This window comes from Phalacrocorax carbo, chromosome 8 (genome assembly GCF_963921805.1).
Source record: "Phalacrocorax carbo chromosome 8, bPhaCar2.1, whole genome shotgun sequence".
NCBI lineage: Eukaryota > Metazoa > Chordata > Aves > Suliformes > Phalacrocoracidae > Phalacrocorax > Phalacrocorax carbo.
The window spans coordinates 46,364,243-46,498,511 of record NC_087520.1 but is presented as its reverse complement, the minus strand read 5'-3'; the positions used below and the strand labels follow the sequence as shown (position 1 = coordinate 46,498,511).

General features: G+C 47.4%; 6 protein-coding genes and 1 long non-coding RNA gene across 12 annotated transcripts; 1 reads left to right on the top strand and 6 right to left on the bottom strand.

Moving 5' to 3' along the window:
* Positions 1-14,761: 14,761 nt before the first annotated feature.
* Positions 14,762-17,492, bottom strand: LOC135314856 (uncharacterized). Its single transcript, XR_010374339.1, has 3 exons — positions 17,159-17,492; positions 15,924-16,082; positions 14,762-15,316 (listed from the first exon to the last, which is right to left on the bottom strand). It is a non-coding gene; the product is annotated as an uncharacterized LOC135314856 (long non-coding RNA).
* Positions 17,493-41,670: 24,178 nt separating this feature from the next.
* LOC104047011 (carbohydrate sulfotransferase 5) lies at positions 41,671-53,586 on the bottom strand. Of its 3 annotated transcripts, none has more exons than XM_064459922.1 (2): positions 53,563-53,586; positions 41,671-43,902 (listed from the first exon to the last, which is right to left on the bottom strand). In XM_064459922.1, the coding sequence occupies exon 2, from the start codon at positions 43,872-43,874 to the stop codon at positions 42,693-42,695; it is 1,182 nt and encodes a 393-aa protein (XP_064315992.1). In that variant the 5' UTR covers positions 43,875-43,902; positions 53,563-53,586; the 3' UTR covers positions 41,671-42,692. The 3 variants fall into 3 exon arrangements, with proteins under 3 accessions (XP_064315992.1, XP_064315990.1, XP_064315991.1); XM_064459920.1 differs by lacking the exon at positions 53,563-53,586 and adding an exon at positions 53,240-53,399; XM_064459921.1 differs by lacking the exon at positions 53,563-53,586 and adding an exon at positions 53,254-53,328.
* A 2,475-nt stretch (positions 53,587-56,061) lies between these two features.
* TMEM231 (transmembrane protein 231) lies at positions 56,062-61,407 on the bottom strand. Its single transcript, XM_064459926.1, has 7 exons — positions 61,114-61,407; positions 60,863-61,032; positions 59,683-59,811; positions 58,179-58,322; positions 57,810-57,891; positions 57,571-57,676; positions 56,062-56,659 (listed from the first exon to the last, which is right to left on the bottom strand). The coding sequence occupies exons 1-7, from the start codon at positions 61,253-61,255 to the stop codon at positions 56,470-56,472; spliced, it is 963 nt and encodes a 320-aa protein (XP_064315996.1). The 5' UTR covers positions 61,256-61,407; the 3' UTR covers positions 56,062-56,469.
* Positions 61,408-61,419: 12 nt separating this feature from the next.
* GABARAPL2 (GABA type A receptor associated protein like 2) lies at positions 61,420-70,214 on the top strand. The gene is made up of 4 exons (XM_064459927.1): positions 61,420-61,801; positions 62,136-62,191; positions 67,417-67,589; positions 69,628-70,214. The coding sequence occupies exons 1-4, from the start codon at positions 61,768-61,770 to the stop codon at positions 69,716-69,718; spliced, it is 354 nt and encodes a 117-aa protein (XP_064315997.1). The 5' UTR covers positions 61,420-61,767; the 3' UTR covers positions 69,719-70,214.
* A 5,281-nt stretch (positions 70,215-75,495) lies between these two features.
* ADAT1 (adenosine deaminase tRNA specific 1) lies at positions 75,496-100,971 on the bottom strand. Of its 2 annotated transcripts, XM_064459918.1 has the most exons (11): positions 100,715-100,971; positions 100,307-100,498; positions 99,360-99,428; positions 97,350-97,404; positions 96,744-96,874; positions 94,531-95,152; positions 89,269-89,414; positions 87,513-87,612; positions 84,769-84,855; positions 83,465-83,503; positions 76,874-76,953 (listed from the first exon to the last, which is right to left on the bottom strand). In XM_064459918.1, the coding sequence occupies exons 1-10, from the start codon at positions 100,779-100,781 to the stop codon at positions 83,479-83,481; spliced, it is 1,494 nt and encodes a 497-aa protein (XP_064315988.1). In that variant the 5' UTR covers positions 100,782-100,971; the 3' UTR covers positions 76,874-76,953; positions 83,465-83,478. The 2 variants fall into 2 exon arrangements, with proteins under 2 accessions (XP_064315987.1, XP_064315988.1); XM_064459917.1 differs by lacking the exon at positions 83,465-83,503 and having other exon boundaries at positions 75,496-76,953; positions 100,715-100,968.
* A 202-nt stretch (positions 100,972-101,173) lies between these two features.
* On the bottom strand, positions 101,174-110,606 carry KARS1 (lysyl-tRNA synthetase 1). 2 transcript variants are annotated; one of them, XM_064459915.1, is made up of 15 exons: positions 110,040-110,606; positions 109,829-109,940; positions 109,178-109,328; positions 108,810-108,975; positions 108,309-108,402; positions 108,021-108,207; positions 107,722-107,847; positions 105,591-105,710; positions 105,190-105,352; positions 104,933-105,106; positions 104,128-104,213; positions 103,357-103,442; positions 102,886-103,012; positions 101,613-101,756; positions 101,174-101,303 (listed from the first exon to the last, which is right to left on the bottom strand). In XM_064459915.1, exons 2-15 carry the CDS (start codon positions 109,918-109,920, stop codon positions 101,217-101,219), a joined length of 1,803 nt encoding a protein of 600 aa, XP_064315985.1. In that variant the 5' UTR covers positions 109,921-109,940; positions 110,040-110,606; the 3' UTR covers positions 101,174-101,216. The 2 variants fall into 2 exon arrangements, with proteins under 2 accessions (XP_064315985.1, XP_064315986.1); XM_064459916.1 differs by lacking the exon at positions 109,829-109,940 and having other exon boundaries at positions 110,040-110,598.
* A 6,680-nt stretch (positions 110,607-117,286) lies between these two features.
* On the bottom strand, positions 117,287-125,544 carry CHST4 (carbohydrate sulfotransferase 4). Of its 2 annotated transcripts, none has more exons than XM_064459925.1 (2): positions 125,483-125,544; positions 117,287-119,919 (listed from the first exon to the last, which is right to left on the bottom strand). In XM_064459925.1, exon 2 carries the CDS (start codon positions 119,904-119,906, stop codon positions 118,767-118,769), a length of 1,140 nt encoding a protein of 379 aa, XP_064315995.1. In that variant the 5' UTR covers positions 119,907-119,919; positions 125,483-125,544; the 3' UTR covers positions 117,287-118,766. The 2 variants fall into 2 exon arrangements, with proteins under 2 accessions (XP_064315995.1, XP_064315993.1); XM_064459923.1 differs by having other exon boundaries at positions 125,292-125,536.
* Positions 125,545-134,269: the final 8,725 nt, after the last annotated feature.

Below are 134,269 nucleotides of genomic sequence, written 5' to 3'. Positions count from 1 at the left end.
CCTCCACCTAAAGAGGATACACGGGTGTCTTACCGCTCTTACGAGATGAGGCTTCCTAGGCACGTGGCCTAGCTCGCTCGTGCACTACACGCCCGTACCCAACTCCCGGTTACGCGTACAGACCCTGCGGTGCACGTTGGTGGCCTGGCCCGCTGCGGGCTACGAAGGGGCATCCTCCCTCCCTCACCTGCAGGGACAGGCTCTCTCTTGCCTGCGGCAGGAAGGCAGCTGGCAGCCAGAGCGCCTTCAGTTTCTTCTGCTTTACCTTTCGTTGGCGTCTCCAGCTTCAGCCGAGGCAGCTCCTGTCCACAGCCGGGAAGGGCTCTGTGTGTCCCTTTTCGCCCCCGCGCTGCGAGGATGGCAACGCCGGGCAGAGAGAAGCCACGCAAGCCTGAGACGGCCGCAGTCAACGGCATCCCCGGGGGAAGGACAGACAACCACGTCCTCAGCACGGTCTCTGGGAGAGGGAAAGAAGAAACAGCGACCGTCATTACCGTCGATCGACCCTGGCCAAAGCCCCTCCTTGCGCAGGGGCTTCTGGACACACCGCCCCTTCCCCGCGCTACTGCTAAGGGCCCCTGCGCCGAGGGGGAATCCAGTGCGCTCGAGGGCCGGCTCGCTGCCTTCACGACAGGGCCTGGGGGCAGCCAAGGGCTACGCAGCACGCTTCAGGGGAGGTGCCGGGGCTGGGGGCAGGCGCACGGGGCAAGGGGGGGGCAGGGGAGGCTGAGCGGGAGCTCCGGTGAGCCGGGGAGGCGGCGGCCATCATCTGCGCCCTGGGCAGGGGGAAAAGGTCCTCCTCCTTTCCCTCTTCCCTTCTGTCAGCTCCCGGGGAACTCACCGCTTCTCGGGGAGCGGCCGCACCTGGAAGCCCCCAGAAATCAACACGAACCCAACCCCAAAAATACACCGCGCCTACCGTACGCGGCACGGCCGCCCGGCACCCGAGCGCCGGAACACCGCGCCTCCCGCCGCGCCCCGGCGAGCCACGTGACAGGGCCGGCAGCCACTGCGCCAGGACTACAGCTCCCGGCACGCTCTGCGCCACAACACGGCCGCCCGGCAGCCCCCCGCCGCAAGGACTACAGCTCCCGGCACGCTCTGCGCCACAATATGGCCGCACGGCAGCCGCGCGCCACAAGGACTACAGCTCCCGGCATGCTCTGCGCCACAACACGGCCGCCCGGCAGCCCCCCGCCACAGGGACTACAGCTCCCGGCATGCTCTGCGCCACAACACGGCCGCCCGGCAGCCCCCCGCCACAAGGACTACAGCTCCCGGCACGCTCTGCGCCACAACACGGCCGCCCGGCAGCCCCCCGCCGCAAGGACTACAGCTCCCGGCATGCTCTGCGCCACAACACGGCCGCCCGGCAGCCCCCCGCCACAAGGACTACAGCTCCCGGCATGCTCTGCGCCACAACATGGCCGCCGGGCAGCCCCCCGCCACAAGGACTACAGCTCCCGCCATGCTCTGCGCCACAACACGGCCGCCCGGCAGCCCCCCGCCACAAGGACTACAGCTCCCGCCATGCTCTGCGCCACAACATGGCCGCCCGGCAGCCCCCCGCCACAAGGACTACAGCTCCCGGCACGCTCTGCGCCACAACACGGCCGCCCGGCAGCCCCCCGCCGCAAGGACTACAGCTCCCGCCATGCTCTGCGCCACAACACGGCCGCCCGGCAGCCCCCCGCCGCAAGGACTACAGCTCCCGCCATGCTCTGCGCCACAACACGGCCGCCCGGCAGCCCCCCGACACAAGGACTACAGCTCCCGCCATGCTCTGCGCCACAACACGGCCGCCCGGCAGCCCCCCGACACAAGGACTACAGCTCCCGGCATGCTCTGCGCCACAACACGGCCGCCCGGCAGCCCCCCGCCACAAGGACTACAGCTCCCGCCATGCTCTGCGCCACAACACGGCCGCCCGCCCAGCCGCCACACGCACCACCACAGCTCCCGCCACGCCGCGAGCCCGCCCTCCCCGCTCTCTCACCCTGCGGGGCACCGCCCCTCCCGCCGATGCACCCGGAAGCCCCACCGAGCCCTCAGCACAGCCTCGCTCTCCCCACCGCCCGCTCCGACCCGCCGCTGCCCCACCGCAGCCCTCCTCGGGGCTTGACCCGGCACGCAGCGGCCCCCCACCCAGCCCCCGCTCACCTCCTCCCTCGCTACACTCGCAGCCCGCTGACGCTCGGCCACAGCTCCGCTCCGCCCCGCCCTCGGCTCACACTGGCCCCCCGGAGCAGGGCACCACCCCTTTTCCAGGGAGGAGCCGGCACCGCCAGCCCCACTGCCCGCACCTGGGGCTCCTCCAGCCAGACCCCGCCCACAGCTGAGGCGCAGCAGCAACGGGGGGCCCCCTCCCCTCACCCCCACAGTGCACCACCTCCTCCCCCGGGCTCCATCACAGACCCTTGCCCCACGCCAAGGGAGCGCAAACGCAGCCCTCAGGCCAAAGGAGAGGGCAGGTGTTGGTGCAGGCGCGCACGTAACAAGTCCCAGGAGCGATTCGTGGCTCAGGGTCCCCAACGCTCCCCCTGCCCCAAGGCCACCTCGGCCGCCGTTGCCGCAGCCGCACGGAGCTGGTGGTGGCTGGGATAGTGCTCATTTTCTCCACAGTAGCTAGGAAGGGATACGTTTTGGATTTATGCTCAAAACACCGTTAATAATGTAGAGATGTTTTGGTTCTTGCTGAGCACTGCTTCCACAGTCAGGGCCTCTTCTGGTTCTCTCAGTGCCCCACCAGCAAGTAGGCTGGGACAGCTGGGAAAGCTTTCCCAGCTAACTGACCAAAGGGATATTCCATACCACTTGACATCATGCTCAGCACACGCAGCTGGGGGAAGAAGGGGGAGTCCTTGGGGGGGGGGGGGCTACGGCATTTCTCTCCCTAAGTAACCATGACACATGACAGAGCCCTGCTTTCCCAGAGGTGGCTCAACACCTGCCCGCCGAAAAGGAGGAGTGAATTCATTCCTTGCTTTGCTTCCACGCACAGCTTTTGCTTTACCTATTAAACAGTCTTGATCTCAACCCATGATTTTTCTCACTTTTACCCTTCCAGCTCTCTCCCCCAGCCCACTGAGGGTGGAGCGAGCAAGCAGCTCCCTGGTGCAGAGTTGCCAGCTGGGGCTAAACCACGGCACGTGCTTGTCCGCGTTTGGCAGGGAAGGGACCGTCCGTCGCCTGGCTCCTGGAGCGACGGGCTGCTGGGCAGAGGGGGAGGCCACCAAAGGTGAGGAGCAGGGCACAGGACAGTAGGAAGAGAGAAGAGAAGAGAAGAGCGGCAGCCGGCTGGACGGGGGCGGGGGGGCGTGTGTGCGTGTAGTGAGAAGGCACGAGGCAGGGAACAGGACGGCCAGAGAAGGACAGGGAGCCTGACGGAGGTGGAGATACAAGCAGCAGAGAGAGGGGAAGAGAGGCAGCAGAAAGAGGGAAGAGCAGGACACAGACCAACAAAGAAGGAAGAGGAGCAGGCTGGAGACGCACAAAGAACCTGGGGCAGGCAGCACGACAGCGAGGGAGGAAAGAAGAATAGGGGCAGGAAGCTGGACCGAGCGCGATGGAGACAGACAAGATAAGCGACAAGTACAGGGCAGAGAGGGAAGAATGAAGCCACGGGGACAGGGAGCCGAGACAGCCAACAACGGAGGGAAGGGGCCGGGGAGGGAACACCACAAAACAAACCATGGGGCTACGTGGTACAGAGCATGAGAAGGCAGAGAATTAAGAATTAGGGACAGGGAGCCAGAAAAACAACAACAAAAAAAACACCCAAAACAAAGGGAGATGGGGAGCAAAAGGAATCGCAATGCGTACAGAAAGGAGAGAGAAACAATTCTAAAACAGGGTCACGGGGAAGCCAGAGACAGCAAGATGGAGAAAGGACAAAAGCTACAGGCTACAGGGCAGAGAGGGAAGAATTAATGAATAGACACAGAGAGCTGGGCAGAAAGAGATGGAGAAAGGCTGAAGATCACACGGCCAACAGGGAAGAGAGAAGAGAGGGAGGAATTTTCAAAACAGGGGCAAGAAGCCAGAGAGAGGGAGAGAGGCGCAACAATAAAATGGGGACAGGCCACAGGGCGGCGAGGAGGGAATCGATGAATAAGAACAGGAGACCAAAGAGAACACAATGTAGAATGGAAAAAAGGAACAGCGGCCTACAGGGAAGGAGGAATTAAAGATCAGGCACTGGGAGGCAGACAGAGACAAACAAAGAAACAAGTAGAGGAAAAAAAAAACACACAACGGCAATGGGCTACAAAGACAGACAGAGAGGGAAGAAATAAAACATAGCAGCAAGGAGCTGGACAGAGAGAGATGAGGACAAAAACAGCACGGGTCTACGTGACAGAGAACGTGGAATTAGAACACAGAGAGAGGGAGCCGGACAGAGAGAGAGGCCGAGAGAAAAATCTAGACGGGCTACGGCGGGCAGAGGCAGGAATTAAAACCTAGGGACAGGGAGCTGGACAGAGAGAGACGGAGATCACAGGGAACAGCGGCGGGTGCAGGAAGAACAGGAATTCAAGAATAGGGAAAGGGAGCTGGACAGAGAAGAACTCAGAAAGGCAAGAACAGTAGCAGGGTACAGAGCAGAGCAGACGAACTAAAAAGCGCGGCGGGAGCGTTGAGGCAGACAGGGAGAGATTAAGAAAAAAGTCACGGGCTACGTGGCAAAGCAGGAGGAACTCAGAAACGGGGATGGCAACCAAGGGAGAGTGAGCTGGTGAAGGATAACGGGTATTCAAAGTGAGGGACGGGGAGCTGGGAAAAGCGAGGCAGAGAAAAACAGAATCACAGAGAGAATCACACAACGCCAAAAAAGAAGAAACTGAACAACAGGAACAGGTGTAACCAAAGCGATGAAATCAACCAACCAGAGACGGTGTTCCATTACGGGAACACGGAGCGTACGAATCAGCGCATCTGTCGATCTGCATTTTAGTCCCTAGGCGATCGTTAATGTCAGCAGAACAACAGACAACGTGCTTCTGTCAGAAAAGGATGACAAAACGCGGTTTCGTGTAGCGCACTGAGAAAACTAGCCAAGACTGCCAAGATTAAGAGCCAAGAAGGTAAAAGGCAATTCTGGCAGGGGGAGATCGCGACCACCGACTCACGGACCACCACCGAGCCTGCGCAGTGATTTACATACGGAACGAGCCAGTTTGTACCGATCAGTAGACAGGACGATAATGAATATGTATGAATACGTAAAATTTTGATCTACAAATTCTACGGGAAAGGTGTGTGAGGTACGCACGCCAGGAGGAGCGATCCCCCGTGCATCTGGCGCCGTGAATAAAGAACGCCTGCTCTTTAATACTAGATTGGTGTTGAATAGATATTTCCGATTTTACTGCGTTTTTCGGTAACACAGGGAGTCAGACCAAGAGAGCCAGAGAAAGACACGATACCGACAGGCTACAGGACAGAGCAGGAGGAATGAAAAAACACTGAGCCAGAGCCAGGCAGAGAGAGGCGGAGAAAGAACAAGTAGCCACAGGCTACAGGACAGAGAGAGGGAGGACTGAAAAGACGGGGAGGCAGGGAGCCACTCAGAGCGAGATGGAGAAAGAAGGGGCGGGGGGGGTGCAAAAAAAAACCTAAAAAAAAATTTGCAGCAGGTAAGGAAAGAGAGGGGGCCAGGGGAGAGACAGGGAGGGCCCAGGACGTACAAGAGAGGCAACAGGGCCCCAGTGGCCCAGGACTCACCGCGACTCTCGCTCTCAGCGCTGCTGGCACAATTTAGCCGTTCAGATGCTTCTTTCCCCTCCTCTCCTCCCTGCCTCTTCTGCAGCTCCAGACTCTAGGCCATCCTCCACCTGAAGAGAATACAAGGGTGTCTCACAGCTCTTACGAGATGAGGCTTCCTAGGCACGTAGCCTAGCTCGCTCGTGCCGGAGCTGGGGGCAGGAGCACGGGGCAAGGGGGACCAGGGGAGGCTGAGGGGGAGCTCTGGTGAGCTGGGGAGTCGGCTATCTTCTGCACCCTGGGCAGGGGGAAAAGGTCATCCTCCTCCTCCTCCTCCTCCTTTCCCTCTTCCCTTCTATCAGCTCCCGGGTAACTCCTGGGGCTGCCCTCACCCGCTCGCCTTTAGCATACCAGAAGCCTGCCTCGGCAGGTCGTTTGAAGCTTCCCATCCCACCAGCCCCAGTAGTGCAGGCACACAAGGAGACACCCCTGCACCCACCAAAGGGGCTCGCACACCTCGCCGGCAGCCCTAGGCCTCACCCGACACAGGGAATCGTGTCCGACACACCACCACGCTGCAGCAGGAGCGGAGGAGGCCTTTCCTTACCAGGAAGCAGCAACGAGCACGGCGGCATCACCTCGCAGGCACCGCAGCATCGCAGGGCTGTCACCTGCGGAGAGAGCAATGGGGATCACAGGGACGCCACCGCGCGTGCGCGGCTCCCGGGCTCAGTACCCAACTCTGGTCGCTGGGCAGCAGCATTATCTGAATTACTCTTCTCGATTAATACCATCCAGAAACCGTAACTTGGCTGCATCCACAGAGCTTCTATTCCTCTGCACCTTTCCCCCTCGCAGCCCCGGCAGCACCGTTCATTGCCTCTGCACCAAACAGCAAAGCGTCTCGAGCATTTCAGTCCTTTCCTCTCGACTGCTTAAAAAAATCTGGTGCTTGCTACTGTCCATGCCACTGCCCGCCCCCCCCCCCATGCCCGAGGGAGGAGAAGCAGCACAGCAAACCTGGGGAACAAGGTTGGGTTCCCCACCCCCGCAGAATAAGCCCCAGGAACTGCTTGTAGGCATGTGGCATCAGGGTTGTGATAGGGTTTTGTTTTGGTTTTCTTTTTTCTCCCTGCCTTCTTTACATAATGTAATAATTGGGGTTGCTTTTCCAAACTACTGAGTTCTGTGGGGACTTTTTGTGCTTTTACCCTACAAAAAATGGTCATTTTCACTTTCGGTTTTGTCCATGAGAACGGTTGGTGGGTGCTTTTAGGTGGTTGTTCCTTCCCCACCACCACCCTTTTTTTCCTTTCCAGCTGCACAAATCCAGCTGCAGTTGGCTTTCCCAGAAGCCCCAAGTTGTTTTCTTTCCACCAGAATTCTTTCTGTTTTTTCACCCCCCATTGCAGACCCAGAGTCAGGGGGTTTGAGGTATTTTTGTGCCCAGGCAGCAGCTCCCAGGCTGCATAAGCAGCCCCACAGGGGGAAGTCCCCGTTTGAGGGAATCAGCCCCAAATTGGAATGGGAAAGTGAAGACAAGGGAAAAAAAAACCTGAATAACCTGAAAAAGAACACCTACTCCAGCCCACCAAGCACCGGTCACCTTGCCTGACTCACCTCCAGGGCCCAGATCACACTCGGCTCATCGCTTAGCGCCCTCAGATCACAAAAAAAAAAGAGTAAAACCCATAATGGAGCCCTATAGCCATCAGTCACATCTTCCCTCCAGTACTACGCACAGACTCACCTTCTTCCAGCGCTCCCCTGGGCTCTCCTCCGTTGCCCTGCACGACTCATCCATCTGCACCTGGAAAAACAGTGTTACTGAACAAGTCACCTGGAGGCACAGCAACAGCTTAACCATTCCACAGCTCTTGCGCCCCCGTAGGAATACCATCTAGAGCCCAACTACAGCCTGCCGTTAAAGGAAATGCGTTAAATCAAACGTTAAGCCCTCGCACGTACAAGCCGGAACAGCAAACACACGGCACGCTCGCGCACCCAGGTCGCAGCCCGACGGAGGTCCACGGGCACCTCGCCGGTCTGATGCGGAGCCGCCCAGCATCCCTGCGAGCACAGCTGCAGGCGCAACAGCAGTGTCACCTACACCCATCTCAGCGCGCAGCGCTTCTGAAGCTTTAAGCTGAAAGCCCTACCTTGACCCTTGGCCACACTAGAAGCGAGCCGTGGCTAGGACTCCACAGAAACACAGCAACACAAATTGCACACCCACAGCGGCGACAGCTTCGCAGCTATTTAGACCAGGAACAACAGAGAAAAGTAAAACAGCTTCATCACCCGCACAGGAAAAGCAGCAGACGGAGACAAAGGGTCAGCATTCATAGCCCTTACAGAACACAGGCGTTCTCTCTCCTTCCACTCCTAAACCCATCCCCACTTAGGTCTAAGTATCACAGCCCTGCTGTGGCAATATCGAGAGCGGGGAACAAGAGCCCTGCCGCCGGCCGTTTGTGCGGCAGGACACAAAGACAGAGGGACATGTTTTGCCACACACAACCCTGAATCTCCTGAAAATTTATGTTTACCAAAAATAGCCATTTGGAACATATTCCCAAAAACATTCGGCAATGAAACTCTTACATGTTTGACACCCGCACACTTTTTGGGAACTTGCTATTTGCTTCCTGGTTTTGCTGGTCTTCCCTCAGAAGTTCTACCTGCAGCCAAGTTATTCCCACCCGCCCGACCGGTTCAACCATTCACCTTCCTGGTATTACCAGCACATTGACACAGGCGAGGAACTTAACTGCTCTTCTAAAACTATCCAAATGACAATTACAGCCCTGAAAGAGGAGTGGAAGAGAAGAAAAGGAGAGATCAGGCAGCAAAGATGCTCTGCAGGCTGCTGCTAGCCAACACTGCACTCTTTTGTTAAAGCCACCCCGCCCCCCCAAACGCAAAAAAAAAGCCCCATGACTTTGTGGAGTGCGGTTTTTTTTTCTTTTCAGCAGTCCTTTTGGAGCTCATCCCTGTCTCAGCATCTTGTCTTGTCAGAGCATGAAGATGCAGATGATCTGTATCCCGACGACCTTTGCATGGGATGAATACATTTTCAGAAATAGACCAGATCTGTGAGACTCCTGTCACCTTTGTGGTTTTAATAATCATAACTCAATTTTGTCGACTGACACACTTGTGAGAACTAACTTTGAAACTTAGCCTCTCCTTGGGGAAAAAAACGTGTTAGACACCAAATGAAACTGATTCAGAGCTCCGAACCACGATGGAGCCGATAGAGCTTCTGTGACTTAGCTTGTATGATTAATTAATTGGTTAATAACTATTCTAAGCAGCACAGAAAGAAGAGCTGGACCCAAAGAGGGTGCGCTGTGCTGGATCCAAAAAGCACCCTTCCTCCAGAGACCCGCCTCAGGTGGCGAGTTCGCTCTGGTGCATGCCGGCCTCCCGAACTTCGGGGTCCGATGTGACCGGACCCCCACCTCCGGGGAGGGTCCGCGTACCCTGCCCAACCCCTGCTTTCCCCTGCAGCCCCCAATGCCCCCACCCCCACCCCCCAGCCTGCACAAGCAGCCAAACCGGCTTCTGCTTTTGGCCCCCAAACCAGCTCACTTTGGGACCGTTTCTGAGCCAAAAAGCCCAGCTGCTGAGCCTGTTCTCAAGTCCCAAAAATGCAGCACTCGACCTCTGCTCCTCAGCCCCAAACCACACGACTTAGTCCCCTCGGTCAGGCCCTCAAAACGCACGACTCGATCTGTTTCAGGGCCCCGGCGTCAGCCACAGGAGCCTGCTCTCACGGCCCAGGAACAGAAGAGCTGCGCTCTCCCCGCTCAGGGACCAAACCAGCTGAGCCTGGCTGCGTCCCGGCCCCCTCCGCAGTCCCCACGGGCAACGCTCAGGGCCGCGGAGAGCGCAGCCACCCCGCAGCCCCGCACCCCCACGGCCCACGCGGGCACTGTCGGGGAGGCCTCGGGAACTGAACTGCGCGGGCCCGGCCCCGCACCCCGGCGGGGCAGCCCAGCGCCGGCCCGGCAGCGCTTTCCTCCTGCTCTCGCAGGCCTCGTTTCCCCGGCACCGCCGGGCCCGCACCCCAACCCCACAGGGGGCCGGGCCCAGCCCGCCTCCAGCAAACCGCGGCGGCAGCAGCCGGGGTCCCTGCCTGCCTCGCGGGCAAGGGGGGACCCGCCCGGCACCGCAGGAGCCCCCGCCGGGGTCGCCGCCGCCGCCCGACCCCGACGAGGAGCAGCCGAGAGCCGGGTGGGGCTGCCCCTACTTCCCCACGGCCGGGCACGGGCTCGGCCCCAAAACCCAACCCCCGACCCACGACAGCGCTCGGCCCGGGGCCGCTGCTGCCCGCAACCCCCCCCCCCCCCCCGGGGACTCCGCGGACCGGGAGACCCCACAGCCGAAACCCGCCGACCCACAGCGCGCCCAGCCACGCACGCGGCTCCTCACCTGCCCCCCGGCGCGGCTCCGGCTGCCCCACGGCCCAGCACGGAGCCGAACCCGGCCACCGGACCATCCGCCGCCCCCCCACCCCCCCCGGACGCTCCGGGCCGGTTCTCGTCCCTTTTCGCTCCGACGCCTCGAGCCGAGCCGGCCCCGCTCCTCCGAGCTACCGGCGGTGCCCGCTCTGCTGCTCGGGGCCGGGCCCTGTTCTCACCCAGCCGCGAGAAGCCGCCCCGGGGTCTCCTCGGTGCGTCCAGCCCCGTGCCGTGCCGGAGCGGGGAGAGCCGGGTACGAGCGCGGAGCCCTGGGGCAGGGGTTGCCCCAGTGCCGCCGACGGTGTGGGGGTGTGTGTCGTCGTCCCCCGCCCCACGCGGGGGGCGCACACACGGTACACCCGCGGGCAGGGGCATCCCCGGGGAGCCGTGCGGCCGGGCTGCGCCGTAGGAGGGGAAGGTGATGTTGGTTTCCCATTTTCCCCGCAGCCTGATCCTCCCCCCTCCCCCGTACTGAGTTGCCCCCCCCGCCCACCCCTTCCCGCGCGTTACAGCCCGCGAAAAAGCTTTTAACAACCCCATCGACAACACTCCCTTTATCCCTCTTCCAGCAGCAGCAGCAGCGAGAGATTAAGCCAACTGCAGCAGAGAGGAGGAAGGCAAGGAGAGCCTTTTCAAGCAAGGGCAGGACAAAAATGCACGGCGTGGACAGGCACAGGAGAGGCTGCGTTATCTGGAAAGCACAACACCTACCCAAGGGCAGAAAATAAGGAACGAATCGTTTGCAAGGAGCTGCAGCAGACAGATCACCTTTTTCTTTATTGCTCTCCTGCCCTTTGTTATCCAAAGCGATAGGCTTCACCACCGGGCAGAAAATAGCTGCCTAGATTTACACGGACAACCAGAAACAATCAAGCCACCCAGGAAAAAGTTCACAGCAGAGGTATAACACATCAGCAGCTAAAACATTTGTTACGCAGGCACAACCAGGCACTAAACAAAGGCTTTCCAACATTGGAGATCTAGAACAGGTAGACATTAGCACAGAAGCACAAGGGGCTCCGTCACCCTGCACAAATCTCCCCGTGCCTACACACGCACACGTTCAGAAGTTTTTTATCAGAAAACGCCTGACTGAGCCATTTGCCACAGTCACGAGACTCACGACATGACACACGAGGTGGGCCCAGAGTTTTAAGGCAAAAATACCTCCCCCGCCCCCCACCCGAGATCTTTCAGGCTCCAGACCTGCCATCTCCCCGCACCAAACCTCCCCGGCCAAAGGGTTTCAGGTGGCCCAAAACACAGTACACAGAAAATAAACGGGGAAAGCCCTACATTGTGCAAAAGCGAACGATGCCCGACCAGGGCTTCTCTGCGGGGCCCGGGCTCGGCACGGAGCCCCCCCCCCCGGCACGAGCACGGGCCCGGGCCGGTCACGGAGCCCACCCCCCCCGCCCGGCCCCGGGCCAGGCCCGGAGCAGCCGACCCCCCCCCCCCCCACCCGGCCCCGGGCCCGGCTCGGGCCCGGCGCGACGGAGCCCCCCCCGCCCGGCACCGAGCCCGGCCCGGGCCCGGCGCGACGGAGGCCCCCCCGCCCGGCACCGAGCCCGGCCCGGGCCCGGCGCGACGGAGGCCCCCCCGCCCGGCACCGAGCCCGGCCCGGGCCCGGCGCGACGGAGGCCCCCCCCACCCCCGGCCCACACGGAGCCCCCACCGCTGCCCGAACTCACCCACCAGCGCTCTCCGGCCCCCGGCTACGGCCGCGCTGCTCTCTCAGGCGGCTGCCGCAGACGAGGATCGGGAGCCGCCAGGCCTCCAGGAGTCCCGAGGGGATGCCGGCCACCGCAGGGGATGGCTGCCTGCGGCCGGACTGCCGCGGCGCTCCCCGCCCAGCTCCGAGCAGTCTCCGCCGGCCACGGGCTTCCCACGCCGGGCCGCAGAGGGGCCCCGGCACCGCAAAGAGACCCCTCGCGACCCGGCCGCCCCACGCACCCCTCCCACCTCCGCTCCGCCGCGCACGCGCCACCGGAAGCCCGGGCCCCGCGGGGCGGCCCTTAGAGGGCGGCCGGAAGGACCGGCCCCCACCGGCCCCGCCCCCGCGCCGGACCGCCCCCGCGCCCAGCCGGTGAGCGCCAGCGCCCCCTGCTGGCCGGGCCGCGCTCAGCTCGCGAGGGCGCCGAGGGCCGGGCGGGGCGGGACGCGCCGGCTCGGGGCCGGCTCCTTTCGGGGCGAGCGGGCGAGCGAGAGACCCCTGCGGGCCCCGGTCACGGCCGGGCAGAGCCGCGCGCCCTCCGGGAGCGGCTGAACGGGGCTGCCGCTCGTGACACGTACCGAGCCGTCCGCGACGGGAGCGAGCAGAGGAGGAAGGGGCCGGCGGCCGCGGGGCCCTGCCCGCAGGCACGGGGGGGGGGGTGCGGGCTGGGGCCCGTGGGGCCGCCCTGCTGGGCCGCTGCCCTGCGCCGCACCGCGCTGGGGGCTGGGGCCCGACCGGCGCCGGGGGACCGGGGGCAGCCACGAGCAGGGGGCCTGAGCTTAGCCACGGCCTGCAAAACACCCCGCAGCGTGAGACGCTGCGAGGCCAAGGTGGTCCTTGGCAATGGGGGCGCCTGGGCTCGGCCTCCGCCGTACCCGTCCTGGGTCTGCGTGGCGTTCCAGGGGAACGGTGTTCTCCTTGGGCGGAAGGTGGGCTGGCCGTTCGGCCGTGCCCCGGCCGTTACCGATACTGCCAGAGGCGCTCGCACGCTCTGGCCCGTTACTGCTGCGGTACCGCGCCGTAGCCGAAAGAAGAGGTGTTGTGTTTTCTCACAAAAAAGCCTCCTACGGTCAGTGGAAGAAATAACCTCCTTCCGTGGCACTGACTCTTTTCGTCCAGTCCATAGCCGGCTTTCGGCTTTTGTCTTTACAGCAGTTAGTTTGCTTTCTGCCAAGCTTTCTACCTGCTGTGAAACATTTGGATGTTTTTTTCCTGTTGCTTTTTTTCCCCCCTACTTGCTCCACAGCTCCCACACCAACCACCCAGCGCGGCTCGCCTTTCAGCCCCCAGACCCAGGAGCCTTGCCCTGGGACGGCCCGTACATGTCAGCAGAGTTGTTCCAGCTCTCACCCTGTCCCTACCCAGCTGAGGACGTCTGTGTCCGTGGCAGACACCCAGACACTGCCCCTGCAGCGTGGCAGTCCCCTGCCCCGTCAGTGAAAACTGCGGCAATATCGGCTAAGTTTAAAAGCGTCGGCAGGAGGTGCAGGATACGTAAATAAAGCGGCGGTTGGCTGCCGGGTATGGGTGCGATATAAATACATTTTGTTTACAGGCCTTCGTGCCTATTCAGCGTTGAACGGCACCGCAGCCCACCCACCCCGGGGCTCACGGGGCTCGGAGAAGGGTCTCTCCAAGGGCACAACCTAAGGCAGCGCAGGAAGCCCAGCTGCCACGCTCCCAGTCGCCTCGGGACGCTTGCTTACAGCTACACCGACGAGGGTGCGGATGAGGCTGGAACTAGCAGAAATGCTGACTCTTCTGGCCTTTTATTTGCGGAAGGCACAGCGCGCGAGCCTCGGCGGCTCACAGGAGAAGCGTGCGGCGCTGCCGGACTCTCATTCTCAGCTCACGTACTACTGCCAAAGCTCCTGCCCTGTGCTGTGCCAGATGCCGGCTGGCGTGAGCACCTGGGCTCCTGAGGGACCCCCTTGTCCTGAGAGCCAGAGGTACTCGCTTCCCTTTGCATGAGGCCTGTAGGAGATAGACCCTGCAATTTAAAAAATCTGTATCAAACGTGGCAGACTCAAAGGGGGGCATTTTAAAAAAGGCAGGTTTGTTTTCTTTTTTAACTTTACGATCTACAGCCTAGCAAAGAGCTCCCTTTCAGTGTCAGTCGCTTGGCCTTCTCCCCTACTGACGAGGTCCCAGCCTCCCAGTGAGATCTCGCTGGAGATATTCTCAGTTTCCCTCAGGTACGGGGCTGCCCTGGCCCGAGGCCAGCGAAGAAGCTGACTTTGCCCGTGCCTGAATCAGCAACACGTCCAGCAGGCGACTTGCAGAGCCCAGGGAACCCTCGTAAAGAGGTTTGGGGGTGGGCCGCGCCACATCTGCGGCATCGGCCGTGGGAAAGGACCGGCGCAGTAAAGCAGGTGGGTGAAACCGCGGTCCGCGCCAATACGTGCTGCTGCCTGGGGCATCGCTTTGCTGCGGGTCAAGTCAGATGCTCTCTGTAAGAGTCAGTCAGGGCAAAGGCCGCAGCAGATGTCTTTTCTGCTCATTTTAACAAAGGCTGGACGGAGCCCATAGAGGAAGGCACTACGCGTCTTGCTGGGTCTGTTTGCCTGCCTTCTCGTAAGCCGTCGCGGAAACTTGCACGAGCAAAGCCTGTGCAAGCTGATGACAGCCACGCACGGTTGAAGAGGGAGCAGACGGTGAGAGCAGAGGTGCGCGCTCAGGCTGTGCGCTGGAAGCTAATGCTAATGCTGCAAAATAAAGAGTGGATTTTCTTTTTTGGGTTTAGGTGAGCGCTAAACATGACATGTGCGTGTGTGCGTGTGTCTCTCGCAGGTTTTTCTCATACACCCCACCCCCCCGCCCCAAAAAAAACACCCGCACATGCCACGCGTTAAACAGTGGTTTTCCATTGTACTTAGACGTGCTTACATAGGTGTGTTGGTTTTTTTCTTTTTTAATGCAGAAACAGCAATACGATAGATTTAATACAGCTAGCAATTAGATGGGTGTAGCTTTAGAGCGTCGGCTCTTTACAAAGCAACTGCACACCTTCTTTAACTCACAGTTTAAACAGGTAAACTTGCAGTGCATCACACGTGCTTTGTACAGTCACGGTCCACACGGCAGGCCAGATGCTTCCCCCTGCCTTGTCCTTGTTCCCCCGACTCCGACGGGACCGCCGAGGCCACCCTGGGGACAGCGCCGCTTTCTAGCAGCTGGGTTGCTTGCCTGGACGCCCCACAGACAAACAGTCATTTCCCCACTGAACCTCTTCTCAAATATTTTCCTAGCCCTGCAGGCCCCAGGTCCTTTGGTTCATATTTCCTTTTTTCCGGGCTTGATGCACAGGACCGACGATTTCCAGAAACAGAAACAGAGGCTGATTCAGTCCAGGCTAAACATTCTCTGACCTAAACCAAACTGCCTTCGAAGAGATAGCTGTACTGTAGGCACCACCTCGGGAACAGAAGTTGCCCTGTCATTAAAAAGAAAAAAAAAGAAGAAAAACAAGGCATTTCAGGCTGAGGAGGCTGAACGGTGTGCTGGGGGCAGTGGGGGGTTGGAAAGAAACAGTTCAGACGATTAGAGCAAGCTTAGCGTTGCAAAGCGTGCCATTATTTTTAATTCGGCAGTCAGAAGAAAATAGATTCTGACACTGATTTCCTGTGTGCTGCGGGAGTTCTCTCCTCAGCATTCCTGTGCACCATTTTACTTTTGTGTCCCGTCCGCTTCGCTTTTGCGCTGTAGCTCTCCGGTTCTAGCTACGCTTCCCACCACCCCCATTACGCTTTGACAAGCCCAGCTCTCACTGTGCTTCCCTTCCCTTCCCTTCCCGTATGCGCGTGCAGGGAAAAGCCCGCGCGTCTGCCACTACAGGACCCGCTCTGGGGGGCAGGAGAGATGACGATGCTCCCTGACAGAGGACACAGCTGAGGGGCGGTCCGCCGGGGCTGGGGAGATGGCAGCACCTTCCCTCAGCTGCCCCATCCGAGCACAGGTGCAGGTGCGCACTGAGGAGAGACAAGCAGGCAGGAGCCGCAGAGCGAGAGAGAAAATAAAATTCACGGGTGGGTGCTACTTGCGTCTCATTTTTAGCGCAAGGGATGAATTCTCAGCACATTCTTGGAGCTGCCCCTTTGGGACTCACGGAGAAGAGGGAGGTTGGCCACGCGGTGCAGCCCAGCTCTGCTTCCCCTAAATGGTTTTACTGTTCAGGTGTTGCCCTAATCTGGCCGGTACCCCTGCAAAGAGTTTGGGATTTCTGCTGCCTCTCCGGGCCAGCCACAGACCCCGACTTCATCGCAGCGAATGACCCTGCGCTCGTCAGAGCGGTTGCCGAGTCACATCCCGCTGCCTTCCCTGCAGAACTGGAGACCCTTTTTCAGCCCTTGCCCCCTCTTCTCTCAGCTCGTCGCCCATCCCTTTATCAGTGCCGGCACCGATCCTGCCTCCAGCTCGCCCTGTCCCCACCTGCGAGCGCCCAACAGGAGCTAAATGTCTCCTCAAGGATGCACGGAAGAGACGCGCAGGTAACCCAGCACAGACCCCCTGCAAACATCTTCTTTCCATTTGCTTTCCTCTCCTGACACGAAGGGATGACTTAGGAAAAGCGTACTGCTCGCATTTCACCTGCACCGCTTCTACTTTCACTCTCGCTCTCCTTGGCAGTAATTAATAGCGGTGGCTGGGGGGGCTGGGGCATTCCCCCAAAGCGGCTGCGGTTACATCCGGGCGGTTGTGGCACTCCATTAGCTTTGTAATTTTAAATCTAAATCTTCTGGAATTGTTAGTTCTGGTCAGGAATCACCCGTACCTGCAAATTTTCTTAATAGCTACGCTTGAACCCAGCCACTGTTTAACAGCTCACCTTTATTTCTCTTCATTTAAGAACCCAAAGCTTCGTTTACTGCTTGGGTTGGAAGCAGGAGCTGTCGCTGCCTCCGAACTTTCTAACAGCCCTGTTACAATTTCAGTACTACCCGCTCCCAATTTAGCTTTCCGGGTCGATTTTCATTCTAGATTCTAAAATTTCCTTATTTTGTTTCTGATCAGGAGTCATTAATGCCTGCAGTTGATTTAATAACGGCTGCATTTAGATTGAGCTATTAATGACTCGCAACTCTATTTATGGCATAAAAAAGGACTGCCTTTATTCTTTTTAATTACAGATTAGGAATAATGACTGCCTGGTTTGTTCAGTAATAGCTGCGATTAAACTGAGTCACGACTCCTCCCTAAATAATATGTGTTTATTTGCACTCCTACAATTTAACCTCCCCTTCACCGGTCAGGGGCACCGACAAGTGCCCGCGCGTACCTCCGCGCCCCCTGCGCCGGCTCCCCAGGGAGCAGCCTCGTACCCTGACCAGAGTCTGCAGCGGCCCGTTGTCGGCCCAGCTCCTCGCCCTCGAGCGGCGGATCCGCTGCTGCCCAGAGGGGACGGAAATGGCGCGGGGTAAATGATAATATGAAATGATAAACGAATAAAATGATCTCACGAGGGGGAAGAAAACCAGCAAAGCAAAAACCAAACCCCAAACAGAACACCATACCACTAAACCGCCTCACCGCCCCCTCAGCGCCCAAAACAGCATCCCGGGAGAAAAAAAGCAAAGCAGGCCACAAGGGACCTTTCTAGTACAGCTGCTGCCAAAGAGCGCCAAGCTCTGGAAGCCTTACCTCAGGCAACGCCTCCGCTTCTCTAAACGCCAGAGCACGCCTGCCCGGGGGGCTGAGACAGCCCCAGAGCTGCGACCGCCCGAGGGAACACGGGAGCCCCGGCGCCAGAGGAGCCCGGGGGCAGCGAGAGCTGCCCGAGCCCCGGCTGGGGCTCTTCGACCCCCGGGCCCCGCCCCCGCCCTTCCCACAGCGCCCCGCGAAAGGGGCGGGCCGAGCCCCCCGAGGGGGGAAGGCCCCGGGAGCCGTACGGGAGCCGCCTGGAGCTCCCGGCGCGGGAGGGGGGGGAGAGAAAACACCCAAACCGAGCCCCCCCCCGAGCGGAGCAAACACAGGCTCGGGCCGTTGCCGGGGGGCGGGGCCTGTCGCTAAGGGGAGAGAGCCGGCACCGCCCCCCGGGCCGTTGCCAGGGGGCGGGGCCTGTCGCTAAGGGGACAGAGCCGGCACCGCCCCCCGGGCCGTTGCTAGGGGGCGGGGCCTGTCGCTAAGGGGAGAGAGCCGGCACCGCCCCCCGGGCCGTTGCCAGGGGGCGGGGCCTGTCGCTAAGGGGAGAGAGCCGGCACCGCCCCCCGGGCCGTTGCCGGGGGGCGGGGCCTGTCGCTAAGGGGAGAGAGCCGGCACCGCCCCCGGGCCGTTGCCAGGGGGCGGGGCCTGTCGCTAAGGGGAGAGAGCCGGCACCGCCCCCCGGGCCGTTGCCAGGGGGCGGGGCCTGTCGCTAAGGGGAGAGAGCCGGCACCGCCCCCCGGGCCGTTGCCGGGGGGCGGGGCCTGTCGCTAAGGGGAGAGAGCCGGCACCGCCCCCCGGGCCGTTGCCGGGGGGCGGGGCCTGTCGCTAAGGGGAGAGAGCCGGCACCGCCCCCCGGGCCGTTGCCAGGGGGCGGGGCCTGTCGCTAAGGGGAGAGAGCCGGCACCGCCCCCCGGGCCGTTGCTAGGGGGCTGGGCCTGTCGCTAAGGGGAGAGAGCTGGCACCGCCCCCCGGGCCGTTTCCAGGGGGCTGGGCCTGTCGCTAAGGGGACAGAGCCGGCACCGCCCCCCGGGCCGTTGCCAGGGGGCGGGGCCTGTCGCTAAGGGGAGAGAGCCGGCACCGCCCCCCGGGCCGTTGCCAGGGGGCGGGGCCTGTCGCTAAGGGGAGAGAGCCGGCACCGCCCCCCGGGCCGTTGCCGGGGGGCGGGGCCTGTCGCTAAGGGGAGAGAGCCGGCACCGCCCCCGGGCCGTTGCCAGGGGGCGGGGCCTGTCGCTAAGGGGAGAGAGCCGGCACCGCCCCCCGGGCCGTTGCCAGGGGGCGGGGCCTGTCGCTAAGGGGAGAGAGCCGGCACCGCCCCCCGGGCCGTTGCCGGGGGGCGGGGCCTGTCGCTAAGGGGAGAGAGCCGGCACCGCCCCCCGGGCCGTTGCCGGGGGGCGGGGCCTGTCGCTAAGGGGAGAGAGCCGGCACCGCCCCCCGGGCCGTTGCCAGGGGGTGGGGCCTGTCGCTAAGGGGAGAGAGCCGGCACCGCCCCCCGGGCCGTTGCCAGGGGGCGGGGCCTGTCGCTAAGGGGAGAGAGCCGGCACCGCCCCCCGGGCCGTTGCTATGGGGCTGGGCCTGTCGCTAAGGGGAGAGAGCCGGCACCGCCCCCCGGGCCGTTGCCAGGGGGCGGGGCCTGTCGCTAAGGGGAGAGAGCCGGCACCGCCCCCCGGGCCGTTGCCAGGGGGCGGGACCTGTCGCTAAGGGGAGAGAGCCGGCACCGCCCCCCGGGCCGTTGCCAGGGGGCGGGGCCTGTCGCTAAGGGGAGAGAGCCGGCACCGCCCCCCGGGCCGTTGCTATGGGGCTGGGCCTGTCGCTAAGGGGAGAGAGCCGGCACCGCCCCCCGGGCCGTTGCCAGGGGGCGGGGCCTGTCGCTAAGGGGAGAGAGCCGGCACCGCCCCCCGGGCCGTTGCTATGGGGCTGGGCCTGTCGCTAAGGGGAGAGAGCCGGCACCGCCCCCCGGGCCGTTGCCAGGGGGCGGGGCCTGTCGCTAAGGGGGTGTGTCCAAAGGGACGCTGGCAATGCCCCTGGAACCATCACCACGGGCAGGGCCTCTTGCTATGGAGGGTGGGGCCAGGCAGCACCAGCAACACCCCCAGGCTGTCACCAGAGGGTGGGACCTGTTGCTAACTGGGGGTGCTGAGGAGCACAGGAGCACGGCCCCGCCCCCCCAGACCCTCGCCAGGGGGCGGGGCCTGTCGCAAAGGTGGGTGGGGCCAGGTGGGTCAGCCATCAGACCGCCTGCCCGCCCATCGCCGGGGGCGGGGCCCGTTGCTAAGAGCGTGGCGAGGAGTATCAGCACCACCCTCACCGGGCTATCGCAAGGGGTCAACACCTGTCGCTAAGGGCTGTGGTACACGGCTCCAGCCCCCACGGTGCCGTCACCAGGTAGCGGGGGGGGGGTGTCACTAAGTGGCGTGGAGAAGTGAGCGCGGCGAAATGTCGCTCCAGCCCGTGCACGGCTGCTGGCTGCAGTACCGCGGTTTGGTCGCACGGTGGCGGTAGAGAGCAGGAAATGGCGCCACTGCGCATGCGCGGCCGCCCGGCTGCAGTACCGCTGTTTGGTCGCACGGTGGCGGTAGAGAGCAGGAAATGGCGCCACTGCGCATGCGCGGCCGCCCGGCTGCAGTACCAGAATCTGCTTGCACGGTGGCAGCAGCGGCCAGAGGAAAACTTCACCCTCGGGAACGGGCGGCTTCCCGTCTGCAGTACCCGGTTTTGATCGACCGGTGACTGCCGCGATCGGATAAGGGGCGGGTGGAAATCTCTACCAGGGTAGCGGAGCTCCCGCCTGCAGGCCCGGGGTTCGGTCGCTTCGTGGAAGCAGCGAGCAGAAAACAAAATGTGGCCACTGCGCATGCGCGGCTGCCCACCTGCAGTACCGCGGTTTGGTCGCACGGTGGCAGTAGAGAGCATAAAAAGGCGCCACTGCGCATGCGCGGCTGCCCGCCTGCCGTGCGAGACTTTGGGCGCTCGGTGGATGTAGGGGACAGAAAATAACGCGCCACCGCGCCTACGGAACTGCCTGGCTGCAGTACCGGAATCTGCTTGCACGGTGGCAGCAGCGACCAGCGAAAAAACCTCACCCTGGGGAACAGGCGGCTGCCCGTCTGCAGTACCCGATTATGCTCGATCGGTGACTGCCGCGAGCGGGTAAGGGGAGGGTGGGGGAATCTTCACCAGGGCAGCGCAGCTCCCGGCTGCGGTACGGGGATTTGGTCGCTCGGTGGCAGCAGCGAGCACAGATAAGGTCGCCAGTGCGCCTGCGCCTGCCCCTCTTGCAGTACCAGAGCTCGGTCGCTCGGCGGCAGCAGCGAGCAGGGACACAACGTCGGCACTGCGCATGCGTCTGTTCCGAGTGCAGTACCGCAGTTTGGCCGCACGGTGGCAGCAGGGACAGGCCACCGCCCCTGCGCATGCGCCATTCCCGGCTGCCGTAGCCCAGCGCGGCGGCAGCGGCGCCATCTCCGTGACTCTTCTCTGGGGCGAGACCCGCGCCGGCTCCGGGTGGCGTTCGCCGGGATAACGGAACTGTTACTGCGTGCGCAGAGCTCCTGGTTCTCTGCACCTTCCCCACTCCCGCAGCCCCAGCAGTGTCAGTCGTTGCCTCCGCACCGCCCAGCACCAAAGTGCCTCGAGCATTTTAGTCCTTCCGTCTCGACTGCTTTAAAAGTCAGGTGGCCGTTACTGTCCTCCCTCCTGCCCCACTCACCCCCACCCCACGCCCGAGGGAGGAGAAGCAGCACAACCAACCTGGGGAAAAAGGTCCCCTTTCCCACCCCCACACCCGCCCGGAGTAAGCCCCATCAGTTGCTGTAGGCCTGCGGCATCAGGGCTGGGACAGGGAGAGCAGCAAGTCAACAGGTCCTGGAGGGTTAAAGAAGAAAATCCATCAGGGGAACACAGCTGCCCTTCTGAAGGCAGGCTGCCCGGGGTGAGGGGGGCAGCCGTGCGTCGGGGCACAGGGCAGCCAGGCAGACCAGATGCCAGCGGCTGCCCTGCAAAGGAGTTGTGCGCTGCTGAGCCTTGGGCTTCGTTGGCTTGGCAGCGCCTCGCCTCGCCACTGCTCATCCTGCGTAAGCACGAGGCTTCAGCGAGCACAGAACAGGAGGCCAGGGGAAGCGGGGGGGAGGGATGTCACCGGGGAAAAAAAGTCATGCAGGGGGGCCATCTCAGGGGACAGCGTCTGGGAGGGCACAGACACACGCAGAGGGAGGGCGGGGGAGGAGGCGGACACTGCCGGACAGGGGCATGTCTGGGCAGACACGCCATGGGGAACATGCATGGGGATGACTGACACCAGGGGGGTCCCCCCAGGATAATCCACAACGGGCAACTCACCTGGGCTCACCTGCAGCAGATGATCCGCTCCAGATAACCGACCCACTCCGGAGAATCCATTCCAGATAAGCCCCAGCAATGCCCCTCAAACTGCCGGTGTTTCACCCCAAATTTTCCCCAATTTGGGGTTTTTGGGGCGGTCGTTTGGTGTTGGTGATTTCTGTTTGGATGGCTTGGCTTTTTTTGTTGTTGGGGTTTTTGGGGGTTTGTTCCTTTGGCTTTTTTTGCTTTTCCATACGGTAAAAGTTGGGATTGCTTTTCCAAACGGTTCACTTCTGGGTCTCTTTGGCCCTTTCCACAACACAGAAATCAGTGATTTTTGCTCCTGGTTTTGTGCATGAGAATGGTTAGTGGGGTTCCACCCCCCCACCACCACCCACCCCCCCCGCTTTTTTTTTTCCCCCCTCCTTTCCAGCTGCACAAACCCAGCAGGAGTGGGCTTTCCCAGGAGCCCCCAATTATTTTCTTTCCCCCAAACCTGTTTGGGTGTTTTGTCTGTTTGGGGTTTTTCACCCCCCACTGCAGACCCAGACTCGGGGGCTTTGGGGTGTTTGTCTGCCCTGGCAGCAGCTCCCAGGCTGCCTGCGCAGCCCCAGAGGGGGAAGTCCCTGGGGGAATCGGCCCCAAATCGGGATGGATGAAGGAGAACGGGGAAGGGGCAGCATTTGAAAGCGCTTTTGTGTCTTCAGTTGATTGGGGGGTGGGGGTGGGGTGTGTGTCTAATTTTTAAATCCTCTCTGTAAACATCTCTATCAACATGGTTTCTTTGCATTTTAAAACCTTACATAGCACAGACATTTGCACTTATGTGTCTACTTACACATCCTTACAGAGTACATCTATATTTTATATATACTATCTATTTTACATTTACATACAATACCTGTTTAGATTTAGCTATTAAATTTACACTTACACCTATTTAGGCTATTTACACTTACACAGAATATCTATTTACACATACCTGTTCAGACTTCCATATTAACACGTATATAAACCACCTATTTAGACTAGCTATCTGCTTACTTACCCTTTGACACTTCAATCTTTTTCGACTTCTCTATTTAGACATCTACTTACAGTTATACCTAGGCTTATTTCACTCTATATAACCTCTATTTAGATTACACATCTGCTTAGACTATGTAACACACACTAAGCGTAGATGCTCGCTCTAGTCAGACTTTCTTCTGTTTTGAATTCCTTCATCTATCCTTTTTCTTCATTTTAAACTCCTTTATTGTTTAATTTAGATATATAGACAGTCGAGTTACTTTTGTATTTTAAAACCCTGTATCTCGATGTAGAATTTTTGTATCCTGAAATCCGTTATATAATATAGGAGAGATAAGTTCTTATTTTAAAATCCCTTTATACATCTATAAATTAATATTACATGTCAATATATATAAAATAAGAGGTTTTTGTAATAGCCCCCCTGAATTTTCAGGCATTTTGGGGCTGCAACCCCCCTTTTTGGGGGGGAACCCCTACATGACGCCCCCACTCACCTGTTCCTCTGACGCGTTATCAGCTCCCCCAGTGACACCGGGGTGCCCCACATGACATGATCACACACACACCCCCCCAATTTTATTCACCCCCAAGAAGGGCACTAAACGAGGGAATCTACTCCAACCTGCAGCTCATTACATTAATAGTGCCATCTACAAAGGTACACACACACCCCCCACCCCCCAGAAAAGGGGGAGCTCTGCTAAAATCTAAAAGGTGGGGCAGCCCCCCAAAGAGCTGCAGCCTCCCCAGCCCCTGTCCGCAGGCTGGCGGCCGCCCCACGGCGGAGCGGGAGCGTGCCAGAGGACGGTGTCACGTCTCTCTCGGGCTCTGCTCGGCCATGCTCCTGCTCTGGGACAGGCTCCCCGAGGCGACAAACAGCCCCGGTCCCTGGGGGCCCCGACTCTCCCCACCAGGCAGCCCTCGCGGCGGCACCTGTGGGGCACCCGCTGGAGACAGAGCCGGGAGCCCCCAGGCAGAGGGATGGCCCCTTACCTTCACCACGCTTAACGGCCGGCAGGCAAACCCGGGCCGGGGGGCATCTCTTGAGCATCACGAGACACTGAGAAGACATCTGAAAAACAGAAATCCCAAACTATATTTCAGCACGTGAATAAAATAGCACAGAAGAAAATGGAGGAGCTCAGTCAACATAAGGGATAGGAAGGAAATTGAGCCGCAGCAAGATTCTGGGCAAACGGGTCACGTCAAAACACAACACCTCCTTTAAAAGCTAGAGGGACTGGAACACTTGAAAACGGTATTAAGACTAACCGATACCATTTTGAACAGATTCTTCGCGTAACACTGAACGCTCTGGCTGGTGCTGGAAAACGTCTCATCCCTTCCTTACGGCACCGCTGCGGGGAGATAACCCCGTGAGGCTGCGGGGCAAAGTTGTACCGTAACCGGAACCTCCGCTTACAGATCCGCCGCAGCAGCTACAGCCCTCGCCCTGCCGCCGCACGTCTTGCTGCCTGGCTCCATGAAGCCTGAAGCGAAGCGTCAAACTTGAAAGAGTAACGTAAAAAATTAAGAATAAATCTCAGTAATTCACTTTGTGCTGAGAAGGCGGGCGCGTGTTTATGCACATCCAATATGAACGTCTACGCTATAAAAGCTTTTCATTTTCCTTCTGCGTTCATTTAACTCGCACAGCCGTTCACACCCGCCATAAGATTATCTATCTCCAAAATACACAGCAGCAACGTGACTGGGGGGTTTTGGCGTGTTATGGAGTCGGGAGGGACGTCCGCCCAGCTGCCCCGCCCAAGAGATGCTGCTGAACTGCCAGGGAAACGCGCATCGAAAGCGAGACTGAAATAAAATACTTAAGAGCGCTCCCTCAAAATACTGGTGGGAAAAAACCGCCCCCACCCCAACATTCAGTCGCCCCTCATTAAATATTTACAACAAATACCTACCTGCTTAAGTACACCTAACAAATCGTACGCTACATCTGCTTGGCAGTTACAGCTGAAACAGCACAAGTCACGTCGTAAATCAGACGATGTTAGCTTTTTTTAAACTTTCATTTATGATAGAAGAATCGGTGAATGAAGAGATCCCCGATACAGTTTTACTTTTTTGGGGGAAAAAGAATACCAGAACAAAAAACCACGCAAATCAAATCCCCAGTGTTGCAATACATGGGGCTACCAAGAAGGACCGGCAGATATGCTAATGCGTTTGGCTGTACCGAAGCATGCAGGGGAACCGTATTTTTATGGGATCTCGACTGTTACAACTGAGAACCCAAGCACTACCAATGCCATCAACATTTGGAGTATGTGCTGTGCTTGGATCTCCGCAAGGACCATTGATTTTTTTATCTTAAAAAAAAAAGCAACACTTTGCAAGTCTTGTGCTGATGAGTTCTACTGACGAAGACATTGTCTCTAAGATGCACTCTGATGGCAAGTTCATAGAATGCAACCTCACTGAATAAGAAATATCTCAATTTTTCAAAATCTCTTCCTAACAAAAGTCACACTGCGGGGCTTTCAGATGGGTCAGATTATGAATCCTTTCACAACAAGAAACACACCAGCTAACCAGGATGTTCTTGCAGTGGCCAGGTGCCTCTTCATCATGTAAAAAAAAAAAACAACAACAACAACAAAAAAAAAACCCACCAAAAAAACCCAGAGCCAGCAATAAGTATCACACGGGTCAACACAGCTCTCTTCCAGAGCACCCCCCTCATCAAAAGGAACATGCCCATCGGCTCACCTGCTCTGCACAGATTCCAGCATCACCCCCCGCTTCCGTCATCGCTTGTGGCACCAAATGTATCAACACACAGTAAACTACCGTTACGCTCGTGAGAAATCACCGCCCCGTGACTTCCTCGTTACTACCCAGCTCGCTTCTAATGCTCATACACCGTTCCAAAGACAGCCCACGTGTTACCTACAGAACTGAAGAGCTCGACGACGGACCACAGCATTCTCTGGTCTCAGATGCTGGCCGCTGCCCCACCTTCTCAGACCTCTCATAGGCACGCGGCAGCACCGCTCCGAGCCTGCCAGCGGCACCTGCAAAAAGCCAAGCGAAAAGGCACCTCCCGAGATGCTGCCCGATGCCACAGCCTGCCCGCACCGATCCCCGTCTCGCACCCCTTTCCCTTGACAGCCTCTTGAGCATCACGAGACACTTAGAAGACATCTGAAAAACAGCAGTCCCAAGCTGTATTTTGTCTTCAGTATGCTTAACGACCAGCAGGCAAACCTGAGCTGGGGGGGTATCCGATGAACATCACAAGACACCTACAAGACATCTGAAAAACACAAATCCCAAACTACATTTTAGCATATTGAAAGAATAGCACAGAAGAAAATGCCGTAATTCAGTGAGAATAAGGGGTAGGAAGTAAATTGAGCCGGAGTATTCTAGATAAACAGGTCAGCTCTAAGTACAACACATCCTTTAAAAGCTAGTGTGATTTGAACAGATAAATGTAGTATTAAGACTAATTGATACCATTTTGAACAGATTCTTCACATAAAACTAAACACTCCTGCTGGTGTCAGAAGAAGTCCCATCCATTCCTTACAGCACTGCTGCGGTGAGATAACCCTGTGAGGCTGCAGGATAAGGGTGTACCATAATCAGAATCTACACTTACAGATCCGCCACAACAGCTACAGCACTTTCCCTGCTGCACATCTTGCTTACTTGGTCAATAAAGCCAAAAATGAAGTGTCAAACTTTAAAGAGTAAAATAAAAAATAAAGAACAAATCTTAGTAGTTCACTCTATGCTAAAAAGGTGTGCGTGTGTTTATACACATTCAATAAAAATACCTAAGCTATAAAAACATACCATTTTCCTTTTGCAATAATTTAACTTGCACAGTTGTTAATGCACACCATTAGATTATCTACCTCTAAAATAGCAGTAACTTGACTAGGGGGCTTTTGCGTGTTATGGAGTTGGGAGGGACGTCCGCCCAGCTGCCCCGCCCAAGAGATGCTGCTGAACTGCCAGGGAAATGCACCGCTGAAAGCGAGACAGAAATAACGTACTTGACAACAGTCCCTCAAAATATCACGGAAAAAAAAAAACCAAAATATTCAGTCGCCTCTCTCATTAAATACCTAACTGCTTAAATACACCTAATAAATCATACACTATAGCTATTTGGCAGTTACAGTTTAAAGAATGCAAATCAGTTTGTAAATCATCAATTTCACCTTTTTTTTAAAGCTTCATTTATGATTAAAAAAAATAAATCAGTGACATAAGAGCTCCCCCATGTGGTTTTACTTTGGTGGCGGGGGAATCCTATCTGCAGTTGTACAATACATGAGGCTACCAAAAAGGACTGGCCGATTTGCTAATGTATTTGCTTGTACTGAAGCACACAGAGGAACATATTTTATGATACCTCGACTGTTACAACTGAGAAACAACGACCAGCAATGCCATCAACTTTTGGAAGATGTGCTGCACTTGGGTCTTTGGAAGGAAATTGACTTTTTTTTTTTTTTTTAAAGGGAGTGATAAGTCTTCTGATGACTGAAAGTCTTGTGATGAGTGAAAAGGCTGATGACTTCTACTGCAAAGTACATCATATCTCTGAAGACTCGCTCTGATGGAAGTTTATAAAATGCAACTTCTTTGAATGAGAAAGATTTCCATTCTGAAAAATCACTTTCCAACTGAATCAAAAACTGCACACTGTAGGTTAAGGAAGAAGTACGCTACTGAAGCAGTAACTCACCAAAACCACATCAGGACTCACCGTCACTAGTTACGAGGCTGCTAATGCTTCTTGGGAAAGCCTGGAAAACAACATGCTGAAGCGACGCCGATTTGTCCTATCTTGTCCACATCTCCTCTTTGACCTTGATTACTTTTTAGACGCTAGTATCTCAGTAAGGTTTTTGAGTCCTACCATAAGGTATTTAAAGAACTTATTGAATCAAAAAGCATAAAGCTTTTATCATGATGTTGTAGTTTAACCTGGCAGGCAGCTAAACACCACAAAGCCGCTCGCTCACCCCCTCCACCCCTAGTGGGATGGGGGAGATGATCTGAAGGGCAAAAGTAAGGAAACTTGTCGGTTAAGAACACTTTAATAATTAAAATAATAAATTTTAATGAAAAGGAAAACAAGGGGGGAGGGGGGCAGAGGGGGAAACAGGACAAAAGCCAGGAAAAACAAGCGATGCAACCACTCACCACCTGCCAACCGACACCCAGCCTGTCCCTGAGCAGCAATTGCTCCTCCCCAGCCAGCTCCCCATGGTTTACATACTGAGCACGATGTCATATGGCATGGAATATCCCTTTGGCCAGTTGGAGTCAGCTATCTTGGCTGTGCCCTCTCCCAGCTTCTTGTGCACCTAGCAGATCATGGGCAGCTGAAAAGTCCTTAACTAGTGTAAGCATTACTTAGCAACAACTAAAACATCAGTGTGTTATCAACATCGTTCTCATACTAAATCCAAAACACAGCATTGTACCAGCTACTAGAAAGAACATTAACCCTATCCCAGCCGAAACCAGGACACGTGAAAACAAAGTCTGTTTCTTCTAAACATCTGAACTCTTACTAACAGTTTCTTTCCTCTTTTAGTACAAAATTATTTTCACAATATCATTTAATAGTAAGCACACAGAAACAGACGACTGTAGAAGTCACATCCTAGCTCAAATGGAATCCAATACATGGCGTCAGTAGCAAGGCTTGCTAAAGCCTTAAGGCCACAAACTGGGAACTTTCACTTAGATATGCTGACCGTACACTGAACGTTTACTTAGCTACGTGAAGGAAGGCCCCGAAACCAGTGCAAACCAGACAAGGTAGCCACAACCTTCAGCAGAAGCTGCATCCATTAAGATAAGGAATGTCCTGCCTGGAGACAGAGAAAGGATCCAATCAGGAACAAGGAGACCCCAGACCCAAATATTGCTATTGGACCGAACCATCAGGTGAGGGGAGGGGAACTTAGATTGTAAGGGTATAATTGCCCAGAGATTCCTTTTTTCCGGGTCCCTCTCCAGGGGCACCCACCTCAAGCTGCTCTTCACTGCTGTATCACTCAAAAAATTTGCCTGGCACACATCGTGTTGAGACTGTGCTTCAGGGAAACCCAGGGTCGAGCCTGAGAGGAGAAAAAGTGCCCAAGAGGGAGTGTGTGTGAGCAAGGAGTCGAAAAGGGGTACCCGTCAGCTCAGTGGAGCTGCCTGCTGCAAAGGGGACTCCGGTCCTAGCAGGTAAGTCTCAGGTGGCATCTGTCCGACTCCCTGAATGGCATGTGAATGCTCAGGCTGCAGCTTCTCTTTTAACATGATTACGCTTTCAGGAGGAGAAAACAAATGGAGATAAGCAAGCTTTGCACAGGCATAACACGCTCCAGAACAGACCTTTTTAGTCTTTGTGTTAAAATATTTCATAGAAAAACTATAGAAAGAGAGTTGGTACATTCTTAATGTTAACTTTGAAGTCCATACTACAAATACCTTAGGGAAAACGCAGGCACACATCGCACACATACCTTGTACTGCAGACCACTATGGATTCTTTCCATCTGTCTCGTACTTTCATGGCAGAAAAAGGGTGACTATAGTGAAATGGTGGCAGCTGACATTCTGCTGAGAGAGGAAAAATCCCTTTAGCATAAAGCTGGGTAGGAATCTAAAGCTTCCTTTTTTTTGTGAAGGCTTGTTAAGACTACAACTGAGTGGAAGAAAAAGTATTTTGCATCATCTTTGCTACAGTTGTTGATACAGGCCACCAGAGCTTTTGCATTTTTTTTAAATGACCATGCCTTTTTTTGACTCCTTGGCAGATTTATTTTCACTAGAACTCACTTTCATAGATACACACAGGTGTGAGGCAGGGAGATCTCCATACATTGTCTCGAGCCTAAGTATAGCCTAGATTTCCTCACCCTATATGCCCCAAGTTGAATGTTTTTCTTAAAGTGCACAGCAACCCATCTGTCCTTGTGAACTACCTCCTTACAAAAAAGGAATGATTTTTTTCAGGCCATTTCATCAAACGATCAAGATCTTTTAAAACTGCAGTTGTGCCACCAAGCCTGCTTGGGGTCCTTCCTAGCTTTTGACTGTCCTCACACTTAACAGGCACGTGCTCTATTCCATCTCCAATCAGCAAAAACACGGCACGCTCTCACACTCGGAGCACAACCCAACGGATGTCCACGCACACCTTGCTGTTTTGCTGAGGAGCCACTGAGCATCCCTGCAAGCACAGCTGCATGCACAAGACCAGTTTTACCTACATGGAGTTATTGATTTCAATGACTGTAGTTTCTGAAGCTTTAAACCGACAGCTCTGTCTTGACACTTTGCCACAGTAGAAATGATCCATAACTAGAACTCTACAAAAATGCAGTAACAGAAATGGCAAACCCACAGCAGCAACAGCTTCAGGAACATTTAGACCAGGAACAAGGGAGAAAAATAAAACAGCTTCATCACATGCACAGGAAAGCAGCAGAGAAAAGAGTCAGCATTCATAGCCGTTATGGAAAGCAGGCATTTGCCTTCCATTCCTAAACATATTTTAGGTCTAAATATTGCAACATTACTATGGCAACATTGAGAGTAGGGAACAAAAGCCCTGCCACTGGACATGCTATTGACTGATGCTATTTGTGTAGCAGGACACACAGACAGAGGGACATGTTTTGCCACACACAACCCTGAATTCCCTGAAAATTTATGTTTACTAAAAACAGCCATTTGGAACATAATGCCAAACATTTGGCCATAAGACTTTGACTTCTTTGATGCACAAATTTTTGAGAACTTGCTATTTGCTTCCTGTTGTTGTTGTTGTTCTTCCTTCAGAAATTCTACTTGTAGCCAAGTTATTCAATACTGGTTCAAGCATTTATCTTCCTGGCATTACCAGCATATTTACACAGGCAAGTAACTTAGCTGCTCTTCTGAAATGATCCAAATGAAAATTACAGCCATGTAAGAGGAGTGAAAGATAAGAAAAAGACATGTCAGGCAGCATTAGAGTTCGGCAGGCTACTACTAGTTAACGTCGCACTCTTATAAAAAAAAAAAAAAGACAAAAAACCTAACCACACAAAACCAAACAAAAACCACAACCCCACAAAAAAACCAAACCAAACCATGATCTTGTATCTTTTGTTTCTTTTGGAGCTCACCCTGTCTCAGCATATTGTCTTATCAGAGCACGAAGTGCAGATGATCTGTATCCCAACGACATTTGCATGCAATGAATACATGTTCGGAAATAGTCCAGATCTGTAAGACTGGTGTAATTTTTACAGTTTTAATAACCATAACTCAATTCTATTGGCTGACATATTTGTGAGGAAACTAATTAACTTTTAAACGCAGCATCTCCTTGGGGAAAAAAAAAGTGTTAAAGACTGAAAAAAATTACGAGTCAGAGCTCCCAACCATGATGGAGCAGTGGGGAAATTAATGAAAGAGAAGACAAACAGCAGCTACATTAAGTGAAATTTGGCTTTAATTCTAATCATGTACTTCAGAGACTTTCCAAGTCTGCAGCTGAATCCTATGAATAACTAGCCCCTTCTTTGAAGAGCAAACTTTTTTTTTACATGAAAGTCCTAGACTGAAGGCTCCACAGAACAGAATGTGGACTGAGCCACAGGACAACATGCCATCAACACTCTAATGAAAAACAAACAAACAAACAAAAATCAACTAAAAGTCAAGTTTAAACACCAGTTTCCGTCATATTTATTTCTCATTTTCTAGCACCTAGACGCCAGTAACTATACTGATGCCACATATTACTAAAAATTTAGTTATGCATATGAAAATAAAAGGCTATTTCCAACTTACCCATAAAATTAGTATGAACAAACAGAAGAGAAACACTTGACCCTAAAGAAGGTAACAGGCAGCTCTTAATTAATCACAGATGAAAGTTCATTCTTTTACCTGAAAGGAAAACATCTGTAACAACCAAGGGACTAACTCAGGAATGAGGCAGGTTCTGTCAACTGCAATTTTTCATCAGCTTTTCTGCACTGGCAGCAAATTTGCCTTTTCTCTGCATTTGATGTGGACTACCTGTAGCATCCTTGAACTCACAAATGTTTCTCCCCGCTCCCCCAGCCCCATACGTGCTATTACCTGAGCAGCAAGTGGAATCAGCCATGCAGGATTTTCTTCACGATACAGAAGGCGACACTGGGAAAAGAGGAGACAAAAAATTACCCTGTTTGTCACACCCAGCCAATGGTGAAAACACACAGGAGGATTCTGCCAGAGGGGCCATGTGGGGCAAGACCATGGACCCCAGGAGCTTTCACCAGCCTGCTTCTCTCCCCTTTGCCAGGTACCGGCAAGACTCCACCACCTCACCTGGGTCCCCTCGCAGCTGGCCTGCCCCAGAAGAGCTGGGGGACCCCCATCCCACTTCCGTCCCTGGGAATAGGACAGCAGAGACCCTCCATGCAGAGAGGGGCATGTGGCATAAGTTTAATCCCTGAGGGAAGAGGACAACTTGCCTCCCTGCTGCTCAGAGCTGCTTGCTGGGGACAGCCCTGCCTGCTTTTCAGCCATGCTGGCAGCACAGTCCGGCCACTGGATGCTCCAGCAAATAGCTAGTCCAGCTAATTGCAGCTCCAGCTCATTACGGCTACAGGTAATTTTGCTTCTGGCTAATGCATGCTCCGGACAGTGGACACCCCGTCTTGTTCCAGCTCCTGCTTGCTACAGTTCTGGTTAATTGAAGCTTCAGCTCTGTGCTGAAGCTCCAGTTGATTTCAGCTCATTCTCCTTACAACCTCCAGCTACTTCCAACAGTCTGGGCTTTTGACGAGGTCCTAAATGAATCACATCATAGCTGTGCATTGTGTAAGTATTAATTAGTTTGTATCGTTAATTAGTTAATAACTATTCTAAGCAGCATACAAAGAAGAGCTGAACTTGAAAAGGGCATGTGGGGTCTGAAAAGCGCCTTTCCCCCCAGAAACCATCTCAGACATTGAGTTCAGCTTAGTGTATACCAGCCTCCTGAACTTTGGGGTCTGACACGACCAGACCCCCACCTCAGGGGGAAGGTCCATACACACTGCCCACCCTCTTACTTTCTCCACAGCTCCCAATGCCCTCCCACTCCCTCTGCCTCTCAGCCACCTGCATAAACAGCCAAACTGGCTTCTGCTTTTGGCCCCCAAACCAGCTTAGTGTCCATTTCTGAGCCCCAAAACCTGGCTGCTGAGTCTGTTCTCAAGTCCCCAAAATGCTGGGCTGGTCCTCTGTTTCTGAACCCAAAACCCCAAAACTCAATCTGTTTTTGAGCCCCAAAATCAGCCACATGAGCATGTTTTCAAACCCCAGGAACAGAAAACTTGCTCTCCCTTTTGGAACTCCGACATAGCTGACCCTGCCTGCTTCCTGACCCCCTTTGCAATCCTCCTGTGTGATCCTGAGGGGTAGGGGAGAGTGTACCCCAGGGTCCCACGTGCAGATTTTCGGAATGCTTGGGAACCGCGGAAGGCCTGGCCCCACACCTCTGCGAGGCAGCATCAGCACAGACAGGGCAGTACTTTATTATTGCTGTTTCAGGCTTTATTTCTCCGCCATTACCAGCACCCCAACCCCCCCAGGCCGAAGCACCCCCGCGGGGAGCCATGCCCAGCCACCCCCCTCCGAGCCGAGCGGGGCCCGGTCCCCCTCCAGGAAGTCCCAGTCGCCGGCAGCGGCAACCGGGGCCGTCCCCCTCCCGGCGCCGCCGGAGCTCCCCCGGGCCGCTGCTGTTCGACCCGCGCCGAGAGCGGCAAAGGCTGCCCAGTCCCAACAAGGAACAGCTACGAGCCGGATGGTGCTGCCCCTGCTCCTCCCCGGCCGGGCACCGGCTCGGCCCCAAAACCCCCACACGACCCCGGGGTAGCGTTCGTCCTACGGCTGCTTCCCACCCCAGGACGGCAGAGCCCGGACCCGCCCGCAGAGACTCTGGCTAGGGGGATCCCACATCCAAGACTCACTGTGCCCACAGCCCCACAGCGCGCCCACCCTCCCTACCTGCCCCGGCGTGGCTCTCGCTGCCGCACGGCCGGAGCGGAACGCAGCGGCCGCACCTGCCGCTGCCCCGCCCCGCGCAAGCCCGGTCCTAGCCCCGTCCCCGTCTAAGCTCGCCCAGGGGCATTCTCGCCCGCTCCCCAGTTCTGGACTGGATCTTCCTCCTGCCAGAGATTCCGGGGCCGTTCTCGGCCCTTTTCGCTCTGACGCCTCCCGCCAGCTCGAGCCAAGACGGTGCCGGTCCCGCTCCTCCGGGCTACCGGTGGTGCCCGCTCTGCCGCTCGGTGCCTGCCCTCCCCGCCGGTGCAGGAGCCGCCGGGGCCCAGTGCTGTTCTCCGCCCGGCCGCTAGAAGCCGTCCCGAGGAACTCTCGGCGTGTCCGGCCCTGTCCCATCCCGAAGCAGGGAGAGCCGGGTACGAGTGCGGAGCCCCGCGGCAGGGGTTGCCCCAGTGCCCCCGCCGGTCCCATCCTGCCGCCACCTCCCTTCCCGCCCCTGCAAGCCTTCCCCCCGCCCCGCACGCACACAGTCTCCGCGGGCAGGGGCATCGCCGGGGAGCCGCGGGGCCGGGTTGTCCCCCCGGATACGGAGCTGTACCGCAGGGAGGCAGACCGGGGGAGAGATGCGACGAGCACGGGGAGTCGCGGGAGGGGAAGGTGATGTTGATTTCCTACTGGCCGATTCTTCCCCCCGGCGCCGAGTCACCCCGCCCCGTTTCCCACGCGTTAAAGCCCCCCGACGCGAGTCCCGGGTCTAGAGGAGCCACCTTCTCTGCCAAAGGAAACAGGGCTTCTCCTCTTGGGAGGCAGAAACACCCTGGACCTTCTATTCATCTCTTTGGTTGATGCACATTTTCTCTTGTCTTTAACATGGGCTTGCAGCCGTGGCAGTTCACCTGTAAAATAAGAGAGGAGGGAAGTGTTACATAGACCATGTGTGCTACCACCCCACCGGGACACGCTGGGGAAGGCGACAGGGGTCTCCTGGAGGGGCGTGGTGGGGGTTCCCTGAAGGGTCAGTGTAGTGCTGGGAGGGACCTGGGACAAGTTGGAGCCGTGCAAAGAGGAGGTCACAGTGGTCCTAGGAGAATGTCGTAGGGTAGGGGTCTGTGGCAGCTCAGAACTGTGCTAGAGGCATAGGGCAGTGGTGGAAAGCTGCAGTGAAGGGATATCTGGGATAGAGTAGGAACTGAACTGGGGTGGGTCACAGGTGAGCCACAGTGTCCTGTCCTGGTGCACCACCTTCCCTTTTTTATGGCTCCAGACTACTCCTCACCCCAGCAACCCCTCACTGCCCCAGGACGGCTCACCCTGTCCCAGCATGTCAGCCTTCCCACTGTTTGTGTTATGTTGCCCAGGACATTCCCAGTTGCAGTGACCCCCAGTCCTGGCTCCCTTTCTCTGCAGTTGCAGTCACAGTCCTGGTCCCAGTAGGCGACTCTTGGCAGTGGCTCTGTTGTCCCAAATAGATGCTGGTGCAGCCACCCTGAGCTGTGTAGCCCCTGCTCAGCTACAGCTCATTGGATGTAGAGGGGCCATTGCTGTTAGCCCCACTAGCTGCACCTGGGGCTTTCTGTCCCCAGCCTCCCAACCCACAGCTGTAGCTGGTCAGGAACAGGAACCACCACCATTGGCCCCATCAGGGACAGTTGGGCCTACCTACACAGCAGAGTATGCCCCAGCTCCTGAGAACAGCTTGCCAAGGAAAAAGGGAGAAGCCCTGGGGTGCACAAAAGGGAAAAAAGATTAGTTTTAAGGGGAAAAAAAAACAAATTGAGAGCTATGGGGTGCAATTAAAAGAAGAAAAACACCAGAGGATGACAGGGTAAACTGATGACTCTGGAAGGCACAGCCAGCCAAAAGCAGAAGGCCCAGTGGCATGCAGAATCCCTACCTCCCAGCACCATCCACGCAGGCCCCAGCCCTCTGTCCCAGATACACCGGGGACATCTCAGGGTGCAGTAGGCAAAGTTAGGAGCAGCCTGGGGACCTCATGCAGCCTGGGGGGGCGGGGCGCCTGGCTGCCCCTGAGATAATGGGAAATGCTAGCAATAGCCCCGAGTGTCCATAAATCCACAGCAGCCCTGGAGCCCCCAGTGATCCAAAAACAGTCTAAGAGACCTTGGGACCAGCTCCCACTCCCACAGAAGCAATAGGTATCCTCCCTCCCTCGGGTACTATCCTCAGGTGCTTCTTACTGAATGTAAAGGAACTGCAGGACCCATGGCCACAAGCATAAAGAATAAAGCAATTATTTATTAATACACCTAATACCTGGGAGTGAGTCCGCCATGGGGCTCAGTGCCAGTATGCTCACCCTTCCACTGTGACCCCTTAAGAGTTATTACTACAGCAGTGTGCATCAGTCTGGTGGGGAAGGGTTCTATTGCAGCCCTTGCTGCAGCAAACCAGTGAGCAGCTGTGAGCCTCCCCCCCGATTTTTTTCCTTCATGGATAGGATTCAGCTCCGGTATGTGAGAGGAAGACCACTGACCTCACCCATTTGTTCCTCTGTCCCACCCCTTGACTGGGACTCTGCAGGAAACTTGCACAGCTCTCAGGTTGCCCACTGCCTCAGCAGTCTGACTCAGTGCGTTGTGCCTGCGTCACATCAAACTGAGACCTCAGATTAGAGCGCCGAGCTGAATGCTGGGTGGCTGAAGATCACTGTAGTGATCCTAACCAGAAGACTGTTGTATGATCGAGGAGCTAGTGATCCACCTAACAGTTAACCTGAGAAGGTGCAGGCCTAAGCTGCGCCATCCCGCATGTATAACTTCGCCTTCCAGCCTGTGTTGCACCGTCCACATCCCTTGCTAACAAAATAAACTTAGCTGCCTAACTCTAACAAAGGAGCCTATAGGCAGCTCCAGCTTGGTGCTGGTGATTATAGCATCTGCACATCTTTATCGTAAAGTGAAGTGGCAGGGTCCCACACAAACATCCTTTTATTTGACAATAGAAATTATTAACAGAATTATTTTCTTCTAAGAAAATCCTGTAGGAGCTCTAAAGACCAAGACGTTGGTGGAACCTCCCTACAGCGGGGATCTGCACAATATGCCATGCCTTGATTGAAGGCCCCTCTGGTTGTGTGCAAATCTGAAGGACACACAACTACCCATACTAACCTCTTTTTCCTTCTGGCGTTAAGTTTATTAAATGGAATTTTAATCAATACCTTCTGCATCCAGTTTTGGGCTCCCCAGTTCAAGAAGAACAGGGAACTGCTCAAGCAAGCCCAGCGGAGAGCTACCAAGAGGATCAGGGGACTGGAGCATCTCCCTTGTGAGGAAAGGCTGAGAAATCTGCATTTGTTCAGCCGGGAGAAAAGAAGGCCGAGGGGGGATCTCATCAATACTTAGAAATATCTAAAGGGTGGGTGTCAGGATGATGGGCTGGACTCTTTTCAGTAGCGCCCAATGACAGGCCAAGGGGCAATGAGCACAAGTTGGAACACAGGAAGTTCCACTTAAATATGAGAAAAAACGTCTTTACTGTGAGGGTGACAGAGCAGTGGAACAGTCTGCCCAGGGAAGTTGTGGAGTCTCCTTCCCTGGAGAAATTAAAAACCTGCCTGGATGCAGTCCTGTGCCCCTCCTGCTCTAGGTGTGCCTGCTCAAGCAGGGGGGTTGGATGAAATGATCTCCAGAGGTCCCTTCCAACCCCTGCCATTCTGTGATTCTGTGATTCTCTCTGAGTATGAGTGCCTTTCTCTCTGGGATCAATAGCCCAAAGTTTATTATCTCAGGATTTAGACCTGTCTATTTAACACTAAGTTGTAAACCCTGAACTCCAGGTGAAACATGCAAGTCTTGGAACCCAGATGGTTGCTGGGGCTTTACAACTTACGGCTGAGGTTAAATTTTAAAACTTATGCCCTAAGCAGTGAATGTATAAACTGTAAATCCTGACTGATAAATGGAGTCCCACAAAATTAACAAGTAATCCACAACACCTGAGTGAGAAACCCTCAACAAGAAATTCTAAACCAAAAACTGCACAAGAAAACCTCCAAACCCTCAGTTTTGTGCAAGAAAAAACAAAGCACATGCAAGCAGGAAAAGAGAAGTAAACAGTAAAGAGAAGACAAAGAATTTCTGCCCACAGCTTAAAACACTTTGCCTTCATGTGTGAGTGCAGCAGAACTGTAAGACACAACACAAACACTTCACAGTTGCTGTTTATAAGCTTGGTTTTAGCCACTGTTCCAATGTGACCATATGCAAGAAGCGATACATAGGATTGTATTAAGCTGCACTTCCACTGAACCGACCTGCCACACTGAGCACTAATTCATGTGCAGTACCAACGAAGGTTTGTGTTATCCAGGCTATCCAGAAGATGGCACGGAGTGGCCAGAACGAGGGTAAAACACTACAGACAGGGAAATATTTATGATTTAGATTAGACGTGTTTTTAGCCTAATAACCATGTTGTGAGCATTTCTAGCCCAAGCTACCTAACTGCTCAGGCACCCGGCTGTCTTCAGCGTTCGACAGATGGTACTCCTCAGGGAAACTGCAGCGTACAGACACCACAATGTTAGAAGTGTTCGTTTGTCTTACTTGGCATGAAAAAAACACAGCATAGAAAGGGAGAGCAGTAGTCCTCTCCGCTACCCGCTTTCTCATTAAACACAGGCAAGAGAAGGAAAGCTAAGACCTCAGACTCCCAGGCAACCATCTACTGCCCTGCCCAAAAGCACTGCCTACTCAGCATGCCGCCACCAGAAACATCCCTCTCATTCATCTGAGAGGAAGGAAGCCAGCCCACACTCCAGCCCTCTGTCTCCCACACACCACGTACGCTCCTTCACTTAGCACTTCTCCCACAGAAACATCAGGCACACAACACCCATGGCACCCAAACTTTTTGGTCTCCTCCTGACCATTCAGAAAGCAGCCTCTAAAACCCCAAGCACGAGAGAGACTAAGCTAATAGGAAACCGACTGTAGGTAGGACAATGAGAGAAGCCAGGTTTCACTTCACTTCCATAGGCTGCCTAACGCACACAAGTAGCTGAAGTCAAACAGACCCTGCTAGAAAGCCCTGTGACTCAACAGTGTGCCCAAAGGCTGAGTCACGTGCAAGCTGCTGCTGCAGAGAGGTGGAAGAGGAGCAGAATGAGGCTGATGCAGGGAAGATACCTGTTTACATAAAGGCAGATCCAACGGGAAATCAGGCTCTGTCCAGTATCGCCTTCATGACTCAAGCTGCACCATGTGACAGCCCTGTCTGGGAACAGGTGAGCAAGAGGCAGTAACAGCGTATGTGGAGGACATATGATAACAGCTCCTACTATGGGCACCCGCCCTAACACCCAATTACTCGGAGACTCTCATCTGTCTTCCTGACACCTTCCCCACAAACCTCTTCACTATCAACCGTACCCTCCTCATAGCATCCTGGCCCATTGGTGCTCCCGTGGTGCACATCCACAGCCCCATGCTCCAGCAACAAAAATCTCAGAAGTGTTAGGTTTAGTCTGAATGAGGCAGATCAATGACACCTTCCATTCACTACTGATCAACTCCACTGAGCACTCACTACCTCGAAGGCCTGACAAAACACAAAGGAATGCCAGACACTCAGCTTGACAGGAATCCAGAAAAGGGGATGGGAGAAGAAGAGAAGAAAAGAGGGATAGGGAGACAGGTAAATGGAAAGAAGGATTTAGGGGGCCTTTGAGGAGTGTTTGGGGGTCAGTAGGAGGTTTGAGAAAGGGTTTGGGAGAGTTTGGGGGCTGCTGGCAGCTTTGTAGCGGTCTCTTGGGGGGTCTGGGGCAGGCTTTAGGTATCTGGGATCTGTAAGGCCATTGCAGATCCACGGCAAGTAGCAGGGAAAACGACAGTACAGTGCGAGGCCTGTGCTAGTCATTTTCAGCATCCAGCGGTGCTGATGCCAGTAGTCTCTGCTGTGGCATAACTTCATCAGCCAGAGCTTTTGGGGGGAGGCATAGTAAAGTCCATCACCCCCATGGCTCCTGCAATGCTGACAGCCACACACAGCAGCCAAGGTACTGGCACCCACATACACACAGCATTCCATCCAGGGCAGTCCTCCCCCACCCCGCCAGCTCTAACCCCCTCTTTTCTGCCCAACTCTACTCCTGCAAGGGCATTTCAGACACCCTCTTGAACTGTCCCTCCAAACCCGCCAACTGCTCAACTGTCTGTCATGGATTGAGTGATGCACTTCACTAGTAAGAGAAGCAGCAATGTTTACTGATATAAAACAGCAACTTAAAGTTTGAGAGTAATGCGACAGTGGTTTAACAAGATTCAATGGCAAGGTACACTTTGTTATTTACCGCACAGAGGGCAGAGTCAGACAAAACTGCTAGGGAGACCCTCCTGTTGAGTCATGAGGTTCAGAGAGGACCATCCTTACATTCTAAACCTCCCTTAGAGGAGGCTATGTATGGCTAGATCCAAACTTAGTCCAGTCTAGGACTTGGTCAATGGTTTATGTCTAAAGGACTATATCTGCACAATCAATCTAAAATAAAATCTTAATGAAGCTTACAAAGTTTAGCAAGCAATTAGTCACTTACCAAGAATCTGTTGCAGCAATGAATCTCTCAATATTGAGGAGTAAGGAATCTCCGTAGCAGGTGTTACCTTGAGAGGCATCCCCACTCAAGGGGAGATCCTGTCGTGCAGCCCGCTGCCATGCAGGAGAGCTCAAAGGGTTCTTCGACTGCTCACTGTTTATGGGCGTAAGATGACTGACTCATAGTCATAATTGCATACTGACCACAGATTTTAGTTTCTTCCAAATTTGGCTTGAGTCAGACATTGACCAGCACTGTGGCTAGGTGGGCACATTGCTCAAATTAGCCCTTGGCTATTGTGTTGACAAGGGATAATCATTATTTAAAATCAGAAAGCAGTGCTCAAGCAGGGCCACCTACAGCCAGCTGCCCAGGACCACATCCAGACAGCTTTTGAGTATTGCCAAGGTGGGAGACTCCACAACCTTTCTAGGCAATCCGTGCCAGTGCTCCATTGCCTGCACAGTGAAAAGGGCTCCCTGATGTTCAGAGGGAACCTCCTGTGCTTCAGTTTGTGTCCACTGCCTCTTGTCTCATCACTGGGCACCACTGAAGACAGCCTGGTTCCATTGTCTTCACACCCTCCCTTCAGGTATTTATATACATTGATAAGATATATTCCCCTCCCCTCCTCCCCCCAAACCGTCTTCTCTCCAGGCTTAACAGTCCCAGGTCTCTCAGGCTTATCTCATGTGAGAGATGCTCCAGTCCCTTCATCACCTTGGTGGCCCTTCACAGGACTCTCTCCAGTATGTCCGTACCTCTCTTGCACTGAGGAGCCCAAAAGACCTCCTGTGCTACAGACTACAGCCCAGATACCCTTCCCACCCAAAAATTCCAGATCCCCTGACACAGGAAAGAAGCCCCAGATAACCTGAGTAAGCAAATGATCCCCAACGAACTGAGGAATGCACCAGAGATGCCAGCACAACCTCAGAAAAGCCACCAAGACAAAAAAAAAAATATGGCTCCACAGGCCCTGTGATAGCTCTGGGAATAGAGGAAAATCCCCAGAAGCAAAGGGTGCGGTCCTAGAGAACCCGCCCCACGGAGACAGAGCATCAATGGGCCCACTTCCCAGCATCTAGACTGCTAGGAACATCCGTCTCCTACAGCACATCACAGTAGAGGCACTAAGGAGCTTTTATGCTCAACCTAAATGAGCTATAGCGTGACGTTCTTCAATTAACCCTAACAGGATTATCTGGTATTGATCAAACATGTACTGTCCATCCTGAGATGCACTGTATTAAAAAACATAAATCCAAACAAAAGCCCTGTACACAAGTGTCCATCTCTGCTATCAAAGTTGTTTGAATTGATCAGTTCCATACAGCAGCATAATCAATATGCAGATTTCCATGGCACTTTAAATTCCTCCGTGATCTCCATTAGCAACAACTTGTAGTTCTGAAGAGAGAGGATAACGGTATGAATTGTGCTGCAGGAGTAAGTGTGTGCCTATTCTGTGTCACGGCGTTAGAACGCACAATTGAGGTGGCATTAACAAGATATTCACACAGTGACTCTGCTCGAAGTTTCTTCATCTCTTTTGCTTTTGGCACTCCAGGCCAACATCACATTCAAGTATCTGATTGCAAACTTTGCCAATCCAGGGAAACCACTAAGAAATCTATCAATAAATGAGGTTCCTGCTTAAGCCTTTTACAACAGAACTGCTGTAGTTGCCCCAGCTCTTGGACAACTTTTATGTTAAAATTAGAAACATCAAGAGAAGTCTAAAAAAAAAATATACAGTGCAACAACAACTTTAAAGTAAAAGAAGAAAGTCAAGCAATTCTGGAAGAAAGTGAATGAGTCGAGTTTCTACTTTGTTCCATTTATACAAATTAAGAACAGAGGTTCTTAAATATTCAAAGCATGAAAACAGAACTGAACTATTATCAATGAACAAAAACATCTTTGACAATTCATCTTTTAATAGAAAGTACTTAAATTATATTTTAAAACAACGCTGAGAAAAGGACAGCTCAGCTGTAAATCTGTAATCTGACAAGCATCTCGCAGCATTTATCATGCTTTTTTTTCTTTTTGTGGTGTATGAAACTAAAAAATCTCAACCAAACAACAAAAAACCAAAAAAAACCAACCAACATCCTTCCATTACAGAAAACAGCAGACAGGAATATAGTTAAACTCATTAGCCAAGGGTTTTCAAATTACCTATATGCTGCACAGTAGACAAATATTTAACCACCTACTCCCCCCGCCCAGATCCCTCAAGAATAACATCTCAGTGCTTTGGATTAAATGATGACCAACTGAATTGATTTTGTCGTCTTGGCAACACTAAATCCACTGACAGATCTCTCTGTTCTTTTTCTGAATCTACCAGCTGATAGCCAAGCATGTTTATAGCACCTTTGCAAACTTCTTGTATTTTCTTAATTTTCTGGAAGGAAAGAACATTTCTCCAGGCCTGTGAAACACTAACTGCATCTCGAGATGTGATTTTGAAGGCTTCTTTTTTTTTTCCTGGTCCCTGTCCATGTGTGATATTATAGATCCAGCTTTTGAGCGTGGGGGTCAAACTAAGATTTGCAAATTTATACATTTCTGAGATTTGTGATAATGGATCTCTTACCAGATCTTCAAAACGGATCATTAAATAGCGATCTTTAAGGAAATTAGGTGGTTTCAGAGTAGCCGTTTCATAAATCTGAACATGGCTTCTACAAATCTCTTCCATTACTTTGTACTTGCTGTCTTCTACTTTAGTGCCATTGGTACTCAAAACAATTCCATTGTCACGGGCTAATGCTTTGACTGATTGTTCCCGTGACTTGACGACTGCCCTGGGGTCACGGACCAAGTGAATAATTTTGAGATTCAGGGACGGATCAGTGAGAAGGGGGTAGAGGACCTTCAAGTCAAAGAATCGAACCTCCTTGATGACAACATGCCTGTAAGTTTTACAGGCTTCCTCCACCTTGCTGAACGGGTACCGTCCACAAAGAGTCTTGCATGCCATCTCACTGGTTATGTCAGTACGCTGAAAGGAGTCACAAGCAGGAGCTGAACACAGAGCCCGACTCACTGCCCACTGAAAAAGATCGGATAAGTTTCTTTTCCAAGGCATGTAAGCATCAAACACAGACATGTCACACAGAAAGACTGATCTGACTAGGTCCCGCACTGCCATGTGCAAGACTTTGGCACTGTTCTGGTACATTGTAACCCACACATGCCATGCAGGCTCCATCAGGTAGAAGACGCTGGGGTGCTGGCTGAAAAGTTGACCGACAAAAGATGATCCTGACCGCCAGGAGGAGAGAATGAGGATGTGAACTTGAGATGGTTTCTCCTCAGACTGAGGCATGAAGCTACTGTACCGGGAATACATGAAGAGTAAGAATCCAGTCTGAACCGTAACAAAAAGTATAACAATTGTGCTAGGAATCCGAATCCTTGCCATTCTCACCGAGGAGAAGCACTTTAAAAAGCTGAAAAAGAGAAGGAAAATGCTGGTGAACCATTGCTGCAGTGGCACAATAATGATAAAACTTACACAATACAAACTCTTGCATTAGTAAAACCTTTCTTCCAATATGCATGTATATATTTGGTACTATTTGCTTCCTTAATCAGTGGCACTGGGAGATGATCGTCTGCAGGTGACAGGTGTCAGAAACTGAAAGAAAGTAAGGCCTGACAGCAAGGTCACAGCAGAAATAAGTTTGGAGCAAATGTTTGATGCTGAAGGAAACCTTGGGTTGATGCTGCTCAAGCGTTGGAGAAGAAAACCCTACAAAATACATAAAGCCCTCAACTTGAATTCTGGTAAATACTGCCGAGTGAAAAAAGCCTTTCTGAATCACTCCACTGTACTTCCATTTCAGTCTAACATTACCAGGGCTTCTACCCCTTAAAAGTAGATGAGAGCATCAGTAACTGTGACTACTGAAATAAAAATCATCATCTTATCTAATGTGAGCACTGTATCCTGCAGTGACTATAGGGCACTACACTGATTGATGCTTGTGCACAACCCTCTATTTTCCAAATTGCACAAGATGGGTGAAAACTTGCCATCTGAAACCACATCTGGCCACAGATGTTAAAATGAAAAAGTAGCTGACGTGTGTCTTTGGGCTGGAGCACATATACTCCAGGACTGAATGCCCTGAGTTTGCATTTAAGGAATTATCCATTTGTAAAGTAGAATTAGTCTGCATGTAACTCCTGGAAAATTTTAGGCATGTCGACCCCAAGTGCATTTCTGTTTTACTTTAAAGTCACAGTTCAAGCCACAAGCACTCCTCACAACTTTTTACTAGAGGTTTTTGGCACCTAACCCTTTGTGCTCTCACTTTTGCAGATTCCACCTGTAAGCAGTCAGTATATGTTAGCAGGCACGGTATTAGGAAAATAAGAATCCTTGTGTATTAAGATCATCTTGAGATTTTTACATTTGCTATCTAGTTGCATTTAGACATTTTTTTTCTTGTTACAGTGAAGGGTAGGTATATAAACACACTGTGGACTCCTGAAACTAAACCATGGAGACTAGTGACATAATAAATGCATTAAGTTCTTAATGCTAGCCTAGTGAGACATGAAAAACACTATTAATTAGTACCAAAAGCTGAAATAAATGGTCAAGTGAAAGAGACAGTAGAAATGGGCAGGTTTGGCTCCTTCCACTGCCTAAATGTCTCTTCATGGTATAAAGAAATGCACTCTATCTTAAATTAACACAATTTTGCTAGTAAACTTTTGTTTGTAAGCCAAGAAAAATAGCAGAAATGTGAGCTGAGTAGGAAAACAGAAGTCAACAGAATCATCTACCTTCAGTACCATACAGTATCTTGTAAGGAGAGTAAGGCAAGAGTAAGGTACTAACTTGCCTGTGAAGTTTTTCTTCCGAAGTACCATCTCTCGCTGGTAAGACAGAATCACAGAATCATTTAGATTGGAAAAGGCCTTCAAGATCATCGAGTTCAACTGCAAATCTAACGCTGCCAAGCCCATCACTAAACCATGCTCCTTGAGCACCATATCTACACGTCTTTTAAATACCCACCAAGGGATGGTGACTCAAACACTTCCCTGGGCAGCCTATTCCAATGCTTGACAGCCCTTTTGGTGAAGAAATTTTTCCTAATACCCAGCCTAAGCCTCTCCTGGCACAAGTTGAGGCCATCTCCCCTCGACCTATCACTTATTATTTCTGAGAAGAGACTGACCCCCACCTCACTACAACCTCCTTTCATGTAGCTGTAGAGAATGATAAGGTCTCCCCTCAGCCTCCTTTTCTCCGGGCTAAACAACCCCAGTTCACTCAGCTGCTCCTCCCAGGACTTGTTCTCTAGATCCTTCACAAGCTTCATTGCTCTTCTCTGGACACAAAGTTCTACATACTCTTTACATCCACTCTAGTTTATACCCACTCAGATAAAAATGTCTTTTTGCTGTTTTATTATGTTCCTTACTTCACCACACAATCTGTTTCTGTAGCTTAAGAACAGCATTTATTTCTCCCTAAAATTATGGTTATTACTGAGCTTTTAGTGGTTGTGCTGCCCGCTGAGGCAAGGCCCTTTTCTCCAGTGGTTCCACATTCTCATCAACTCTGTACAAATATCCTTGACACATGACTGCAACAGCTCCGAGAATTAAACCAATGGCCCCCTAAGCCTCTCTTGCGCAGTCCCAACACTTACCAGATGCTTGGCCAAACTGTTTCAGTGCGCTAGCCTGGAAAAAAAGCTACTGCTCATTTTTCTTAACCTAGCTTTTTGGCACTGAAGCAACTCAGCACAGCACAGGCCAGCACTGGAGCTGGAAGAAGGTAGGGAACCAAAGGGCACAGAAGGGAAGGAGAGTGGGGGAGCCCCAGACCACAGCTGCCAACAGAACGTAGCTTTAGCCATGCACACAGGTCTTCAAATTAATCAGTATTATACCTTTTAACCATCTTCTGCATAATCATGGCACAAAATAATTTACATGGATTTTTCAGATGGAGTCATACTAGGCCTCCCCTACGATCGGTCTCTCAAGCCTACTGGGTCACTACTCACATTACAGAAGCATGCAGGTAACTGCCAAGCTTACAAAATACAAATGAACAGTGAAAGAAATAAACCCACACAACTTCTGGGAAACAAACTAAAAAAAAAACAAAACAAAAAACCACACACCTTTCTCATCAAGCTGCTACAATTCTTCTGTCATTTCAAAATAGTGATAAAAGGATCCCGGTTTGTCTCATGGAATCACAGAAGTGGCAGGTTCTGAATGAGGTTGGCAGGCACCTTGTGAGGTTACCTGGTCCAACCCCTCCCTGCTCAAGCAGGGCCACCTACCGCCAGCTGCCCAGGACCACGTCCAGACAGCTTTTGAGTATCTCCAAGGTTGGAGACTCCACCACCTCTCCGTGGCAACCTCTGCTAGTGCCCCATCACCCACACAGTGAAAAAGTGTTTCCTGCTGTTCAGAGGGAACTCCTCCGTCTTTCTGTTTGTGCCCATCACCTCTTATCCTGTCACTGAGCGCCACTGAAAAGAACCTGACCCCATCTTCTTTACACATCCCCTTCGGACATTTACAAACATTGGTAAGATCTCCCAGTATCAGCCTCTCCTTCCAGTGTCCTATCATCAGCAAACTTGCTAAGGGTACACTCCTCCCCATCATACAGATCATTAACAAAGACGTTGAGCTGGACTAGATCCTGTACTGACCCCTGAGGTACACCACTAGTTACTGGCCTTCAACTAGACTTTGTTCCACTGACCATCACCCTGTGGGCCTAGCCTTCAGCCAGTTTTCAATCCACCTCACCGTCCGCTCATCCAGCCCATACTTCACCAGCTTCTCTATACAGTAACCTTTACTGATGTCACTTCACAATGTCAGTTTTTTAAGTAGCAAAATGGCACGAAAAATTACTTGGGTGTATTTCCATATTCCTATCTGAGAGGGTAGCAACAAAATAACACATGGTACACAGTCCTCATAAATAACCTTATTTTTCAGGGCCACGTTCATAAGCCAATTCAAAGCTACGAAAAGAGCATGCCTTTTTACAAGACCCAGATGTCAATATATTCATTCAAATCACTACTAATATACCCAGGCAGGCAAGCATTGACAAGGTAGCCCAGTCTGCCCTTTCTGCTCAGGCAATGGCGTCTGGGCAGCAAAAAAAATATGCCACCAATTTTGGGCGGGGGTGGGGGGGATGTCTGCAGACCAAATACACTGCAAGTTCACTTTTGTATCTTGCTACATAATCAGTATGAAAGCTGTACTTTAAAGGGAGGCAAAAGAATGATCCGGTCTATAAACTGATACCTTGGCACTGCCCTAAACCCTGAAATGTTAACTATGGAATTACTGGTCCCTTGGCATCAGTCCAAGATCTCCTTGGGATCCCAATCAGTCCTGATTCTATACGGGACCAATTACTTTTTTTTCAGAGCGTCGTATTGTGCATGCTAATTTGCCCACAATAATTCATCAAGACAATATAGCAGAATACAATAAGGTGTGAAGATCAAGCACAAGGAGAGTCAATGACTTCTGTAAAAGTAATACTGAAGTGACTTTCACTCCTCAGCCTGGAAGAGAGACTCCCTGGACAGGGAAATCACAAGTGGCCTGGAGAGAGCAGCCGCAAAAACACTCTCTCACGACTACTCAAGAAAGGAAAATTGGGAGAATTCAATTAAATGATCACTCGTGACAAAATCTTTTTGTACACTGCATCATAAAAAAATGTGAAACTCTGCCTCAAACTGCTGTGACAGCAAGAGTATACAAGAGTTCAGCAAATCAAATTACATCAAATGAAAGTAATTAATGGAAGAAGAGCCTCTCAAGGACTGTTAAATGGAAAGGTGAGGCTACAGCCAGTGGCTCAGCAATTCCCGCACCTATGATGGCCCGAGGTATCTGCCTGCATTCTTGGAGGTATACTAGGAGAAAGCACATTTCCTGAACTATTTAACCTTTTCTGTAGCAATCCCCTACTTGCTACTGTCAGGCACAAGAGCAGATAGACAAACCTTTGGTTTAATTCAGCATGGCCATTCTTCATAGACAGAATCTGCCTTGTTCAAATACTGAATTTTTGCATATTATGTCACCAGAAGCATCTACGAGTTTCTCTATGCTGTGAGGATTATCAGCAATCCAGCAGCCTGCACTGACACTTCGCCAAACGAGGTGGTGAAGAATCTAAGCAAAAGTGGAAGAGCAGGAGCATTTGCTAGTTCAAGTTTTCCTGAAATAGATTATATGCCTGAAAGCCAGCCAGTCATTAACTACCTCAAATCTTTTTATTATCTGCAAAACATTAGCCATTTTCTGTTCCAAGACTGCGTTCTGCAGCTCCTCACAGTCTAACCCATTACATAGCTTTTAGAGATCCAACGATGCTTTTTAAAGAATTAGCATGTTTCTACTCTAGCTACACAGAACTGCTGCTCCACTCTAACCAAGATCACTCTGCAGAAATGCAAATCCTAACTGTTCTTTATACCTCATTGGTGAGGGGTGGGGTAGCGAGGAATAAAAACATGTAGGTGTTAAAACAAAAGCCAGTTTTTTAAATTCATATCTACCTTGACTGTCCCTTGGACCTCTCCTCGCTCCAATTCCCACCCAAGTACTGTTGCAAACAATACTGTGCCAACAAAAAACCCCCAGCTAACATGACTATTAGTCCATAATTTGTGTCTGAACTAGTCTGCCCACCATAAGCACTATAAATAATATGTAAAATGATTGCAGCTAAAGTATTTCCCTACTCTTCAGTATAATATAAACTGCAAGAAAAAGTGTGATATCAAAGTAAAGCACTACGTAGAACACATTTTTAGTATTTAAGATTCATCTCCTACCCTTTTGGGAAAGTTGGGATGTTTCTAAAGAATATACGTGCATGCAGACACTACAAAGAAATGAATAATTACACAACAAAATGCAGCACCCTGGGCAGTTTCCAGTGCATGAGGCCAAACACACATCCAGTTCACTGGATTTTCTCTGTAAACAGCGCCTTTTATTTCTGCATTTCTCACACTGGGCATGTGTAATTCTATTTGCATTTAAATACCCTTTTACCATTCACAGCTGCATTCTGCAGTTAAGGTGCTTTCAGCCCAGGTTAATCCCTTTAATGTACAACTTTATAACCCACCAAGCTCTTGGATGATTTTTGACAAATATTAGCTGAGGCAGACAGCAGCTCGAGTACCCTGAAGAATCACCTTCTCAGAGTTGCTGAACATATATATACACATAGATATATTTATAAATCTACTGAATAGATTACATGATATCATTGTCTTAATCGTGAGGGTCAGGACCTACTCCTACAGGCTATTCCTTGACCCTCTATTCCACTGCAGGACTCACCAGAGTCCTGTTAGGCAAGCTCGGTCTTTCAGCACAGAAAGGCAACGTGCCAAAACTTCACTAGTTACTAGGTGAAACACTAGTCTGTGAGTTGCTTTGCGTTGCCTCGCCTCTCTTTTGCCAGTGCCCTCCTCCTCTGCTCAGCAGCACTACCTGCCCATCTCAAGCTCCCCTCGGGAGAGCTAAAAGAGGGCTTGTTCCCACCTCCTTTCTTCCTTCTTTGCTTCACAGCAGTGCTTTCTTGTGGCTGCACCTGCCTGACTAGAGCAGTCCTGCTGACTAAAAAACATGGGGTGGGTAAGGGAGCAGCACTGGAAGGGCCAGAAGTCCTAGCATCACTGCCACTTCAGCTGCCATCTAAGTGACAAAACCTTCCAGCAAGCACCTCCTCACCGACTCATGAAATCAGACTGACCAGAAGTGGCAAGGTAGCTACAAGGGGCACAGAAAACTGTGAGGGACATCAACTGCACAGAGCGCTCCAAAACTTTTTGCATTGCTCAGCTGAGCCGTTCAAAGTATTGCAATACTTGGTGGCATCACCATATATACTTTTGTACATAACGAATAGTGCTAAGCATCAGTTATTTTAGTAACAGCTACAATGTTATTCCTTTTCTGTGATAGTAGTACTACTTCTTTTGTGATGCTATTTCTTCAGGGAGAGCTCTGACAAACACCAGAACAAAAGTATAATTCTAACAAATTCTTGAGGCAAATCATCTCTTCACAAGCCAATATAAATGTCCAAAATGTGATCTGAAAAGCAACTGCACATATGGTTTAGTTAACAGTCCTGAGTCAAGCTCTGTCACTGGGCTTGTCCACTAACGACTACTAATGGAAACAAGATCCTGGAGTAGATGAACCCTGGGTCTGCCCCAGAATAACTATTCTTACATTTTGTACATAGGAAATTAATTATACAAACTGGATAACAGAGCAATTATTTTCATCATCACAATGATTTTCAACATCACTGCACAAATAAACTGTGCAGTGGATGATCTTGCTTTCAGGGACTTTTCTTTGTCACGTAAGACAAGTAATGTTGGAATCGAGTAATCAGATCTTTGCAGGTCAGCACTGAAAAGAGCACAATTGCTCAATGAACTTCCTTTCAGTACAGAGTTTAGCCTGAAAAGACCTAATAAAGTAACAAAAATTAACTTTATAGCTACAAAAAAAGAGACCCTCCTATTACACTGCTAATTTTTTTCTGGGATACCAAAAAGACTGTAAAAAGACAGAAAAAGAGTGCCTCACAATGGAGCTGTAAAGAAACATGGGCTCTCTCTGAGCATGGGACAAAAGGCTGGGATGAGAGACTCCCTCAGAACAAACAGGTCTGGGTCTGTTGTAGGAAGACTGAAAAAATCTGGCTAGAATAAAGCGAAGAACTGAAAACAACTGACCGAAGAATTACAAGTACCTGCTCCCCTAAAAGGACTTCTGAGCAACGGAATCTTAGCTGTCTTTGTCAAAGTCTTCCTCGGCCATTTTGTGTCTGAGAAAATGTCCAGCTCACTTTCATTTAAAACAGTTTATGCAGCACTTTTAAAGCCCAAGTCTTTATAGATTACACAGAAATTACTTCAACGTCCACAAAATGCAAAAATACATTCAATTAATTTCCCAGATTGATGTCTTCCACTGAAAAATTAATACCTAATGCTATATTACGTGCTCAATCTCTTGCTAGCCAGGAATGATTTTGTCCTGTATGCCTGTCACGCACTAGATGCTGACTTTCATCGCAATCATACGAGATGAATATAAGTATCACTTATGTACTTACAATTCACCAAAACACCTCAGTACTGACGGTGAAAAGAATGATAATGGTAAACATCATCATGCATTTTAGAGAATTAATAGGAACGTGTGCATGGCATGTTAAACAGAGCAAAGGTCACCTGACGGTCTACTATACCTTATGGAGAAGTTTACCTACTGCATACTTCACCTACATCGCACCAATGCGACCACTACCAGAATGGCTTCTATGAGCTAATCGTAGCAACCTGGTTTGCTGCTCAAAAAAGTGAAATGCAGGAACATGACAAAGCTGGTCCAAGAAAAATGCACAACAATATTACTAGTAATTCTTGCTATAAATTACCCAGCTGACAAAATATCACCTTCCATTGTTCTTCCAACAGCTAGAAATGACACAACTTCACAAGGCAAAAGCTTACTGTATTGCCAAAAAAAAAAAATATGCAGAATGATCTCTAAATGGGGAAAGAAAAAGTTAGTTCGGAGGGTGCCTTCTATAACCACTGGTACCTCAAACAGAGTTACAAGTCTTTCCAATAGCTGATCATTGCTAAATAGTTGAAAGAATTAATAAGCCTGCTTGATTTTTTTAATACAACAGTGAAACTGCAACAGAAACAATAAAAGTACAGTAAATGTACTGTAATGAGACATTTTGAATTCTGACATATTAGCAATTCAGCTGATAGTGTTAATTTAGCTTTTGAAAGCATAATTCCTTTTACAGTCTAGTGGAAAACTGGAAGAGTCGCTTCCAGGGAGTCATCAGGTTTAAATACTTTATAATACAATGAAATATATCACAGATTTCATAACACGACCACAAAAAATATTAAGGTACTGGGATTTTCCTTCCTTTATATTGTTTGTGGAGTTAGATCACGTTGTTGTACCTGAACAAAAGGCAGTGTCGAGGCACAGCCCCACAACACCTATTTCTCCATACAATGCAGCTGAAGATCACAAAGTGTTTTCAGCTACCAGTTACTGGTGTTCAAGAAATTAGGTCTGCTCGGTTGCAACTTCTGTAGGAGTTTTTACTACTTTTAAGGATGGCAAAACTGGAGTGACAAAGAGGCACTCACAGTGACTGAATGTACAGCAGTGTCCTCATATTCAAAAAACCTGAGGACGAATGGGCAGAGTTGTGCCTCAGTTGCAGCGGTTGCTTTAGTGAGAAATAACGACAAATTCTTTGGCCAGTGTATCACTTTCACCTGGTAACAGAGGCTGGACACAGTAGAAAAATGGGAAGGGATTTCCAGAAATGACGGGAAATGTTTTTTCTAGCGCACCTGATTTCACCATCTAACTCCAACAACCACCACCTTAACCCGAATCAGCCATATTCTCGGGGGACGGGGGAGGGGAAAGATGGGGAGGAAGTAAGAAGAAAAAAGGCTGATTTTCAGCAGCTTTACCTCTGTCAACAACTGACTACAGCTCAAGTAACGCCCGGGCCGGGACTGTGCGACATCGGCACCGCGGCTCCGCCGCACCGGGTACTACCGCTACCCCACCAGCTTAAAAAGTAGTGCAAGTGATTATAAACACCACCGATACCGAAAAAAACCCGTCATCGCCCGGCTCGCCGACCGGGACGAGGAGCCTGTGGAACACCCCCAACCCCCTCACCGGCCTGCCTGTACCTTCCCGCCGCCTCCCGGCACCGTCGCGCATCCGAGCTGCCTACAGAGACAATGAGCCGCTTTCAGACGTGGCCGAGGCGCCGGGGCAGCGGGAGGAGCCCGGCAAGGAGGCGACCCGCCCCACCCCCGGAGCATCCCCGGGCAAAGGCGCGGCCTGGCCGACGCTGCCCGCCCGCCCGCCCGCCGCGCCCCCGGCCGCTCGAGTGGGACAGGCTCGGCGGGGCCACCGTGCCCGCCCCACCGCCGGCAGGCGGCGGAGAGCCTCCCACAAACGCCCGCCCCCCGCCCGTAGGGTCTCGGCAGGCTCACCGGAGCCGTTTCGTTGCATCTCCCAGCGGCCTGCGCCGTCTGCCCCGCGGCCCTCCCCAGCGCCTCGGGCCTGCCCGCCACAACCGCCGCCTCCTCCTGCTGCGGCCCACCGCACCCCCACGGGGCCGCGGCCGCCTGCCTGGTGCCAGGAGACCCAGAAGGCCCGACACCACTAACAGGCTGCTTGGCTAGCCAGGAAATAAGCATAGAGGCGCTTTCTTTCATCCTAGCATCACCCCTTAAAAAAAAAACAAACCTGCTGAAGCACGGCACTCACACATCCACATTCCCACTTCTCTTTATGCAGAGGACTTTTAACCAGCTAGTTACTTTTTCCTCTTGCAGAGCCACTTGCAGAAATCTGATCAATCCTAACATGCCTCTGTGGCCTTCCTCAGTAAAGAGCATTTAGATTGCTCTCTGGCATATGTGTACACAGAAGATGTGTGTGGTAGCACTGTGGTGGACTACAGTGGTATTATTTGTCTTTTTATTTTCTGTTGCATAGCAAGCTAAATGAAGAGTCCTTACAGAGCCTCCTGAGAAAGGCTCCTTCCTAAAGCTCCTTTAATGCTAGTTGCAGTGGATTGTCAGGTGTACTTCAGTATTTACAGCTGTAGCAGTAAACCTATCTACCTTTTTTTCTATTGCTTGGTTACTTACAGATGAAGAATGCCTCTTCAAGCTTGAAAAGGAGCCAAAACTATCAACCAAGATCTATGAACAGAATAAAAGTGATCCAGGAAGCTACCGCAGCAGAGATATCACAAACAGGTTTTTTTTTTCCCTGCTGTAGTCACACCTGTCTTCACTGCTCCTTTTACACTGCATTCACTTATTAGTCCCAGTCCTCAAACATGCCTCTTTCAAAAGAAAAAAAATGGAGAGATTTCTTCAGGTCATACTAAACAGTTACATGCCACCCGCAAGCAATTAACTTTTTGATTTCCTCCTTTTAACTTAAATAGTTCTCCTCTTAAATTACTGTAGAGGATTTTCTTTTAGAAGGAGAAAACATGTAACGTAAGGATATTTTTCTCTGTATTTGCTTAACCAGACCTATTCACCATTTCGTATACGCATTCACTGAACTGTTGCTCTGTGCAGCGTCATTTGTCATAACAATGTGGGAGGACACAACAGGAGAGAAAATGGCAACAGGGATAATGGAGTCTCCCAGTATTATTGTTGTTTTCTGGAATTATCCTCCTTCACGTTCCAGTTGCTACCTTAAACAGGGTTCTGTTCAGCTTGGAGGGCTGTTACGCGTTCCATTTTTTGTGGGAGTACAACAGCTCAAACCCTTAAAATGGGGTTCTATGGTCTTCTCCAGAGATTTCTATCCCTTGCTTATGCCCACCCTGATGCTTGTGCAGACACATAGCGAGTTCATTCAGGGAACTGACTTGTCTGAAAAGTGAGTATGTTTGGTAAGATGATCTTCACCACAATGAACTCCCTGAATTAACTCCTGTGGTCAGTCACACAAGCACTATCACCACTGCAAGGGAGGAGAGTGGGTACCAGCAGAACAGATGTACATCAGCTTGAGATACCAGGGACACAAGCTCACAGGCCCCTTCGGTCATCCTATATAGTGCCTAGAAACACTAAAAAGCAGTAGACAGTTGCTCTGACTTTGCGCACTCTGATACGAAGCCAGTTATCAGTAGCCCTAGGCTGCCAGGTACAGATGTCAAAGGTCAAACTGGAGATTTCAAAATTAAATACATATATGTATATACAGAGAATGCTCCTTGCAATATTTTACAATTCAGATGTAAGTACATAAGTTTCACAAGCACAAAGGCTTGAATACCCAAGATGGGACTCCCCACATTAAGTTTTCACTTGCATTGAAGAATAGGCTGGAGTGCATCCAGCACGTAAAAGTTGGGAGAAATGCAAGCTGCAAGACTACCAAGTTTAAAATAAGCTTAAACAGAAGTTCAAAAAGAAGCTGGCCATTTTGGAAAGGAGAAAAGAAAAACTGAAAACATAATGGCAATTTTGTTGGTTTCCCTTTTAAGTTTGTCTGGCATAAAAAGTAAGCTCAAAAAGAGAAAAAATATTTAAATAATCTTCCCTACCACCACCACCCCCATCAAGAATGGGTGACCTAATTTTTCAGTGCTCACCAAGTGATTATCATTGATTTAATTTTTATCTATTTTACATTATCATTTAAGTTCTGAAAATAATTGTTCACTTGCTTCGGAATTCTGAAGCTTCTCTGGTACTTTTTTGTTAGCTTTCCTTAAATAAATACGAGGCTTCTCTGTTTTACTATTCCCAATTCACAATGAATTAGTCTACAGTAGTGCTACAGTAATAATGCCAACAGTAAATGATTGTGCAAACCTTGCAGACTCTATCTCCCACATCCCAGTTTCTCACATCAGCTTTGAATTTATCCATCATCCAATTTAATAACTAGATCAGTGAGCACATATAGCCACAGTTACGTAAGTGTGGCTCTGACACTAATTCATCCATACATTTTTTCACATCCTTAGACTTTTCCCTTTATTAATATACAATGCTGTAAAAATGGCTTACATTGTTACTGTTAGCATATTATTTTCAGTCTTCAAGGTTTAGTAAAATTAGGATGATGCAAAAGCAGTCTCATTGCTTTCTACTGGTTTTTGAAATGTGTGCCGGTTGCAAAAAAAAAAACAACCCTAGGTTCTTCTTTAGTTGACAAAAATATTAAAATCTTCAGCCCCAAAGCAGTATTTGGAGAGAACTAGATGAACGAACATGTATTTTAAAAAAGGAAGCACAAACAGAACATACTTGGAACATACTTAAAGTTCTGATCTTCCAAAGTAAAAAGTTTACAGAGAATAAATGCAGGTATCTATTTTTGAACTGCATTTCTTTAAAGTGTTCTCAGGCATCTCCTCAGGACTGGTGCTGTTTGTAGGACAGTACGGGAGACACCGGCAGAACTGGTGATATTGCAGTTGTAGTCAACACCTGGTTCTGGAACACAAACATTTTAATCCTACCAAATACCCAAAGAAAGATAAGGAGAATGCTGACATACTGGATCCAGGCAAATTTAATAATTTCCCAAAATCCTGGCTGATATTTAAAAAAAAGTCAAGGAGTGTTAATGAAGAAGCTTCTGATACTACCACTGCAATAACTAAACAAAGGAACTCAGAGGTGGAAAGACTCGAAACTCATTAAACATCAGTCTGTGTGGCAAATGCAAAGTCTTTGAGCCATGAAAACCCCTAAAATCCTACTTACATACGGTAGCATGTAACAAAAGCGGCACAGAACATCTGTCTTAGAAGGCATTTAAACCAATTCTGTGCAAAATGCCTATTTCGTCCCTGACTCACCAGAAAGTAATTATTGGTAATAGTCATAGGCAGGTAAAGAAACCTTGTAAGAAATGTGCTCTATACAGATTCTTTTAAACGCAGGCTTGTTCTTGTTTGAGAAAATTAGTAAAGAACATAATGAATGAAGAATTATTTTGTAGAAAATCAATTTCAGATCTGTATGTGCACGTAACAGATTTGCCACATCCACTGTGGGGGTTGTTATTTGGTGAGCTTACTTTGCATACAGATTTCTGATGATTTAAGGTCAAAGGGGACTTAATGATTAGGTTACAGAATACAGTATCATTCTTTGGTAGTGTCATCCATGACAGATTGGGACAGCAGGTGCTGAAGGAGTAAAGCAAGACTTATTACGGACATTCATGGTGAATGGCTAAGAAACTACCTTAAAGGCCAGTTTAGTAAGGCTGAAAAGCAACACAGGTTCCCAGCAGAGAACAACAAAAAGTGGTTATGCAAGCAGAACTATCTGGAGAAACGGGTAAATAGGTATTCAGTTATCTCCAGAACTATAGCATTTGCTTAGCTAACAAAGGAAAAGTTTAGCAACCAGTCTAGAAGAAAATAGTTTTCATTTGGCCTATAAGTGAAGGCCCAAATTATGCCACCCAGTTATGTCACAGTTTATGCAATTTTCAAAGGATATAAGATAACTTCCACTGGGTAACGAATAGTGGCATTGACGATAAATGGTGTATCTCTTGCTCCTCCAGTCACCCAAACAGGGTTGGGATCTGAAAAGACTGTTGTCACTAAAATGGGGAAAGGAAACATCCAGGTTAAACGACCTTTCAATCTTAATCCACAAATGAAATCCTCACAGAACACCTGCCAATATGCTAACTACTGCTGCCCTGTAATTCGCAGCTATACATTCAGGCTTACCATTTCTATCCTGATATGCTGCAATAATGTTTGTTAGATCATAGTCGCTCGCAAAAGGACTTGTGCCATTGACCACAGACACCTGTTAAAGCAAGGAGATACTTGCATTATTTGTACACTCTTCAAGAAAGTAATTCTACCGAGTTTCTTACGCAAAGTAACCATGCCCTTGAAGGAATGAACATAAACATCAGACTGAACACCTTGGCAGAATAACCTCTTCCACCTTTCAGCCTAACAAGAAAACAGTAGTTCCAAAGTTTTAGGGTCCACTCTGTGCAGGAGTACAAGTTATTAGGGTGTCACCTATAGTACTTGGAGGGTAAAGGCTGGGGAGAAATTGGTAGGGAAGGAAAAGAAGTTGCTCACGTTGTATCTGGTATCCAGTCCACGATGGTTAAGTAATTGCCTCTGGTTCAGTTTCAGGTCTCCATTCACATAGAGCTGAGACCCTGGCACAGGAGAAAAAAACTGAAGAAAAGCCATGCTCTGCATCACCAGTGTTGACATTCTCTGAAATGGTGAACAAAAAAAAGATAATTTGGGGGGTGGAGGGGGGGGATATGTTGAACACAACATACTTCTGTACCTCTTTGTTTCTACAGATTTTCTGCACGGACTGATTTTTTTTTTTTCTGTCTCCCAAGTTTCAGACTGTCACATTAGTGTAAACAAGGGAACACCAGATAAGAAATATTTAATTTTTTTTAAAGTCAGTTACCCTAGTTGTTAGTTAACTAATTTTACGAACCAAAGTCCCACAGGAAATTCAGTGAAGTCCAACAGTCTGTGGCTAATGACAGAAAGATTTGACTTACCATAACATGTAAAAAGCGGCAAGATAACCAAACACATCAATTGTAGACACACTTTAAAATACTCAGCAGTCAAAGCCAGCTGAAGTCTCCTACTCTGCAATAAGGACCAAACAAGGAGGTTCCTTAGTCCTTATCGACCACTTAGTCTGAATGAAAATTTTCATGTTTACTGTAAAACAAATGTTGTGAATATTGGAACTCTCTGTGATACTAATCACTGACCTAATACATCATCGCAAGTGCAGGACTGTCGGGCCTTTACTCTGGGCCTCATAGGTTTAAGAATGTCTTCTACATGACAGTTACACTTGCTAAGCTTGTCCATCTGCAATCAGCAAGTCTCTTGGATAAACTAAGCCTGATCTCCCTAGTAAAACAACTTCTCGTCTGCGTGGCTGCATCCAACACAGTGCTATGCTATTGCTCCTTTCAGATGCATCCATGGGGTCCCTGTGCGCTAGTGTTTCACTTGCTGCTTTAGGTGTCAATCGCACTGCTGCTTGAGATACAGTGGCAGCAGAATTTCATTTTCCTGTCTCCCTATAACACCTCCTTCCCCCTCCCAGTTACAAAATACAGAAGATCCTGGCAGATGATTACCATTGCTTCAAAAGCTGTTAAGTAAGCAAAATCTATGGAGTTTTAGGCTGCTGCAACAGCCTGCCCCTTCACCTCAGAAAACTAACTGGTTATGTCAAGACATGGCAGTATGTAAGAATGCGTATCCTTCTGCCTACTGCGAGACCCTTAGTTACTTCCTGATGCTGCCCACACTGGTATCCACTGTTGTGCATCTCTGTCCTGCACGCTGCACTACAGCCCAAGGAAATACACAGCTCAAAAAAACCAAAAATCTAACGAAACATATCAAAACATGCAACACAGCTATAGTAGGAATGACCCAGCAGAGGAGGAGAAAATTAAATATTTATTAGTAAAACAAATCTTTTCGATAGGAGTTTCAAATGTGGAAAGGTTCTCTCATCCTTTGCATAACCACTACTGGAATATTACACTGGGTCTCTATGCCACAATAAATAAAACAAAAAGCTCACGTAAAGCTGGTAGGAAAAGAGTAGGATCAGCTGAACACCAACTACATGCTCTGTAGGTTGTAGCGGAAGTTCCAATTTAAAATGCAACTGATCCATTTTGCCATCTTGATTTTTGTCCTCTTCTCTAGTCTAAAAGAATCAAGAAGAATTCTTTTTAAAGACGGGAACCTCTGTTAGAAAAACAAAAAAGGTAAAGCCCCAGGGGATCTCCACAACTGCAGCTTGCACATACTAAGGAAGCAAATGAAAGGCTGCTTGACTTTATAGACACAGGACTAGAGACAAGCAAGAAGCCAGCAATTTTGTCTGTTATACAATGTCTCATATGCCACCCAGGGATGGAAAGCTCATCAGACTCTTCACTGTCTCTTCTGCCCTATGCCAGTCCAACCATCTCCCCTGCATGCTACAAAGCATGCCTTAGTGCTGGATCTTTTGTCACATCCTGGGCAAATGTATGACCGATGGTCAGCCTTTGGCCTCTTGCCATTGCAGCCTGCCTCTTAATTACCTCTGCATGCCAATTTGTGGTTGTGAGCCAAAGCTTGCTATGCTTCTGTGCCACAAATGCCCAATACTTCAGCCATCTGCACACATAACAGGACTCATAACAGAGGTAATGCAGAAAAATAACTGCCACTGTTGAACCCCAGAAGGAACAACGGCTGCAGGGCAAAGGCTGCGTGCTTTAGAAAACACATACCTGCTTTCAAAACCAGGGGCTACTTATCAACCCCTGTGAACTTCAGATCATGATAAGCCATGTGGGGGGGAGTGGCAGGGGGAGAGCGTGTGCAATTAGTTTGAGGAAAGTAAACTGATGTGCTCATGCAAAGCACCAGTGGTGCTTAGGGATGTGGTTTAGTGGTGGACTTGGCAGTGTTAGGTTAATGGTTGGACATGATGATCGTAAGAGTCTCTTCCAACCTGAACGATTCTATGATTCTGTAATACCGAGAATAAAACTGGACTGGTTACAAATCACTTGGCCCAGGCAGATTTTATCATGAGGCACTAAGTTATGAATGAAACTGCTGCTACTTGAAGGCAGCACTGCATGACAGGCTGCCTGTTCACAGGCACGGCCAAGGCTCATCCCCTGGGCCCACTGCCGCTCCCCAGGTCCCTCTCCAGCCCCACTTCCCACCACCACTGACCGGCCCGCCCCGGGCAGGCCTACCGACAGGAGGGGGACTCGCAGCCGGTCCTCCTGGAGCCTGTTGAACGCTGGGAACGTGCTCCACGCCAAGAAGCTGCCCGGGCCGGGCCCGATGGTGGCCACGAAGAGCACCTCGTACCGGAACCGCACGGCGGGCTGCTCCAGGTACGCGCTCTGCTTCAGCCAGAAACCTGCGGGCACAGACAGCGCGAGGTCTCAGGTCCGCGCCGCGCCGCGCCGGGCCGGGCCGGGCCGGGTCGACTGGCGCTCACCGTGGCTCCGGTAGGCCACCAGCAGCGGCGGCACATAGGTGAGCAGCGTTATGAGCAGCAGCGCCAGCGCGGCGGCGGAGCAAAGCCCGGCCCGGTAGCGCGTGTGAAGCGCAGGATGCGAGAAGAGCTCCACGCCAGCCATCGCGAGCTGCCGGCCCCAGCCCGCGTCCTCCCCGTGGCAACGGCGGGGCGAAAGACTGACGGGACGCCGCGCCTATGAGCACGTCAGGACGCCGAGGGGGGAACGGGCGCGCCAGCCAGTGAGCGTGAACCGCTGCATTCCGGGACCGGCGACCGCGGCGAGGCGGGAGAACGCCCGGGAACGGCAGCGGGACGGAAACGGGGGTACCTGCCGCAGCGGCGGCGCCCACGATGCGACCTCGAACGCCTCAGGTGGGGCCGACGCGTGGCCTCGCACCCACCAAGTGACTGCACGCCCGGATGCTACAGCCCGCCCCTCGATCCCCAGCCGGAAGCGCTGCGTTTCGGGTGGTTGCTAGGGAACTGGCGAGCCGGAAGTTCCGCCTGCCGAGCCGCGGCTTGTTGTTGTGACAGATACCGTGACAGCGACAGGCCCGGCCGCCCGGCACGAGCCCCCGCCCGCCCGCACACGGGCCTCGCCGCCGCTGGCTCCGCTTCCCGCCGGCCCGCACCATGAAGTGGATGTTCAAGGAGGACCACGCGCTGGGTAAGGGTGGGCCCGGGCCAGGCGCTGCCCGCCGGCGGCCCCGCCGCCCTCCGTCTCCTATGTCGCCCTCTGCCCCGGGGCCTCCCGACACTGTGTGCCCCGGTCGGCGCTCCGAGCCGGTCGGCTTGTCTCTGGGCGGACAGCCGGCTGCGGCCCTCGCCGAAGGGTGGCGCGATGCCCGGGAACGGCCTCCCTGAACAGCCGGAGACCCCCTCGCGGGGGCAAGAAGGTCGCGATCCCCGCAAGCTCCCGTCCCTGCGGGCGCTGCCCTCCCTGCCTAGGACACTGGCGATACTATTGCTATGCAATGACTAATTACGAGTTTTGTTCACAGAGCACAGATGTGTCGAGTCGGCAAAAATCCGAGCCAAATACCCCGACCGTGTCCCGGTGAGTAACCAAGCCAGCTTCATCTGAGTACTTGGAGGCAAAGGTGGAAAAGCTGTTTCCATCCTGCCCTCTCTTTTTGATCAGATCCTACTAAGAAAATTCATCTTCCCTTTTGTGTCCTTAGATGTTTTAAAGAGTCCCCAAACACATAAAACAAATCCAACATTTCCCTTCCTTTGCCCCAGTGCATATTGACAAGCAAGCAAGAGTGCCTGACTTTCTAAACACTTTCCAGGCATGTTTATGGTTTATCAGTGTCCTGGTTTCTTCTAATGGCAATTTTATCCCAGCAAATACCTTAAGTGCCTTGAGGATTCATTCTCTGCCTGATCCCAAGACCGACCATACATTCTTTAAACCACTTTGACAATCTTCCATCCTGGCTATATGAGCAAGGTGATTTTCCCTCATGTATTCCATGCCTATACCAGTCTTATCGTGGTGAATCTCCCCATGCAGACCCAGTTGTCTGAAGAGACAGTGCAAGTGGTGACCCCTCCTTTCTGCATTAATACCTACCTACCTGCTAAATAGTGAATGACCTCTCTTCTTCACTCTGCAATCCCTTTTATCATGTTTCAGTCAGTGAAATGACCACACCTCACATCTTTATGTAACAGCTAGCAACATGTCCACATTCTCAACTTATCTCCTTGTAAGTAAAATTTCCCACATCCCATCTGACCAAATGCCGGTTAGTGCCACTCCTGTCTGACCTCTTGGTAAATAACTTATCCATTAAGCAGTGCAGCCCAGAGAAGAACCTCTAATCCCATTGACTTTCTCTGCTTCTGAGTTGCATCTAGTCACAGCATCTTCTCCAGCTGCAGCCTGGCAAGCTGATCCAAACCTTGCCATTTTCTGCTTGGCTAACTACCCCTCATATATAGACAGTAGCATGCTAATGACCATGTATCCCCATTGATACCCATTTGTCCATTTCAAGAATATCTTTCATAGCCTTAGGGGAAAAAGACCCATTGAAACTCATAGCATGAGCCAAAATTACATGATGCTGTATCAGGAACGGACAGCAAGGTGTGGATGGAAACAGGAATTAAATCTCAAATTGTAGCGTGATGCTTTGTCTGGGCTGATACATGTCTTCTGCCTGATGATTCAGACTGAGCCATGTACCTTTCACAAAGTAGTTGGTATCAAATATATTTTTGGCATTTAAGAGTCAAAAGTGTTTTTCAGACTTAATGTATGTTTCCTGCTTTCCAGGTTATAGCCTACATCCAGAGTGACATAAGTCAAAGTGACTTCAATTCTCAGCTGCTCTGTCTGTCTACCTGGATTTAAAGATATTTCAGTGGTTCAAAACTATTAAGATAAGAACAGCCTGCCTTTTGGCCTGGGCTAGACCTTTTAGGAACAAAATGGGAGGTGAAAGAAATTCATCCTTGCTAAGCACTGCAATTTTAAATTGCCTGGGGAATCGAGTGGTCTAAAGGTTAAAGGTATCTATAAGTTTTACTAGAAGCAGTTCACCAACAGCCTTGGCTTCCAGTTATGACAGTTTCAGCATTATGAAGCTAAAATGCTTAGTGTGTTATTGTAATCTTAAAGGAAAAAAAAGTATCAGTTGTTAAGGCTTCAATATTCCTTTCAGGCTGTTCTTGGTCCCCTTTACAGTTCCCTCCTACCAAATTGCAAGGGACAGCTTCTATGCTCTCCTTCTGTATCTGTGGGCAGAGCTGAAGAAATTATAAGGAGAACCCCGTCCAGATTGTAAGATAGCATATTTGTAAATTTATTTGAGCATTACCTGTATGCTGTAGCAATGGGGAATGCAGAGCTAAGGAATGGAGACACTGGAACCCCTGGTAAGCCTTATTTCCCCACATGCTGCTTTTTTCCTTCAAGAAGTACCCTGTGTGGAGCAATAAGTGTCAGGTCCTTCCACAAGTAATACTTAATTCTCCTTCCTCCTGTACCTGTTGCTTTTTGTTTGGTTTTGTTTGTGGCCATCTTGCCATCTTTCCTTCCTGTAGTTAATTTGTAATTTCCTAACGTATGAAGTAAGATACTCTAATTCTCAAATTTTCTAAATTTTCAAAGTTGCAAACAGAAGCCTGTTGATGCTGCAAGCATCGTCTTATGTAGGCATATCTGCTTGGGTTCCTACCTGCTTTCTGTTAACCAAATGCTCCACGTGTAGGCAGAGAATAGCCAAGTTCCTATGGCAGCCTAACAGCATAAGCATGGGTTGTGCTTTTTTTTTTTTCCTTACAGCCTATGTATCCCATCTGGCTCTCATTCATATATAGCTAAAACCTGTACTTTATTAGTATGGCTTCACTGTCATCCTGTAACTTAATCAAATCAACTGAAGCTGTAATCATAAAATTTTTAACATCAGATACATACATTGCTGTATTATGTGGCAGTGTAAGTCTGGTACAGCGGAGGCACACAAACAAGATCACATCACAGCACCTTTCTGGAGATTTGGTGGAGTGCTCAACTGGCATCCTTTGCAGGCCAACCGGTATTCCAGAGCTTACTGCAGCCATGCTTCATTTCTCTTCCTTGAGGCATTGTTGAGCCTGGCTGAAATGCTTGCTGGCTAGCTGTAGGAAGTCAATAATCATTGCCAGCTTAATTATAGAAATACAGAAAGCATGGATGTCAAATCAAAAACAGTACTGGAAAGCGCTGTAAAGAAATGAACATGTGGTCTATGGCCAGCTAGAACCTTGCATTATACCACAGTTCACACTGCAACTCTATCAGAGTTTTGACTGTATTCCGATATAACATGGCTTCTTCAACTCTGCACTGAGTTACATGAAGTATTCTTATGCTTCTACTTAGCATGGCAGTTTCTGACACGCTGGTACGTTGTGTAATGGTAGAGCATGCTGCACAGATGAACACAAAAAACTTGAGGAAGAAAAGAAAGAAGTATTAATGAATACTCTAATGCTCTAGATGGAAGCCTGAGATCCATTTTGGCATCTCTGGCTTGTGCACAACAGGTGAAATGGTAGAGTAGACTGGGCTGGTGGTTCTCCCTCCCATTTACCTTAATACTGATGATTTTTTCTTTTAGCTTCAGTGTTACTGAAATTTATTTCTAACATTGCTTCCTTTTTTCTTTTGCTATACACCATATCAAGGCAGTTGGTTCTGTCATCTGTGAGGAGTAACTTGGGACACTGTTTAAAGAAGACAGTTAAGTTGCAAGGGTGGAGGTCGTGTGTATATTAAACCTGTATGTCTTCATATTCTGGGATTTTTATTCAGCCATATGACAATTTATAAGAGGATAGGGCACACTTGTGGCAAACTAGGATTCTGTGTAACACAAGAGTTCAAGCAACAATGGTCACACTTGCATGTCCTATGAGGAGCAGCTAAGGATTTTGGTCTTGTCTAGTTTGGAGAGAAGGAGCCTGAGGGGTGACCTCATTGCTCTCTGCAGCTTCCTGCGGAGGGGATGTGGAGTGGGAGGTGCTGATCTCTTCTCCCTGGCAACCAGGGACAGAACAGGCGGGAATGGCTCTAAGCTGCATTGGGGAGGTTCAGACTTGACATTAGGAAGCATTTCTTTACCATGAGGGTGGACAAACACTGGAACAGGCTTCCTGGAGAGGTAGTTGATGCCCCAAGCCAGTCAGTATTTAACAAGAATTTGGACAATGCCCATAACAACATGCTTTAATATTTGTTCTGCCCTGAAGTGGTCAGGTGGTCTAGATGATCATTGTAGGTCCCTTGCAGCTGAAGTATTCTGTTCCATTCTGCTTTCTTTTTACATTGTGATAGTGACAAAAACAAAATAAGCAACATCTGTACAAAGGGAATGAACTTCCTTAGACCACCTGCCATTGCTCAGGTGCCAGTGCTGCAGTCTAGTTGAATTTTTCATTACTCCACTACAGCTGAATGGGGCAAGAAAGGAATATGGTTAAATGGATTCCTCAGTTTGTTACTATCAACTGGATGAAGTGAGAAGACAGAAGTCCTGGACTCCTTCCTTTAATCGCCTGTTAATTTAAGGGAAGTACTGCGGCCAAGCCACTCCTAAACCTGAAGTTTTCAAGCTGCCTGTGCTTCAAATGTCTCAGTAGAGGACGATTCCTCTCTTGCCCCTGCCCCCAAGCTTTTGTTGGAGAATATGCTATTTTCCAATAGCGCACATGGGGAACTTCAGAACATTTTGAAAATTAGCCACATTTAAACACAATAGGATGTTACTGTCCTGGCATGAATAACTCTCAGAATGGTTGAGGTGGGAAGTGACCTCCGGAGGTCACCTGGTCCAACCCCTCCCTGCTCATGCAGGGCCACCTACCGCCAGCTGCCCAGGACCGTGTCCAGACAGCTTTTGAGTATCTCCAAGGTGGGAGACTCCACCACCTCTCCAGGGCAGCCTCTGCCAGTGCCCCATCACCCACACAGTTAAAAAAAATAAAATGTTTCCTGATATTCGGGTGGAACCCCATCATCTTCCAGTTTGTGCCTCTTATCCTGTCACTAGTTGCCACTGAAAACAGCCTGGCTCCATTTTCTTCGCACCCTCCCTTCAGGTATTTATACACATTGATAAGATCCCCCTTCAAGCCTTCTCTTCTCTAGGCTCAACAGTCCCAGCTCTCCCAGCCCTTCCTCACAGGAGAGATGCTCCACTCCCTTAAGCATCTTCGAGGCCCTTTGCTGGACTCTCTCCAGTATGTCCATGTCTCTCGTACCGAGGAGCCCAGAACTGGACACAGCGCTCCAGCTGTGGCCTCACCAGTGCCAGCAGAGGCAAAGGATCACCTCCCTGGACGTGCTGGCAATACTTTGCCTAATGCAGCCCAGGATACCATCAGCCTTCTCTGCTGCCAGGACACACCGCTGGCTCACGTTCCACTTGGGGTCCAAATTGCAGTAATTTCATACCATCAGTGTACAAAAAGTTAAAAGATGCATATATTTTCCTATCACAGGTTTTTTTAGCCATATTGCATCTTTTTACCCCATGAGTGTCAGCCACGGGCATAGGAAGTTTTGAGCCATTGTGTATAGGCTGATTTTACAACTGCCACCGTGCAGTCGTAAAATCAGGTTTTACAGCGCTGAGCCAGTTCTACCTCTCATTTGGTTGCTGTCAAGAACCCTTTTTGTTCCTCCCCTCTCCTCACTGTTGTAAACCTGTACCAGCAAGTGATTTACCAAAGCTGTCTGTTCATACCAATCCTGAAAAGCCTGACCTGCATGCCTGTGCTTTACAGGTCATAGTGGAGAAGGTCTCAGGATCTCAGATTGTTGATATTGACAAGAGGAAGTACTTGGTTCCATCTGACATCACCGTGGCCCAGTTCATGTGGATCATCAGGAAGAGGATTCAACTGCCATCTGAGAAAGCAATATTCCTCTTTGTAGACAAGACTGTCCCACAGTCCAGGTGAGAGGCTATTCACTTGGTATTCAGAACTATTTCAGCAAACCTGTGCATATCAGAGGGACAGTAACTCCCCTCTTTGAGGCTTATTTGGTGATTTTAGGAGGTGTTTGGTTACATCTTAATCTCACCATGATAGGTTTGATAAACATTTCTTGAGTTAAGCTGAAAGGAAAGGCCGCTGAAAAATATACTATGATTTGCTTCCATGGCAAGAGGGTAAGCTCTGGAGCTATTGTGGTATCTTTGGTTGAGTGCAAGGATACTTACATCATCAGTGCAAAAAAAAAAATAATTCTCAATGTAACAAAAAAGTTGCACGTTATATACTCAAAAGCAAACACCATAAATTGTTCTGAAAAAACATTAACCTGTCAGCTCACAAAGAAATTATGACATTACAGACTAGTTGCTGTTACTTGTTCTAAATATTACTTATTTTCTTCTGTAAACACAAAATGACTAGAAAGGTTTTTCACATTGCTTTTATATAGGAATAACTTTCATTGTCTGCTACATACAGAATAATGTATAGCAGAAGCAGCCACTACAGCTGCTTTCTATACAAGACACTTCAATAGTAGCTGAGGAAATAGTACGTCATGATGTTACATGGCTTAGATATAATATTATTCTTATTAATCCTTACCTCTGTAACAGTAACAGTCTCCCCAGGTAACCTGTCCAGACTCAATCAGGACTATTTTTATTTACTTTGTGATACATAATAAGGACCTGTGAGAACCATCTCTTCCTGCTTGCTTTCTTCTACAAGTGTTAGGAATGCCTGTATGTCATAATCTTAATAGTGCTGTACACCTGCTAGGAACAGGAGGAAAAAAAGGAAGGGCACTTTGTCTCATCTCACATGTTCGTGATGAGATGTCACATCTCTGCTGGAAAAATAGGGCCTTAAACCTTCACTATTAGTGGAAAACATCATACCTTGTTAACAGATAAACAAAATTCTGATCTTCTAATGGCTCTGCTCCTCTCATAGGCTGAGTTTATCCCATAGACCACTAACCCTTGACATCTTTCTCTTCTCATCCAGTAGTTTATCTACTACTCACTAATTCCTTACCATTTCGAGTTCTGCCTGCAACTCCTCCCAGCTCCTTTCTTGGCTAGAAGCCATGATTGATTTTTCCCTGTCACTCACATTCAGTCTGTCTTCCAGTTCACTAGCCTTTTCTCAGCCTTGGGAAGGCAAAGGTGAGCTGAGGAGGGATCATTTATGCAACTGACTGATGTCAGCTGCTGTTTCATCTGTAGATAGATGGTTAGAGCAGTTGTACCAGCCAAGTAATTGCTTGGGTTTCTTTTTGTTTTCAAAATACAAACATTGCCCTGAAGACCACAGCTGTTTATAGACTGTGAGGGGCTACATGCCTATTCAGTTTAAGAAAATTTGCATTTGATCAAATGTTCAAAACCTTATCCACTCCAAAATCACTAGTTTCTGGCTACCTTGTAATATCTTGCCCATGCATTTTCGTACTAGCACTACTTTAAGTTGTCAGTTTTTAACAGTATACAAAACAAAGCTTTGACTCCCTGAAACAGCCTGGACCTCACAGAAACAGTCCAAAAAGCACAAGTTGGATAGACGAGACCAGCTGAACATTCACAAGTACACCAAGTGGAGGGAGAAGTGAGGTTGCTCACTCAAGAAGCGAGACATTCATGCAGCTGCATTCAAGGAAGGTGCTATCAAGCTATTGATCCTGGTATTAGTCAGGGCATTAATAATGGATGATTCAGAACCTGAAATATATTCAGTGACTAATTTCCCATAAAATAAGGAAGCATTCTGATACATGCATTTGTGAAGAAGTAACAAAAAATCTAGACACTCTGCAGCACATTTTGCTAACTCAGGAGGCACTGCTTTTCATATATCCTCATTTTTGTATTTTAATTTACACACAAGCTTTGAAGTTTTAGCTTTTATTAATCCTTGTTTATGTGAGGTTCTAACTGTTACCATTTGCAACTGTCATGATCCAAGCAAACTGTTTCTCTTTTTTTCCCCTTCAAGCTTAACTATGGGACAACTTTATGAAAAGGAAAAGGATGAGGATGGATTCTTGTATGTTGCCTACAGTGGAGAGAACACATTTGGTTTCTGAATGGTGGGTCTTGGCTGCTATACCATCCTGCTGTGTACCTTGTAAATAGCTGATCATTTTCTGTTCTGAGATCCACAGAAGTTCCTTCTATCTACAGGCATTTGTAACTGGATTTATTTCTTAATATATTGATAGGTCTTGTTTTATTAGACTGTTAAATTATAAAAAAAAAAGTTTTGTTGGTTTTGTGCTTTTTTTTTTTTTTCTCATGGCTATGAATTCCCAGAGCCTCACTCCTTTGAGGGAATACATTCAATGACACTGATTAAATAATAAAGCAAAGTAGTTGGGCTACTAAAACATGAAAAGAAGAATATAAATTCATTCTATTTTGAGGTGTTAGTTTAAGAAAAATAAGAACATCAAATTAGTATTGGGAACACTGGATTTGCTAGTTTATCCTAAGCAGGAGCAAGATGCTGATCACGTTGAATTGAGCTAACATGTTCTTCTTTCTCAATTAACAAACAAGTACAATAAAAATTCCTGTCACAAACAGGCAGTGCTGTCTTTTCTTTACCTTAACTTTGGCCAGAAAGTTATACATTATATCTAATAGACACTATACAGCTGCTTGTATAATTTACTAGACACTGGACAGCTTCTCAGCATTTAGGATGTGGATAATGATACAAGGAAGAAACAAGGAGCTATCTGCAGGTTCCAAACCCAGTATCTTCAGAGCTGCTAGATCTTATCAGGACAAGAGCTATGCCTGGAGGAGTAAATGCCATGGGCTTTGGAAAACAGGACCTAGGTGACAAAACTATAGCATGTAAGGAATCAGGACCTAGGAAAAGGAATGATACCAATAGGAGACTAGAGAGCTGGAAGGTATAATTGGTATATGAGTTACTTCAGAGAGAGAAATGATTGGTAAGGAGTTCAGATTAAAACAGTTACATGAGCAGCTCTTAAAAAAAAAAAAAGCAGTGCTTGTGTTACAGGTAGCTATATAAATCTACATGTCCTTTCCAAGTAAAAATGCTGTAGATATTGTAAGGACATTACAGAACCAAGTATGTGAAATAACAGCTTTACAATACAGCTGAGTGGTGCAGTTGACAGGCCCAAGGGATGGGATGCCATCCAGAGGGACCTGGACAAGCTCAAGAAGTGGGCCCATGTGAACCTCATGAGGTTCAGCAAGGCCGAATACAAGGTCCTGCTCCTGGGTCAGGGCAATCCCCAGTATCAATACAGTCTGGGGGATGAAGGGATGGAGAGCAGCCCTGTGGAAAAGGCTGTGGGGGTACTGGGGGATGAAAAATCGGGTGTGACCCAGCAATGTGCGCTCGTAGCACAGAAAGCCAACCATATCCTGGGCTACAACACCAGTAGCATGGCCAGCAGGTTGAGGGAGGTGATTCTGCCCCTCTGCTCTGGTGAGACCCCACCTGGAGTAATGCATCCAGCTCCGGAGCCCTCAGCACAGGAAAGACATGGACCTCTTGGATCAGGTCCAGAGGAGGCCACAAAAATGATCTGTGGGCTGGAACACCTCTGCTATTGATTAAAGGCTGAGAGAGTTGGGGTTGTTCAGCCTTCAGAAGAGGAGGCTCCAGGAAGACCTTACTGCAGCCTTTCAACACTTAAAGGGGGCTTATAAGAAATATGGGGACAGACTTTTTAATGGCTTTAACTAAAAGAGGGTAGATTCAGGCTAGATAGAAATTTTTATTTTTTTTTTAATGCTGAGGATAACAAAACACTGGCCCAGGTTGCCCAGAGAGGTTATGGATGCTCCATCCCTGGAAACATTCAAGGTCAGGTTGGACAAGGTTCTGAGCAACCTGATCTAGTGGAAGGTGTCCCTGCCCATGGCAGGGAGGTTGGAGCTAGATGATCTTTAAAGGTCCCTTCTAACCCAAACCATTCTATGATTCTACTTTGTTAAGGCAGACAACTAGGTTTAGAAACGCTGCATGCAAGATAAAGAATTCAAGAGCACTTCCTCCAGTTTATGAGCTCTACTGCCAAAGCATGTATGCAGCACAGCAAAAGTAAAGAGGCTTTGCCACAAAACAAAAGAAAAAAAAGTTATTCATGAGGCTCTCAACTTCTCTCCAAATGGGCTTACCATAGGTACACAGCTATCTTTACTTAACAGGTAAAGAGGCAAACTTATGGGAGGGGAGAGGGGGGCACACAGAAAAACCACCTGATTGACATAATTGCACAGCACTGGAGTTCACACTTTGATAGTAAAGGATAACACTGGATTGGAAAAGTAGCATCGCTTTGAACTTTGTAAGCCAGCAAGGAAACAATAATTACCATTTAGATTTCTAATAAAAGTTTTACTTCTTTTTCACACTACATGGTGCAGAAGAGTTTAGTTTTTAACATATTTCCAGTCACAGTGGAAATTTATCACTTTCCAAGCTTAAATCATACTCATTCAAACTCCCATGAAGTCACCTTATGCTTAGAATTACATTTGGCTCTACAGTCGTTCACAGGTACTGGCAGAAGGGCTCCAAAATGAGAAGGTAGGAGCCTGTGAAACGTTGCACTACTCTATTACTGAGGCTTGTCACAGTAACGGTGCTGCATGCGCTCACTGCATCGGAAAACGTGCTGTTGATTTCAGTAAGCCTTTCATTGTTCAGAACAGCACTGCAATGCAGAGCACTGCTTTAGTAAACGTTCCATCCCTGCTTCCATCGTGAATTCCTTCCACCCCCCACCTTTCCACACATTTAGTGTTACCACTTACTCTTAACAGAATTTTTGCTTCAGAATGAAGAGAAGTGGTTTCATCTGTGACTTTTAAAATTACCTTTTATTATTGGAAAATGTTCTGTTTCCTTTAAGCTGAAAGATCACAGTTTGTCTATGGTTATCAGGTAATATTTTTTTGCTAGCTGTTAAGAGCCTGTAAGAAATTTAACTTACAACTGCTAGATAAAGTTAATTACATGGTAGCACATAGATATATCTAAGCAAAACCAGGGAAGTTGAAGTTTTATTCCCAATATTATGGGACTTTTGGAATACCCTTCATAAGCCTCTCAAAAAACCCACCTAACTACTCTTTAATGCCTCTGTAATTATTAGTTTAGATTTAAGAGCCCAGGTACACAAGTAATTGCAAATAATGCAAGGAAAAATGTTCTAGAGCAATAACTTTGCTTTTCAACTGCAGATACACTTAAAATGGCAATAAAACATCAAGAGATTTCCTTTTGAAAGGCATGGATGAAATGCATCCATTTAAATAGTATAGTCACTCTCAAAAATTATTAGAAGTATTTGGGTTCCATATGATATTCACTTTCTATTAATGCTTCAGGACTGGGAAGGCATTTCAATTTATACACTGAACAGAAAATTAAGAAACACCTCCATATTCCTACAGCAACACTTCTACATCACCTACCTTTAAGCTAACTTGAAATATCACTGATGCAACTAAACCAGTACTAGATGAATCTGGATGGTCTTTCCTCAAAAATTATTCCGCTTTCTCCTGTAAACCACTGCTGCTATGCTCTTATAATGACATTACCAGATTCTTAGGATGGTTATGCTTTGAAAGAAAGAACTGCTAGGCCACTCAACTACATTTGGCTCCCAGTTTTACTCCACCACCTTTCTTTCCCCCTTACCAAGAGTAGCTTCCCAGAAGTAATTCACGCTTCATTTCCATATTCACGCCTCAAGCATTTTCTCCAGGGGTGGTCTCATAACCAGCTAACAGTTCCAAACGAACTAAAGGAAGCCAGGCCCCGCCTCCTTCTGCCCTCAGCAGCTCAGCCCTAGCTCTTCCTTTCCTCTCGTGCTTACTGGGCTCACCGCAAAGCTGATTTAACTCCTCGTGAAAAGCTACACCTTTTTTGGGCGCATAGTTTGTTTTTCTACAAAGACAGTAATTTGAATAGTCTTCAATTTACTCTGAACGTACCGAGATCAGCAAGTGCTCCGGCCTGTGTAAGGTGAGCAGTGGAAGAACACTGCAAAGATCAAAACCTTGCTTTTTCAATGGGAGTGGGACAGAACTGCAGTCTCCAGTTCAAACGGGCTGTTTACTTCTACACTTGTACAAAAACACTTGTTTCTATGCAATGGTTTTGACTCCTTAAAGCTAAGCAGGTGGTCTGCCCTGCCTTCTTACTGTGATTGAAAACAGAACGATTTCTCCAATAGTGAAGCTGTTAAAGTCACCCCACTCAATAAGGATTACAGTTTCTTTGTTCTGGCAAATATGGACCATTGGTCCCCATACTAAGTTGGGAAAGTCAAGGACCTATCTGGGTAATACAGATATGCTCTGTAGAGCATTTTACACATGCCTTGGGAATCTTGGTGCCCTCATATGCTCTGCTGCTCTCATTACTAATTGTTCAGTTTTCCTCATTAACCATGAACTGTGGGCCCTTCATTCCCCATACTTCACCCTCCCAACTCTGCTCCCCTGTGGGCAGAGTCTCTGCATTCTACTGTCCTCCCTACACCTTGCCTTTCTCTGTTTTTCAGTGCAGCAGCTATTCCAGTGCAAAGGCATGATACAAGCTTGGAACACATCAACTGCTACCTTCCAGGAGTAATTCTTCCAAAGATCTGCTGACAATGAGGGAAGTTTAGTTTGCTACCTCTTCCAAAAGCAGAGATTGTGTTATCTCTTCTCTCTGCAATTTTCCCTTCTGATTTTTAGATCGGTTTCTCAGTACTGCCTACAGCACTTCCTAACGTTTTGGAATTAGAGATATAGCATTTAAACACTTATTTTCAATCTCAGAAATGGCATCCAGTTGAATGTAAGATCCTGCAGGCTTACCCCCTTGGCCTTTTAAATGCTGCCTTGTTTTAGCTCCCTCCCTCTCTTTGTGTATTCATTGACTCACTCTAGGTTTAAATATGTCCTCAACTCCATCCAAAAAGTGAGGTTAGAATCAGTGTTCAGCAGGTCTAAAACTACTTTTAAACCTGACAAGTAGCAGAAAGCGGCAGTCTACAGTTCACAAATATTTTACAAATGCACAGGAAAAATCTTACCGGGAACAATCTCTCCTAAAAGCCAGGCTCAAATTTTAGGAAAGAGTTAAAAGAATTTACATCATATAACTGCTCATCTGAAAACTAGTCTGATGCCAAGACTACAGAACAACTAGCCTTATGTAACCTATTTTAATAGTGCAGCTGGATAGGAAATGGGAACATTCCAGTCTGGTCAGCAGTTCACTATAGACGCTGTTGATTAACAAAGGGAAACTAGGTATATTAAGGTATAGTTTCAGGGAAGGACAAAGGTAAATTTCAGGAGCCTGGAAATTTACTGGTTTTCTCTTTTGGTACACCACAGGACTCTGACCTTGAAATGCTATTTGCTCAATTACAATAACTGCTACTATTTCTCTTCAGCATTTCACCCTGTAGCCCATCTGCAATAGCATCTGGCCATTTTTCATCCTCTGATGACTAATGCAAGTCACTGTTCTCCATAATCCCCTGCCCCCTACGAACACATGCAATGACTCCCCCTCACCAATACAACTGGTCTTTCCTGCATGTTAGTGCTGGATTTGAGAGGACTGGCTTATACACACAGAATTCAAGTTGTTATTTCTTCAACAAGAGAGAAGTATTCTTTTTTGACAAGTCAACCCAAGTGTGAAGTAAAAGGATTTGCTGCAATCAATTCTCAGACTGCAATGGGATATGTACTCTTCAGTCCCATACGCAGCCCAGTAGGCTGACTGTTCAGGCTGTTTGGAGAACTGCTGTGCCCATTTCTCAAATCCAAAACTATGGTAAGATACCAGAGAGCAGAAAACTCCAATCGCTAAAGAAATCTTTAGTTCTAAATTATCCACTTCTTTCATCACACCATTACCTTGTCCAAATATTTTATGTAGTTTACAAAAGAAAAAGTACAAAAGGGGAGTGTGCTCACTAGCAGTTACATAGTCCTGAACTTGCTCACAGAAGGCAATAATTGGGACAGAAAGTTTAAGGAGGATTACCCGCTGTTTCTCCCCCATCTCACAATGTTGACTGTTTTGGCACACAGTTGTTATTTGGTAATAAAGCATAAAGGCAAAGACTGCCAGAGTCTACTTCCAGTCCTGCCCGAAGCAACTCCACCTTTGCCAGGCTAGGAAACAGTGACATAAATGGCTAAGGCATCCCTGCTTTTAATTAACCATGTATCACGGGGGACGGGGGGATGGACAGTGCTCGAAATGCTCAAAAGTAGGTAAACGTTTGCCTAGAATTACACAGGATTGACAGGTCTGAACCAGGTAATTCAGGAGGTGTCCTTCCTGCCCACAGCAGCAAAGCAGTTGAAGGAGTATCTAGCAAAGTCCTGAAATTGAGAGAGATTATTTGGTATCATAAGGGGTATTATTTGACACAGCCTTCTCCCCAGCATTCTTTTTCTTCTGCTTTGGCTATATTTAGTAAATAGAGGCTTATACGAAGGAATCCCAGAAAAAAAGACCCTTTAACAGAATAAGTATTTCCAGTTAGAAGCAATGGGGCTAGAGGGCATGGAAAATTCTTCCAGGCACCAGTCAAGGAGAGCCAAGAGTTATAAAAATATTACTTACTATACATTAGTGTTGTCCCAGCAACATAAAACCAACCATAACGTTACGAAGAGTGGAAGAAAAAAGCAGCACTAACATTTTACAATGACAGCCTTTCTTCCATAGCACTGCTTCAATTTCAGCTGACATTATTTCCATTGCAATGGACTATGGCTGATAGATCATATCCTCAGACAGAGGGTAACAGACACACAGTGTGAATTTTGGGGGTGTCCTGTGCAGGGACAGGAGCTGGACTTGATGATCCTTGCAGGTCCCTTCCAGCTCAGGGCATTCTACGATTCTATGACATCACTGCTTCCTTCCTTTTGGAGGCATTTTGTTTCATACAGCTCAGAACTTTAAGTCTGCAATGAGCCTTTTCTATATTTCAATAAAAAGGGGGCTTCAATTCAACCAAAATAAAGACTTCTCTAAATTGCTTTCCTCTTCACTCCTGTCTCCTTACAGCACAGGAACTAGAGGACCTCTTTTCCTGGCCCTTAAACTGCAGAGGTATCTGCTGTGCACCAGGGCTTATGGCTGGATTTACATAGCCGCATGTATTCTCATGTGAAGTGCAGGAACTCCTTGGCATTCTTGACCCAACCCAGCAGGGCTTGGCTACGCAGCACTTTCCAGGCTTCTTGATAATTTAATGCAGCTTCCTTGTAGTCCCAGTAGGTTTCTAGAGTCTTCATCCTGACAGAAAATGCATAATAAGGAAAACATTTCTGTTATCCTATTGGATGTAACACCACAACATTAAAAAAAAGTAATCAAACATCTAAGAACATGATTATGCCTTATGAGCTCTTTCATGCTAAGTGGAATTCTTGTGCTTCTAGGGACGCTTGGACAAGCCCAGGCTCTGAAGTTAGTGTATCTAGATATTGTCAGCAGTCTTAGAAAAAGGAAGCAAAGCAACTCTTCTACAGCACTTCATACACTCTCCAGCAATAGAAGTGACAGTGTGTGTGTGGCATAGGTTACAGAAAACTTCCATGACAGCAAAAAACATTGAAGCAAAGCAGGAAAGTTGGCTATAGAGAGGTGCTTTGAATTGGGTAGAAGTAGCCCTGTTTTGCTAGAATGGATACAATTGCTGGCTGGAAGGGAAGGGGACAAGGATGAACAGGACAGTTGTTCTTTTCCAGCACAAAATAATGGGGAAGAGTGGGACAAAGGAGAGAATAGGTTTTTATCATCTCCCTATGGCAAAAGAGACTCAGCAGTCTTAGTGCTCTGTTCCCCTTCCTCAGGCAGCACCTGCTCCCTGCAATCTCAGCAGAACCATTGGTCACTCTGCTGAGTGCATTATATATTGATTTTTCAAAATAGGGAAGTTCAGGTCTACAGTGTCTGAACACAGTTGCCTCTAGGACAATTTCATCAAGACTTTTTTCCTTTCCTTGCATTCCTTTCTCAGCCTCTTTTGTCTTCCTTTGCCAAAGTCTGTCAGCCACATGTGGCACGTAATGTTTATACATTTGACCCAATATGAAGGGAGGATGATAGGCAGCATGACCTTCATCAAGAAAGAGAAAGAGCCCCACTACTACAGGAACCCAAATCCAAAAAAGTCTGAGAACCACTGCACTAACTTCCAGAACAGGCTTTCATGCTCAAAGGCGACATTGATCACCACCCCACCCCACTCCAAAAAAACCCCCAACAACAAACCAACAAACCCCCAAAAAGGTTAACAGCAGACCGTCAGAAGCTGTATTTCAGGCATTCAGCATTCTGCCATAAATGTATTTCTAGAACACTGTGACATGCGTAGCAAGCCATGAGATATTATCTATCCTGCAGACCTTAGGTTCAGAAAGTGCAAGAGTGGAGAACCTGTCTATGCCATTACTGAACATGGGAGATGTCTACTCTCTTACAAACCTGCCTACGTTCTTGTCACAGCTAATCCATTTTGCTTTCTTTACCTCTTTCACATTAATCAAACTCTGTGGAACTAACCTCTGAGCTCTTCTGGAAAGTTCCATGGAAGGACCTGCTGCAACTCTTCTCCACCTGCCCAGCTGAACAGTCACAGAACTCCATTATCAATGGTGGATCATGGTTTAGGAGCACCACTGAACAGGCAAAAGATCAGCAACTATCTGCATAAGCAGCATTCAGGAAACAACACAGGTCCAAGAAAGGACAAGGTCAACCCACCACAACCAGCTCTAAATCCCTAGCATAGGCAAGCTCTCCCAGGTACTCCAACATGTACTTCAGACACAGCATCTTCTCCTCCACCTCAAAACCATTATGTGGGGAGCAATAGGCATGCTTACACTCAAGGATAATGACCAAATCATTCTTTCCTTATGCTAGCATGCTTCTTGCACTTAAAGGTTGCCTGACATGTTTAAGAGTTTGACCCTGCCCTTCTTCACTATAAATCCACCTTATGACTTATATTTGTCCTTTATCATAAAATAGCTAGTATCAGATGCTGTTTACATCTCAAAACACAGCTACTCGTACTTACGAGGTCACATTTAGGATGGTCAAAGATCAAAAGAGAATTACACAACACAGATTTTTGGACTGGCTCAATCTTGTTAAAGGTGAAACAGCTGTTTTCCTTGCATTTGCTGTGGATGCACACTGTCATGGTTTTAGCTGGGATAGAGTTAATTTTCTTCACTCTAGCTGGCATAGTGCTGTGCTTTGGACTTAGCATGAAAAAAAATATTGAGATAACACACAGATGTTTTGCCTGTTGGTGGGTAGTGCTTGTACTAGTCATGGACTTTTCTAGCTTCTCATGCTCTGCCGTGTGCACAAGAAGCCAGGAGGGGAAGGGGAACAGCTAAGAGAGTGGATTCAAACTGACCGAAGGGATATTCCATACCATGTAACGTCATGCCCAGTGTGTTACCTGGGAGGGGCTGGTGGGGGGAGGCAGGCAGCAATCGCGGCTCGGGGACAGGCAGCGTCGGTCGGCAGGTGGTGAGCAGCTGTATCATTTGTGTTTCTGGGTTTTTTTTTTGTTTGGTTGTTTTTTTCCTTTTCCATTTTATTATATTATCATTATTGTCATTATTATTATAATCATTAATATAATTATTATTTTACTGTAATTATTAAACTGTGCTTATCTCAACCCACAAGTCCTTTTGCTCTTCCAATTCTCTTCCCCATCCCACAGGGGTCGGGGGGAGTGAGCGAGCAGCTGTGTGGTGTTTAGTTGCCAACTGAGGCTGAACCATGACAGTCCATATACTAGACATATACTATGTCTATAGACATAGATCCAGATATAGATAGATAGATTCCACTTGCCACTAAGCCAAGAGAAAGATTCCAATGCCTAGCTGTTCTTCATTTCTTCCTTGCTGTATGTTGCTTTTTCCTGAATCTGCTGGCAAATCAATGGCTGTTCAACTCACATCTGTCAGTCTTACTCAATTTAACAAAAACACATACGGGATTTTTCTAACGTAGACTATTCCAACAGACCTTTGTTTGGAAACTGTTAGAATAGACAGTAAGGGAAATCATAGCTAGAACAAAAGCAGGACAGACAGTAAGGAGCTGCTCAATATTTTCACCCCACTGTAGCAGTTCCAAGAGCACACGTGGCCACAGCCTCTTGGGGTCTCATTCTCCAAGCAGACAACATCACTACAGGATTTAACAGTGGATGCAAGAGAAAGCTGCATTTTAAACAGCTTCCTCAAGGAGCTGCCAAAAATCAATCGGATTTATTTAATTCATGCTCAAATTCTGCATTAGGCTTCTAAGAAATTTTCAGCATATATATGAGGAAAATGCTTTCAAATTCAAAGTACATTACATCTGCCTAAAAACTTCAGATAATTTGACTGGCTCTCAGCTTTGGCTGGGCCATTAAGGCCCTGAGCATTAGTAATGAAGAATCTGTGACCTTTTTTTGGCATTAGTGAACACTAGTTTGCTGCCCCAGGCAAAGTCCTGTACAATCATACAATCTCCAGCCTATCCGGGTCTGTGTGACTACATTCCTTTTATGTTTCCCTTTACTATTTCCATCTTGCCCCTGCGCTACTATGTAAGCGAGAGACAGAGTGATTCCAGTGGCTGTGTGCCAGAGACATGAGAGGTGATCCACAGATTTCATTATTCTGCAAGGTATCACACTCTTGGAAAAAGCCTTACACAAATAACCATTATTCTTGAAAACTTTCGTGTGCTCAGCCATGTGCAAAGCTGAGCAGAAATGGGCTCACAAGCAAGGCAGCCTGCAAAGAAAAGCAATACACTGCTGCAATACTTTCTTCTCAGCAAACCCTACCTTTAACCCCATATTCAGTTTCAAATATTTATATTCAACCCATAATGCCCTTTTGAGATTACAGACACCTTGCACATGAAAAACATTGACATAAGCACAAGGCATCAACCAAAACATTACTAATAAGCATCTGTCACATGCAGAATAGAAATGAGTTTCTTAGATCTGAGGACCTAGCTGTCCCACAGGCTTCTGATCTACTTCGAAAAGGGACTAGAAAATTGCAACAAAGTAATTCTTGCCAAATTTTTTTTCCCAATTGGAGAACAGTGTAATCTGTCTGGAGAACAGAGTAACAGTGAAAGTGCACCCCTCCCATGCCAGTTACTTTCATTAGGTTGAGGCTTCCTTACGAACATCCTCACCCCCTCCAGCAGGAAATACTTAGCAGTCACCTGGCAGAATCCTTTTGTTTTTCACAAATGAACACTGGCAAAAAATCGTAAAGATGAAGCCCAAGCAAAGGTTCTATACTTTAGTCTAGATATTTAAATCTTCAAGCCATCTGAAAGTCCTTGCACTCCTCAGTACAACAGCCTACCCCCTCCAATTAGGCATCACTGGAACTCAAATCGTCCACGCTGCAGACTGAATGGGAAGGAGGAAGAAAACAGATTCTTAATTGTGATGGTTCCTGACTAAATCTAAGAGAAAAAAGGATCAGTCATCCATTTAACCAGCCCTGCAAGAAACTCAAGGCAGGTTTATGTTACAAAGTCTCCCTTAGATTCAGACAAAGGGTTGCACAGCCAGCTACACCTTGCACAAACAGCAGTGTCTGGTGACTCTTTATGGTGGATACCACTGTATGACGAAAGAAAGCTTTTGCTTCCTGAGGTGATGAACAAGGCATGGTTTTTTTCCAACAGCAGGGAAAAAAACCCAATGCAAAAAACCAAAAACCTGTTTGCCATATTACCACTCAGTGATCTGCAAACAACAATAATACTGCACAGGTTTTTACCACAAAAATTTAGATAAGCAATGGCACAACACGGCCCCATGGCGCATCATCATTCCTTTGACACTGAGCATGGAAAACATGGGGGTGGGGGAGGGAAGGATTTATGTACCTGTAATTTCAAAACTTTAACAGGAAACAACATGTGAGGGGGAGTCAACAGAAGAGAACTAACTATGGCAGGTGGAGATAAGAGGTTATAAAGAAACAAATAACAAATAGTCTAGCTAGAGAGATGAGTGAGTATTTAAGTAAGGCACAGAAGATGGAGATCATAGAAATTATCAGAAATTAAGAAAGAAAGCTGGACAGCACAATACAGCACTATGGTTGGTGAAGAAGCAGCTAATGCCAGCCAAACATCACCCTCTTCTCACGGTCTCTCTCTCTCACTGAAAGGAAATAAACTAAACCCTGAAAAAACAACTGCTGAATGTTATGCTTAGCATCTTAGCTAAGCTACACCACTACAAATTACTGAACTTGTCTTTCAGGAGAGCCAGCAAAGTTCTGCTCCCAGTAGGATCTCTACTGGTTCCAATTTACCAGTGCCTGCACTGATCCTCTGGAGAGAAGTGAAGAATGAAAGAGAAAGGAAGGCACAAAAAGCAGGAGAAGCAAATTTAGACACAGGAAAGACGACGACAAATGAACATCAGAATCAGTATACTAGTTCCATGTAAAGCTTTAATTGCCTCAGTATCCTAGATCTGACAGTAGACAAGAGTGAAGAAGGAAGGATTAAGTAAAGAATGATCCTTGTCCTAATATACCCTACAACTACCAAGACAAGCTGTTCAGCAAATTTGAAAGGACTACAGATGATATTCCCTTGATAGAGCAGAAAGGACGGGAGGCAGGAGACCAATAAGTGGACTGGAAGAGGCAGGGCAGGAACTTAGGGGCAAAGTGGGAAAAGGAAACTGGGTGGCAGCATAGCACACTAGTCCCAACCATTTGTGGGAGGAGGTAACAAGATACATTTGAATGGAAAGAAAATACAAAACTGGGTAACAGTTAAATACACAAGAGTTTAGAGGAAACAATTTGAGAGTATGGGATTTCTTATCTGAAGTACACTCAAATTCAGACTGCAAGGAAGAAAGGAAGAAAAAGGAAGAAAACACATCCAAATATTGTGTAGAAAGAGAATGGGAAGAAGGAGGAAACAGCAATAAAAAGACATTTGTTATTTTGCTTTTTAAGCAAAGAGTAGGAAAAACACAGACTTCAAAAGTAAAGCAACTGGACAAGCTGACTGATAGAAAACAGCTCTACTGTATAAATAGAGCTTGTACAGCCTAAAAATGATGCCACATCTGCAAATCAGCTGGACTTTTCAGAAGCCCAGACAGAAAAATGGTAGAGGACAAAAAAGTCAAAGGAAATTACAAAGCCACTGGAGTCTAGAAAAGCCCTGAGGTAAAGTGACTTTATGTAAGCAGCACATGATCAGCACAATGAGTCACCTACCCAACAATGCACTAGCTCACGCTCTATTCTGAGAAATTACAATGGCCAAACAAGTAAGGACAAACTCCCACCCAAAAGAGACTAACAATTTTATATTTAAAACTGAAATAAGGAGAAAGTGTATCGCTTATTTTAGAATCAGTTGAAACCATTTCAGCAATAGCATGGCTCAGGTTGACATCACAACTTTAAAATAGTTATGAGACACTTCTACAGACACAGAAGGTAACTGCAATCTTGAATTCACAAAACTAAAAAGCAAGCGAGATCTAATAATTAAAGATCCCGGATGCACTTACTTTAGCTAAGTTCATCTCATCTAATGTCTTGATACCATGAAAGGCAGAAATGGCCCATCTCCCCTTCTTCCAGCCACACATAACTTCCGCTTCCTTTGCAGAGGTTTTATTATTTGTTTTAGCTTTCCATGAGCCAATTCAGCTCATTAGTCCAATAGAAAACACAGAACACAAGGAAACTGTTTTCTGCTACATTACCTAGTTGAACTGGCTCACCATGAGGTTGCAGAAGTGCTACTGATAAAAGGGAGAGAACAGGAAACTACAGTCAGTAGCAGAAGACTGCTGCAGGACCACCCCCATCAGCAGCTACAAGCAGTTAAATTAGCTCAACAGCTGGTATAATTGCACTGCAGAGCTACTAAAATCATACCTGTAAATACATCTAGAATAAAATAAACCTTTCAAAGCAGCGGATTTGGAAGCTTCCACATACCTCAGAATCTCTAAGCTGAAGTGAGAGATAAGTTTCTGTGTATATGAAACTATGCCCTGCCCTGCGGTAGCTATTTGGGCTGGAATACCACCACGTACATAACGCACATAATGCAATGCCAGACCAGATGATTACCGCAAGAAATTCCAGTCTGATAAACCAAACTTGTTTCTAATAATGTCAAAGAAAGCACCACGTATGGCTTCTTCAGACAAAAGCTTCCTTCTGTTCTTTCCAGAAAGTCTCCACCTACATAATATATGCATTGCAGAAAGAGCCCTGCACAGTATCTCGCCTTATCAGCTCTTCATCATACACTTAGATTAAAAAGATTTTAGCCTAAACTCTTCTAAAAATAAATTCTTTTTCTTTTACTCAAACTCTTCATTCTTGTGAAACAAAGAAGTGGCGTTTGATGGAATTACTAAACACCAACCAGATATCAATAACCTCACAACAATTTTGGGATGGGGGGTTGGAATGTCACCAAGTGTACAGTGCTGCAGACAGCTGATCTAATAGCTCACATTTTCAAAAGACACTACTTCCTCCTCTCATCTCCCTTCCCACTCCTTCTTCCCCAGCTGTCCACTGCCACTTTCAGACAAGACTACTTTAACTAAAAAAAAAACCCACCCCAAAATGTAGAGTTTTCTGACAAGACAGCAAGTTGCAGAGGCTTACAGAGTGTCCAACAGACACCAGATCTAGTGCAAGAGAAGGACAAAGTTCCACTGATCAAGAACAGTAGTAAGCCTTTTGAAGAGATCAGCTGCCCCAAATTCCTACCCAAATTCTTAACTCCAAACAGACCAACCACCTGTAGTTTCTTCTGTCTGTCATTAATACATAAGATGTGATAGCTATTTCTCCAAGTATGTGAATAAGAAGACCAAGAGGAGAGTCTTCCTAACCCATCAAGCACATGCCAGATCTTTCAAGTATCAAATTTTAACAATGAACTTATCTAAAGTGAGATTCATTACCAGATTCTGGTATCATCACAGTATCCGTGAGTTTCATTAAGATAAATTCTCTCTTCTAAATATAATGAAAATATCTTTACCGGAGAGTGTCTGGTAGATCCTCTTGTGACATACTTGCCACCAGCTTTTGGAATGTATGGAAGAGTTCCACTTTACAGATCTTGGACCTGATGAAAAAAAAAAATAAAATCAGAAATTCTAATGGAAAAAAAGAAATAAAAAATGCACTTCCTCTTACAGCTCACACTAGTGCATCCCAGCTGAACATTTTTTATTAAAAAAATTCACTTCTCAAAGAATGTAAAAAGTTCTCCACAATTTAACTCTTCCTACCCCATCCTACCTGCCACCTGCCTTTTCCTTTCATTTTATATGTTTTATCAAAGAGCTGCATTACCCCCATTATCCCAACCAGCACTCTGTCAGTTTGCAGAGAGAACATTTTGATATCTCCACATCGTTATGTGTGTGAGACTGCACCATCATCATCTCACAACTACAGCAAGATTGAGCCAGAAGGACTAGTCCCAGACATGATCAAACAAGCACAGAACAACTCCAAAGGCTTGTTCAAACCTACACACTTCGTATTTTTCGGAACAAATGAAAGAAGCAGCAGAAATGTCTGGAACAATGCTGTCCTTTTCACAATGGTGACGAGGACACATTCAGCAACAACTGCAGGGCAGTTAAATATGAAGAGTCTCATCAAAAATGAAGTGAGTCAAAGTTTGAAAGGTCTTTTAAAGATACCCTATGCACCTCAGTCAGTGTTAAGCCCTTCTCTTCCCCCCACAGCAAAGGGAACCAGAAGAGCTGTTTATAAAGCATGGTTTATTTTTGAAAGCCCCAGCTATTCTCTCTGTTTAAATAAATTCTTTTTGTACACTTCACAATGACTGATTCAGTTTTCCAACATGTGCAAGCTGATTCTCCAGAAGCACTGAAAAAAACACCAATCAAAAAAAACTTCCTATTTTGCTATATCTTTAAGAACCCCAAACTCTTCTGAAATTTCACCTTCACGTTAATCTGTCAGAGGTTCATATTGTAGTTTTTGGTGTTTTATTTAATTAAGCATTAACAAAAGCACATACCAGACATCTACCTACAAATTCCTTTTGGTCAGTCAGCTTTACCTTCCTTGATATTAGTGGTATCTGACATAGTGGGCGGGGCAGGGAGAACCCCAAACAGCACTCTCCCACACCAATCGCCCAGAGATTCCTTGAGGGGAAAAAACCCAGGGTAGAAATACAAGTCTTGTTTATTATTAAACATACACACCCAATAAGGCTATAAATTCCTTATTTTCATGATAAAAGTTCCTTTCATGACTGTTTATCACAAAAATGTAAGCCGTTTACTTACTCCTTGACATTGTTTTTAATCCTGATTTCCTAAGGAAACAAGCCCTTTGCAACCACACAGCACTGCAGGCCCTCTCTAATAACTTTTGAATGTTTTAGTGAATTTCAAGCACATGTACAAGAGAGAGGTGGATCTCTCAACAATAATTAAGTTCCTACAGTTTTGTGCAAACTGGCAGTTAGCAGATGGCTCTAAAGTTTTAGGGTTGATACACAAATGCTACATAACAAATTTAAGCCTACTGAGAAAAAGGGGTTGGTTGGTCTCTTTGATCTTTCACACATCTTCTGGAATACATTACACACTACATATTGAAAACTAATATTCTACAGTCCACACAAAGCCTGTCTGAGAAGACATACTAAGTCACCTGTGCTAATGATACCCCAGACGCCAACACTGGTCACAAACCACAAAGTTCCTGGTCCTTTTCTTTCCAGGGAAAACTTGGAAATACCAGGATACACCAGGATAAACTTCAGTCAAGTCAGGCCTAATTTCAAGAAGCTCAGAATGTGCAACTCACAGGCATGTGAATGAATTCTCCAGAAGAACTGTCTAAGCTCTACCTAACATTTTATTCACTACAGTCAGGATTCTCTTCTCCCAGAACGCCTGGGAAAAACGAACCGTATGACCATTGACAAATTGGTAGTATAAGCAGCCAACAACCAAATGTGACCCCAACCCTCAAGCTGAACTTCCACAGAGCAATGGTAGTTTTGGTCACCTCACCTGTACTGGGGAAAGAGTAGAGACATGGAGAAATTTGTCTGCAGATATTTATAAGTAATTCCTCTCAATCACAAGAAAAATATGTAACTGTTTCTTTAAACATCAATAGTTGATAGAAGATTATGATGGTTCTTAAAGAACACAGCGTCAAGATGACAACTGGAAAAGTGACATGTTCTGTGTTAGGAATCTGCTGCAAGCTTTTCATAACCTTTCCAAACTTTAAGGCAGAAAGTCACACTTCAAAGCAACACTTTTAACAATCCTACGTCCAGGTCAGCCGGCCTGACTCTTAGAGAAAAAGAAATCCGTAAAAAGAGGACCTGCAACACATGCATTTCCTTCACAGTCATCAACCCAAAAGATACAAAGCAAAAATTCTGCTAACTTCACCAAAAAAACACACTGTCTTTTATTAAAACTTGATCAACTCCCCCTATTATATTATATACAAAAAAGAGAGTATATACAATACTCTCTTTAATCAAGAGCAACGAAGAAGAAATTGGATAAGCTTGTTAACCCTCATCCAACTTTTGTCATTCCAACTCCCCTCCTCTCCCTTACAGTGATTCTTCCTTTTCTCTTGCTCCCTACCTTTCCGCTTTGCCCCACTCCCTAGACTTCTTTCTGCTCTGACAATGCACTACACGTCACACAGAGGCATGCATGATAACAAGTAAGATATATGCATCCAGATACCACAGCATTCTCACACCTGCTCTGATGGCTCCCAATCCCCTTCTTTGTTGTTCCCTGCCGGAAGCCATCTGAGGTGACATCCAGAGGTTGCTCAGGGACTGCACTCCAACTGATCGCTGTAGAAGACAGGATTATTTACAAGGGAGATGCCCAGTCTGTCCCTCCATAGCCTCACAACAGCTCCTTTAACTTCTTCTGCCTTGAGACAACTTTTGTTCCTTAAGTTCTCCCATTTCTCTGTGTTCCTAACAGGCAAAACAGTTGCACGTGCATTAACTATGAAGACAGTTTTCACTGCTCCTCTCCATGATACCACCTTGCCATTCAAGACGCTCAAAAACTACACATTATAAAGCATATTATGGAGACTGATTATGTTAACACACTTGTGTTATGCAACTGTACACTGCAATTACCATACTCTGCTAAGTGTCAATAGTACTTGCATTGTGATTTAGGTACAATGCTGTTATCGCTGTACTAAATTAAAATCATGTGTAATGTCAAATAACATTAAATGCATACAACTGGTATTAAGCATTAAACCCTCCAAGTGTGGAGTATCTAAAACCACCTGGTCAGAGGATATCAGATTCTGATAAGCAGATAAAAATTTACTTAAAAATGAAAATATTTTCTAATCTTCAATTTCATCATCGTTATCACAAACTTCAAAATATTAAGCGGAACACATTTTTCTTTTTAAAAATACTACCTGAAATATTCCTATCAGCATATTTCAATACTCAGTGTAATAGCCCTGAATATAAGAGTTTATTCCAATTTTCATCCCTTCAAGAAAAAAATCAACCTGGCATAATTCATACATGCAAAAAAGTGTGATAAAGCATCATTCATCTTTTTTTAACAGAATGATCTGAGTAACTCTACAGAAAGAAAGGCATACACAGGAATGTAGTCCGAGTTGGCTTCAGACGTTTTTTTCTAAGTGAATTGGCACCATTTTTCAATGATGGGTTTTGTTTCCTATCTCACAGAATCAAAATCTTTTCCTTCCTAGCACCTGTAAATAACTCCAATTTAATGAATCTGAATTCCATTAAGGAACCCTTTGCTTCATCCTATTTTACCATCAGCTCTATGTAATAACTTCCAGTTCAGCCAGAAAAGTATCCAACAGCAGAAGGTAGGCATGTCCAAGTTTAAAGAAATGGCTTCACCATACACATACAGCGGCAGTTCCACTGTTGTTTTTTTTTTCCCAGATGAGACCATGTTGCTAAATCACAATGTGACTTGCATATTCATTCATCACCATGACAAAAAAATGCAATGTCCCAAAACCTCTATCAATTAAACCTTCACACTATACTACTCTGTATTCTTTCTGCATCCACAGATTTCTGAAGCAATTACAAGCAGAACTCAACAAGGCAAGTCTTCTGTTCATTACCAAGGAGAATATAAAACTAACTGAAACAAGAAGTCTTTTGATATTTTTTGTTTTCTTATTGCCCTCAGAATTTTTGCTTTCACTGGTTATTTTTGTCTTTGTTTAGATTATAAATTCTTAATGGCATCAACCAAGTATTTATTCAGTCTGAAAACTCCTACAGGGAGCTAGAGGCTCAGTGGAATGTTATTAATTATTAACAATTAAGTTCTGGCCTGAAATTAATTTGTTGCTATAAATCACACTTTGCCTCTAGCACTGGCAATAAATGACGTTCAATTTTAGGAAACCACCAAAACCACCTAATTTCTATTTCGACTTTTGCACACAGTTATACCACTAGCCCAAGTTAACTCACCTGCACTACAAGGAACAAGCTTTATTTTGCTGTTAGTTCGAGCTTCCTGAATTGCCTGACGGCTGTGTTCGAATCGCAGATCCGACTGCAGCAGCTTAACTTTCTGAGTAAGAAAACCATCTGGCAAAAATGAGATGTGCTGACACCTAAAGTAAGTATGGAAAAATGCAAGTGATTTTAAGTCTGGCTTCCCAAGCAAGCCGATTTTGTGCAATTTCCCTTCATAATCTAAAACATGTTACTTTTACATAAAACTGAATTGAACAAGAGTTATAAAAGACTGACAAGGACATTTGTGGGCATTTTTCCCTTCAAAAACCATATCTGTTATAAAGCCAAAGCCATATAGTTTATTAAGACCTTGTCTAATAAACATCCCAGAAAAACTACAATTAATTGATTTTTAAAAAGGTCAAGTTAAAACCTAGTATAATTGATGGAGATAAAGTATGCAGGCTAGAAACTGCAATATACTTCTGCAATCACAATGAAAAACAATCATAAAGTATTTAGAGTCAACCATATTACATTAACAACTGCTTTATGAACCTAGAAGTTCATAAACAAAGACTAGAAAGATAAAAAATATATATACTTACAGTTCCATGTATAATCTCATCTTTGTTACCTTAAATTATCATTACAGACTGAACAGGATTAGGATCATATGAGGAGGAAAAAGCAGCATGTGTTTAATCATCATAATATTTACATAGAACAGGAACGAATGAAGACTGGGGTTCATACTGTTATATGTAATAGTCTGAAAAAGTGCCTGACTTTGCATCCTAACACTAATGGGGCTGGAAAAATTCTTGTCCCACGTGTTACAGAGTGAGGAAGGGATTATCCAGTAAACTCCACCGGACAGGTAACTAGAGTTTCCCCTATTAACATACTATGACCTCTTTCATAACCATCCTAGAAGGATGGCAAGGCTATGGACAAAAGGAGTTACTAAACCAAGTCAAACCTTTCAGACAAACTGGTCTAGTAACTGCCTCTTAAAGGAAGTCTTTCAGCTCCCTGGTTTCTTTCTTGCTCCCCTTTCCCTCCACTCTGCCCAGTTCCATTTTCTCACCTCTAATGCTTGCAGACTCCTTTGTTGCATTGATTCTACCTCCTAAGCACGACAAAAAAAAACCCAAAACATTTCCTATGCTTTTATTTTCATCAACTCAAGAATCTGAGGAGCAAGAAATCCTGCGCACAGATGACTTTCCTCACTTAGCAGCAGTGCACTTCACCTCGCACAGATTTCCCTAAGGTAACAGGTTGTGCTATCAGAGCTCTACTACTCGCAGTAAGGAGAAAAATGAAATCTTGGATGTAAATTATGTCAAAGAAGGAGACAGGTTTTTACCACCATGGAAATGCACATAAGTTTTGCCTTTCCAGTCTAACACAACTCTCAGCCTTTTTCCAGCTGACCAGTACAAGCTGTCACATGCTAGGTGCCCTGACCCACTTCAGTAAATCACAGAATCACTACAGCTGAATGGGGCAAGAAAGGAATATGGTTAAATGGATTCCTCAGTTTGTTACTATCAACTGGATGAAGTGAGAAGACAGAAGTCCTGGACTCCTTCCTTTAATCGCCTGTTAATTTAAGGGAAGTACTGCGGCCAAGCCACTCCTAAACCTGAAGTTTTCAAGCTGCCTGTGCTTCAAATGTCTCAGTAGAGGACGATTCCTCTCTTGCCCCTGAAGTTCCCTGGGGAACTTCAGAACATTTTGAAAATTAGCCACATTTAAACACAATAGGATGTTACTGTCCTGGCATGAATAACTCTCAGAATGGTTGAGGTGGGAAGTGACCTCCGGAGGTCACCTGGTCCAACCCCTCCCTGCTCATGCAGGGGCACCTACCGCCAGCTGCCCAGGACCGTGTCCAGACAGCTTTTGAGTATCTCCAAGGTGGGAGACTCCACCACCTCTCCAGGGCAGCCTCTGCCAGTGCTCCATCACCCACACAGTTAAAAAAAAATAAAATGTTTCCTGATATTCGGGTGGAACCCCCCCATCTTCCAGTTTGTGCCTCTTATCCTGTCGCTAGTTGCCACTGAAAACAGCCTGGCTCCATTTTCTTCGCACCCTCCCTTCAGGTATTTATACACATTGATAAGATCCCCCTTCAAGCCTTCTCTTCTCTAGGCTCAACAGTCCCAGCTCTCCCAGCCCTTCCTCACAGGAGAGATGCTCCACTCCCTTAAGCATCTTCGAGGCCCTTTGCTGGACTCTCTCCAGTATGTCCACGTCTCTCGTACCGAGGAGCCCAGAACTGGACACAGCGCTCCAGCTGTGGCCTCACCAGTGCCAGCAGAGGCAAAGGATCACCTCCCTGGACGTGCTGGCAATACTTTGCCTAATGCAGCCCAGGATACCATCAGCCTTCTCTGCTGCCAGGGCACACTGCTGGCTCACGTTCCGCTTGGGGTCTAGCAGGACCCCCTAGTACTTTTCTGCAAAGCTGCTTTCCAGCTGGGCACCCCCCAGCATATATTGGTGCATGGGGCTCCTTCTTCACGAGGTGCAGGATTTTGCACTTCACCTTGAACTTCAGGAGGTTCCTGCCTTTCTCCAGCCTGTTTATGTCCCTTTGATGGCAGCACAATCCCCATATCTATCAATCACTCCTCCCAGTTTTGAGTCATCAGCAAACTTGCTGGGGGTACTCTGCACCATCATCCAGATCATTAATGAAGACATTAAACAGGACTGGACCTAGCATCGACCCCTGGGGTACAGAGCTAGTTACACGTCCAACTACACTTTGTCCAATGATCACCACATTCTATGCTCAGCCATTCAGCTAGTTTTCAGTCCACTTCACTGTCTGCTCATCCAGCCCATACTTCAACAGATTCTCTGAGGCTCTTACAAGAGTTAGCGTCAAAAGCCTTACTCAAGTCTAGGCAGACAACATCCACTGCTCTCCCCTCAGCTACTAGGCCAGTTACGTCATCACAGAAATTTTTGAAGTTGGTCAAGCATCACTTCCCCTTGGTGAATCCATGCTGACTACTACTGATGATCTTCTTGTCTTTCATGTGCCTGGAAATGGTTGCAGGATTAGCTGCTCCATATCCTTCCCAGGGATCAAGGTGAGGCTGACCAGCCTATAGTTCCCTCGGTCCTCCTTCTTGCCCTCCTTGAAGAATGAAGGGATATTTGCTTTCCTCCAGTCTTCAGGAACTTCTCCCAACCGCCATGATCGATCAAAGATTAACAGGATTGGACTCACAATGACATCTGCCAGCTCCCTCAGCTCTTCTGAGTGGATCCCATCAGGGCACAGGGTCTTACGCGTGTGTAGTGTTCTTAAGTATTCCCTGACCTGAACCTCTTCCACCAAGGGTATGTTCCCCTTGCTCCGGACTTTACCCCTGGTCTCTAGGATCTAGGATTCCTGAAAGCTGGTCTTGCTCGTAAAGACTGAGGCAAAGAAAGCATTTGGTACCTCAGCCTTTCCCACATCTTAAGTAACCACGTCCCCCATCTCATTCAGCAGTGAGCCTGCATTTTCCCTAGCCTTCCTTTTGTCAGGGTGGACCACTCTTGAGCTTGGAGGAGGTGATCCTTGGACATTAACAAGATTTTAAGGGCCCCTCTTGCCTCCAGGGCCTTATCCCATATGACTCTTCCAAGCAGATCTTCGAAAAGGCTGAAGTCTGCTCTCCTGAAGTCCATGGTTGTGAGTTTGCTTTACCCTCCTCCCTCCCTTCAGAATCCTGAACTCCACAATCTACATGGTCACTGATATAGTCCCCTGACACTGCAACTAAGGCCTCCTTCAACCTTCACATCCCTAATGAGCACCTCACTGCTGGCAAGTATGAGGTCCAGCAGCGTACCTCTCCTTGTTGGCTCCTCTATCTGCCATTTCATTCCTAAAGGTGGATCATGTCCAAAAATTCCACTTCTTTTTAAAGGAGGAGGAGAAACAAATATGCCAAAGCCAGAGCTGCAGAGCCACAAACCTCCTCCGTTACAGAAGCTGAAGGCCCAGAGTCTCATGGTAGAATTCTGAAGTGCATCCCTCAGAATGCATGCAGACTACAAAAGATGAGCTTGCACTGCACATCCAAATCAATGTGAATATAAGTGGTGGAACAGACCAATGAGAGATATTAGCTTACATGCAGGTCTGAAGTGGCCCAGAAGCACTAAATTTTGCTCACAAAGCAACAAACTGACAATTAACATTAACAGAAACAAGTGTTGGCCTGAAATCATGACTTTCCAATCTGGTTGCCAAACAGGACTCCTCTTTCTAAACCTAAAGGCATGTGATACAGTCACAACTTGAAAATAGCAGTTTTCAAAAACCCCTACTGAGAATGGACCAACAATACTATTTTGAAATTTTACATGGGATGGACTTGCACGCGTATGCAATAACCCAAATATTAACCTCCCGGAAAACGTTAAGTTTGCATCCAAGCTTAGGAAGACAGCAAAAAGTAAACTCTTTGTACTACAATTCCATTCAAAGCAAGTTTAAAATACTGCATGTTTTACTTGCTTGAAGAAAGCAGCGTCTAAAATCAGCAAAAGCTTCAGAAGAATGAAGTAGTTCATTTAAGGCAAAGTTATAAAAAGGTTTGTAAGGACAACCAGAAAGATATCCTTTCCACAGTGCAAAAGTCTACCTGTGCATTCATTTGGAATAATTTCAGTCAGATTGCCTTTAGGACGGATGGATTTGGGGGCTTTTAGATTTCATTTTAAGAACAGATCTGCAATAAATGTAAGTTGCTTTTTCTCTCCAAGATAATTCTATAAAATGGAGTTTATAAATAGTCAGAATGATTTTGTGGAGTATGGATAACTGAATAAATGAAAACTTTTCCTGACCCTGCTTGAGGAAATAAATTCAGGAAGAGGACAAGAAAAGTTCAACTTCACTAAGCTAAAAAACTTCACTGCACTGATTTTGTGTCCTTCCAGCTGCTTTTTCTGCTGGAAGGCTTCTACAAAAACTCAGGTGGGTAACAGCTTCTCACTGCGCCATGAAGGCACAACCAAGGGGATCCTGAATCTAATGGAAATTCTTCTATGAATCATCAAGTCTGATCCATCAGCAGTAGTCACCTTTTCTCCGTACTACACAGGGCTACTTTCTGAAAACGTGTATTTGCAAAATTCACATTTTCTGCATATTACTTTGGTGCAAATTCCTGCTATTTGTGTGACACATGCTGTCTTCTGTAACTCACTGTCTCCACACACGCTACCTAATTTCCAAAGGAGAGCACTTACCTTTCAATAATTGCTCTCTGCATAGCTTCTTGGCTATACGGACACTTCCCCACTATAATTGCTGACAGATACAATGGATACTGCAGGAAATGCATCAGAAGAGCTCCTTGACATCCTAACACATTCCAGCGAGCCAGTTTATCACTGCAGGACATAGAGCATGTTCTGTCCCCACGACCTGGCTTCACTCGTAATAATCCCACACAGTGATACCCTAGCCCAGGTATTTGGGCATCACCCAGCTCTCCAGGTACGCATTTTGCTCCAGTTCTATAAACATCTACTACCTTTGGCCTCCCTAAGCCAGTTTCCTTATTAGCTGTTTGCATCTCTCCAGAACATTCACAGCTCTTTGGATTTGTGTCGTCGTCTTGTTTCACAGATACTTGCTGAACAGCCAGATCTTCAGTGATTACAGAAAAATAACCGTCCTCGTCGGTTTTCATTCTTTTGATTATATGATTACTTGCCATTTTCTCTGATTTCCTTTTATCTTCTGGACCCAAATGATCACGGTTACTTCTACACTCTGCTGATTGTCCACCTGCATCATCATCTCTAGTCACTGCCTTAGAAAACTGGTTCTCTGGTTCACTAATTGGAATAATAGAAGCATCTCCACCTAGAACAAAAGAAACACCAAAATTGGCTGAAAACACATCTCTCATGACTGGAACACATCAAGCCAGTCATAATATGGCTACTACTAGCCTTCATAGATTTGTAGTCAGGAAAATTTAACTGCAAGAACATACTTTTCATACAACATTGCCCTGTACAACGATGAATCAGACTTCACTGAAATTTGCACCAATGTATATTTAATTTCAAGTTCTGCATCTTACCTTAGAAATAATTAAAAAAACAAGCAAAAGTTAAAAGAAAAATTTTAAAGCAAAAGGTCTCAAAGGCATTTGACAGACTCACAGGAAAACTCACAGGAAAACTAGTCTGATCTAACTAAACAATACAAACCTCAAAAGAATAATTAAAGAATAACCTATCAAATAAGGATGGAAATTTTAATCTGTATCACTAAAAATCAGCTCAAAACCAAAATTCTGAAGCTCAGTTCAAAGCAAACAAAGCCTGACAGGCATGTGAGAAAGACAGTCGGGAACTTATTCTTGCTATTAAATTTGAAGATGTAGATTTTATTCTTATACTGCATTAACAAAGAAAACCACCATAGCATATTCCAGCAATGCCATCAACATCATAAAAACGTATGAACAACTAATTCAATATGTGAAGTACAGATGAGGCATATTTTCAAAGTCCTCAGACTTCTTTGTTCTGGTAACAGACCGGCAGTTGAAGAACACACTGGTAAGAGTATGGTAACATCGAGATATCCGATAAGCTGGTAGACCAAGAGGTCACCTTCTTACATTCTACCAGTACAACCTCACCTTTGTTGCACTGTTTTTTGCTGTTTGGTTTTTGTGTGTGTGTGTGTTTTTTAAAAAAAAAAAAAAAACGAAAACAAAACCACACACAGAGTGTCTTCTGTGACAAAACAAAAAGGTGCATTCCATTCCATAAGAAGTTTTGGGTTTGGTGTTTTGTAGGTGGGGCTTTTTGGGAGTTTGGTTTTAATGGTGCGTTGTTTGGGTTTTTTTCGGGCAGGTGGTGGTGGGTGTTGCTGTTTTGTCTTGGTGTTTCATTTTTTTGTTTGGTTTGTCTGTTTGGTGGTTTGGTTTTTTTTTTTACTTGTTCAGGATTTTTTGTTGTTTTTTGTGTTGGTTGGGGGTTTTGGCAGGGGGTGGGGTGGGTTCATTTGGGTTTTTTGTTAATTTTGGTTTTTTTTAAAGGAACTGTGGTAAATGTCAATGTTTTTTATGAAAATTTGAATCCAAGGAGGCAACACTTAAAGCAAAGCAACCAGGAGATAATATGACAGAACCTCTGACAAGTATGTTAGTTTCTGAAAAAGAAAATATTAGCCATTATTTTTGAAAGCTAAATTGAAGCATTCCACTATATAATGAGCAGTATATTGGATTTACAGAGTTCTCATGAATCACATCCAGTGAGATAAAATACCAAATATATCTGTGGAGGACCGGTCAAGTACATCTTGGGGCACATACCAGTAACACAAGTTACTGCCTTGCTTTCACTCCAGACCAAAGAGAGACCAAAGAAAGGCAAGGGATAGAAAAGATTCTACAAGTGGGAGCCATGAAATTGGTTCACTCCAGCATACTCACATGGGGTATGACTGCAGAAGAAAACAAATATGATACTTTGTTTGAGTTTCCATTTCCCAGTTTCGGTTCCTGGAATAAAGATACTGCATTGCTGATGGGAAGCTGCCAGCCACATCTGATGGAGAAGATACCTGTTAGGCAGAAAGTTTTCACAAAACATTTACTTCATTTTTGATGCACGGGGAAACAACAACAATTAGATGCCCACTCGTGCCTGTTCTTTCCTGATGAAGTCTTTGAGGAGCCAATCAGTTACACTTCTACAGACAGATGGGATCCAACATACCCCATAAACACTGACGCATCCCTGGAACCTTAGTAACAGACCTCAAAGGGTTGTATTCAGTGAAGTTTACCACCTCCTCAAATCGCATATCTAAGACCCCTCCTTCCACTCTGTATTTTTACCAGCTCTGAAACTCATCTGTTTCTGAGAGAGCCAGGGGGAAGAAAAGTGTTGCCTACACAGAAGCAATATTGTCTCTTTCATTACATTCTCATCCCTGAAGCTGCAAAATCTGGCTATTTCAGCTACAGATCAAAAACATTTGTATCACAACCACCTCAAGTGGCACTGAATAACAGCATGTGAACTTCATGCCTCACCTCTGGAAGCTCCTCTTGGCCACAACTTCAGCATGACTGTCATTCAGAATGTCTCCTACAGCAACAACCAAATGAGAACAATACACATAATTACTGAAAATGAGACAAACAAAGCAAACTGAATTTGACAGATTACAGCTCTCCAGATTTGTCAGCATTTGAAGGTTTAACATTGTTATTAGGTTATTCCAAGATATTTAAACTTCCAATCACTACAAGAGAAGATCAACAGGACAAATGAAGGCCAAACGTCTTCACTCTGCAGCAAGTCAGAAACTTGTTTAAATACTAAATCATAACTAATATGTAGAAATTCTACAAATTTCTACTTTGACTCTTAATGCCTAGATTGTGATTGAACTGTTGTACTACTTACAGTCTTCCTAAATCCATCTGAAAAACGTCTGTACTAATACTCTTCTGAGATGGCTAAGTCACAAGAAACATCCACAAAAATCTAAGATACAGAATTTAGTTTCTTCTCTTTTGCTCCACTAATTCATTTCAATATGAAGAATGTTATACAGAACAAAAACAGGCTTGAACTGATGCATGCAAAAACGTTTCTCCTATCTGGCTCTACTCCTCCTCTGAAGTCTAAGGAAGGTAGAAAGACCTGTACCTACATATGCAGTTTTCCTCCTTAGTCACTTTTCAGCATTAATTACTGTGGCTTCTCCCCTCTCCTAGGATAGGAGACAGATACATTCTGAATTAAAAAAAAAAAAAAAGGATATGCAGAGCAAAGAAAATCCTACAATAAATGGTAAGAAATTGCAGCTGTGGAAAGTAATGTGTCTAGCCCCTACATTTATTGCACAAACACTTAAAACTATCTAGCTACAGAATATACGGCAAGGGTGAAAAAGCCTGTTAGAATCTTTATGGTGTCACCTCTACCATAACTCCATAACTCGGCAGTGGTATCTTTTGTATCAAACCACAATGAAACTTGACCGTTACAGGTAGCTGAAGCGCAGTTATTATGCTTATGTTTTGTTTTGCATTTAGTTATGAAGTTTTTGAGTATGCAGACTCAGGGCCTAAACTACACATTTCCACATATAAAACACCTTTAAGGCAGCAAGTACAGCAAACTTACAGAGCAGCCATTCAGGCTGCCTAAGCCCCTCTCTTCTTGACAAGGTGAAGTCTGCTTTATGCTTCCAGCTTCAATCTAGAAGTCTGAGCTCAATGCCTTGTATATTTTCATTGCTTCTATGACACCAGAAAAAAAGAAGGTAGCATAGGAAGCCTGCTCTGGATTTTCACACACATAGAATCACAGAATTGTAGGGGTTGGAAGGGGCCTCTGGAAATCAATTTGTCCAAACCCCGTCTGAACAGGCACACACAGAGCAGGGGCACAGGACCGCGTCCGGGCGGGGTCTGAATATTTCCAGAGAAGGATCCTCCACAGCCTCTCTGGGCAGCCTGTGCTGCTGCTCTGTCACCCTCAAAGGAAAGAAATTTTTCCTCATATTCAGGTGGAACTCCCCGTGTTCCAGTTTGTGCCCATTGCCCCTTGTCCTGTCATTGGGCACCACTGAAAAGAGTCTGGCCCCATCCTCTTGACACCCACCCTTCAGATATTTATAAGCATTAGTAAGATCCCCCCTCAGTCTTCTCTTCTCCAGGCTGAGCAAACCCACGTCTCTGCCTTCCCTCATAAGGAAGATGCTGCAGTCCCCTGATCATCTTGGCAGCTCTCTGCTCTGGGCTTGCTCAAGCAGTTCCCTGTCTTTCTTGAACTAGGGAGCCCAAAACTGGATACAGTACTCCAGATGTGGTCTCACTAGAGTAGAGAGGGAGGATAACCTCCCCCACCCTGCTGGCCACACTCCTTTTAAAGCAGCCGAGGACACTGTTGGCCTTCTTGGCCACAAGAGCATGTTGCTGGCTCAGGGTCACCTTGCTGCCCACCACCACTCCTAGTTCCTTTTCAGCAGAGCTGCTTTTGAGCAGGTCAACCCCCAACGTGTTCTGACGCACGGGGTTATCCACACTTACCAGTTTTTCTCATTTTGTTTTGGCCAATACATTTTGTTCCAGTTCCCATAGCAACAACTTCCTTCGTTACTGGAAAAAAAAAAGAAACAACATTAACTGAACAAACTATCACCAGAAGCATTATTCTCATACAGTCATTCTGGTAAGACAACACACAGAACACTGTGTAGAAGGGAAGGTACAGGGAGGCAGGCCATGGGACATTCCAGAAAGGAAACAGTATCAGCTGAAGGAGTGAACCTAGTAGGTAGAAGCACCAGCGCTAGAAATCTGTGACCCCTTAGCATGAGTACTAACACAGACTTGATATGCTGAGCTACACACAGTGGATGCTGGCATAGAATTCCTCAAACATGGAAGAGAAGCATGGGATACAATCTGCATGACAATATGGAAGTGCCATTAAGGGAAAGGAAAATTATGGTGAACGAACACAAACACACAACGTGTCACACCGAACACCAAAGTGACAAATTTAAGGCTTTCCAAGAAAATGATGTGACTTGTCTCCATATCCGTGAAGCAGAAAAGGAGGCCCAGATCACACTCTGTTAAAGGACAGCAACCTGAGACCTTTCTAGTATGCTTTCAAATAGTAGCCCAAAACACTTTTGCAAGGGTTTACATTAGGAATTTAGGTCCTGCCTAGACTTTTGCCACTTACTGAACAGCCAAAAGAGGTTTTTATCTTCTTAGTTTCAGCCTGGGAAGAACAGAATTTCCTCATAACCATCTGTTTCCAGACAAAAGCTGTAAAAGCTTCTACGGTCACAAAGAGTAAAGAATTTGGGTGGAGACAGAAATAGGACAGGAAGGGCTGTACGCTTTTTTAAAAGGTATCTTGGGGGAAATCAAAAACAAGGCAAAAAAAATAGCATCAAGGACTGACACGTCCTCCCGCTGCCACCCCCCCACCCCATGCCCCAATCCCCACAACTCATTCTTACCCTGCAGATTCCCTGGACTAGCAAGAACCTCTTTTGGGGTTGCAGACTCCACTTTGACAACAGCTGCCAGTGAAGTCCATTCCCTGTTCGGATCTGGTTTCCCCTGCTTAGGGAGTCTGGTCCTATAATGCACGTAACACAGCTCAGCAATTTCATCAGCTGACCACATGGCGCCTGGTGCAAGTGCAGGTTCTAAACAGAATTGGATTCCATTACAACACCGATTAACACCCCCATCTCTTCAAACCGTACTGCTTTGTTCTGCATGACACCTGCCTGTACCAGGTCCAATATCTAATGCCTAACTGCATCACCCCTTTTAGGATTGTTTATAATATATCATCATATGAAACAGAAAAACTTTTCTTCCAAATCGCTAGGAATAAAAACCAGCGCTAGAACCCTTACTGCCCGGCAGCAGGTGAGATTGCTTGGTTCCTAAGGTTCCCACTATGCAGCAGGGAACGCTGTTCATCACACCGGTCCCCGTGCCGTCCCTGAATCACACGTGAGGCGCCCGGCGCCACCACACTCACTCCGGAGCCTCCGGGCCTCCACCCCGCCCCAGGGGCCGGGGAGCAGAGAGCGCCATGGCCGGGGCGGGGGGGCCAGCGACCCGAGTGAGCTGGTGCAGCGCTCAAGCGAGCACCACGGCGCCCGCGGTGCAAGCCCCTACCCTCCGGCTCAACGGCGCAGCCGCTCCTCGCCGGGCCGGGCGGCAAGCGGAGGAAGAGGAGCAGGAAAGGCCGCAGCTCAGCGCCTAACCTCCCCGCCCAGCAACACCCAGCCGCGCACGCGCAGCTGCTCCCCGCGCGCGCCGGGCCCGGCGGCCCCCGCGCACGCGCACACAGAGACACGGAGACGGGCGGCGGAAAGCTGCGTTTATTCACGGTCCGCGCCGCCGCGGACTTTACACAGAGGTGCCTTCGGCAGGCTGCTGGGGCTGCGGCTCCTTCTTGTTGTCCTCCGGTTTCATGGCAGGGAAGAGAAGCACCTCCTGCGAAAAGTGACACGGTGAGCGGGCGCCTCAGCGGCCCCGGCCGGCGGAGGAGACCCCGGGGGCGAGTGTCGCGAGAGCGGCCCCGGGCGCGGCCTGCGGCGCCCCCCGCCGCGCTGCCCGAGCACGGCCCGCACCACGGCCTGCTAAGCGGGCAAGAAAGGAGAGCTGCTCTGAGGGGGGAAGTCTTCCTCTTGAAGAATCTCAAGTTGCTACACTATTACTTGTTTCGTTAGAGAGATGGCCTGCTTTGCAGAACCTTATTCGTGTTCAAAGCTAGCGGTAGGCACTGCCGTTTCTAACATTTACCTTGATGTTATTGGAATCTGTAAGGAACATGGTAAAGCGATCAATTCCCATGCCCCAGCCAGCTGTTGGAGGAAGGCCATATTCCAGGGCGGTGCAAAAGTTTTCATCAATAAACATGGCTTCATCATCACCTGCAGCTTTTGCCTAAATGAGAAGATTAATAGTTTAAGGTGGGTTGTACAGAGCTAGATAGTACCACTTCTGCTATACCCTTCCAAAAAGGAGCAGTTGGTCTTTGTAGCAGCCAGGTAACTGATGAAACCAAAGCCCTATACAACTGCATCAGTGAGTAACAGATGAAGGAATCTCAGCACCTGGAGAACTGTGGAGGTCAGTTGTACAGGTGCTTCCCAAATAGCTCTAGGCTCTTCTGATGTGCAAGTTTCCTTTCCAGGCCCTTCACTTCAGTAAAACCGACTTCCAGCAACGAGTGGCTATAAATCATGAGACAACCACAGCAAACATACATACAACAGACCAAAGGTGAAAGAAATCTGTAATACCATTCATTCTGATTGAATATGTCAAAATCTACTGCCAAGTAAGTTAGTTAAGAGAAGTCTGTTTTCCTGGTTTTGACAATTGTTTAATCTTCTCAAGCCATTAGAAAGAGTAGGAAGAACAGGAACTCTCTTTCTGCAGACCACCATCATCTGACCTCAGTGATGCATGGCACACATGCATTTATGGATGTGTATACCAAATTAATAACAAAATCAGTTTCAGTCACTCCTTTCTGAGGCTTACCTACAGAAACCTGGTACTATAAATTTCCAGTCTGCAGCTCTATTCTGTGAGCCAATTTAAAATAGTAATAACTCAGTTCAGGAAATTAGGCTATTTCTTACAGACCATTCAAACACTTACCAGACATAAAAATTTATTTAAGAACCTAGGAGTATAATGTTGTATGACTACATAAACGCTTAACTGGGGAAAAATTATTTTCAAGCTGAGCAAGACAGAGGAAGTGTTTCGCACATTAGCTTTTTTTTCAGATTAGTACTTCAGGTAGAATATAAAGAAAGATATCCCAAAACAAATTTGCACTACTAAAAAACTAATCAAGAGCAGTGTTTGGGCTTGTTTACCTTAGAGAGCAAGGTTCCTTTAAAAGGGATTAAGTTTTAATGCCAGGCTTTCACTTGAGTGAAAAACACTTGCTCAAAGTAGTAACAACCCTCTTCAGCAGTAGGGACTAATGACAGATTTGGTATAGACATAGGAAATACTCTGCCTACATCATTGATTCGCTATCAGCAAGACACCATACCTTGGCCTGATCCTCAAAAAGCTGCCGCTGACGGAAAGGATCATTAAGTTCTGTGTATGCATTGCACACTTCCTTCTTCATTACAAAGAGTTCGAAGCGTTCCGTTAGTCCCTGATGAGAGCGATGCCTATATGAAGAAAACAGAACAACCACACTTTAAAATAAATGTCTTTACAGAAGGAAAGAGCACACACATTCCTTCAGGAGGTCTGCCCACACTTAGCAGTAACCACTGTCAGAGCTTCAAACTACTAAGTGTGCAGATGCTCCTTCCATGGATGATGGGTTTCACGGCTCAGGAACCAACGTCTACCTTGGCTGGTGTCTGAATTCACAAACCAGTATAAAACATAAAAATATCCATTTTCACACATGTGACTTATTTTTTTCCTTTTTTAAGTTATTATTTTTAATAAAGTAGGAGTAGAGGGTTTAAGAGAGTTACACTCTGACTGTGTCTTGTACTCTTACCATTTTGCTAGAGGACTCATGATCTGTGGGTGATCACAGATAAATGTAGGGTTGATACAAGTGACTTCCAGGAATTCACCAACTAACTGGGGAAACAAAAGTGAAACAATTATGTAGAGTACAATATCACTGTCCTAGCACCACCCTCCCCGAACATTCTATTTCCCTCTCTTCACTATTGAAGAAGGTACCATAAAACTGAGAAGTTTCCCAACTAGTAATTCCTGATTATGGTAATGTCTTCATTAACAGAAACAGTGTCTGTCCTAATTGGATCAGAAAAACGACAGAGCAAAAAAATGTATAAAAAACAACAACATAATTCAATTTGGACATTACAACAAAGGCCAATAAGAAAAGCAGCAGATAAACAGCTATTGGGCAGTATTTTGGGTACAAAGGAAAACAATACAGTTGACAGAAGAACTGTATGGTAAGCCTACCAGTTTGGTAAGGTACATACCAATACACAGACCTCAGACAAAACTGACATAAGATCAAGCAGATCTGCTTTAAGCACAAGAGACCAGTTATCAAACTAAAGCCCTCTAGCACTCACATTAAGCAGACATCAGTACACTACATTTTGGTGTACACAACACCAAAAAAAATTTTGACAAAGCAAGTTTTCTCACTGTGATACAGAAACAGCTTAAGTATGCTTCAGCATGTTTTCCCAGACACAGCTAAACTTTTGCTCTGGAGAGACTTCTGTTGATACACATAGATCCTCAAAGACATTAGGATTATAAAAACACCACCTTTACTTACTCTGTCAAGAAGCCTGGCTGTTGTCCTGGGAGGTGGACACTCAACATTTCTCTCTACACAAAGGTCATCAAAGAATCTGCGAGTTTCTGAAATTGTACACAAAAATTAGAAAAGCCACCCCGGCAACCACAATTTTTTCTTCTTGCATCATTCAACATGTCTTAGAGCAATTTATAAGATCTTAGTGGTATGCGACAGAAAACATGAGCTTAAATGTCAATCTACGAGAACAGTGTTTGTCTTTAATCAGTTTACACTAAAATGTAGATTTCAGAAACTTGACAACAATTAAACACAACCCCACACGACTGCTGGACATTATTCCTTGGGGGGGGGGGGGGGGGGATTTCACTAAAAAGTATACAAACTCATTTCCTTATGGCTCTGGATTCCAGGCATAAAATTACATTCACACACATTTTTTTAAAAAGCCCAAAATAATAATACTCCTAACTTATGATCACATGCATGGAGACTCAACTGTACATAAGACAGAAGGAATCAGAAATAAAAAGCTGGGTCTCTTCAACAGATAAAGAACTCCCCAGATCATGCATCTTAACTATACAGCATCGCATATACTCAACAAAGGAAGAGGCAACAGAGTCAGATGCTACCAAAGTCTGCAAGACACGAAGGCTTCTTTCTGGACTCTTCGGTAACAGACAAAACCAGAGAAAAGAAATCCCATCTGTTAATACCACCTCAAAAACACAGCTGACAAGACTGCAGGCTGAGAACCTGAGACCTTTTGCCCTCTTTCTTTTAAGACAGAATTATAGGACATCCACACTCAGCATCTAACCTTCCGTTTCAAAATACTCAGCTGATGGAAATTTCACTCCTAGGACCTTCTCCAGATCATACACCATGCTAATTCGCCGGAAGGGAGGGGTAAAATCTATCTCATAGGCCTGTCCATCTTGACCGTCTGGATGGTAAGTGATCTTGTAACTTCCAGTAATGTGTTTCACCATCCCTACAAAAGGAAACTGAAGTTTAGAAGAAGAGTATGCCACATAATATGCAATTCTTCTGTTTAATTAATATTGCACACATCACCTGAAAGCAACTTCTCTGTAATTTCCATCAAGTCATGGTAGTCTGCATAAGCCATGTAGAATTCACAAGTTGTGAACTCAGGATTGTGAGTCAAATCAATTCCTTCATTCCGGAACTGACGCCCAATTTCATATACTCTGTCCATGCCTCCAACCACCAGCATCTAAACAAAAGGAAATTCTAGTAAACACATCAACCTTTTCAAAAGAACTAAAGAGAGCTCAAATACACACAACTGCAACACCACCTTAAAAATCTAATTCAAGATACATTGTTTCTTGCAATCCAATGAGTCCACCTTTCTTCAAGAATAATCCTTCTTTGCGCTATATTTACTTTTTAGAATAAGATGACAACAGTCAGGGGAAGACAGACTTAGCCATGAGGGGCTTGTATTTTACCTTATGGTAAAGCTCCGGAGCAATTCTCATATATAAATTCATATCCAGTTCATTGTGGTACGTGATAAAAGGTTTTGCCACAGCCCCACCTGGAATTATGTTCATCATAGGAGTTTCAATCTGCAGAATAGTAACAACAACAACAAAATTAACATCGGCATAAACATGTCCAGATTCCTACCTCAATGCCCTACTTTCGTCTGATCTGTTTCCAAAGCAGAACTCTGCAGCTCAAACAAACCACAGATAGCTTTGATGAAAACTCTCTGTATTTCATTGGTTATTTGATATCCCAGTATACGAAAACAATTCTGAACTAAAGGGCACTTCTCCCATGCAGTCAGTAAAGAAAAATTACTTAAACTATTTGTTGCTATCAAGAATCATTCATATTTACTATAAATGTGAACCTGCTGTGTTCACGTTATCAAAGCCAGGAACTGGGCTGTGGCATTGTCACAAAATCATCTCTCTACATTGCAGAAAATGAGGTTCAACAAGGCCAAGTGCAAGCTCCTGCACCTGGGTCAGGGAAATTCCCAGTAACAGTACAGCCTGGAGGAGGAATGGATTGAGAGCAGCCCTGTGGAGAAAGACTTGGGAATACTGGTGCATGAAAAACTGGACAGGAGCTGGCAACATGCGCTCGCAGCCCAGAAAGCCAATCGTATCCTGGGCTGCATGAGAAGTAGTGTGGCCTGCAGGTGGAGGGAGGGGATTCCGCCCCTCTACTCCACTCTCATTAGGCCCCACCTGGAGCACTGCATCCAGCTCCGGGGTGCCCAGTACAAGAAGGAGGTGGACCTGTTAGAGCAGGTCCAGAGGTGGGCCACGGAAATGGTCAGGTGCCGCGAACACCTCTCCTATGACAGAACACTGAGAGAGCTGGGGCCGTTCAGCCTGGAGAAGGGAAGGCTCCGGGGAGACCTCGCTGCGGCCTTTCGATATACAAAAGGGGCTTATAAGGAAGGTGCAGAGAGCCTTACTGTAGTGACAGGACATGGGGCAACGGTTTTAAACTGAAAGAGGGTAGATTTAGACGGGACATAGGAAGAAATGTTTTACGCTGAGGGTGGTGAGGCACTGGAACAGGTTGCCCCGAGAAGTTGTGGATGCCCCATCCCTGGAAGCGTTCAAGGCCAGGTTGGACAGGGCTTTGAGCAAGCCGGTCTAGTGGAAAGTGTCCTTGCCCGTGGCAGGGGATTTGGAACTAGGTGATCTTTAGAGGTCCCTTCCAACCCAAACTGTTCTGTGATTCTACAATAAAATGCACTTGGTAAGAGAGCACGCTGTTTCATAAAACTTATGAGAAGTTAACAGCCTTCCTCAGTATCTTCCCCAAGTCATTACTTATGCTGTAAATTCTTCAGGACAGTCCCTGTAGCAAAGCTGTAAAGCAGTAACCCTGAAAGAAATTAAATGCCTTGGACACTGCAAATTTTGCAAAACCCAAACATTTTTGAAAATGTTGTGCTGCCTTTTTTGGGGGGGAATTATTAACATTTGGAATATTCAAAAATATTCGGTGGGGATAATGGCTGGAGATATATGAATACATGGAAGCATTCACTTTAGATAAAAAGCTGTTACGGATTTTCTGCATGTATTGGGAATCCTAGAGTCCAGCTGAATTAATTTCTGAAGAGATACACAATTTCAAGGAGGAAAAAAAGAATTATATCATTCTGCCGCAGGCTTCAGTAAATTGATTTTATTCAAATCATCACAAATTTTCTTTCACAGAAGCTGCATTTTCTTAGATGTTTAAAAGGTGACCTCTTATGCTTAAAGCAATATACACTATCAACTACGTAAGAAACAGACTTCAGTTCAATGTCTCTTGACACTGAAAAGAGAAAGTAGCTGCAAACAATGGAAAAAAGGAGTAGCAGATTGATTTACAACTCAAAACTTGGTCCCCTACACAGAGAGCTGGTGGAAGCCGCCAAACAATTTTCTAACTGATTCTGTGGGATATACCACATTTAAACTGCTTTTATATTAAACCGATAAAGCACACCGTGCTGAGGTAATTATTCTAACTTCTGTAAATATTATGCATATGAGCCTTAAAGCTGAGAAGCTCTAAACACATTCAGTATGCAGAGAGAAATAAACACTGAAGCCTTACCTCAAGGAAGCCCAACTCATCTAGAAAGCTCCGAATATACGTAATGATCTTTGCACGTGTTACAAATTTCTGTCTCACATAATCATTAAGAATCAAATCCAAGTATCTCTGACGATACCTAGTTTCCTGAAAAGAACAAATATCTTCAGAACAAGCTAAACAAAATGAACTGCCAAAGGAAAAAGTACCAAAACAAAACTAATGTTCCATTGTTGACTGATACCATCAGCAGATATAAAAGGATACCATTCAGACCTATCTGGCAAATTACCTCCAAGAGTGAAAGGTATGACAAGTACCTTATCTTTGAGGCCAAAGTGAAGATGAGGCAACATGTGCAGGCATGGAGACAACAGAGTTATTTCATAAGGAATAATACTCAGTTCCCCTTTCATTGTTTTCCCAGGATTCCCCTCTACACCAATAATGTCCCCACGGCGCAGCTTGCTGTTAATGCGGGAATACTCTTCCTCAGATTTGTAGAGCCTGTAATTACAAAGCCAATGTAAGCAGTTTTGTTTAACATTGAACATTCCAAACTGTCCTGCGGTTCAGTTTAGAATGCTACTGGGAATACCCCTACTCACCTGGAATTTGCCATCACCTGCAACTTGACTCCTTCGCCACGAAGGTCATAGAATATCAGCTTCCCTCCAGAGGCACGCTTTGCGTGGATTCGACCTAAATATCAAAGTATGCAGGACATCAGGAAAAGAGTCCCTAGCAAAAAGGATACAGGGGCAAAAGCCACAGTATTATCACTTGGACAGAGGATCAGCTCTGAACTGATCACTAACCATGAAAGAGAAGCAGTTGAGTCTCAAAATTAATACCAGTGCACAAAAGACCACAGGAACTTAAGGTCCTGGAGCCCTTATCACAATGTGATCTCGTAAGAGACGTTGCCTGGGTCCGCTCAGTTGGAAAGAACTTGCCCTGAATAGTCTAACACTGCTACAGACTTCCTGACCAAGTAACAGGGGATCGGCATAATTTGAAAAGAGACCACCCCACCATCACTAAAAGCAGTTAAGACTTGGCTTAGCAAAGCAATAGACCATCTTTCTGTATCCCAGATAAGCCTTTACCTGCCACTCTCACTGTAATGTCTCTCAGGTGATCTCCTGGCTGCAGGTGACTGTACTTCTCTATAAAATCTGAGAGAGACAAGTCTACGTGGAACTTGTGGGGATAGGGATCTTCACTGGTGCCCTTCAGCTGCTGGATTGCATGGCTACGGATCTTGTAGTATTGCTGTCAGCAGAAACAAACAAAACCAATTTGTTAGAAACTGAAAATATTTTACAGGTTGTAAATTAGAACACAGCTGCCCGTATGTAGAAACATGTAGGTCTCTCCCCTTTTAACCATTTAGTTCCCCTTGACTAACAGAATAAAATGTAAACCAATAACATTTATTCTCAGAACAGTAATAAGCATAAGGCCAGATACTCACATTTGGATCCAAGTTTTCCTCATCAGCACCAATGTTATTCTCAGCGTCAGAAACCGAGGCAGGCTTACTTGAATGCTTTTCACTTTGCTCTTTCTGCTTTGCCTCTTTTTCAGCTATTTTTCTCTCAGCCTTTAAACGCCTCTTCAGCTCACTGCGGAAGAGAAGGAAACCAGATGCAGCAGGTACCCTGATACTTCCACAGGGAAACACTTTGCAGGATTCTGCCAAGAGCTTTCCGTACAAATAACCCTGTAATTTCTCTTACTCCGCCCAAAAGTCAAAATAATCCTTAAGCATGTTTAAGCATTTTCTTCTTTGAACTCTTTTAGTTCACCTCCTATGAGATACAAATACTCAGAGAAAGTTAAAACTGAATTAAACATTGCATAAACAGACCTTGAGTATGCCTGCTTATGTGCCCGAGGAACTTCCGCAAGCCATTTTATACAGAACAGCCGCACGTAAGTGAAATATGGCAAACCCTCCACCACATAAAGTCAGGCGCTACTTAGGGTTCCCGAAGGCGCCTTGGCGGCCCGGACCGGCCCCGCACGGTCCACAGGCGCCGCAGCTCTTCCCGCGGCTCCCGACCCCGCCGGCCGGGACTTCATGAGAAAAGAGGCGGGCCCAGCCAGACCGCAAAGGACGGACCTGCCTTGGTCATGAAGCGCCTGGCGCCATCGGAGCGCGGGCGCTGCCCTCCAGGCCCAGCCGCGGAGCCGCGCAGCGGCGGGGCTCAGCATGGCGCGCTCCGACGGATCCCCTGGCAGAGGCACGCACCAGGTCAGCGGGACATTCGACTCGATTCGATTCGCCTCCCCAGCCCGGCACGGCCCGTCTCCACCTGCCCGCCCACCCTCACTTTTTGCTGAGGCGCGACTCGGTCTCCGCCGCGTCGCACGCGCGCTCCGCCGCAGCCGCCATCTTCCCAGCTTCTGCCGGCTCTTCCGGCGCTCCCGCGCCTGCGCGCCCGGCGCGGAGATGGCGGAACGAGGGGGCGAGGCGGTAGCGCGCTCGCGGTCGCTGTTCTTGTGGGACGACGGGAGCCCGATGCGGTTCTACGTGCGGCCCGGGCTGGCCAAGTTGCGTCTGGCGCCCCTGGTGCTGGCGGGCGGTGGGCGGCTGTGCCGCGTGCAGGAGCCGGGAGCCGTGCTCCTGGCGCAGCCGGGCGAGGCGGCGCCCGGCGGGGCCGTTTCCACGGAGTACGTGACGGAGTGCGTGGAGCGCAACCAGCGGCTGCCGCTGGAGGCCTTTCGGCTGCCCGCCGCGCCGCCCGCGCCGCCCGCCGCCTCGCCGCGCGGTCGCCTCCCCTTCACGGAGGCGGAGGATGCAGCGCTGCTGCGGGCGGTGCGCGGGCGGGGCGAGGCGCCGGTCAGCGGCCGGGCGCTCTGGAAGGAGCTGGAGCGGGCTGGCCTAACACGGCACAGTTGGCAGGCCATGCGCGACCGCTACCTGCGGCACCTGCGGCCGCTGCTCGCGGGTGAGCTGGGGGCAGCCGGCGGGGCTTGGCGGCGGGGGGCAGAGCGGCTGGGGGGGGGCGGCCGGGGCGAGAGGAGGCTGATGGTCGCGGGGGGGCGGGGGCGGCCGCGGACCTGGACGCCGCTGCGGCCCGGCCGTCGACGCCCACGTGTTTCCGCAGAGCCCCGAGAGGCGGAGGAGGCCGGACAAGGCACGAGTCTCTTCGAGGCAGCTAATCGGGAGTTTGAAAGCACGGAGGTAAGCGCCCCAGGCCAGCCCAGGGAGTAGCATTGCTGCTGCAGCCGCTTCCGCGCACCGTCGTGTCGCAGAGCGAGCGGCTCGGAGTGGCCCTTCCCGGTTGTCACAGAGTGACACGTCAGTAACTCATAAGTAACTTGTTAAATGACCTTAAACCATGACATCCCTTTTGCTGTGGCTAAGCGGGAGCTTCGTGTGACCTGTGAACTACGTGGCTTATGACGAATGGTGCCTCGCTGCAGCATATTTTCTTAGTTTGATATTCTGCCCAAGTTAGCTTGAGGAAACGAATGTGACGGCGTCGTCCCATTAAAAGGCGTATCGGCAAATGGAAATCAAACTTTCACCTCAGGCGTAAAATGTTCCTGCAGTTGCATTAACATTTGCCTTTTATACTTAGTTTGTTCAAATCCTCCCTTATATTTCATGCTTTTCTGTGATCTTGTATATCCTCATTAACACATACAGCTTCACTTCAGTCACTGAATTTTATTATTAGATATAATTATATAAAAATATATATACGTTTTTAAATATACTGTAGAGTCACAGTGGAAGGTGGTTGGGTAGCAGTGATAAAAGAAGCTTGCCAGAAAATACCATGTCTAATTGATGACTTCACTTCTCTTACTTTTAGTCAGGAAGTGACACTTCAGACATTTCAGAAGAACTTTCTATGCAAGATGGAGAGGGAAAGTCCCCAGGAAAAACAGCATGTGGTTTGAAAACTGGACCAGAGGACTGTGTTCTCCCTGACACTCAATTACAAAGGGAAGAAAGACCAAAAAGCACTTGCTCTTCCAGTGTGGTGGGCGAAGTAGTAAAAACTATGCAGCGCTTCATGGAGAAGTTTGACATGGACCTATTCACTGTTACACAGGCCTTTCTGAAAAACACTGGTGAAGTGGAGACTACCTTATACTTTCTGCAGACAGGCCAGCGCTTGGATGGGTACCCTGTATGGAGCAGAGAGGATGATTTGGAATTGCAAAAAGATGATGAACGTGTCAGAAATAAATTAATAGCAAAATTTGGAGCTGAAAATGTAGCAAAGCGGGTAGCATTTAGGAAAAGTTAGGTAGCAAAACAGAGGGGAATGACTGATCTAGGACTGTGTCAGAAACTTAAGTCATTTTAGAGATGCAAATGTGATGGAAAACTTGATGCAATATTTTTAAGTTTCAGAAATGCTTTAAATTTTTTTTATAAAAGGCCTTTGTATTTGATTTTTATTTAATACTGAGTATACAAAACATTTACAAGTAGAAAATGGTGAAGAGAAAGGTTCTATACAGTATCAAGTTTTCACTGAAAATTTGCTTTAAAGGGTGTATCTACTATGTAAACCAGCTGACAGCCCTACCTGTACATTGCTGCATGCAAAGGATTTTGAATTGGTTGGCACCAAAATCTGACAGAATTGCATTAAGTACTCTAACCTGTAACACATTATTAATGCACAATAGCAGCCTGCTCTGTCATGTGTCTCTTACTTCAGACTGTTGTGGATGATCATTTAATAACCTGCTCTGCCAGTTGTTGATTAGCTGCAGACATTTGGAAAGGATAACAATGAAAATGTAACTGTTCAAAAAGAGGGATCAAGAACATTCATGCCAGAAGATGAGGTACTGGGTCTCATAAATGAATGCTGAGATGTTTCAGAGTGGCTATATGCACTGGGAACAGCCAAAAAAGGTCACTGTGACATAACATTCAATCTCATGTTACAGAGATCCGTCAGTTAAAACCTCAGGCTGGTAGACAGTCATCTCAGATTTTATTACTACTTCCAGCACATGTTCTCCAGTGCTAATAAATGCAGGTTTTGTTTAGTAACATCAGCTTTACCATCTTGCTTCATGATTTCAAAAAATAAATAGCTCTGCCCAGCTTGCCTCTCTACAGATGAAAGAGTCCCAGCTTCTTTAATCCAGGCAAAGTTAAAACTTGTAGTAGACTGTATAGTCGAGTTGGAAAAAGTAGACCAGCTTTCAGGGCTGTGTGCAATAGTTCAAGTAGGAGTTACAAGTTAAAGAGTGCTCAGAGTTTCTTAGGTATCTATCACCTAAGTCATATTTGAGAGAGAGAACACCAGTGCTAGTACACCATCGCAGTCTGAAAAACTCAGTACACTCAGCCTGAAATCGTGCTCTGGTCACTATTTTAATATTGAAGTCAGTCCTATAAACCTGGAATTCATTCTTTTGGTGAAATAAAATGGGCTTATTAAGGCAAAGATCGATTCCCCCCCCCCCCCCCCCCCCTTTAGAATTATATTTTGGGTCTTTTGCTTATTGCACTGTGGCACTCAAAAAATTAAGGTGAATTGGGAAATTGCGGATTTTAAGCCAAATCCAAGTTACATTAAAAGCCAACAATAACATGATATAATGAGACTGCTACTTCAGAAGAATGCTGTCGTGAGCACCAGCTGATTTTCTGGGGAGTTAAGTGATGTATCCAAATGCCACAACTCTGTCTTAGACTACAGTGTTTCCCTGGACAAGTTTTTCCTGCTGAAAAAGTGAGAATGATTTGGTACGTTCATGTGGCTCAGACTGGTTACTTGAGACTTGTGTGGAAGACCAGACAAGCACTTAATGAGAGAATACAAGACAACATAGCAAATAGCATAGTCCTGATTTTTTTTTTTAAATCAGAAATTTTACCAGCTGGATTTGAAATCCAAGGACTGCTGATGACCAGGTTCACGAACAGAAGACTTACCACCTCCTGCAGGCAAAGCCTCCCATTCTAGTTTGGGTGGTGTACCCATCTCAGCAGTACCATAACCTCACAATTCAATGGGCGTCTTGTTTAACCAAAGCTGCTCTAGAATTCAAAGTGAGAGGAAGGACACATAAAGTGGCCGCAACATAAAAAGATCAGGTGTAAGGCTCATATACCTTTTTATAATTCTAAGTGACACTTTAAGAATTTGTCTTTTTCAGGGCAATTAGTCACCTAATGCAAACTTCTGACTGTGCAGACAGTGCTTTTACCTTTGCAGAACTGTACAAACACATTGTCCACATACTCACTTGGTGCACTCGCTGTAGGAACTAAGACACAGAGCACAGCTTACTCAAGGTTGCCCTCGCTCATCTGTCCTGAACTCCTGAAAGGCACTGCTTATCCACAGATACTATTGCTTACGCAGGCACATGGGTTCAGGTCTAGGTTTCTTCAGTTCACGCTCCCATTAACAGGACCTGGAGATGTCACTGTATAATGGCTCTGCTTCAAGGTATTCTGGCTCTGCCTTCCCCCACAACAAAAATCCTGTGTTCTCTGCTTTGTCTTACCAAAGACACAGTTAGATTCCTTCCAATATGCTAGAGGCAGTTCAGCTTTCCATGTTCGTATTACGTCCCTGTACTATCAGGGAGTGTCAGGAACACTCTTTGTAGCTCAGAGAAGTATACAGGTTTCTTCTTTGTGTTGTATGGATCAGCTATATTCGTAAACCTGGAATGGTGAGCAGAGTGGCAATGCACATGCCAGCACTTTGAGTTACAGACAATTCCAGCGGCAGAAATACTGGCTCTGCAAACTATTATCTGGAATTTGGGTATTCCCATTTGATTCCTTTCAGAGTTAGTCAGCATTCATCAAAAATTGATAAATTCTGGCCTTTCGTAAGTAAAGGTACCAGTGAAGAACTGATTGCATGCATGAGGTTGAAGAGCAACAGACAGGAATCCCAAAGACACAGTTTTTAAATGTCCCTTTTATTGTTGATTTCTCCATCTTACACTTCATAAAAGCAGAGTTTACTCTTCTGAACTTTTACAATGTAAACTTGACATTTGTTTCTAAACAGACATCCCTGATCTCGGTTTTATGCAGGTGCTAAAGGATGTAGCCATAGTTTTAAACATCATACTCACCGCCTTGAAAGTTTGGTGGTTTTTTTTTTCCTCCTCCAAAAAGTATTCTAAGTCATCTTTGCTTGCATTAAGACAACTTTAAATTTTCATGTGACCACACTGCGTGGCTTTGGTGCTTCCAATAAAAATAAAATCTTACCAATTGTTGTATCGAGGAAACATAGCTAAAGAAGTATAGTAAAGATATACTGAAATCAACAATCCTGCTTTTTCTCTGATTAAGCTTAGGAAGCAGAAGTTAAAGTAATTTCAAACCAGTACGTTAAGAAGAATGTGTTATATGTTATTTTTATGTCATTTGTTTACTGGGTGACTGGAAACACTATGAAGTGTTTTTTTCCAGCTGAACATTTGATACATGGAATTGATTGAGTCCACTGAGAAAAGGTATTCATAATAAAACTTAAGCCACTCAAGCCGACATTCATTAATGTAGGGGTATAATTAGCAAGGTACTGAAAAGAGTTTATGTTTGCTCAGAAACAGGCTTCTTGGCACATAAAGTAGGAAGCCCTTTACTATGAGTTTGGTAAGAACAGGCTTCTGAGACTCCATGCTTTTAGCTGAATATGTTGAGTTAAGGTCCATTTTAAAGGGACTTAAAAAAGAAATACAGTGTCAGTGCACTTTCTGGTGCAGTATGAGTCCTACTTCTCTATGCCAGCCTGCCTGCTCTAAGTTTGGATAAACCCTGTGCAAAGAACAATACCTTGCTTTCAGTGGACTTACTACCACGATGCCAGCGCTGTCTGCTCGCTATGGATTTTGGCATTCAGCAACAGTATCCCCAGTAGTAAGACTGATTTCCACAATATACATCCCACCCTTTGCAGGGATTAGGTTTAGATCTAGGAATATAGGTATCCATAGTGCTATGGCAGCAGGTGATCTGTAAATGTCACTAAAGCCTAAATGTTGGCTACAACTTCTGATGTCTCCTTTATGAATCTAGCTTCAAACCTTCATTTACACAATACAAGATTGAGATCTGCCTCTTCTGCATTGAGTTAGTATTATTCCAGGCTTACAGATGATGAAATGGAAAATAAGACTCTGTAAAGATACAGAAACAGCACCTGAAAAGTCTTTCCAACAACTAAGAATAAGAGCTTTGTTTTAAACAATAGGATTCATGCTTAGAGGATCCCTGTCTTAGTGGTGTCTGGAAAGAAACTATGTCTCTGAGCAAACATCCTGTAATCATCCACAGCTGCTTTAAAATGGTTTTAGTCTTGGTGATCAGGACTGCTCCATCCAAAAGCAAAGCATGACAAAGTGAAATTTGGATAGGGACAGACCTTGTGCTGAAGGAATCACCAGCAATATAGGAGAAACTCAGCTTGTATGGTATACAGACTTAGTAGTGCATCCGAATAATTCAGTGTGCTAGGCTCTGTTTAGTGGTAAGAGATGTATGGCTTCAACTTCAAAGGGCTTCTTCAGAAACACTGACATTCATCTAGTGCTGCACCCAGAAACCAGGAAAACCCTGCTAGCTGAATAACAAGGTGCCCGCTGTCCCTGCCCACTCACCCACCCCTTACAAGGCATGAGTGTACACAGGGCATTTGAAGAAACAGAATTTCATGGGTAAGAGAAATGCTGCAACAAAACACCAGCCTATGAAAGCTAAATAATTAACAGTAATACTGGCTATAACAGAAATTGAAAGAAAGGCTCATGCCTATATCATCTTTCCCACTGCTGACCAGTTCTGCATCTAGAGCTGCCTTGCTGAGCAGCTAACCTCCCCCACTCACCGCTTGCCATTGTGCGATTCATGCTGCAACTTTCATCCTAAGCACTGCAGGGTGGTCTCTGTGGGGACTCTGAAGCGTCTCGTGCCCCCTCAGAAGGCCACACAGGATCTGGAATGCTGATGCCTACCTCAGTGAAGGTGATTAGAGCTGCTTCTAGGCTGGGAAGCTTTCCCACTTTTCTAGGCTGCTACTCCTGGTTGTCACAGAGCTGATTGTTTACTGGGGATGGCTCATTGGTTCATTCCACCCAGCTGCTGTGAGTTTGTCAGAAGAGCCTTCTTCCTACTATTAGAGATTGGTATTCAGTTAGGGTGAATCCTTCTCTGTCATCCTTCAAACACACACAATAGGTAGAGGCTGGACATTGTTTCTTGCCTGTACAACTTCAGACATGAACACAGTCACTGTATCCCCTAATTTTAAAATTCAGCAGTATATATTTCTCTTTTTAAGAAAATATTGCAACTTTTTAATAACATGCAAATGAGGTCTAGTCCTCCAGGTAGACATTGTCACTCTTCTACAGCAGGCACCAAATGCCCTTCTGGCAAGTTTAATATGAGCACCCCTCACCAGAGCTACCCTGGCATGAGAAGGGCAGCTGACCGACAAAGTGAACAGGGCCTTGGGGCAAGGAGCTGCAGCTAGGGCAGACAGGGAAGAAGAGCATCGGGGGGAGGAGGAGCAATGAACCGGGGATGGGGGGGGGGGGGGGGGCGGGTTGTTGGTGGAGAGGGAAGAGGAACACAGCTTCCCATGGCCCTGAATGCCCTGATCCTGCCTGCAGGCTCCTCAGATGACCTCTAATGCCCAGCCTTGCCTTAATCACCTTCTCTCCAGGATGCACATCCTCAGAATCAAGCCTCATCCCTTGTTGATGCTTGTGATCCTGCCTTAGGCCAGCTGCCTTGCTGTCTGCAGGGTAGTGGAAATATTGCAGCTCTGGAGCAATATCTGAATGCACTGTTAAATAGATGCATGTTAAAGGGACTGCAATTTACGCACAAAAGAGGATGTTTGGGGGGAGGTTTGTGTAGGCATTTCACTCCCCAAGTCTGGTAACAAGCTTTTCTCCTTGTCTTATAGAACACTGTTAAAAACAGGTAAAAGTAATTCTGTTGTTCAGGTTTGAGCTCCATATTCCCATTGGAGGCAGGAGAACGGTGTCGCCAATGGAGATGGTGAAGAATGGCAGAGTCTATTAAATATAATTTTGTTGTGCTCTAAGACAGGAAATACTCTCACCAAATAATTCAATAGGATAACTTCCTGTTCTCCTCTTGGCTTCTTCTGTCCACTGCCATAAACCTATCTTCCCAGTTCCAGTATTTATAGCAATAGAACCCGTGTCTTTACCTTGTCCTTAGAGTCTCAACCTTAGCATGAATCCTTCTCAGTCACATATGTGGACTGTGAGAACTCCCAGGGGAACAACTATTCTTGGTTTGAAAGCTAGAAGACAGAATTATTTCAGCTCAAAAATAAATGGATTCACATAGTCCCAGAAATGGATCACAATACGCAAACCCTGGAGTTTTTATTTTCAACTATAGCTGGTTTATTCCCTTTTCCCATTTTATACTAAGTGGACACACATATCTACCCAACATTGCCACCAAGGCTGGATGCCCAGTCACAGGAATGGAGCAAAACAGAAACCAGTCTTGAAAACTCAACCATTCTGAAAAAAGGATTCTTCTAGAAACCAATGTCTGGTCATCCTGTGTCACTCTGGCCTTACATATGCTGGGTGGCAGCATGACAAATAATGCTCTCTTTATTCAGATTCCATTTATATCCCCTGTTCCTTTGCAGTGCAATTGCTCCATGCGGTTTCAATAGTATGTAGCTGCAGTCTGTGAGGGGTTTGCGCTCTGCCATCGGTCCCACCCTTTTGGCATTGTTTGCTCCAACCTACATGTACTTCCTCTTTCGCATAAACCATGGACTTAATTTGGAAAACAGGCTTGCATTACTTCAGCCTGCATTGTGGCTGAGCCTCCAGGGGCCTTAGAGAGCGACCCTGTGCTGCTGAGAAAGCTCTCATGAGTGCAGTCGGGGTTCCTGTGTTACTTGTCCTTGCATAGCATGTCCATGCACGCACTTTCACACACACGTGTGTGCACCTCTGTCCTCTTTTGCAGTTCTCCACTCTTCAGCTCCACTCTGCAGCCTTCAGAGAGTAGGTACAGAGAACCACTTTTCTGCCTTCAGAATTTGTTACTCAGAGGAGTCCTGGGGAAACAAAAGATCCAGGGACCTATTTTTTTGCTCTTCTTCAGACTGAACAAGCCGGTAGCCCAGCAAGTCCATTGCATCCTTGCACACATTTTGCACTTTTTCTATCTTCTGGAAGGGAAGGGTGTTCCTCCAGGCTTCGGATACTCTCCGCGCATCTCTGGACCCAATATCAAAGGCCTGTGCTCCTTGCCCCTTCCCATGGGTGATGTTGTGCACCCAATTCTGAAGTTCTGGTGTGAAATGGAGGTCTGCAAACCTGTACATCTGAGCAGCCCTTGCTAGCGGGTCTCTGACAATGTCTTCATAGCGAACCAGAAGGTAGCGGTCTTTCAGGAAGCTGGGAATGGCCTGCCTGCCTGCCTTGTAAATCTCAACATGGCTTTTGCAGATTACTTGCATTGTGTTGTAGGGCCCCATTTCTCCCTCTGTCCTCTGGGACCCCACAACAATGTTACTGTCACGTTTCAGGTCTGCCATTGTTTTCTCTCGGGATGTGAACACAGCCCGAGGATCACGTACCAAGTGAATGATTCTGAGGTTCAAGGACGGATCAGTGAGAAGGGGGTAGAGAACTTTCAGGTCAAAGAACCGAACCTCCTTGACGACAACGTGGCTGTAGGTTTTACAAGCTTCCTCCACCTTGCTGAACGGGTACTTGCCACAGATCGTTCTGCAATTGCCTGCCGTGATTATGTCACTGCGACTGAATGAGTCACAGGCAGGGGGGGAGCACAAGGCTCGGCTTGTTTCCCACTTAAATAAATCAGACTTTTTCTTCTGGCTAGACATGTAAGCATCAAACACAGACATGTCACACAGAAAGACTGATCTGACTAGGTCCCGCACTGCCATGTGCAAGACTTTGGCACTGTTCTGGTACATTGTAACCCACACATGCCATGCAGGCTCCATCAGGTAGAAGACGCTGGGGTGCTGGCTGAAGATTTGTCCAGTGAAGGAGGATCCCGATCGCCAGGAGGACAGAATGAGGATGTGGACTGGAGAAGGTTTTTCTTCCAAGGGGGCATTGCCGCTACAGGGTAGGAAGTGGAAGTGGATCAGAAGGAAGGACAGAATTGCCAGAACCAGGAGCACCTGTACCATTCTAGACTTCTTCATGGTTGCAAGGGACCTGCAGGGACAGAGGAAGTTCAGTATCACAGATCATGAAGAAGGCAGGATATGGTGCATCAGTCTCCTGCCAATCCCTCTGCAGCCTCGTGGTTTTGGAAAGCTGCCACACTACCAGTGATAGTGTGACAACCACAGCACAAGGTGACTTTGGAAAGGACATAAATACTGCAGGGCTGAAGTATTTTCTGTAAGATAAACACTGTTTGTCAGTAAGCCATTCTAATGCAATCTTAGAAGATCCCTGAAAAGCTTGTCTGCACTTTTATCAAAGTTTAAGAGTTAGTTCGGTGTACTAAAATAAGTCGGTACACACAATCCCTGCAGACATGATCCTGACAATTTTTATGGAGGAAAGATGGAACAGTTTTTGTAGATAATTCAACAGTTGCACATTGTTATTTTACACCCCTGCTCTGACCACCATTTACAATTACTTTTATGCCAGGATGCTGTAAAAATACATTGTAGGTTTCCATTTCTTCTGCTTATATTCTTTTTGGAATTTCAGGAAACATTTATTGTCATCACAGGCAAAACCTCACATACCAAATTGTTGTGGTTTAACCCCAGCTGGCAACTAGGCACCATGCAGCTGGTTGCTCACTCCCTCCCCAGTGGGCTGGGGAGAGAATCCGAAAAGTGAGAGAACTCATGGGTTGAGTTAAAGACAGTTTAATAGGTAAAGCAGAAGCCATGCATGCAAGCAAAGCAAAACAAGGAATCCATTCACTACTTCCCATTGGCAGGCAGGTGTTCAGCTATCTCCAGGAAAGCAGGGCTCTATCATGCATAACAGTGATTTGAGAAGACAAATGACATGAACTCCAGATGTCACCGCCTTCCTTCTTCTTCCCCCAGCTTCATATGCTGAGCACGATGTCATATGGTGTGGGACATCCCTTTGGTCAGTTGGGGTCAGCTGTCTCAGCCGTGTCCCCTCCCAACTCATAGATTTATAGAATTATTAAGGTTGGAAAAGACCTCTAGGAGCATCAAGTCCAACCGCCAACCAACACCCCCAGGCCTCCTAAACCATGCCCTGAAGTGCCACATCTACGTATTTTTTGAACACCCCCAGGGATGGTGACTCCCCCACCTCCCTGGGCAGCCTGTTCCAATGTCTGACCACTCTTTCAGTAAAGAAATTTTTCCTAATATCCAATCTAAGCCTCCCCTGACACAGCTTGAGGCCATTTCCTCTTGTCCTATCACTAGTAACTTGGGAGAATAGACCAACACACACCTTGCAACAACCTTCTTTCAGGCAGTTGCAGAGAGCAATAGTTTCCCCTCAGCCCCCTCTTCTCCAGGCTAAACCCCCCCAGCCCCCTCAGCCGCCCCCCAGCACACTTGTGCTCCAGACCCTGCCCCAGCCCCGCTGCCCTTCTCTGGACACGCTCCAGCCCCTCCAGGCCCTTCTTGTCCCGAGGGGCCCAAACCTGAGCCCAGCACTCGAGGTGGGGCCTCCCCAGTGCCGAGCACAGGGGCCCCATCCCTGCCCGGCTCCTGCTGGCCACACCAGTGCTGACACAAGCCCGGGGGCTGGTGGCCTCCTTGGCCACCCGGGCACTGCTGGCTCATGCCCAGCCGGCTGTCAGCCAGCACCCCCAGGGCCTTCTCCGCCGGGCACTTTCCAGCCCCTCTGCCCCGGGCCTGGGGCGCTGCCTGGGGTTGGTGTGACCCAAGGGCAGGAGCCGGTACTTGGCCTTGTTAAATCTCGTACAATTGACCTCGGCCCATCGATCCAGCCTGTTCAGGTCCCTCTGCAACACTCCCGCCCAACTTGGTGCCACCTGCAAACTTACTGAGGGCGCACTCGAAGCCCTCATCCAGAACATTGAGTCCCTAGTTGGTGGTGGGGCACTCTGAGAACCAGAAAAGACCCTAACTCTGTGTAAGCACTGCTCAGCACTAACAAAAACTTCCCTGTATTATCAACACTATTTTCAGCAAAAATCCAAAACATAGCCCCATACTAGCTAATATGAAGAAAATTAACTCTATCCCAGCCAAAACCAGCACACAAAGGAAGTCATTTGGCACTCTAATAAACCCAAGAACAGCAATATCTCCTCCACAGTCAGATAGGCGATTTTGCTAGAAAGGTCCATGAGGGTTTATGTCATCCATCTTTGTGTAGGCCAGTTCACCTACAACCAACTCCTTTCCTAGCCTAACTCCTTTTTAAATATTGTTTCCTGCTACCCTTCTCTCCAATCCCACTCATCCTATAGGTCTTTTATGACAAGAGGTACAACACAATAAGTTAGTCCAACTCAAAGGTCTGCCCAAAGCTGGCTCTTTATTTCTCACATTAAACATCTATTCTGCCTGTTGAGGATAACTTCATTATTGGAAGATGTCCATTGTGCTGCCTGGGGACAATTCATAGCCTGAGTAAATGCAGGCACAGGAATCTGCAGGAAGTACACGGTCAGGGATGGGATCTGAGGCAGAAAGGATTAATGTAATTTTAAAATGTACATTAAAGCATGCTCTGCCAACTGTTCCTCTCTTGTGCACTCTCGTCCCCTCCCCCATCCACACCTGACTGTGCCTTGAATACAGGTGGGTGCATGCAGCAGTGGCCACTCCTGGGGACAGGCTCCTTCAGTAGCACAGAAGTCCACACAGTGTGGTGTGCTGCCCTGTCATCACGTGCCAGGCTGGCAGTTTAGCTGTGCTGCAGTGGCAACAGACCTTTCTGGCCAGTGCAAATGCTTTAAATTTCCCAAGGTGAAATAAAATTAAAAAACCTTACTGGTTCTCAGTCATGGTCAGGCCTTCCAGGTGCTTCCACAGCCAGGCAGGATAGAGAGCAGGGTCTTTAGGGCTGCAGGGCAAGCTGGAAGCCCTCCTGGACAGAGCAGCCCAGGTCCTTACAGATTTGTACACTGCTTTTGTGCAGCCCACGATTGCACTGAATTCAGGCAGCCATACCAACGCAGAGCAGCTGCCTCCCTACTAAAGCAGTAGAGGTATAAAGCATGCCCCAGCTGGCCATAATGCAGATGTTGCTTCCCCATGTGCTTACCATGGCACCTTCTTGGTCCATGGTAATGTGTGAATGTTCCCAGTCAAAATTTCCCTAACCTGCTCCTTATGCCTTGCCTCAATTTCCCTCTGCAGCAAAGCTTTCAGACTAATTTGCATGGAGGTGCCTCCTCTCATGATTTCAGTTGCTGGAGCACTAACATTTAGATTTCCAGGTACAGTCATTGCTGTTGAACAACTAGGAACTGTACTCATAATTCCATCCACCATATATGCATAAATTGGTTTGTTTAATCTATCTGCTGTGTATTCATTTCGAGCTTAGGGTGTATAAGGCAGCAATTACAATTTCCCAGAGCCAGGACAATAGCCAGCCCATTGGGTAAACCTGGTTGTTGCCAATAAGTGCTACCACAATATGAGTTTTATTTCAGTAATGTCAGGCAAGGATGGGGCTGGGTGTTCAGTGAGGGACCACATGCTTCTGGTCTCCTGGACAAGAAGCCCACTGATTTTTTTGGTTATACAAATGGACTGTAGTGTTCAGGTCTGACAAGAAGCTGATTGAAGTCAACATGCGGACCAATCCTAGGAAGCACTGCAAACAAAGACTGTTGTAAAAAGAAGTCATATATCAGCTTCCTCCTTGCAAATGAATACAGCAGTGTTTACCAAAAGTCCTGGCTTCCAAATGAACTTTGATGATATCGCTACCATTTGGCACCATTAATATCATTAGTCTAACTCCCGACAGAGTTCTTGGATTATAGCCAGAAGCTCTTAATTGAGAAAACCTCTGTTGAGCAGACGTGAACACTGGCATTAATACAACCAGGCAGATTTAAAACTGCAGAAATCATTATTTCTCTGGAACCTGTGTGTGAATACTCTACAAGAATGGATTCAGTTTTTGGGGGGAAGCAAGGGTGTGCTTTTATATCTAGAATCAAGCCAGGGCGGAACAGCTGGATATTTTAGATATTTCAGAGACTATGCAGACCAGCCCTGTGACTGGTCTTCGTGTTTGCCTGAGAAATGGCCTCATGTGGGGCCACAGCCTCAACAGCTTCTTCACACTTATACAAGAAGCAGTGATGATTGCTGCCCTGACCAGTCTATCCCACAGGGAGGGGAGAAGGACTGAAATTAGTTGTGTGTGCCTGGTGAAGTAGAATAGAGGAGCAGTAAAGAGCGGTAGAGGTTCTAGCAGACATTTCCTATATGAAAGAAATACTAATTACATAACCTTATTTTTCACCACTCTATCTCTCAATCATGGCAGCTGGGATGTTTCTAAACTAATGTTTCCCCTACAGCAAACATTGAGAGCCACAAGTGAGTCAGTTAGCTTCATATTGCAAAAGTGAAATATGAAGCCCCTGCAAAGCTGCAGAGTAAAGATCAGCCCAGAATGATTGAGGCAATTTCTGCTACAGAACAAAAAAAGGCACACAGTTACTGTCCGCTGGCAGGGAGATGAGCCAGGATTTGGCTGAGAGCAGAAAGAACGGGAAGAATCTTAAGGTACTAAGAGTGAAGAACAGAAACTACTGAGAAGTACGACAATCCAGTGTCACCATGTTAAAGCCTCCCACAGCACACACAGGGGAACGCACAGAACTGGGATCTGCCTGCCTGAGCAGCTAGAGTCTCAAAAAAAACCCCAACAAATGAATGGAGTTTTAAGCTTTTCCAGAAACACACAGGGGCCTTAGAGAAAGACTTATCCTGGCAAAGAAAGAGCATTACAGAAAGCAACAAGCAGCCCCAGGGAGACATACCCACCAAACACACTCTGAACATGGGCGGCATGTCCCCAGAATAGGGGGTTGTTGAACCTGTGCATGTCTGAGGTGGGGGTGACAGTGCAGCCCAAAATACCTCATGCTGTGCAGACTGTGGCTGAGTGCTCTGCAAGTCTGGGGGAGCTCTCCAGACCTGCACAGATCCCTTACTGCTGTCGTGGCAGTAGTGTAGCGAAGAGGATCCAGTGCCAGGGAAGCCCCAGACACTGCTTTTTGATGGCACTGATGGTTGTTCATAGTTTTATCAAATCCTTCTTCACTTTGGCCTGATCAGCTTCTGCAGAATTAGAAGTAGCATCTGCCCATTGAGAGAAGAGATGGTGTGACTGTAGTGGGAAATGCCGAGAAGGGGCACTGAGAAGGCAGTCTGGAGAAGCAGGAACTACCCCCTAAACCACACCAACAGCTTCTGTCTGGAGGACGAATCACGTAGCAATTTACTGGCGTCCGTATGTTTACAGCTTTTCACAGAAATTACCTCCCAGTTCAGGCAGCTGATCACGAGCAGTGAATGCGGTTCTGGGCACCAAAGCATCTGCACCAGATACCAATAAATGGTTGAAAATCTCACCTTAACAAGTCTTCTTGAAGCACCACCAGATCTGTCTCAGGCAAAGTTGCCCTCACACACATACACAGCTCTGGTACACACTCCTCCAGGCAGCCAAACATCCACAAGACTGCACAGCTGTGCATTCATCTACTGGCATTCCACCTTCACACCAGGTTCTCATATACACAGGTACTCACTACTACTCATACCTATACTTCTGCCCGCTCCCTCCTGTCCCCTTTCTTTGTGTATGTCGCAGCTCTAAGAATGACTGCTCTACAGTGCCCGCCTACTTTGACTAGCCTTAAACTAGAAAACTCCACCCTGCGTTAAGCAGCAAAGCATGGGAATGGCAGTTTCTTGCAGGAGCACAAATGACCAAATGCTACTAGTAAAGGAGAAGGGCCAGGAAATTCATGAAGAAGACTGAGAGGTGTTTTTATGATAAGTCCCATTGCAAGCCCCAAAAGAGACTGCTTTCCATAAAAGGAGGGACAGGGATGTCTGTGGAGTGTCAGAGCAAAGGGCAAATGGGAACTCTTGTTGCAGGGAGGACCAGCTTGCCCACCAGGAGTGCAGAGATAGTGCATATTTGCCTACCACTGCTCTGCTGCTTGCCATGTTGTCAGCAGATGCACATTCACATGAAGTCTTTTTGACTCTTCTGTCTGTGCCTTGCTTGAGTTAAACATTTGGGGACTGGGAAAGAAAATTGTGTGAAAGGAGAACCTGTGAAAGGAGCAGCTGGAGTTGGCCTGTTAATGATTCACAAGGGTACTGGAGCTGCAATGGGGCTGTGCCAGGTAAGGTAGTGAAGCAGGGCAGCACTGGACTCAAGAGAAATGCATGGTATTCTGCGACCATGCAGAGACAATTGCTTTGGGTCATTCCTATTCCAGGTCTCATTGTTTCTGTCACACTGGAGAGGTGTAGACCTTCTCTTGATGGTGTCCCCTGTCCTCAACGATCTCAGTATGCTGCTCTGAGAGCAAGTGGAGTATAGAAGACAGCAGAAGCAAAAAATCTGGGCAAGGCTGGTCCTTCCAGCAGGAGGGACAACCTGAATAGGGCAGATCATGTTCCCTTTCACTTGCTACATTGCAAACACAGATGGTCAAGCCCTGGTAACCCTGGGCTGGGAAACAGGATGAGGAGCTGGCAGTGGTCCAGGTTGGGCCCTGCAGAGAGAACCATGCAATGTTCTGTGCAACCTGGATTTCAGCTACGTGTTCCTATGCCCTGCACTGACACCATTTGTACGGAGGATTTACCTGTATGTCATTAAGTGTTACAAAGCTGTTTTGTAAAGGTCACACCACTTGAGTGGCTCTTCCTAAAGCCTTATTCCTCCCTGACCAATAGCTGCATGAAGAGAGACGTACCAAAACTCCTGTTCTACCTGCATGTAGGTTGCCCAAGACATGCAAGTCCTTTGGCACTGATATTCAGGCTTCATGACAGCACTGAACACTGCTGTACAGTACTCTAGTCACAGGGCCAAGTGAATTTTTTCAGTTGCACAGATCCCAGGTGCTTATTACTTGGCTGGGCTCTGCAGAAGGCAGCCTCTGTGGCATGAGCAGTTGCACAGAGGAGGAGAATGTACTATTCCTTGGAGATGAGGCTTGGGAGGGCACATTGTTCTGGCACGCTGCATTTCCTGAGACCGGCACACTGTGGAAAGTGAAGGAGGAATCCTCTGGCTCCTGAAAAATGGACATCATTCTCCCTGTATGTCTGATTCATAATCTTTATGAACAAAAGCAGAAGCATATGGCAGTCAGCCTTTGCTTAATGCAGGTCAGCCTGTATCACCTGGCCTTGTACACCTTGCTTCCACCTCACACAATGGCTGATTGCATTTCTGCTATCTACCCTCTTTCCATGATTAAAGCTGTTTTCTGGGGACTTGGAGACTAGTGAGCCCTGTGAACTGCCCACGCAGCCAGACTTGCCATTTCTTATACCCTGAAGAAGCAATGTGCTGTGCTCCCCAGCACACCTGACCCAGTGCAGCGGCAATGGGAGTAGGCTAAGGAGTAACACCAGAGGTATGGCCTAGAGGTAACTCCTCAGTCCTGACACTGGAGGAGATTCCGTCCCTGAGGGCATGTCTTTAATAGTCTGATGAGAAAAACAGTGTACCCAGCTCGGCCGAAAGGTTTGACCAGCCCTGTGTTCTGTCTTCTGCCGTCATCAAGAGCAGATGCCCAGGGAAGAGAACAAGAAGCACCTTTCCTCTGTAGGTGCTCTCCTGGCCTGCAGCAGTATCTGGAGTACATGATTGACCTCTCTGAGTGGTAGGTGTCCAAAATAAGCTGGTGAGTGATGCCCTAGAAATTCCTGTTTCTTTCTCTTGGTTGTGGCAAGAGTGGGGGTGATGTTTGTGAATAGACATCTGCACTGAATATGTCTAAAATCAGTTGAGACCAAGTTTGTCTCTGCATTTCACAGCACCTAGAATCTTTTTCTATTCACTTGTCCAATCATGTTTTGAACTCACAGATATTTTTGGCTTCAACAGTATTCCCTGGCAATGAGAATATGTCCAGCTGCATGTTGTGAGAACTACTTCCCTCTGTTTTGAACCTGGCGTATAAAAACTGTATTTGGTAATACCACCATTTTTTCAAGAGACACAGTAAGTAATTTCTTCCTATCCACAGTCTTTAAGCTATACAGGATTTTAGTATCTGTTTTTATATGCCCTGTAGAAGACAATTTGTCTTATACCAGGTTGATAGCTAAAGCAGCTCATGGGAATCATGCTGTGGAAGTCTCTGTCCACTGATTGCAAAAGGAGCCCACACAACTAAGTCAGAGGAGGAATATTAACCCTGGGACTGTCACATGCAAGGCAGACCACAACCCTGTGCAACACACAAGGAGGACTCAGACTGTTGAAAGGCCTTCATATGTTCTGCATCCTGCTCCCCTCTTCTTCAACACATCAACATCTGTCTCATAAGCCCTGCCCTTAGGAACACCTTAGGAGACAGCAATGTTTATTCACTGGCAGGATTCCAGGCAGAGATCAGAGTGGCATTGTTCTCTAAAATTTGAAGGGAAGTTTGCTATCTTGCAACATCCTGTCTGGCTCAGATCACAACTTTGACCTTAGCAAAAGAGTTAACACTCTCAAACAAAAGGACTGATAAGCCAGCACTTTTTCTTGCCTTCCTGGCAGAAATTCAGATTGAGAAGACTACAAGTCTCTCTCATGTGCTTGTTAATATTTATTTAGAGAGATCAGTTCATTCCCAGTGTCACAATACACCTGAAAGAGGTTTGTGATGGCATGGCTCACATTTCCTGCATCCCAAAGGTATGACATCGGGGAGCTGCCCTAAGAGTCAGTGCGGTGACTATGCACTGGTGAATGCTTGCCACAGAAAGAGATCGCCCTCCCAAAGCTGAGGGAGTTGAGGTATTTTCTAGCTGGCACCACTAACACTGTAGAGGAAAGACGGAAGTTTATGGCTCTGCAAGACTGAGTATGACAGCAAGCTACAATGTGGCTACTCACACAAGGGCCATGCATGATCTCCTGTGCTGATCACTGGAGTTTGGGTACTGCTGCATGTTTGTGTTTTGAAATGCACAGGGAAACCCTGCTCCTTGCAGCAAAGAAACTTGAGAGTAATAATAAATAAAAGAAAAGTGTGTCTGTCAATTGCTTGTCACTTTCATAGGGATGAAGGCAACAGAACAAAAGTCTGGCTTTTGGAAAGAACTTTCTTTTGCAGGGATGCTGTATACAGTTGCTCTAGTTGCTTTAGAAATCATCATAGAGGATGGAAAGGAAATGCAGCAGTCAGGCAAGCACCAGAATGCATAGCAGCAGAGGTACAACGTCTAGGCTAAGTTCCAGTCAGAGCAAGTTCCTCCTGAGCCAGAGCAGATCTTGCTCCATGTGGCTCCAGAACAAGGAAGGATGAGACAAATGACTGATATTGTGCCCTATATGAGACATCTCTCCAAGGGCAGGCTGGTGTGCTCCTGTACTCATGTTGCTATGGCCTTTCAATTGTGTTTGAGGTAAATTTTAAAGTTATAGTTTTATTTAGAAGCAATTTGAGATAGACAGACTTGTCTGAATTGGCACAGGAGGACCCAAATTTGCAATAGGCAAGAGCAAGGATGGTGCCTGACTCCCTCCTTCCCCTACCCTGCTTGCAGTATCTCTGTAAATAGTTCTTTTACAAAAGAGCTACGTTACCATTGTAAGCAAGGAACTTTTCCATTGTCATTCAACAAGTGCTCTATGAAACACACTGGAGCAGAGAGATCGGTAAGACCAACAACAAAAAGAGTGACCCTGAGCCAGCATCAGGCCCTTGGGGCCAAGAAGGCCAACAGGGTCCTGGGGTGCATTAAAAGAAGCGTGGCCAGCAGGGCGAGGGAGGTTATCCTCCCTCTCTACTCTAGTGAGACCACATCTGGAGTACTGTATCCAGTTTGGGGCCTACCAGATTAAGAAGGACAGAGAACTGCTTGAGCAAGCCCAGCGCAGAGCTGCCAAGATGATCAGGGGACTGGAGCATCTCCCTTGTGAGGAAAGGCTGAGAGACCTGGGTTTGTTCAGCCTGGAGAAGACTGAGGGGGGATTTCATCAGTGCTTATAAATATCTGAAGGGTGGGTGTCAAAAGGATGGGGCCAGACTCTTTTCAGCAGTGCCCAACGACAGGACAAGGGGCAACAGGCACAAGCTGGAACACGGGGAGTTCCACTTAAATATGAGAAAAACTTATTTTCCATAAGGGTGCCAGAGCAGGGGCACAGGCTGCCCAGAGAGGCTGTGGAGTCCCTTCCCTGGAGACATTCACAGCCTGCCCAGATGCAGTCCTGTGCCCTGCTCTGGGTGTGCCTGCTCACGCAGGGGGTTGGACAAGATGATCTCCAGAGGTCCCTTCTGACCCATCTCATTGTGTGATTCCATGAGTGTGATTAGCACATAAAGCCAATATCTAGAAACTGCAAATTTGCAAAACATGTTATAGATAAACTGGGTAACTGAATTTCCATGTGAAAACCTTTACATGTATGGAAATAAAACCTGAGGTTATGCATAGCAATAGGTTAAAAATAGTCTTGAGATGAATAAACTATTTTTTTCCACTTCCATTGTGGGAAAGGAAGGAAAAAGAAAAAGAAAGAAGCAGTGGAGCCTAGAATATCAAAGCAAATGAAAATGTTTGTTTCCTGAGAGCCCCTGCACAGAATGAAGTGGCAGAAAGATAAAAATATAATCATTTTCACGAAAAAGCATTAGAAGTGGTAATTAATGCCTCTGTTAAAGATATTATTTATATATCACTCTGGAGATGGTACAGCTTTCCAAATTAAAGAGATCTTTGTATAGACGCTGTTTAATGTCTTTATCAGTGACATGGGCAATAGGACAGAGTGCACTCTCAACAAGTTTGCAGACAATAGAGGGTTGCCTTCCCCTCTCTCAGAGGAGACTCCATCTGGACTACTAGGTCCAGTAGAAGACAGGCATTGTTTTAGTGGGGTGAGCCCAGAAGAGGCCACAAAACTGGTCAGGGGTAGGCACACAAGATGCACAGGGAGAGGCTGAGGAGGTGGGATTTGTTTACCTGGGGTAAGAGAAGACAAAAGGAAGGCCTTATCGCTGTTTGACACTACCTTACAGGAGGGCACAGAGAGACTGGAGCCAGGCGCTTCTCAGAGATACACAGATTGAGAGACTCAATATAAGAAGAAATTTTTTCACAATGAGGGGACTCAAACCCTGGAACAAGAGACCAGACAGGCTGTAGGATCGTCATTCTTGGAGATATTAAAACTCAGCTGGACAACAGACCCTGTTGTAAATAGGGGTTTGGACCATAAAGTTCCAGGGGTCCCTTTCAACCCCAGTTACTGCCCAGTTTTGTGATTTCAGATGGCAGTAGCAAGACTTGAGTGAAATTGATCTTGCCTTAGAGAGGTGCATCTAAAGAGGAAGGCAGCTGAAGAGTCTGGGAAAGGAACAAAACACTGCAAAACATATAAGCAAGACTTGAGGACTCCAGTATGCAGTGAAGACAAATGAGCTATAAATGCAGCCATCAAGAACTAGAGAGTGGTATGTGGTAGGCAGCAGGAAAGTCATAACCTCTAGGCAACAGAGCACAGGTTTTAACTGAACCATTTTGGCCCGTTCTGTAAAAAGAAGAAAATAGAACCAATGTATGTTGCTATTGAGGATGTAGCGGTTTGGAGCAGCTATAGATGTTTACGTATATCACAAGCCATTGCCAAGTACCATGAAGTCACCACTACTGAGTGCAAACAGCTATTCCCCTTGTTCCGGACTACAGAGTTGAACGTGAAGATACATTATAGTCTAGGAATGTTATGAGCCTTATCCACATGCTAGTATTTGTGCTCCTTACTTCACCTGACCTTTGCTTCTTTCTCCGTAATTTAAACTTATCCAGTTTGTGCTCACATGATTGGAGGTTATTTTCCATGACTCTCTTCTACAGGGTGATGACTGCTCACCAGAACAATTCTAAAGTAGTGTCACTTCTTACTAGCTCAATAATTCAGTGAGTAAATCTCCCCATCACATCAGGAAAAATTGATTCGTCTTATGATTAGTAATGTTTGTTTTCCAGTTTGTACCTGAAAAGCTGGGAGTCCCACAATCACACAGTCCCTCACTGTATTTATTAATTCCATAGAGATCTGTGTATGTAATCACACGGGGCCAATAAGACCCCTTCCATCACGCTTTCTTCTGAAAGTTCTCTACAAAGAGCTCTTTAGGCAAGCAGTTGTGATTTTTACCCCCATCGTTACTTACTTATCACATGACTTTTACTTGTGTTTCTATGCTTCGTAAACAATGCATGTCCTTGAATACATATGTTCCATTCATGATTGCCAACCTACAGCAGTCTAAGTTTCCCCCACACTACGACCAGCATCAGGAGCTGTAATTCCTCTATTTCACTGCTGATTCCTTGCATTAGTAAACAAACACCTTGGCTGTGTCTGCCTGATGCTATTCCATTTCCTGGCTGGTCTCCAGTATCACCTAATTTTCCATTACTTGAGTTAATATTACTATTTTAACCTTAATACCAACCTGTGTACTAACTGAATTTATTTTCATTTATCTGCCTTTTCATTTTCTTATGGAATGACATAAAAAGGATTTCTACCATGGCTGGCCAAGCAAGATATGCTCTGCCCTAGAGCTGTCTGTTCAATAGCAGGGGGTAGGGATCCATAACCCAAGAAGAGCCTTATGGGACCATGTTTGTGTGTCTTACAAAATAATGCAATGGCAACACTCATTTACTGGTTTCATTGTATTATAGCACTCTAATGTCTCAAGTGTTGGGGGAATGGGAAAATAGGAAAACAGGAGAAAAAGACAGACTTTTATGTAAATAAGGCTCTAAGAATGAGGTCACATAGTACTTTACCAACACATTATAGAAAAAAGAAAAATAGTAAGAAAAAAAAAAGTATTTATTCCACTTTTGAATTAATTTAACTGGTCACCTTCTGCCTTCTTTACATACATAGGCAGTCTAAAACCAGAAATCAGCAAAGGCACTGAAGCTTGGAGTAGAACAGCTAGTCTAGAATTGAGGCGAACAACAGCAGTAAGCAGAGCTGAAGCATGCTTAGTCCACACAATATAGAGTGCAGAAGACCCTATGGTAGCACCAACTACTTCTGTCAGACATCCAGGAAACAAATAATTCAGACCTGCTGACAGCACCTGTTTGCTCTAGCAAGGCTTCAGGGAACACCAACCCGAGTCAAATAAACTGATGGAGGACAGTATGTGACAAAGAAAATGGCTGGTATGGCCTGGGCTCCCAGCACTGTGCGAGAGCCCACACCAGACAGCCAAACCATGAGGAATATCCAGGGCTTCTGCCCCTCAGAAGGCTTCCCAACGCTGGGATCAGAGGCAGAAGGCCAGTGTAGAGGACATAACCCCAGCCTTGTTCTGATCAGTTGTTAACTAGCCGCTTTTAGGTGCCTTCCAGCTACTGGAACCCTGCTGAGGCTGTGTCTTTTGTGGCTGTCCTGTTAATAGCAAGACTTTGCCCAAGCCAAGCCTTCCTTCTCCACCGGCCCTCCTCTACCCTCCCATAGTCTTGTTTGCAAAATCCCTCCAAGTCACCTCAAGAAGGTATTGTCTCCCAGCCCACTGCTGCCACCTCCTCCCACATCCACGGTCTCTCCCTGGCCTTTTCTCCTCCTTGTGGAAACCTATCTGTGCCTCCCATCCCATTGCCATGTGCCAAGTATTTCCTTCTTCCAGCTTTCATGGGTAATGGCACCAGAGCAGGTCAGCTCATCCGGCCTCTGACAGGCCTACACAGCCTGGGAAAATGAGGTTATGGGCCAGCTCTCACGTACAAAGAAGCTTTGCACTGACACCTTCCCCTGAGGTCATCCTCCCACTCCCAAGTGATGCTCGAGCCTCACTTGAGCTCCCCATCAAGCTGGGCCCTGGTTTGCCAGGGCCTCCCCGATCACCACCAGACTGCCTCCCTGCAACCATCCTGGGTACAGCTCAGGGCAGACCACATCTTACCACTGCAGGTGTACAGGGTGGCTACATGCTGGTGGAGGAAGGCTGGTTCAGGCAGGTTCTCAAGGCCAAGGTCCATGGCTGCATGGCAGGAGGAGACTCAGAGACCATTCCAGGCTGCAGCCCCGTTGGGGGTGGTTAGGGCTGCTGGAAGAGAGAGAGGGCAAGGCCAGTGCCAGGGCAGGGCTGCATCCAGGTTCCTGAGGCACCTGGGGGAGCTGATGGCTTCACTCCTAGCAGGTGTGATTTTGCCCAATCAATCTGCAGTGCCAGTTTGCCCTGCTGGGTTGGGCCCTGCTGCCAGCCCCTTTGGAAACTGAGGACTTGTACATTCCACCTTCCTTTGCTCATGAGCTGACTTCTTCCTTTCTCAAGGAAAGCACTAGGCGTAAGGTTGCCTCACTGCCTAGGTCCCCATGTCTGGGG

Excerpts from the sequence above, each read along its gene's own strand:
- LOC104047011 (XM_064459920.1), bottom strand. The coding sequence starts at position 53,388 with ATGCTCCGGGGGTGGGGCGGGTCGCCTCCTTGCCGGGCTCCTCCCGCT. Across the intron at positions 43,903-53,239 it reads GGGAAGGTACAGGCAGGCCG|CTTTTTAAAGTGCTTCTCCT; the intron begins GTGAGGGGGTTG and ends TCTCTTTTTCAG.
- CHST4 (XM_064459923.1), bottom strand. The coding sequence starts at position 125,416 with ATGCACAGCTGTGCAGTCTTGTGGATGTTTGGCTGCCTGGAGGAGTGT. Across the intron at positions 119,920-125,291 it reads CTTCAAGAAGACTTGTTAAG|GTCCCTTGCAACCATGAAGA; the intron begins GTGAGATTTTCA and ends CTGTCCCTGCAG.
- GABARAPL2 (XM_064459927.1), top strand. The coding sequence starts at position 61,768 with ATGAAGTGGATGTTCAAGGAGGACCACGCGCTGG. Across the intron at positions 61,802-62,135 it reads CAAGGAGGACCACGCGCTGG|AGCACAGATGTGTCGAGTCG; the intron begins GTAAGGGTGGGC and ends TTTTGTTCACAG. Across the intron at positions 67,590-69,627 it reads AAGACTGTCCCACAGTCCAG|CTTAACTATGGGACAACTTT; the intron begins GTGAGAGGCTAT and ends TTCCCCTTCAAG.
- TMEM231 (XM_064459926.1), bottom strand. The coding sequence starts at position 61,255 with ATGGCTGGCGTGGAGCTCTTCTCGCATCCTGCGCTTCACACGCGCTAC. Across the intron at positions 57,892-58,178 it reads GACTGGATACCAGATACAAC|GTGTCTGTGGTCAATGGCAC; the intron begins GTGAGCAACTTC and ends TTGCTTTAACAG. Across the intron at positions 57,677-57,809 it reads AGCATATCAGGATAGAAATG|TGACAACAGTCTTTTCAGAT; the intron begins GTAAGCCTGAAT and ends TCCCCATTTTAG.
- ADAT1 (XM_064459917.1), bottom strand. The coding sequence starts at position 100,781 with ATGAACAGCGTTCCCTGCTGCATAGTGGGAACCTTAGGAACCAAGCAA. Across the intron at positions 97,405-99,359 it reads AAACAAAATGAGAAAAACTG|GAGACATTCTGAATGACAGT; the intron begins GTAAGTGTGGAT and ends TTGTTGCTGTAG. Across the intron at positions 89,415-94,530 it reads CAGAGAGCAATTATTGAAAG|GTGTCAGCACATCTCATTTT; the intron begins GTAAGTGCTCTC and ends TACTTACTTTAG.
- KARS1 (XM_064459915.1), bottom strand. The coding sequence starts at position 109,920 with ATGCTGAGCCCCGCCGCTGCGCGGCTCCGCGGCTGGGCCTGGAGGGCA. Across the intron at positions 103,443-104,127 it reads CAGCCAGGCTTCTTGACAGA|TTAGTTGGTGAATTCCTGGA; the intron begins GTAAGTAAAGGT and ends TTGTTTCCCCAG. Across the intron at positions 101,757-102,885 it reads TTTTTGAGGATCAGGCCAAG|GCAAAAGCTGCAGGTGATGA; the intron begins GTATGGTGTCTT and ends CTTCTCATTTAG.